The following is a 144,179-nucleotide window of genomic DNA, read 5'->3' on the forward strand; positions in this document are numbered from 1 at the left end:
AGAAACAGTGCTCAGTGCTTTCCATGCATATCAAATTATCCACAACAACCTGATAAGGCACATACTATTACATTTCCCACTTTACAGATGAAAAAACCTGTGGTGCAGAAAGGTTAACTAACTTGTCTAAACTCACTTAGATAGTATTTGGTTTAGTCAAGATTTGAACTCAGATAGTCCAGCTCCAGTGTCTGCTTCTTTTTTTTTTTAAGTACACTATGGTTTTTCCAACTAAAAAAACAAGGTGCAGAATAATATCATTTTCTATCACTTAAAATATTAAATGGAAAATGGTGGAAATGACACCATATACACACACACACTTCATATGTACATATTTTCGTATATATGAATAAACTCTTTCTAGAAGGATATATGAGAAACTGGCACAACTGATTGCCTTAGGAGGGAAACCATGTATCTAGGGGATAGGAATAGAAGGAAGACTTTTTACTGTATAACCTTTTATACCATCTGAATTTTGAAATATTTTGAGAAAATAATACACTTTAAAAAAACAGCTTGGTTTTTTTTGTTTGTTTTCTTATTTAACTCTGATATGGTAAAACTTACATCTCAGAGATATCACCTCTTTTAGACTATGTGTACCCTTAATCCACCTCAATAGACTGCTATGAGCTTGATCTTTACTTGACTCTTCAGCAGGAAACCTGTGCTACATACTAAGCAGGAAATGTCCACAATGGGAAGAGAGTGAGAGTACTATCTTCTTGTAATGTAGGAGAGTACTCAAAATTGGGGTAACAGTGCCATCTGAATGCATTTGTACCTGAAACAAAACACCAACCAGCTTCTCCTAACCCAGCAAGCCCCAGGGGGAATCTGAGATGGGTCGGTATCTAGGGAAGGCCCTGAGTTTAGAGCACTTATAACAGTGTGCTTTTCTATCCTAACATTCCTCTAAGCCATAATACATACACACACACCAGTTATAAATGGTCACTTCTCTCTATCTTGTTCCTAGAGTCTGCCATCAGTACATGACTACATGAAGCACCTGAGCTCATCCATTATTTCTAGGGACAACAAAGGTATTTCAGATTCACTAATAGAATCTGACCATTCAGAACTGAATATCTCATGACTTTTATCCAAGCATTGGCTGCTATTATTAAAACAATTCAATTAACCTCAGATTTCCAAATAGTAGTTTCCTTACTGGTCATCCATTAATTTGCCTCACACGGTAGAAATAATAACTAGATTTTTCAAAGTCAATCAGATCACGTGATTTGATGCTTTTTTAAAAATAACTGATTTGAATCATTTATTAGAAAAGGATCTGGTAAAGGCATAAAATTCAGTTACTTTCTTCCCCTTATTCAAGTATGTTTACTGATTGTACAACAGATGTCAGGTGCTGTTCTTATTCTGAACAACCAAAGTTTCCACTCTCCTGGAATTCACATATTAATAGAAAATATAATCAATAAACAAGCAGAGTCATAAATAAGTAATAAGTGTCAGGTGGGAATTAGTGCTATGGAGAATAATAAAGCAGCATGAGAAGAGAGACAATGAAGGGGAGTCAGGCTGGGGGAGACACTACTTAAGGTCAAGTGGTCAGGGAAAGGCTCTCTAAAAAGAAGACATTGGTGTAAACACCTGAATGAAGCGGAGGGAGGAATTCCAGGCAGCAGGAACAGAAAGTACAAAGGCCCTGAGGTGAGAATCAATTTGATAGGCTCAAGTGCCAGCAAAAAAAAAAAAAAAAATTGTAGGCGGTGTACAGAGACGAAGGCAGACATAAGGCAGGAGAGGAAAGCAGGGGGTCAGATTTCAAAGGACTTGGGATTCCAGATATTCCAAATATGATGAGAAGTCATTGCACGTTTTGAGTAGGGAATTGATTTATGTTTTGGAATATCACCCAGATAATAGACTATAAGCAGGCAAAGGTAGAAGCAGATCAATTATGAGGCTATTGCAGTAGTCAAGACAGAAATGATGATAGCCTAGCCTGGTGGGAGCAGAAATTGAAGTGAAAGCTTTCAGATCTGGGAAATATTTTGAAAGCAGACTCTCTTAGGAATGTGTTGAGGTGTGAGAGAAGAATGGAAATCAAAGATGACTGCTCAGTTTTTGACCTAAATAAATAGTTGTGCCCTTTATTGAAATTGGGGACTGAAGGGGAAGAGCAGGTTGGGAGGGTGGAGTTGTAATAAAGAATTCTGCATTGGATACGTTAAGTTTGAGCTGCTCAGAAAACATGTAGATAGAGTAATTAATAGGCAGTTAGGAAATGTGGAGCTTAGAGAGAGGTCATGGCTGGAGAAGTAAATTTTGGACTATATGTTGATCACATTGTCTCTATTGAAAAGAATAAAGTTACATCAAATAGGAATGTCCCTTGGAAAATCTAAGATGGTAGATTTGCCGCACAATCAGACCATGAGAACCTGGAGGGCAGGAAGTGGCAGTGTGCATACATTTTAGTTGCTGAGAATTTTATTAATGAATAATTAAGATCACCTAGGCCAAGAACACAGCCTGTGGACTAAGACTGGTCAGAATAAAATTTCAGCTCCACCACTTATGAGCTATGGGGCTTTGTTATTTAAAGTTCCTATGCTTCAATTTTATATGTATATATAATATCCAACAAATATATATGGCCTCTTATCTAGGGTAGTTCCTGTGCTAGACTCAGAGGCAAATGTGGTAAGCAAGATAAATATGGTCCATGTCTCAGGGAGCTTATAGTTTACTGGGCTGAGATAAAAACAATTGTACTTTCTCCCTTGATTTGGTAAGGATTAGATGAAATGATGCTCACTGTGCTAGCATTTAACACATCCCTTATAAATGTGAGTTTCTGTGGTTGTAGTTAGCTAATTCTACGAATAAAACACAAGTAATAGCTAGCCTTTGTGTTGAGAATTAGCAACAAAGGGAAGTCCTTTGAATTTAGTAAGACAATGAAAATGAAAAATGTAAAAATAATCAACTAAATTAATAATTAGAGAAATACATTTTTTAAAAAAATGAAATACCTTTTTTCTCTTATCAATGTCTCCTATTCAAAGCAACCTTTGTGGAGGGGAGGAGATAGTCACTTTCATCCACTGGTAGTTGACATAAGCATTGGTACAACTTTTGAGGAGGGTAGTGTGGATATTTATCTTTCAATATAAAACTCACATATATTTAATTTGAAATCTGCATTCTTTTTGATGAAGTAATTCCATTTCTAAAGCTATTTGCTTAAGAAATAGTTGAAATTTATCAAGTATAACTATGATCACATGCCCCATATATTGTAAGCTCTGTGTGGGACAAGACTGTTCTTTCCACAGTTTGATTATCTGTGCCTAGCATGGCAGCTGGTTCAGAGAAGGCACTGAATAACATTTATCAAATGAATAAACGCAAATGCAAAGTTCTATATACAAGGATGTTCACTTCAGTGTTTCTTTCTAATTGTGAACAGTGTAATTCCTCAGTGTTCATCTGCAGAAGATTGTTTAAGGCTGGCCTTTCCACTTAGATTAGAATCCGTGCTCATTCCCATCATCTATAAAACTTATATGATTTGCCCCCAAGCCTATGCTCAGACTTCATCACCCACCTTTGTCCTCTGGCTTACTTTGTTCCAAATGCACCGTTTTCCTTGTTATTTTTCAAACAAGCCATGCATGACATAATCTCAAAGCCTTTGAACTTGCCATTCCTTTTGCCTGGACACTCTTCCCCTCCATAATGTAGCTGTCTCTCTCCTTCACTGCATGTCTCAGCTCAACTACAAGTGGCTCAAAAGGCTTGGCCACTCCACTTAAAACAGCAACACCACTTCTTCACCCTCCTGGACTCTTTTTCTTTCTAGAGCAACACTTGGTGAGAATCATTGAAACTACTGGAAGATTGACATGTTTTTTTAAAAACAGGCTTTGCTACTCAAAATATACATATACCCCCATTGGCAGAGAAGAATCTCATCTTTATAATGAAGCTGGTAACTTATTTCTCAATGTAAACTCATCTGGGAGTAGAGACAGACCTTTCAGATTAAAGAAAAAAAAGGGCTAGGACTTACTGATGCATGGTAATTGGCTTGCAGAAGCACTCTATTTTGCATTTTTTTTCTACAGACATGGGAAGATAAGTAATAATCAGAATCTTTCCTTTTTTTATTTTGAAAGACAGCTCTGTAGATAAACACACAGAGCTCCACATAGAAATAAATTGTATATTTTCAAATAAAATGCACATTAAATGGAGTAGAAATAATTTAAAAATGAGTAAATTAATATTTCATGGGAAACAGGATATAAGCAAGCCACTTTTGAATTCATGTTTTCTCGATAAACACCAGCAAGACCTCAAGCCAACTGGGATTCATTTACACTATTTACCTTTCTCTGCAATTATGAAGAGACAAGTGATTTCAAGTATAAATTCCTAACAAATCTTTGCTTCATAAATATGAAAATTTCAGCAATGCTGGAATAATTAAGGCTGAACTGAAATAGAAATAGTTTCGAGTTACAGTACTTGGCTAAACCTTGATGTTTCCTTAGCAGGTCAGATGCCCAGTCGTCAAAGAGCATTCTCTCAGGAATTGAAGTTCAGTTACTACAAAGATGTTCCCAGTATCAATGGAAAATCATGTTTCTGCAAGAGCTTCAGTGGTCAATTTCTTAAAGAAAAGTAAACATGTTCCTAAAAGCCTTGAATACACCCAAAGTCATATAACTCATGCTAACTATAGATGCCCAATCTTCAAGGGGAACTACCACATAAACTTTTCTCTTTTTTCTCTGATTGCTTTGACATTGGAATTAAATGAATATGCTGCTTGGGAGCTCTAGTCAAAGTTCCCACCTTAAAATTATTTCAAAAGAACATGGAAGAGACCATAGGTCAAAGCCTCATTCCCCAACGTCCGTGCTTGGCAAATGCCAAGTGGGGTTAGAGGAGGTTAACGGCAGGTTTCCCAGTGTCTTGAGCCCTCAGAGGAAGGGCCCCAAGTAAAAAGGCATGGCAAACACAAACACAACACACACACACACATATACACATTTCTTGAGAGCTACCAGCATGAACTGTCACCTTCTCTTTTTAAGAACAGACTATTTTAAGTTTTGCAGAGAGGACCACATCCTTCTCATAGTATGAGAAAGTACTGGAACGCTGGGAAGCTCAGAGAAAGAGACTTCCACACTGGCTAAGGAACAGGAGAAAGCTGGGGATTAATCGTAACGGAGGCGGTTCTTTCACTAATACATATTGCTTTCATTATGATAATAAAACATTTCTAGGAAGTAAGTTGCCAGGGAGAGAAAGGCAGAAGAAACTCTCTCTCCCCCTCTCGCTCTTCTGAAGGAAGCAGCAGTGTCTCCTTGCAGAACGACAACCCTGAGGATACAGCAGTTGTCTTCAAATCTGTGACCATAAAAAATCATTATCTCTGTGAAATACAGCAATTTGGGAGATAATCAAACGGTGACCAGGGGGCAGAGCTGCCAATCTGAAGGATTATGCTCCCGCGCGCCTGCCTGCTCCTGACCTTCCTGGGAGCCAGCTGTCGGCGCGGCGAAGGCGCCCCATCCACTCCGGGCACATTCATTAGGCTGCCTTCGGTGCAAGAGCCATTTGCATAACACCCCGGCTTTCTTAATTAGTACTTCATTTCTCCCTTGACTTATTTTGTGGCTAAGTTCACTGTCCGCCCCCCCCCCCCACCCCCGCCTTCCTTTCTTTGCTCTTCCCTTGCTGATATATATGAAGGGTTAGAGGAGGTGGGCGGGGAAGCTAAGAAGGGAAAAGGAATAGGACTTGCAAATGAAAGCACTGGTAATTAGTCTATTAATATTTCCAGATTTGTGTGAGGTTTCTTCGTGAGACTGTTTTGGGAGAGATTTACCCTCCCAACTTCTAATTCCGCTGCATGCCAATGAAAGTACATTTGCCTACTTGTTTTCTTAGAATACATCCTCAGTGATCAATGAGTCTTTCATTTTAGATTTTCAAAATTAATATTAACTCCATGAGACGGAGGGATCAAGTCTATCCACGAATGAATTGAGCAGGTCTCAATTTCTAGTGGAGGAGTTAGTGAATCTTTTCCTGGTAGGTCCATACAGTTTTGATTTTTTTTTTTTTTTAATTTCAACCTGTGTCTTGCTTGATTACTCCAAACAAGTGAAATGAAAATAAGAAAAACTATATTCAATATGTGATTATTATAGTTCTCTAGGATGGAAATTTCAGCTTCAGACAAAACCAAACTGCTCTTTTCTTAAAGGTAGTGTTTATTACCTGATCTAAGAAGTAGAAATGCCTCAATTTCCCATTTAATAGGCATATCTTGTGAGAATAGTGAATCTCAACTTCTGCTCATGAAGAGAAGACAGATTCTGTTATGTGGGCCCAAGAGACACGTGATGACCTCTTTGAAGAAAATAGAAAGTGACCATCATTAAAAGCCACAATCTGTAATGCTTTAGTCCTGAGATGTGTGAATCACATCCATACAAATCAATAATTATTTCTAAAAAGTCTCAATTATTTTAGCATCTACTGCATTTCTTTAAATATTTTAACTCTATACAGTAGATCATTCAAGTTGCACTATGATACAGAATTGTACTACGAAAAGAAGTTCTTTTCATCCAAGTATCTAATAAACCTGTTCTTATGAAAAGTATAATGCTGGACAGAATAGACACAGAAAGTAACAGGAAAGTATAAATCCTCATGAAGCTTGCAACCTAGTTGAGGAGAAAAGACATATGCTTAAGCAGCATGATGACAATTCCATGGTAATAAATAGATTAACACATGAGTGAAGGTGATTGGTCAGAGGTGTTGCAGCCTCACTGGAGATGGGAACTTCTCTGTTGGTTGCTCTTCAAACCTGAACCCCTATGTCATTTAGTAAAATGTATTTATGGCCACATCCTATCTCTCCATTTGTATGTAGTAAAGTATTTCCTTTCTGTCTCTCAGTTTCTTCAATTTCAATATACAGATACACACAATCTGTATCAGTAATTGTCAGGGGCTTTACCTGATGCTTCTTGATTCTAATAAAAAGATTGATGAATGTTATGTGATATAAATTATCCAAAATTTTATTGCTTATTTCTATAGTTGAGAAAGCCCCAGGTGAGCGGCCAAACTCTCAACACAAGCACCTTTAAATATGGCTGCCTAAGGGAAAGAAGTCTTTCAGTGCAGAATTTTAAATTGTTTCATCCATATATATATATATATATATATATATATATATATATGTAGCAATAACCAACTACATTTTTACTGCACATGTACAATATTACTTTAAGTCACGATCACTTTGAAAATACTTAAGCAATTTTCATTAAATTTGGTTTGATTTTCCTCTTTCAGTGGACTCTGTAACTTAGCCAAATATAAAGTGTATAGGTTTGGTGCAAGTAGTATCTTGACCATTTGGCTGGGACTGGGGCAGACAGGGGCTGTGTTTTGTTTTGTTTTGTTTAGCTTCTTGAAATTGCAAATCAGCTTAATCCATTTTGCCATAATTAATAAGTACACACACACACGCACATACATACAAACAAGATAAATAAAAAGAGACTGCATAGTTGTTTGAGAAAAGAAACATTTTGACCCTAAATTATTATTTTAAGAAGTCTGTTTGAAGGCACTTACACACCTTTTAAGAAACATACTAATACACATTCAGAATTTTTTTCTCAGAGTATTTTTTAAATGTAAAATTTATGAATTACAATAATGTGAACAATATGTATTTTTCTTTATATATCCAGGTACACTTGTACTTAGAATAAACATGTACGGTACAATATGAAATTTGTTATTTTATGACTAACAATTTTTCTTGAATATGTAATCATGCACTCACACACATAATTTATAAGCAATATATACTGATGCACATTTCCAAATGCATTTCTTTTTTATTATTTTATTTATTCTTTATTTTCCACTAAAATCTAATCATTTTTTTCACCAGGGAATTTTTTCTCCCTCTAAAAAAAGCAAATGCAGTTAATTCAATCTCTACAATTAAAACGCTTTAAGAATTCCATCTGAGAAGTTTAAAAATACACAGGGCAAAGGATAGGCCAAGAAGTTATGTTGGCAGTGATATATATTACTCAGGAGCAATAACAAGGGGTAAAAGCGTATGTGAAGTGATCATTTGAAATGCTAAACTTTGAAATATTTGCCCATAATGTTATTTTAGCATAGCTGGTTGCACTGAATGGATGTGGGTCTCTGTCCCAAGTGATACCTCTGTGAACATAAAGTGTCTGCAGGTGTTTGCCTCCAGGTAGGTCACTGAAAGACAATGCAAATGAAGACAATTTCCCCAGTAGCAGCAACCATAGAAATTAACAAGCAGAAACCTAGTAGACATTGGCATCATTCTCTATAGCAAGATAAGTTTCAGGGCATTTTAGAATTTGCCCTCCATTTACTCCTGGATTACCCTGTCCCTCAGATGTATGCCACCAGGTCATAAGCATGGGAACCGAGTATAAGAAATTCTTAATTATTCACTTACAGAATGTGCACTTTCTATCTTATTCAAGGCTCACTTGATATCACACACTGGCTACTATCATCCACCTGCTTGCTTCTGCAACACTGTTCCTCCACGTCAACTGGATAGCACTTTGACAAATAATTCTAATCCAAGCGTAAAGTAGGCAAACCTCTCCCACCTAGAAATGCCATGCAGTACATATCTAGTTAAAAAATAATCTTCTGTGGCAAATCTTGTTTTAGATCACAGTCAACCATCCATATCCATGGGTTCCACATTCATAGATTCAGTCAACCTTGGATCAAAAATATTTCGGAAAAAAATAATAATAATGACACAACAATTGTAAAAATACATATAATAACTATTTACATAGTCTTTATATTGTTTTAGGTATTTATGTTGTATTCAGTATTGGGTATTACAGGTAATTTAGAGATAAAGCATACAGGAGAATGTATGTAGGTTATATGAAAATACTATGCCATTTTATATAAAAGACTTGTGCATCCATGAATTTTCATATCTGCAGGGGTCCTGGAACAAATGTCCTGTGGATACCAAAGGAAGACTGTATTATTACATATCAAATTTATTCTGACCATTTTGTCAGTTAAGCTAATTGAGAAGAGGTGAAAAAGGGAGAATTTTACACAAGGAGTCAGGCTTTTTTTATTTGTGTAACTCATTTAATTCTTTTCAAGATTCCATGTGATATGCATCAATGTCTCCATTTCACAGATGAGGAAACTAAAGCATACATAGATTAAGTAATTTTCTGAATATCACATAGAAAATAATTGAGCCAGCATTTGACGCCAGGTGTCTCCGATTCTAATGCATTTGATTTTTCCACAGTAAAACATTGTCTTGGCCTTGTATGCACATGCAAAGTTTTCAAATGGTTTGGGTAATTGCAAAATAAAAGGCATCTACAAAAATGAAGCATTCCTAGTAAGTGAAACTATTTTAGTAAAACAGTCCACAGATGTATATAATGCAATGTATGTAATAAAATCACTGAAACTTAACAACTACATAGAATGATATGCCATATTCACCCATATGATGTCTGCTAGTGAAGTCTAGACAAGCAGATAGAATACAGGCGATCCCCTTCTGAACATGCCTTTCCATACATTTTCTCATAACATATGCCATCGCTAGTAATAAAATTGGACCTTGAATTCTACAACACTGAGGCAATAAAACGTCCTGCTACAGGACTGCATAGCAACCAGATGTCCACAGTGGAAGGTCTGGGAAAGACAATTAAATACAGTACTTTCCCTCCAGGGCAGTATTGATCAAAGGAGTAACACATATACATGTTTCATCATTCAAATGCTAATGAATCTATAAACCTCATTATTTCTTATCTATCTTTGAATTTCCACAGCAGTTTTTGGTGACATACCATATTTATGCCAGTAATGTTTGCACTTTTTATATGCATTTTCTGAGCCCAATCATGGACAGAAAACCATTAATAAAGAAAAACACATTATATGAATATAATCCCAGAACATGCATTATTTGCAGATTGAGAATGGATACAAACTTTTCCATTCTCTTCTTGAATTATACCTTCTATAAACAAGAATTATTACTAAATAGAACAACAAAAAGCATTTGCTAAGTGAGATACCAGAACACTTACTATGAGAATTTTGAAATTCTCAGAAAATAGATATGATGCAAATATTATGCATATTTTGTTTTCACAGATAATGCACAGATCTAAATTCAACAATCAGAAGGCGCAGCAAGAACAACTAACTGATATACCTATGCAGGAATAAAACACTTCTCTTTTCTATTAAACATTCTTCTCTCTCTTTATCACAATTTTTTAATGCAGTTTGTTGTTATTATTGTCTTTGTTCATTTGATTTTGAGGAAGCAGTGTCATATGATAGAAAGGCCCAGGACATTTAAAGTCAAAAAGATCTAGTTTCAATCTGTTCTGCTACTTGTTTGCAGGATAACCTTGAGAAAGTTAATTAGCTTCTCTGAACCCCAGTGATTTTCACCTGTAAATTGAGGATAGTAATTATTATTACTAGCTATATGACCCAATATAATTTACTCAACATTTCTGAGATGTGGGATTCTTCCAAGTAAAATGAAATTAATATCTACTTTATAGAGTTATATCGAAGAGTAAATGTGATAAATAGCTACAGAACCTAGAAGAGTACCTAGCACACAGTAGGTGCTGAGTAAATCAGTTGTCAGTAATTCATACTAGAAATACATACTCATGTCAAAATACATGAAAAATAATTCTAACAGAGGCAATATTTGTATATTTTTGTATACCATCTTTCAATCTTTTTCTGTGTATATACTTTTATATGACGCTGAGATTCTCTTATCCATTGTTTTGTAATTGCTAAAATAACTTATTACATAATAAATATTTCCCTGTATCATTACAAATTCTTTGTAATTATTATGATGGTTAATTTTATGTGCCAATTTGACCGGGCTAACGAATTCCCAGATAGCTGGTAAAACATCATGTCTGCATATACCAGAAGAGATTGACATGTAAATCTGTAAACTAAAGAAAGAAGATTTACTCTCACTAATGTGAGCAGGCATCATCTAATCTTCGGAAGGGCCTGCATAGAACAAAAAGGTAGAGGAAGGGCAAATTATCTCTTTCTCTTTTTGACCTAGGACATCCCTTTTCTCTTATGCTCAGATGTCAGAGCTCCTATTTCTTAGGCCTACAGACTCTGGGACTGACACCATTAGTGACCCCATCTCCCCACAGCCCACCTGTCTTACACCCCTCTTCTATCCTGTTCTCGGGTCTTTGGTTCATGGGCCTCCAGCTTGCAGACAACAGATCATGGGACTTTGTAGCCTCCGTATTCACATAAGCCAATTCTCATCATTAATCTCCTATATATCTACATCTATATAGATATCCTATTGGTTCTGTTTTTCTGGGGAACCCTGACTAATATAATCATGATTTCAATAGCAGCATAATATCAAATGTTGGGGAATAATACAATGTGTTTCATTAAAGTTTCATTTTGCTATTATAAATAGGATACCAAGCACATTTCTGAACATTTTTGTTTAGCTCTGTTTTCTGAAGTGTGTATCTGTAGCCCTGTGCCGAGAGATACATTGAGTTGGGAGAGATTTGGGAACAAAATACAAAGAAGGATTAATTTTCCCAGAAGCAATGAAAAAAAAGTCAAAGGAAAACTCAATATTGTTACAGTGCATAATAAAAAGGGAGAGGGAAACTAGAAAAATGCAACATGGAGACCTCCTCTACAAAGGCCCTACAGTTTAAAAACCCCACAGTGTATTTTTCCTTCTGATACTGATATAAATTAGCTAGATTTTCATATAAAAATATATAGTTAAAATGTAAAACAAAAAAAACATTGGAATTACACGTAGATAGAGATTGTGAATGAGAATTTCAAATCACCATGTCTCTGTTCCCTTTGATAAAAGGGGCCTCTTGTTTCTAAATATAAACTCAACCAGCAAAACTACATAATGGGAATGACATCAAGTAGTTTGGATCATAAGTTTTGAACTTTTAGTTGTACCTCTAAATGACAAAGCATTTCTAATGATTCAAATGTGATGAACACGGTAGGTGTATAGAACATATTCTGGAGTAGATAATACACTACATTTATTTTCTTGGATGATGTGAGAGGAAAGAACTTGACAAATTTGCACATATCTACCTACCACATTTCCCTCTGTTTTTTGTTTTTCTTTTTGAGACAGAGTTTTACTCTCGTTGCCCAGGCTGGAGTGCAATGGTGGGATTTCGGCTCACTGCAACCTCCACCTCCTGGGTTCAAGGAATTCTCATGCCTCAGCCTCCTGAGTAGCTGGGATTACAGGCATGTGCTACCATGCCCTGTTAAGTTTTGTATTTTTAGTAGAGACAGGGTTTTACCATGTTAGTCAGGCTGATCTTGAACTCCTGACCTCAGGTGATTCACCTGTCTTGGCCTCCCAAAGTGCCTGTAGGCGTGAGCCACTGCACCCAGCCTCCCTTTCATTTTTTAAGCTCATGTGTATTTCCAGAGAAATTTAATCTATCTCTTTCTCATTCCTTCCCACTTGGTCCACAAAAGATACATAGGAGAGCTTTTCCATGTTTGTTTGTTTTGCCAGTATAAAAAAACAAGGTAAATTTTCTTTCTCCAGCAATTTCTTCTCAAATATTTCTCCTTCCTGGCCCTGGGGTTTTATCAAAACAGAATTACCATGCAGCCTGGGGTAGGACTCAGTTTTTTATTCTATTGATCTTTATATCTGGTAGTTGTAGTTGTAGCAGTAAATTTCTATTTATTGTAAGTCTCCTGGGCTTGTGGCTTGATACAAGACACCTGGGGAGAAAAGTAGAGCTGTACCTTGCACTCAGACCAAGTGCTTCCTGAGCTCCTGTTTTGATACAGACAATGGTACACGCAACAGGATGCCCAAAGGAAAGAACAAAACAATCAAAATGTTTAATTTATATACTTATCTGCAGAGATATCTATACCTTTGAAGATATGGTTATAAAATGGGTAGCATATGTGTTATATCAAGAGTGACAGAGTATGACTCAAGTCAAATAAATCCATGTCAAAAATTATGTTATAAAACAATTTTCTTGTCTATTTATAGGTAGTTTTCCTCTAGCTATCCAAAACCCTAAACTTACAGGATGTACAATCTGATCAAATGACACACAATCAAAAAGTGATTACAAGTGCTAGCTCAGGTAGGCAATTACCTCACAATGTCTGGACTTGGGCCATGTTCTTAAAGACCTTAAATTCCCCAATTCTGAATATCTCATCAATATGCCTTCGCAATCAATACAGAAACTCAAACCCCTGTTCTATGGTCAATTTGAAAGATTCATTAATGTAGAAAAATTACCTTACATCCGAGCATGTATCTGATATTAGTCTAAAACTAAGTTTACTTGTTTCATGCATCCAGTTCCCGTAGCATGAAATATGTACTGCAACTTGACAGAGCATCCTTCCTCTTTCTACATACCCCCTGCCATGGTCTCATTTCAGTCCCTTTCCCTCAGTCACCCCCACTTAGTATACTCTTTCTGTCCTTGTTTACTAATGTGACTATCCTGAACTGTTTTTGTTATAAATTATCTTTTAAAGCTAATCTGGAGTAAACAATCTCACTTTTAGCAAAAGACCTCAGGTTAGGCAAGGATTATGGCCCCAGAAGTGAAATAACAACATTTTATTTACTACAGTGTTTAGTCTATTTATTGGGTTTTACTGGCATTGAGATAACATTTGGACAAAATCATATGGCAGATCTTTGTTTTTTAATATGGTTGTTTAAAGGCTCACAATTAAATAGCTACTATTAATGCCAACAATGCAAATGAATACTGAACACATTAATATGACTGATTTCAATAAATAATAAGAAAATTGGGGTAAAAATATTTTTGTAACGGAAAAAAGTAGTAAACTCTCAGAATGTGTAGAATTCTAGTACAACAGCCAGATAATTATTTAGATATAGGTCCTGTTCAACTTTCTAGATGTGAATACATGGAGGGAGGACAGAGGAAAGAAAGAGGGGGTCGGGAGTGGAAGGAGAAACTGAACACATGAAAAAAGTTTTTGTTTTTTTCAAATATTGGGGACTTTTTATTATGTGACATTTCTTAGTGGTATATATCAAATTTAGTCAGCAATTTTAATACTAATGTACTTCAAGAGTATCTATAATTTAATAAATTTACTTAAGTTGGTTTTGTACTATTTTCTGACTCTGTCCCTTTCATTTGCTGGGTATTGAAAATTCTGCTTCACTTTGGCCTGTGGAAAGATACTAAGATGACTCGCTGGCACAATGACCTTCATCTCAACAAGTCACTGATTCACTTGGTTCCTCCATATATCCATATCCTGCTACAGATTTACCTTGAGCACATTCTAAAATAATTAGATTAAATCATTTTTGAACTTACTGACTTTTATAAAATAAGGTTATTTCTGCCCAAGAATTTGAAACTATTATTCATCTAAAAAGTAATGCTGATTATCAAACCAAACCAGAACAGAAGTTACAAAGCAAAGATTAAATCACCATGGACATTCACCAATGATTTCCTGAATACAAATGATCATGTAAGATATACTTCATTGTACTAAGCCACTTCTATCCAAATTTATCAAGTGTTCATTTTAATAACTTTCATTACCTTACTTCCATCATTTACATTTAAATGCAAATCTTATTTTGTGATTCTACTAAAGATCTTATATAGAACCAAGGAAAATTACTATACAAATGCCATTACCTAGAAGTTTGAAATCCTGAGACTACAAACGGGTTAATTAATTACATTATCTGTAGCATTACCCTGGCTACATTCTGCCTGGAAGGCATATGGATCCACTCAGCTGCTGAATTTGAAAGAGCTGTGTCCTTTTCATGCGGAAGAAAAATCATCGACATAACCCTCTTCCACCCCTACTGAAAGCACTGGAGGACTTTGTGTTTCTTTTTCACCTGATTATTGTGTTTCTGGTGAAATAATCAACAAAGCAAAATTAAATAAACACCAAAATATTTAATACCATCATGAAAATCTGAGGACTGCATAATATGTTTCAATCAGTATCTACTTACTAAGAATCTATGTTCTAGGCAAATCCTAGACATTGGGATGGGAGAATCAAAACTAAGCGAGACATGGTGCCTGCCTGTCAGGATCTCATATCAGAGTCAGTTTATAAATGGTTAAACAAAAAAGAACATTAAGAAGGTGTTCCAAGATTTAATTTGCTAAAGAAGTACTGGTGATGCATAAGCCATTTGCTTTGCTATTTATGCAGTCTAAATTAATTGTATCATCGTTCAACTCATTTTAGCTTTTCTTTTCGCCTCTTTACACCTGCCTCCTTTTTAAATTTTCTTCCTCTAGTCCCTTTAGTTCTTTTATCTTTTTTTCTCTATTTTGGTGTGTTTAAAAAACAAACTCAAGGCAGCAAAATCTGCATACAGTGTCACAGGGAAAAAAAAAAACACCAAAATGCCAAGGAAATATTAAAAGTAGACTAGTAAATTTAAATAGGACAAAATTAGTACACCACAGTGTCCTGCAGAATCTCCTGGATATAATTGTTAAGCATGGATGGCAAATGGACTCTGAGTTCTCTAGTGACCAAAGATAAGGGAGATATAATTCACTGCAACATTTCAGCAGCTGCTAAGAAGCAGCACAACTTCTCCCAATGTGAAGCTGGAGAGAACTTTCTTCTTGTGTTCACTCATCAAGAAGACGTTGTGTACAGTAGTAGATAGCATCCTTTACAGCATCCCATTACCTGGCAGATTGCAGTATTTGACTATGAACTTTCAGAGATTTATTGGTGTAATACAACTATAGAGGGTTTTAAAAGCTCTGAAATCTGAATCATGTACATCATGAGATCTCTCCATATATATATTCTCCATATATTTATTCTCCATATATATACTGTCTCTGTATATAATATATATCTTATGTATTCTCTCTATATATTATTATACATTAATATATAGTAATAGTATATATAATATATAGTAATAATATATAATATATAGTAATAATATATAATATATAATAATATATAGTAATATATACTTATATAGAGAATATATATATGTATATATACACATATAGGGCAGCGGCTTACAGCTATAATCCCACCACGTTGGAAGGCGGACACAGGTAGATTGCTTGATCCCAGGAGCTTGAGACCAGCCTGGGCGACATGGCAAAACCTCAAAACCTCATCTCTCCAAAAAATACAAAAATTAGCAGAGCATAGTGGTGCACACCTGTAATCCCAGCTACTTAGGAGGCTGAGGCAGGAGGATCGCTTGAGTCCAGGAAGTTGAGACTGCAGTGATCCAAAAATTGCACCACTGCACTATAGCTTGGGTGATAGAGTGAAACTTTGTCTAAAAGAAACAAACTATATATATATATTATATAACGTATTTATTACTAATTTATTTTATTACTAATGTAGTTTATTACTAATGTAGTTATAACCAGTGTAGATTGAGAAAAACTGCTTCTACAGCTGAAAAAATTTTCTCAAAAATACACATACAACTTGAAAATACCAGAAATAACATTTTGGTTTTTAGAACTGCAATATTTAATTAACATGATCAAATATAATTTTATTTTCCATGTCCAGGATTTTTTCAAATTTCTGTTTATTTTTATATGAAATACATTTTTTAATTTCAGCAACTAATATTTTTATGAGAATGATGATAGATTTAACATTTAAGTTTTCATAAATTTTTAATTTTGCTTAAAAATGTTTCCACATTTTCAAAATTTGGATTTGCATTAATAATTTCATATCACTGATTATTTTATAAATACTGAGTATTTTAAAAAGAGAAAACTGTAATTATTACCAATATTTCTATATTACACACGAAAAACACTTAAATGCTGTTCTTGTTCTTTTGTTCCAGTCACCACCTAGCCTGAGAGGCTCTCAGTTGCTGCCACTGTCAATCCTAATTCTGTATCAACAATGCAGGGCAATATCATTAACCATCTTTTCAGAGGTTACTACCTATCTAAATGTACATAAACAAAAATAAATCCAAAATTTACCTTGCAGGTTTATTACAACCTGTTTTGCCGACTTGTCCTGCCAAGATCGAACGAATACCTATTAAATGGCACAAAGATTCAAAGTTCTATAAATATTTAGCACAAATAGAAGGATACGAATTTAATTATAAGTCAACACCTTTGCTGAAAATCATAAAAGTTATCTTGAAAAAAAAAACTCACTGTATTCTTTGCTCACTTGCAAATTTATGTTTGACCTTAAGTCAGTCACCAACATTTTTTGTCTTATTTTTTTTTTCATTTTGTATATGGATCCATTGGAATGACATATTCTGGTATTCTGGTTTACAGGGATGCTTTGTAGAATAACAGATATTTATGATTATTAAGTAACCACGAAATATGAATGACAAGCATATCTTGTGTCCAGATAGTTTTTAAAACTGTTTGTTTCTAGTAGCTCAAGAAAAGGATTAATATCTTGTTTTGATTACTTAGGTTAAAGTAATGTAACTTAAGCAGCTGGTTGAATAGTTTTAAAACACTTAGATTGGTCAAAATTGGTCATTTACCAGATATTAATCTACATGAGACCCAATATCTGGTTGCATTTTAAATTTTATTGCAAAGATAACATCATTTTTTTGTCATGTAACTTCAGTCTACATTTTCATAACATGGACTCAGATGTTCCTAACATGGCTATGTGCCCAAAGTACCAAAATCCTGCACAAATAGTCATTTCAAGACAATTTGCCAGAGGAATGAATTTCTCCTTCAGATTTCAGGAATCTCTTTGGGCTCCATACAGAAAATGAGAGAGAAAGGAGGCTTGGCAAGACGTGTGCTTTGGGTCTAACCGAATAAATCAGGGAGAACACATTTCTGTGAGCATGTGTCATTTTCTGTACTCTCGAGTCGAGTGTGACCTAGAGACGAATCACTTTATCACCTCAGGAAAATTCCCCAAGTCTGATATTTCCTAATTTATAAAATGGGGACACTTTTGGAAGGAATTATGGTCTGTCATCAGGAAAGCATTTTGAGCTCCTCATAGTCACCAGGCGGCATTTATTGAGCGCCCACTGTGTGCTTAGCACTGTGCAAATACAAGGTGTCAGGTTAACAAATCACAACGCTTCTGGCTGCAAAATAATTTTTAAAAAATCCTCAGCTACATTAATATTCCATGCCATATGGTGGGAAAGGTCTAAATTCTATTGCTTTTGCTTTTACAGATAATTTATGAAAAAAATGAAATATTAACTAGGAATGGGGTAGAATGGCTTTCTGTTTCGCTAGGAGATGACAAATGAAGCAGCATAGGCACACATTTGAATAAGGAATTATCAATCAACCTCAAACTTGACCCACAGCTGTCATCCCTATAAATTAATGTTTACCATTTTTAAGTATGTGCAGGACATCTGGAAACACACAGGCTGTGGCTGGCAAGAAATTTTCAGGAAATAGTATATCAAAAGCTAATTATAGCAACAGTGAGCCCAAGTGTCATTTTTTTTTATGGTGAATTATAGACAGAGAGCTCTGTCACTGCAAACTGTTATTCATAACTAAATCATAATGCTTTTAAGTTTTAATTAATCTGCTTAGCTTTAGTTGCAAGAGAGAAGCTTGCTTAAGTGTTAAGCCACCAAGGCTCTCTCGGGCTACCCTGGAACTGCATCTGAGCACCTGAGGGAGCAAGACCACATTATCAGGCTGACATTGCCTCTATTAAAGAGAATTTCTTTAATATGCCAGAGCCTGAATATTTCTTTCTATTTCATTATCAAAAAACCAATTAATTTTCCATAAGAGCACCAAATTAATTACAAAATACTATGGAAATCAGAGTTGTCTCTCCTTCCCCACCATTATGGAAATGCCAATACCCTTGGCAGCAAAGTCCTTCGAAGGTACCAGTTTTTCTCCTTAGTTAACATTTTATTTGTGACGTTGGGAAGACTCTAAAGAGTTGGCACTATTATTTGTCTTTCATATGACTTATTTCCCTCAACTGCTTACCTAGTCCACACTCTTTCTATTTAACCACCCTTACCTCAGGAAGGTTAACTAGAGAAACAAAATCTTTGCATGAAGAAAACTTCTCTTATTCATTGTGACTTTTTGGGTTTTCATCTTTTTTCCCCACCTAGATTATAAACTCCTCATGAATGAGGTCATGTTTTAAGCTTATTTCATACTCTAATATTTTTTATTAGTTCTTGGTATGAACTTCTATTCTGAATTCATATTAGAAATTTAGCAAATTTTTGTCAGTTAAAAAATATAATTTTAATTAGAAATGAGAAATTTAAATTTTTTGGACTTGAAGTCCAAGATAAATCCGCAAAGAAAGACACGATGATCTTACATAAAATGGGATCAGAGAAAAATGAAAACAAGTTAATGTACATAAGATAATATTTTATAATAAATTTTCTCTTATCTGAAATAAAGTCATTAGCTGATAATCAAACTTTCTTTTAAAGCTGTGAAATCTTTGTTCAATTGAAATAGTAGAAAGACCACCTCCCACCCCATATGAGGGTCCTGGTCATGTAGTCTCCTTGGACTTCCCTTTACCCATGGATGACTCTTTCACTTTCTACAAAGTGTCTTTGGTCTCTACCAAACACCATTTAAAACTAACTGGTAAAGTCTTCCTAGGGAAAGCATACATCATACTTCCTCTGTTTCTCTGAAGCATCCAGCACTATGCCTTGAGCAGTAGGTATTTAATATGTATTTTATTGATTTAGCACCAGGTTAACTGTCTTTCATGACTTTCTATCTTGAATTAATGAATTGTTTTTTATTTTCCTATATCTAGATTAACTGAAATCTAAAGTACAATAAATATTTTCCTCAGGGTTTTTGTCACCACTTACCTAACTTAGTTTATGGATGAGTTTATGGTTAAAATGCTATAACTTAGGCAGAAGTAATTTCAGTATGACTCATTTTAAAACATGTTTTAAAATGACTATTGGATCTAAAAGTTGTGAAAGATGCAGGCTAGGCCAACTTGGTTTTTTTCCTTAGAACCAGGAATCAATTTTCATCTTACTTAAATGGAAGACCCCATAGGTGAACTCTGTCTTCTAAGGCCTCTTCCAAACTTCAGAGACTATAACTGTCTAGCAAAAAAAAAAAAAAAAAAAGGTCAAGATAAATTCTCCTGTTCCACATATCAAATGATACAGCCACTTCTCTTATATTTTCTTCCCCAAGAGAAATATGGAATTTAAGATAGAAGGAGATGTGTCCATGTTCCCATGTTTAATCCTTAGTTCAAACAAAGAATGGCAAAAGATTTAATTGGCCTCTGTTAAGTAAGTAATTCTGTCTGCTACCTTAAAACATTGTTATATATTAATGCAGTACATTGAACTGCCAAGCATATTTTGAAACCTCAAAGCATATTCATTTAAGTCAAATTAAATGGATTCTACAAGGTGCAACAGGATTTTGTATGCCCTATTTTAATAAGCAAACTGAGTCATACAGTGTCTTGAGTGGCTTAGCAAGGGTCACTGTTCCAGGCAGGTGTTCAACATCTTTAGCTTAATGAGGCCTGCTTTCTTCCAAAATAGGTTTTGTTTTTGAAGTCTATGTTTCTGGGCATAGATACATAATATTATATATAACACATTATGTGTTATAATATAATATGCATATTTTAATATATATATATATGTATTTGTTCTGGGACTCTGCTGACAGAGATGTTTGTGACCTTCTGAGTTATTTTAGGCTTTTATTTTCCCTCATTAAACATTAATTTTTTCATCCTTATTATAAAACAAAGATAAATTAAAAGCAAGAAGCAAAGTCTTGATTTAATTTCTAATACAGAAGAAGAGTTAATGCTGGTATACTAATTGCTAAAATGCTGCTTAAACTACATCTGACTCATGGCTAACATCAGAGGACAAGTTGAAACAGCAGTGGATAAATAATTAAAACATTTGGAGACTTAGGTTCATATTTTCTCTTAATAAAATTACATTTTGAGCCTCTGATGATAAGCCTTGAAGTGTACCTTAGCTAAGGGTTTTTGGAGTCAGCCACTCCCTTTGAAAATACGTTCTCTTAATTTAAAAACAAGTGCTGATGAGAGCAACTTCACTCAGTTCTTGCTTTTGTGCTAGCTGAAGCTCAGAGAGAGGAAATGTTTCCGTTTTCATGAGTCTAACAGATTCTCTCACATGTGGCAACACAAGGACATGTGACACATAGCTGAGTCAGGCCTGCTGTAAGCAGCAGCCCCCACTCATGTCCAAGAGCGATCATAAAAGATCCAACCTAAAGGACTTCTCCAAGCTCATTAACTAACTATGGGAAGTAGTCTTTTCTGGGTAAACGGGAAGTAGGCTTGGCCAAAACTCAAATTTCAAATGGCCTCCTCATTCTACATTATTCAGATTTTAGCAAACAAGGCCACAGAATTCAAACAGGTACCTTGTCTGAATGGTAGTATGGTAGAATAGAAAAAGCCTAAAGTTAGACACACCTACAAATTACATGACCTTGGGCGACTTATTTAGTCACTATAATTATTCACTTTTATTGAGTGCTTCCTATCAGCCAGACACTGTCCTAACCACTTTCCCCAATTTAACTCATTTTGTTCTCAGAACAACTCCTTGTATGCTGATTGTGAGACCTATGAAACAAATGAGGAAACCACAAGGAAGTCAAATAACTCACTAAAGACACACAGCTGGAAAGGAAGGGGCTGAGATATACTATACTCTCTCAGTACGTGGAGAAATAATCAAAATTGGACTAATAGGTCAAGTTTATCTTTCCAACTAAATGAGCTATGAAGATTAGATAACTGGTGAGAAGGTCTAGCACAGTTTCTGTTACCTGGAAGGAAAACAAACATTTATTAACATCCACTTTTGCTGCCTTTTCTTCCTCGTTTCCTACTCTTCCTCTTACTCTTTGCAGCTATTTCTCCAATCCACTTAGCAGGCTTTTTCTGGACTTCCCCTAACTTCAGTACGCTGCTCTGGAGGTTGTGACACCTGAACCATACAAAGAGTATCAGATGCAGAAATCTCAGACGGTTAGGCAAATGAAAGATAATTTTTCCTGGTTTAACTGCCTCTTGGTTTCAAATCTTTGGATTGACCCTCTTTGCCATATAAAGACATGTACAGTAAAGCTTGGATTTTTTTCTCTGAATTTTAACTAACAGCACAGAATCATCAATGTATGTCTTCTAAAGCCTTAATGCTCTCCCTTCCTGCCATGTCTCACTTGCTTGCTCAACGCATACATTTTTTAGCTGTTTGGTCTGAACCCCACCATTAGCCATGTGGGTAGTGAGAGAAGCTCCCAAACACAGAGACTGCCCTGAGCAATTCACTGTAGGGCTCTTAGAAAGGATTTCTTCAGTGGGTCATACATCGTTGTTGTTTTTATCACCGAATTTATATTTCTCCTCCACACTATTTAAATATTTGGAAGTGCAAACAATCAGATTGGTTTCTTCTCTCTTACGAAGATTCTTTTTAATTGGTTTCAGATTCATTTACCATTACCTTCTGAATCAGCTCTTTAATGCAAGAGTCAAAAGAATGAATCTTTTGCTTGTGAACTGCTATTTTAGGAAATAGTCCTTTGTTCTTTGTGAAAACCTCACCTCCAACTTTTGTAATGTTAATTCCATCTAAGTTTGGGAAATCAAAGACAATCATTATTATTTTTGGTCTAATTGTACTGCTTTCCCAGAATTTTTAAATGCTGTTTTTCTTGGATTCTTCAGTCTATTATACATACCTCTTGCTAATTATTTATTAAAGTGGCATTAAATTCTCTTTATGCCTTATGGCCTTTCTTTTTTCTATGATTAATCTTATATTTAAAAAATAACTTTTTTTCTTTTTGTTTAAAGGCAGTGTCAATACACTATCAAAACATAAGAAAGTACAAACATTAAAACAAAAATATTTAACCCAGATTCTTCCCCACCAGAGCCCATTTAATATTCACATACAAAAACATGCACTCTTTATGGGAGGAAATATTGTAAACCATACATCTGATTAGGTTAATATCTATAATATAGAAGGAATTCATACAATTCAATAGGAAAAACAAATACAATTTGAATATCCCTTCTTCAAAATGCTTGGAAAGAGTCGTGTTTCGAATTTGTGATTTTTTTTCAGATTTTGGAATATTTGCATTGTTCTTATCTGTTGAGCATCTCAAATCTAAAAATTTGAAAGCCAGTGCTCCAGTGAGCATTTCCTTTGAGCATCTTGTTGGTGCTCAAAAAGTTTAGAATTTTGGAACATTTCAGATTTTAGATTTTCAAATTTGGGTTGCTTAACCAGTAATTCACTTTAAAAATGGGCCAAGAGCCTGAACAGACCTTCTTTTCAAAATTTTAACAGGTACATGAAAAGGTGCTCAATGTCATTAATCATTAGGAATATGCAAATCAAAACCACAGTGTCATCTCACATCTGTTAGGATGGCTATTAACAAATAGACAGGAAGTAACAAATGCTGGTAAGGATGTGGAGAAAAAAGAACCATTGTACACTATTGATGGGAATGTAATTTGATACAGCCAATATAGTAAACAGTATGAAAGTTTCTAAAAATAAAAATAAAAATAGAACTAGCATGTGATCTAGTAATCCCACTATTTGGTGTATATATGAAGGGAAAGAAATCAACGTCTTGAGGAAATGAATGCCTTGAGGAAATAAATTCCTATTCATTGTGGGGTTATTCACAATAGCCAAAAATATGAAAACAATCTGTTCATGGATGGGTGAATGAATTTTTAAAAATTGTATATATAAATGTGTATATATGTATGTATGTATGTGTGTGTATATATATGTATGTATGTATGTGTATATACATATACCTATTGTGATAACATGGATGAACCTGGAGGACACTGTTTTTGTTATTTTCAAGACAGGATCTCACTCTGCCACCCAGGTTGGAGTGCAATGGCATAATCATAGCCTCGAACTTCTGGTCTCAAAAGATTCTCCCACCTTAGCTTCCCAAGTAGCTGGGTCTACTGGCATGTACCACCACTCCTAGCTAATTTTTTAAATTATTTTTTGTAGAGATGGGGTCTCATCATGTTTTTCAGGTTGGTCTCAAACTCCTAGGCTCAAGCAATCCTTCCACCTTGGCCTCCCAAAGTGCTGGGATTACCAGCATGAGACACTGAGCCAGGGCTAAACCTGGTGAATATTAAGCTAAGTGAAACAATCCATACGGAGAAAGACAAATAGAGCCATGCAGTGTTTGATAACAGGGATACGTTCTGAGAAACGTATTGTTTGGGATTTTGTCATTGTGTGAACATCATAGAGTGTACAGTAAGTCCTCACTCAACTTTGTTTATAGGCTCTTGGAAACTGTGACTTTAAGCCCTGCATGATCTGCACTGTGAATATTAACTCCCACATATCAGATTTCTATATATGCTCCCTGATAATGTTATGGGACCACTGTTACATATGCAGTCCATCGTTGACTAAAATATCATTGTGTGGCCCATGAATATACTATAATACTTTTATGTGGAATATTAAAAAATAAATAAATAAATAAAGTGGAACCTATAGAAACAGAGAGAACAGCGGTTGCCAAGGGCTAGGAGGTTCGGGGAGAAGTAGAGATTTTGGTCAAAAGGTACAAACTTGCTATTATAAGATGAATAAATTCTGAGGATCTAATGTATAGTATATATAATATAATAATACTGTATTGTGTATTTGAAATTTGCTAAGAGAGTAGATCGTAAGTGTTCTCAGCAACAACAAAAAAGAGGTAACTGAGGTAATGGGTGTCTTAATTAACTCGATTATGGTAATCATTTCACAACATATACTTATATCAAATCATCACATTATATACTTTAAATATATACAATTTTATTTATACCTCACTAGAACTAAAAAATACAAACTTTCTTTTTTCATTAACAAAATTTTGTGGACATGGTATATTTTCATTTCAGTAAATGTATCCCACATAATTTTAATAACATAATATTCTATTATGCAGATATGCCATAATATATTTAGCCAATCTCTAGTTGTTAAATATGTAGGTTATTCACTACATATGTTATGAAAACAAGATAGTAATAAGAATTTTTATGGTTAAATATTTTTTCCAAGCCCTAATTATCCCTTTAAGAAAATTTCAGACAACTGGGTTACTAGGCTGTGTGTTTTTAGGGCTTCTCTTACCTACTTTCTAGCTTTTTAGAAAGGCGTATCAATTTGCACTCCCATATCCACTATGTAAGTGTATATTTCTCCATATGATAGAAAAAGTCAGGTATTATTTTCATTTTTGCAAATTTTTATGTCATTTTAAATTGCGTTTTCTTAATTAGAGAGAATTAATAAATTTTTTCTTTTTTAACTTTCTTACTGCTTCCTATTGATTCATAACAAATTTTTGCTGCTACCTCACTCTTCTCCATCCTGGAGAGTTATTAGTTGTGAATCCCTGTTTACCATGATCATACTGCCATTAACAAATGTTTGAACTGCTAAATATACCAAGGTTTGTTTGTTTGTTTTTTCTGACAACTATTTAATCTGCAAGTGTTATTACTATAGTTGCCTTTTTAGTATAGAAACATTTCTGCATTCTGACTTGACTTCTTTTAGTGACTTCACATACCTATCTGATGCTCTTGTGATAAAGTGAATTTTCTGCCCAGTCTATTTTTCTGAATAATGGCCAAAGCATTCCATCCGACTAACGTTGCAGAAACAGTGCCATCTTGAAGTTCAGACCCTTCTACCCTCTTAGACTTCCTCCTTACTGTAAGACCGATTGCTTTTCTTACCCTCTTATTCCTTTTAGTACTAGCTTTGGTGTTCAGGAGAAGCTTGGCTTCAGGATATTTGTGGTCCAGATCAGGAATTCTCAATCTCTATTATTAATAACATTTGGAGTCAGATAATTACTTGTTGTTAGGGATTATCCTGTGAATTGTAATATAATGAGCAGCATTCCAGGTCTTTATGCCATTAGTACCTGCCAGGTGTGACAACCAAAAATGTCTCTAGACATTGTCCACTCAGGGCAAAATTGCCCAGTTACAACCACTAGTTTAGGGTGTATAGAGTTTCTAACAAGTTAACATAATCTTGGGTTGCATTTAAAAAAAAAATGGTGTCCTGATCAAGAAAGGCAAAGATCTTAGTTCTTGTTGCAGCATATCCGTAGAGTTAATTCTAACTCCAAGTCACACATTTTCAGACACCCTTACAAAACAGAGAGTTTCAAAGTAGAGTAACTCAACAGATGAAAGATCTGAAGGCTGCCCATATGCCATCTAGTTAACAGAAGTGAGTTCAATTTGGTATATGGAAACATCTGAATAAAACTATTTAATGTATGCTGCTTTATACAGAAGAACAAGGTAAAAAAAATCTTATGGAAAGACACATTTCAACTTGATATAAACAATGGCTGCCTGAAAAGTTGGTTAGCTGCTCGTCAGTACACACTCAAGCCGAAATAAGGGCAGAGTGTTGTTGAAAGGATTTTCACACTGTAGCACCTTATAAATAGCAACTTGTCTCTTTCTTCTAATATCTATGACACTTTCCTTTACAGTTTTTTGTTTTACTACTAGTTGTGCCTATATTTATTTGTGGGTGGAGTTTGCCACATCCTTTAAGCAATATTCCCAACCAACTGAATGCTAGATGGGACATGATTGAATCACAGTCTGAAAAGTAATGCATATTGACCACCTGTTAACTATTCTGCCTCCAATAGTCCTTGTATCATAGTGTGTCAGTTGCAATTCTGGGCCCCAGTATGTGCTAGAAAAGTACCGACTAATATATACTGACTCCCCTTCACTCTGGAATTTTTCTGATCTCAACAATATAATTAATTCATTTATCTTAAGAGATCAAATGTTGCTTTAAAATGTTAGATGAAATAATCAGTTGGTTGATCTTTTTTTCAAGTACCAGGTAGGCACATCCTGAAATAAAGAAAACTCCATTAACTTTTGTGTCCATTTGTTCCATGTCTTGGTTTCCTAGTAGACTGTAAGATTCCTAAATTCAAAAACTGTTTCTTGGTTTAATCGCACACAGTATCTAGTGGAGTATGAGGTACACATAGGCCCTTGGTGAGTGCCACCCTTCATGTCCCAAGTATGGCAATTCCATGAAGGAGAATTGCTTTCCCTGACCAGCCACCTGGTAGGACTGGCCCTTCAAGTGTCATTTCCAGAGATACACAATTATTAGATGTCCCCTGTGAGGGAAATCTAGAGCAAGATGCTAGGACACTAGGCCCTTCTTTCAACTTTAATTCTTTGGACAATAAAGAAGTATTCCTAAACCCTTGTTCATGTGATCCATGGACATTCATCTGACCCACTCTTTCACTGGGTGTTATGCCTGCTTCACCTACCTCTCATGAGAAGCATGGAGGCTAAGATCACCCATTCTTGTGCCAGATGGTGTCTGGGCTCAAATCCCAGCTCAGCTGCTTACTAGCTTTGTGACTTAGGCAAGTTACTCAATTTCTCATTACAACAGAATCTTCATTTTTAAAAAATTACATATGAGGTAATTATATGTTAATTAGCTTAATTTAGTCATTCTACAACTCACACATATATCAAAACAAAATTATGTAAACCATAAATATATACAATTTTGTCAATTAAAAAAATAAAAATAATTACAATAACAATTTTTTCACAAAGTCGTTATGAGAATTGAATGAGTTAATATGTGTCAATCACTTAGAACAGTACCTGTCATGTAAGCTCTTAATAGTGTTAACTGTAGCTATCTTTGATAACGTACATGAAAGAATTAAAAGTGCTCTGCAATGTCAGATGTTCTGATTGGTTCCTCTCTTATGCCATAGTTCTAACACAGAAAATCTGTCTGCAGAAATAACTTCTCTTGTCCTCAGGGTGATTGTCATCATGATTAGGATTTTTTGTTAGGTGGCATTAAGGACTGGCTGCCTCAGTTTTTTCCCTTCACTGCAAAGAAATTGAGATTATTCACCTTTTCAAGCAGAAAGAGAACTAATAATCTGAGAATCAAGTAAATAAATACAGCACTACTCAGCAATAAGCTACATTCCCAGCAAAATTCATGAAGAAATGTTACCACACAGTACCTAGTTGTGCTTGATCTTGAATCCTGTGTTTAGACCACTAGACAATGACTTTCTCAGAATTGCTGACCCACCCAATCCCCTCTTTTAAGGGAACGGCAAGGTAATGACAATGGTCTCTGCTGCCTGCCACTTCTTTCTGTCTGACCTCTTTTATTTTGGGGAAAGGGAGTTCATAGGCTGGTTGTTATTTTTCTGTGAGGTTGAGTTCTTCCCTTCATCCTTTTCTGGTAGAGGGCAGAGTTCCTTCCGGAGCCAACTGGGGACCTCAGATCTGCCGGGAGGGGGAGGAGAAGGAATAAGAACTGCAAAATGCTACCTTTAAAATCAAATACAATTTCAATTGAATGACCTGAACTAGCAGTTTTAAGGAGCAAATGATGTGGTTCTGTATGGAGGTTGAGAAATGCAATCATCACTGAAGGATTAAAATAAATAGTGCAATGAACCTTTGTCCTCCTTCTCCCGTGCCTCAGCAGCCCCTCCCCTTGGTAAATACACAAATCTACATGGGTGCACACCATTTCAGAGGGTAATTATCCAAACTGTTTAGAACAAACAAAACAAGTGCAAATGTTATGTCCATGTTTAATGAAGACTTTGGAGTAGCTCAGTGAAGTGAAACCCATTCTGCTCCGGTCATGCTTTCCCATCCCCTGACCCCTCACACATGCAGCCAATAAGGGACCTCATTTGAAATTCAGAGTCTCTGAGGCTGGGATTTAATAACAAAACTGGCACCTGTCACTTTTTCTGTATATCAGCTGCACTCTACTGCTTTAACCATTAAAAACAATCCATCTGTGAGGAAATATAAAGTGATTGCCTAGGAATATTTATTCTTCAAGCCTACGATGACCCCACAAGAAGTTGTGAGGTGTGTGGTGCTAATTGTAGGGGAAAAACAACTTCCAAGAAGTTATTCACGTGATTCGATTTCCATCGTCTCTCTCTATTTTTATTTGCATGCCTTAAACTCAACAGCAACTTGACTTTCATGCCTTTGCACACCCAAGCAACTATGTTTCTATGATGAAACTAAAACTATCAAGTGAATGCAAGTGAGTATGCATGTGCATGGGTCTGTGTGTTCCTCTAATTCCTGGTTTAGAGCAAATATAAAGAACAGTTTAGTCTAAAATTATTTTTTGAAATGCTTATATCTAATATCATGTGAAGGAGATGTATAGCACTTAAGAAGAGACAAGACTCATTGATGAAAACAGGCAAAATATGGATAAAAGCTAAAAATCCATTCTGGAGTCTGACCTATCTAGATGTAGTTATATATTCCTGAAATCGATTAGATACAAAATAGTCTTAGGGAAAAAAAAAAAACAAATTATTTTATTTTTATAATCATAAAATATTTTGGTTGTTTACAAATTGCAAAAACAAAGAGCACCTTCTACCATAAAACCCTTCTTTTAGAATACAATACGAGAAAGAAGAGTGGCCCTACTAGTTTTATCTTTAAGATAGGTTATCTGTTCTCAAGATGTCTCACTTTGTGCTGATGTTAGGTTCTTCTCATAACCAATCTCCTAGAAAAACAAATTCAAAAGAAATAAGGGTGAGCTAGTCCCACTGAACTCAGTTTAACATCAGTACATCAGCTCCTGAGGTACCTACCACTTATAAAAATGCATATTTTTTCTTATTCTGTTTTAGCTTTCAAACTCTGACTCTCTTAGAGGATGAAACTAATTTGCCAACAGTAGGCACTAATGAGCTATCAGATTTTAAAAAACACCAAAGAGCCGGGAGCAGCAGTAAATATTGAAGAAATTCTTCCATAGAAAATCTAGATTGGGATTATTGCCTTCCAGACATCTCTAAGTTATTCAGCGAGGAAAACATCTTGGTAGTCTTTTTCATAGCAGGATCTAATAATAGTAAAAATCACTCTAGAAAGAGATCATTTCACTATGGTTCTAGTCAGAATCAGAATCATTGCTTATGCCCCATCTCCCTTCTTGATATGGACATTTAGACTAGATTGAAAATGATCACTTAATTGTCCAACTGGTCTAAAAATGTTTGTGCTTGATATTTTATATAAGCATTAGGCTTATGAAAATGAAATAACTAAGGTAGAATAAAATCTATACTGATTTTTCTTGATATAAATCTTTTAAAACATTCTTGACCTTTCTTTCACAAGAGTATTAGGAATTATGTTGAGATTCTTACATTATAGGAATAGAGAAGGGACCAGAAAAGCCCAGCATGCACCTTGGTCTGTTCTGCCTTTCATATTTTACAGTCAAGGTATATGACTATTCACAATAGCAAAGACTTGGAACCAACACAAATGTCCATCAATAACAGACGGGATAAAGAAAATGTGGCACATATACAAGATGGAATACCATGCAGCCATAAAAAAGGATGAGTGCATGTCCTTTCCAGGGACATGGATGAAGCTGGAAACCATCATACTCAGCAAACTATCACAAGAACAGAAAACCAAACAGCACATGTTCTCACTCATAAGTGGGAGTTGAACAATGAGAACACATGGACACAGGGAGGAGAACATCACACACCAGGACCTGTTGGGGGTGGGGGTCGGGCTTAGGGATAGCATTAGGAGAAATACCTAATGTAGATGATGGGTTGATGGGTGCAGCAAACCACCTTGGCACGTGTATACCTATGTAACAAAACTGCACGTTCTGCACATGTACCCCAGAACTTAAAGTATAATAATAATAAAAGATATATGACTTCTCCAGTGAATACTTGCCTCCTTCTTAGATCATTCTCAGCTTGTTGTTGAAGTAAAAATAAAACTTAAAAAAAAAAAAAGCTTTAGGCAAACCTCCATACAGATAGAGGACAGCCTCCCATCAGAGTAAGGATAAGAGTTATGTCCTTATATTTTCATAATAGAACGTAAACTCCTGCTTGCACATCTGATATCTCTAGTATATGAATCTTTCTTTAATCAATGACCCAGAATATAGACACTTCAGGCATTTTGCAGGAAATTCAAACTTTAATTGCCTTTGGTCCTATACTTGCTACAACCTTGTTTGAAGATATCTGGTAAGTAACATATTAGCATTCTTTTCCTTTAAGGGTCTCTGTGTTAATCCATTTTCATGCTGCTGTTAAGGACATACCCAAGACTGGGTAATTTATACGGGAAAAAGGGTTTAATGGCTTTACAGTTCCACGTGGCTGGGGAGGTCTCACAATCATGGCGGAAGGCAAGGAGGACCAAGTCATGTCTTACATGGATGGCAGCAGGCAAAGAGAGAGAGTTTGGCAAGGAAACTCCAGTTTTTCAAACCGTCAGATCTCGTGAGACCCACCCCACCATCACGGGAACAGCATGGGAAAGGCCCCTTCCCCCCACCATGATTCAATTACCTGTCACCAGATTCCTTCCAGGACACATGGGAATTGTGGGAGTTACAATTCAAGGTGAGATTTGTGTGGGAACACAGCCAAACCACATCAGTCTCCCAGATCCATAGCTACATCATAGCAATCATCAGAAACAATGTTATTAAGCTTTATTATCTTAGGTATTTGCAGAAAGAATTTCATTAACTTAATCTGTGATGCTTTCCATTGTTACAAAACCATTGAATAAAAGTCCATGAAAGACTATTGCTGGAGAATAAAACCGGGTAACAGACATGAACTCAGGTGCCCACCTCCTTGACTACTCCAAACCCCAGGATGTTGCCAAAAAGACTTAGAACTATAAATAGTAAATAGGGATTTATTTATGAAAATTCTTATAGGTATAGTTGTTATAGATATGGGGATAGAAATAAAGATAATAACAGAAGGACTTAGAGAAATCTATATACTTACAACAATGAAGGAAATAAGAAAGCATGACATTTATAAATATGAAATTCTAAAAAAAAAAAATCATCAAATATTGAACGAAAATGAGATTGAACTGTTAGAAGAAAACAGCACCAAAATATTCACCAAAGCATACCTACAAAAATGGAAGTGGTTCTGGGAAGGCTTCACTCTTGAGCCAACAGAGGCACGGTGCAGAAAAGAAGACCCTTTGGCAACCATCAGAGCCATTATTTAGTGATTTCAGAAATCCATTTAGGGTACTAGGCAACCTGGCTTCCATCTCTCCACAGCCTGTCAAAGTAGCCTGGAGCCCAGTATTTAACCCCTAGCTAAAGCACTGAGTCTGAACACTCAAGACAGGGAAGAACAGAAGCACCACAGGGAGTTAGTGACCTCTACAAGGAAGAAGAAAACACTTTACCCAGAAGATAAACTACTGGCATACTTGTCCCAGTGATATATTCTGCCCCTCCCCTACAATCATCCAAAGGTAAGTTCTTGAATAAGAATTAACACCCATGAATAGACAAAGAGGGACTCACAAACACAACACAAACATAAAGATGAGAGCAAACAATGAAGAATCACCAGATATTTAGGTTCAACCAACACTGTAAAAGAGAAACGCCAAACTAAATCACCCAAAGAACTAACACTTGAGAAAAGAGAGTTAAGAGCAAAAACTGAAAAACAACAAATCTTATTGAGTCTCATAAGGATTTTTAAAATGCATACTATCTATTAAAAATCATAACTAGTTAGTTTTGGTATTAAATAAGTGATTCTCAAAATTTTAAACATATGTACTAAAATACACTGGAGTAAACAACAGAATGGACAAAACAGGAGGAGGGCTAGAGAATAACAAGCAGAGAATCAAAGAATTCTCCCAGAATAATCACTAAAAGACAAAGAGATGAAAGTCATTAAATAAAAAATAAAGACACATTAAAACTATGCCTCAAAGGCCAACACCTTCTTCAGAGAGTCCTACAGAGACCAGGAAAAATGAGGAGAATGATAGGGGATAAGCTAATAAGTAATGGAAGAAATCTATCCAGGACAAAAGATAAGGTTCCGTGTTGAGTCTCATTCCCGAAGGGAATGAGAAACTTGCTATCCTAAGCACTCTTTGGTAGAATTTCAAAAAGAAAATGAGAAAAATCACAAAATCGTTTCAAGAGAAAAGTATTGCCTGCACAGCCAAAATAATCAGATTGGCATCAAACTTCTTGTTGACAACATTGGGTGCTAGAAGACAATAAAACAATATCCTCAAAGTTCAAACATAACAGTATTTTGACACAGGAATCTTATGCCCAGTCAAACTTGCATTTAAGTGCAAGAGCAAAAGAAATGTACTGCTTTACAGAAATGTTCTTTTAAAAAATGTTACAGAAAGTTACATTCTAATAAAGCAAAAATATATGTAAGTAGAATATTTGAGATACAGGCAGCTTACACTTAAGTCTGAATAATTATTTCTGAAAAATGTAAAGAAATAATCTGGAAGGAAAATCTCAAGTTATTTCAACACAGGAGAGGAGGAGGAGATGAGAAATTAAAGCATACAAAGCTTGTTGTCATCTTCAGAGGAACTAAACATACTGATTAACTCTAAACAGCAAAAAATAAAGTTTACATGTGATTTTTTTAAAATTTAGTGAGAATTCTAGAAATATTAAAAAAATGAAAGAAAAATAATTTAATGAATCCCATAGGACAAGAAAGAGGCAAAGGAGGACGGAAGGGAAACAAGAGACAAAAAGGAAAAAACACATGGCAAATCAATTCTTATACAACCAAGATGGCAGGGCAAAATCCAAGTACTGTAAAAATTATGCAGTGTTTGAGTTATTAAATTCTCTATTAAAAGAGAAACTCAGAATGGGTAGAAAAAAACACTATATATAGCTTACAGAAGACATACATAAAACAAACTGATATGAAAGCTTGAAAATGTAAAAGAATAAAAACTAACTCAAAATTAGAACACAAGCAAATAAGGTAAAATATCTGTAGCCTTATAAAGAAAATGCTTTAGTATTCCTAGATCATGCTAATCAGAAAAGAAAATGAGAAACTACTCAATAGAAAATGGATGAAGCATGTGAACAATTTAAGAATGCCTGAAATTAAGTATAAGTGAAGACAATCAACCTCACTTGTAATCAAGATTATGTAACATTTGAAGTGGACTATTATTTACATCCACCAAACTGTTGAAGTGTAAAAGTTTGACAAAAAAAATGTAGACAACCTAAATGTTCTTCAAGTAGGAAGCTATTAAATAAATTATGGTATATATATACTATAAAATGTTCTGTAATCATAAAAAGAACGTCATACATCTCTAAATATTAACATGGTAAAAATCTCCAAAAATACCTGTAAACCCAAAAAATCAATTTTAGAAGACAGTGTGATCCCATTTATGTTAAAAAGACAAAAGCTCTGTGAGAGTGTGTTTGTGTGTGTCTAAATAGAAAAAAGAAAATAAAGAAATTGGTAACAATTGCTAACTGATATTGCAATTAGCTTCCTCATAAGTTACAATTGTTATCAGTTAGCAACATTAGTTACTGTAACTGATACTGCAATAGCTAATGTTGCTAACTGATAACAATAGTTACTTATGAAAAAAGAAGTAGGATAGTGGGGGTGCGATGGAGCTAGAAAAATAGAAGACTTTTACTTTTTATTTTGTAATCCTGTATGATTTAAATCTTTTCTGACAGAAACATATTTATGTATAAACTTTTGTAATTATGCAAGGATATTATATTTATCTTACGTAAAATTATGATTGAATACAGCCACATTTTTTCTTATTCATTTAGCAAACATTTGCTGAGCACCTATTATATTCAGACTCTAAAACGGCTGATGCATAAGGAGTGCAAGAAATGAGTCAGTTCCTGTCCTCCAAAAGAAGGGAAAGTTAGATACCAATTGCATTAAAAACAAGTTTATTAGGATGGGGGTTGATGAAAACAGATGCTGAAGCCAGTCGTAGAGAGATGGGAATACAAAAATGGGATTATGAGATTATAGGTAAATTGGTGTGGCATTATCCCAGTGCAAATTTTGAGTAAAAATAGCTTTTCTTCTTCTAACAGACTCACTTTCATACACATGCACATGCACACACAAACACACAGTGCTGAAACCCTCTATTTTGACGTTTCTTTGTTCTTTTACTGAAATGTCACAAGTCAAAAGATCTGGAAAATAGGATAATGCCTTCCAACTTCTGATTATAATAAAACAATGTCCACCATAACAAAATCTTATTATTTCCTTTACTGAATTTTTTTTCTTTTTAGTATTCTTGTAACTTAGTTTTCCCATTTAAAAATCTACCTATCTGCTCACTGTCTGTGGTCCTTGTTGCCATTTGAAGAAAAGTAATATATGAGTTTAAGTGTCATCCAACATGTCATTCCTGGTTCTCAAATATCCAATTATTAGGTCTGGAGAAGAGATAGCATTACATTGGTAAGACTACAGAGTACTTAATTTATGACAATAGGGGCAGGTAAAGCAATGGGGAATACAAGTGAAAATCAGAAAATAATATGGTAGAATGCATACCTTTGTTTAGTTCCTAAGGGTCTAATGCTGTGTTCAAGTTACATGATCTTGCATTTATACACTTTTTGGGTTTAAAATTGGTATATTATAATGAATAATTTAATAAAGCTATAGCCTAAATGCAAAGGAGAAAAAAAAACATAATTACAACCTTGTGAAATGCCTTCCACAACAGCAAGAAGTCTTAAGGGCAAGTCGGTTTAATAGATTCAATGACTAGCATATCATAATAATTCAAATTTGATTTTCTTTCCTCTGCCTTTGCAACCTCAAAATATTGCTTATTGTTTCATTAAGTATCACAAATGTTGAATTTTGATGGTAGAATAATACTATAAATTTTAGGTTAGTGTTTATTTTTACTCTTAGCCTTTATATACCAACTCATAGTTTTGCTCCAAATTAAGATCTTCCATTATCTGGAAATGTCTAGGTAAAGGAAGCCACTAAAAAGTAGAATTTATAAATTTAATAAAACTATATCATAAGTGGGTGGCATGGTCCAGAAACTGAGTGTTTTAAGTAGTGAATTTTGTTAAATGAAGAATTAAGTCCTGTTTCTTTCAACCTAGTTTGAAAATCTTAAAAGTACACCCATCCATCCTCCTTTCTTAATATGTGAAATTAAATTTCTTGCCAATTGAGAGTAATAATCCTTAAATGCGCCATCGTTGGAAAAACCACAAATTGGCAAGACCAGGTGCTCATTAAAATAATGGGGGTTAGGATTAAAACATTAAAATTAACATAGAATGCCTGTGTATGTATTTTAAAAAGAATATAAATTCTTGAAATTTATATTCTTTTTTATAGACCAAATAAAAGAGAACTGTCAGATAACTCTCTTCCCATAAAGTATTTCCTTATGTAATTCAAGAAACATTCCTGAAAAGTAGATTCTCTCCTAAAAACTATATATTTAAAATTTTTTTTCAACCAACACCTACTAAGCTTCAGACCTGTGTATTCCAACTTCCTACTACATACTTGTATTCCCCATAGGCATTGAAAACATACACCTACAACTGAACTAATCATTGTATCTGGAGTTTAGAGAATGAGAATGACATGGGAAGGCCTAAGCTGGGGAGGAGCTGTAGATAAGAGAGCTCATGCGGGGCCTCACATGTCATACCTGGTCCACTCCTCAGGTGCTTCCATACCATACCTGGGCTGCTAGAAATAGGGAAAAATAGAAGATCATTTAGAAATTACCTTAATTTCTTTGTTCTTAACATGTAAGAAATGTGCTTTCTCTGGTTCCTGAAGGCTAACAGCTATTCTCTTCTATCTTCCTCATTCATTCATTTATTTAGTGAGTCACTCAAGATTTTTGCACTTTGCAGTTTTCCTTGTTTCTGTTTCTCAAGTTCCAGCAACAAGTTTTGTAAGCACTTGACCTTTCTACAGAGTATCAGATCACCCAAAGATACACAATTGGATGCACTTTTTATTAAACTTATGTCTCTAATATTTACTTCTATTTTAAGCCTACACTGAAGGGAAATCATCTGCAATGAATTAAAGATTCCACTCTCTCTTTGTCCTATAGTCATATAAAAGTTCTAAAGCATTCAAAGGGGCATCTGGTTTCTAATAGAGCCTCCATCAAATTGGGCATATTCTGACACAGTCACACTCCATTCACTGTGAGGCTATTGGTCTACGCAGGTCCCCTTACATCCTGCTTGCTCCAGAGCCTGCAGCCTCTTCAGCCTCTTCAGGTGCTACTCTGGGGAAGTTAGAAAAGCTTAACCTTGGAATGTGGGAATCTGTTTCTCGATGCTTTCAGCCACCTAGAAATATCCTGTTGCTCCAGTGCTTGGCATACCACAGGGAAATCTGTGGAGTTTTCTCAGGGTCTTCTGCTTATAAAGACAACCATATGTGTATTACTTCTGCTCTCACACAGTGTTGGGAATAGGGAAAGTATGGTATTTTGCCATCTTTGTAGATTCTACTCTGGGATTAGATGCCATTTTTCTCAGGTCCTCTTTCCTCCCCCTGCACTCAGTCTTGCCCTAAATGGTGTAGGTGAGGTCCCTCTTAGGAACTTAATGGCATCTCAGCTCTCTTCAGTTCCCTTCCTCAAGGATCTTCTGTACTCTTGATCATGGGTAACCCTGCCCGCTGTCATCAGATATACTTTCAAATCTTTTGTCTTATCTGCATTAAGCGGGGAAGACACCCTCCTTTGTTCCTACCTCGTAGGGAATTCTTCACATAGCTTTCTGACTTTTATTTCCAAAAGCCACAGCCTACTGATAAAAAATAGGTTTCAAGGAGAAAGAAATTTCCCTGAAATAAAAATATATTCTTGAGGATTCTGAAAAAAAGATACAGAAATATGCTAAAAGTCCCCTGAGTGATGAAGATCTGGATTGCTCAACGTCTTACAGGTAAGGAGGTACACTACAGAGGTAAACATCTCAAATCTAGGACTCCCATGCACCAAAGTCTCTAGTCGCCCAGGTATGGTGGAAGCTCCTGAGGAGTGGGCCAGTTATGACATGTGACGCACTGCACGATCTATCCCTTATTTACATCTCCTCCCCAGTGTGGGCCTTTCCATGTCATTCTCATTCTCTAAACTCCAGCTACAATGATTAGTTCAGTTGTAGATGTATGTTTTCAATGCCTATGGGAAATACAAGTGCATAGCAGCAAGTTGGAATACACAGGTCTGTGAAGCCCAGTAGAGTAACCTGGGCTGGAGACGATTTTGTATTTGTCAACCTGATGTTAAATCATGCAGGTGGATGAGCTTCTCCAGGAAATGAAAAGAGAGCAGAAGCAACAAGAAAACAGAGGTACACTCATGTTTAACAGGCATGAGGGAAGAGGAAATCCAGAAAGAAGGAGAGTGATAAAGAGGGGAGGAAGTGGAGGCCAGAAGAATGCCAAGGTTGGGAGGTTTTTAAGGAGAAATTATTGCCCTCGCTGAATGCAGGGAATTTTTCAATAGAGTGGTGATAGAATAAACCAAACCAAATGTAGGGAATGGTGGTACATTTGTGTCATCTCAAGTGTATGTCTAAGCATACATTTTGAAGCTAAAGTAGATCTAGATAAGAGGGAAAAATAGGAGGTCATTTAGAAATTACCTTAATTTCTTTTTTCTTTTTTTTTTCGTACAAGAAATGTGCTTTCTCCGGTCCCTGAAAGCTAACAGCTATCCTCTTCCATCTTCCTCATTCATTCATTCATTCAGTCAGTCACTCAATAGGTCTAACATTCATTGATCTTTCATGTTTCTTTTAGGTGGGTATGTATTCTGTGCATTGTGCTTAGCACTTGAATTTAAAAAACTGCATGGTACTTCTCTTGAATAATACTATGGGAAGCAATAAATATGAAAATAAAGAATTGTATTACAACATTGTAAGCACTATATCAACATATACACAACGCTAAGGGAGTGCCACAAAAAAAGAAAGACTCCATTTGGGGGTGTTACTAACATCTGAATAACTCGTCAGCTAGAATCATCTCCCTTCCTCACTAATCCTTTCATTCATCTGTTCAACCAATGTGTAATAAGTGCTACCATGCTTAAGGCAAGTTATTGGCACTGGGGACAGAGCAGTGAATAAGATAGAGCTCTGACTTCTTGCTTGCCCTAGGACAAATAGGTATTACTTTAGTTTAAAAGTTTGTTTCATTTAAAATATATGTATATTAAACAAGAATGAATGGAATGATCATGTCAGAGCCTTGTTTAGTAGTAATATACATGGCCCTTAAAAAAGAGATTTGCTGCTTATTTTGACTGCTCAAAGACTTCTGTTACTTAGGTCCATACTTTTGACTATTTTCTGGATAGGGAGGATATGTTTGGACAGTCATATGAGAATCTCTGTTCAATATTCCTGTCTGATTTCTCCAGGAAAGGCAGGAATGGTGACTTCTTCCATCTATCTCATTGAATCAGAGCAACTACAAATCTGAGGGAGAGATTCTGATCTCATGAAATTTATCAGAGACAAGAGGGAAAATGGAAACTGTGTAATAGAAATAGACACTAGATTGCTAGTTATATTTTCTCCACATTGTAAAGATATTATCTACCTGTCTTCTGGCTTCCACTTACTTCTATTAATAAATTAGCTCTTAAATCAGTTGTCAATTTACCCAGGAAGGATAGCCTTACTGCTTTGAAATTCTCTTTTTTTGGTCTTCAGATTGTTTAGGTGTAGACTTCAGCCTCTGATTCACTAGACCTCTTGAATTTGAGGATTGTCCTTTGTCCATGCTATTCTTTAAAAAATTAATTAAAACATTTTAAATTGATACATAGTAATTGTACGTATGTATGGGGTACATGGTGATGTTACGATACATACAATGTAGAGTGATCAAATCAGAGTAAGTAGCATATCTATCATCTGAAATAGTTATCATTTCCTTGCTTGGGAAACATTCAATATCCTCTTTCTAGCTAAATGCAACTATGTATCATTGTTAACTATAGTCATCCTTGGGTACTATAGAACACTACAACTTATTCTTCCTATCTAGCTCTAATTTTCTATCTTTTAACAACTCTCTCCCCACTTCCCAGCTCTAGTATCTTGCGTTCTATTTTTTACTTTTTTTTTTTTTTTTTTTTTTTTGAGACGGAGTCTAGCTCTGTCGCCCAGGCTGGAGTTCAGTGGTGCAATCTCGATCTCGGCTCACTGCAAGCTCCGCCTCCCGGATTCACGCCATTCTCCTGCCTCAGCCTCCCGAGAGCACAGGCGCCCACCACCATGCCCGGCTAATTTTTTGTATTTTCGGTAGAGACAGGGTTTCTCCGTGTTAGCCAGGATGGTCTCCATCTCCTGGCCTCATGATTCGCCCGCCTCGGCCTCGCAAAGTGCTGGGATTACAGGCGTGAGCCACCACGCCCAGCCCTATTTTTTACTTTTATGAGGTCACCTAATTTTTAGCTTATACATGAGAACATGCAGTGTTTAACTTTGTGTTCCTGGCTTATTTCACTTGACATAATGTCTTCCAGTTTCATCCATGTTGCTGTGAATAACAATATTTCATCCTTTTCGCGGGTGAAGAGTATTCCATTGTATATACTTATCCATTCATCTGTTGTTGGATACCTAGGCTGATGCCATGTATTTTGTCTACTGTGAATAGTGCTGGGGTTGCAGATATCTCTTTGATATACTGATTTTCTTTCATTTGGATAAATGCCCAGTAGTGAGATTGCTGGATCATATGGTAGTTCTATTTGTAGTTTTCTTAGGAAACTTCATACTGTCTTCCCTAGTGGCTGTACTAATATACATTTCCATGAACAGTGGATAAGAGCCCCCTTTTCTCTGCATCCTTGCTAGCATGTTTTTTGTCTTTTTGATAATAATTATCCTAACTGACCTTCATCTATCACCCCATACAAAAATCAGTTCAAAATGGATCAAAGACCAACATGTAAAATCTTAAACTATAAAATTACCAGAAGAAAACATAGGAGAAATGCTTTAGAATATTGGTCTGGGAAAATAGTTTGTGAATAAGACCTGAAAAGGAAAAATAAACCAATAGGACTATATCAAACTTAAAAGCTTCTGCACAGCAGAGGAAAAAATCAACAGAGTAAAAAGACAACCAATAGAATGGGAAAAAATATTTGCAAACTATTAATCCAAAAGGGGTCTAATATACAGAATATACAAGGAATTGAAACATCTCAACAGAAATAAAAAAGAGTCTTATTAAAAAACAGGCGAATAATCTAACAGACATTTCTCAAAGGAAGGCATACAAATGGCCAACAAATATATAAAAGAAAATGCTCAGTATCACTAATCATCAATGAAATGCAAATCAAAACATTTATTAGTTCTTGAAAAAAATCAGCAATTATCTCTTGAAATATTGGCCTCTCCACTATTCTCTTATATCTTGTAGATGCAAATTTGACTTTGTGCCTTTTCTCCATTCTCTAATTCCAAATTAGTATTTTGTATCATTTTTGTCTTCCTGTGCTGCATTCTACATAATTTCTTCATATCTACCTCTGGATAATAACTGATTATCTTTTGGCATTGTCTAATCCATAGATCAATAAATAATAACCTATAGAACAAACCTGGCCCACAGCCTATATTCATATAGCCTAAAAGCTGAGAATACTTATCATTTTAAAAAGCAGAAAACAAACAAAAAATAAAAATGGCAGTTTGACACTTCACAGAAAATGTTAGCTGATCCATCATCTAATCTGCTATTGAATCAGTCCACAAACTATGTATTCCACACAATAATTATTTCCACTTATATTTCTGCTATTTAGTTCTTCTTAAAAATGACTTTGTCATTTTCTTTTTTCTTTTTATAGATTTAGAGGCTACAAGTGCAGATTTCTTACATGCATATATTGCATAGTGGTGGAGTCTGGGCTTTCACTGTGTCCGTCACCCAATAGTAAACATTGCACCCAAGAGTTAAATTTTTAACTCTGACCCTGCTCTGAACCTCCTATCTTCTATAGTCTCCAGTGTCTATAATTACACATTATATGTTCACGTGTAGCCTTTGTTTAGTTCTACTTATAAATGAGAACATGCAGTATTTGACTTTCTGTTTCTGAATTGTTTTCATTTAGAATAATGGCCTCCAGTTCCATCCATGTTGCTGCAAAATATATCATTTTATTCTTTTTTATGGCTGCATAGTATTCCATGGTGACATACAAAGTTATTTTTATCACATTTTCTTGGCCCAATCATGCACTGATGGTTGATTCCATATCTTTGCTATTATGAATAGTGCTGTGATAAACATTTGAGTGCAGGTATCTTTTGGTATAATGATTTATTTTCCTTTGGATACTCAGTAGTGGGATTGCTGGATAAAATGATAGTTCTATTTTTAGTTATTTGAGAAACTGCCATACTGTTTTCCATATAGGTTGTCCTAATTTACATTCCCACCAACAATATATAAGCACTCCTTTTCCTCTGCATTCTCACCAACATCTGTTGTTTTCAATATTTTTACTAGTAGCCATTCTGACTAGTAGCCATTCTGTATAAGATGGTATCGCCCTGTAGTTTTAATTTGCATTTATCTGATGATAAGTGATGTTGAGCATTCTTTCATATATTTGTGGGCCACTTGTATGTGTGTTTTTAAAAATGTCTATATCCTTAGTTCACTTTTTAATAGGGTTGTTTGTTTTTTTCTTGTTGAGGTGTTTTAGTTCTTTCAGATTCTGGAGGTGTTTTAGTTCTTTCAGATTCTGGATATTAGCCTTTGTCAGATGCATAGTTTGCAAATACTTTTCCCATTCTGAAGATTGTCTGGTTATTCTGTTGATTGTTTCTTTTGCTGTGCAGAAGCTTTTAAGCTCCATTTGTCTATTTTTGGTTTTATTGCATTTGCTTTTGAGGGCTCAGTCATAAATTCTTTGCATAAGCCGATGTCCAGAAGAGTCTTTCCTGGGTTTCTGTCCAGAATTTTTATAGTTTCAGGTTTTACTTTTAAGTCTTTAATTCATCTTTAATTTTAAGTCTTTAATTCGTTAATTTTTGTATGTGGTGAGAGATATTCGTCTAGTTTCGTTCTTCTGCATATGGCTATCCAGTTTTCCCAACACTGTTTTTTGAGTAGTGTAGCCTTTCCCCAGTGTATATTTTCATTGACTTTGTCAAAGATCAATTGGTCTTAGGTATGTGGCATTATTTCTGGATTCTTTATTCTGTTTTGTTCATCTATGTGTCTATTTTTATACCATTATTATGCTGTTTGGGTTACTATAGCATTGTGGTATAATTTGAAGTCAGGTAATCTGATGCCTCTGCTTTATTTCTTTTGCTTAGAATTGCTTTGGCTATTTGAACTCTTTTTTCATTCCATATGAATTTTAGAATTGTGTTTTCTAATTCTGTGAAAACCGATGTTGACAATTTGGTAAGGATTAAGTCGACTCTGTAGATTGCTTTGGGCAGTATGGTCATTTTAACAATATTGATTCCTCTTTAATCTTTCCTTCTGACTCATAGTTTTGGTTCACTTTTACATGACTTTAATAAACATTTTTAAGAAACAGTCTGTATCCTTAAATTCTAGTATTCAAAGGCCTTTAGGTTTGATTCTACTGCTTATTGCTTCTGCTGATTCTCACTAATGGTGTTTTATTTGCTCATGGCTTTGTTACTTTCCTGTTGTGAGCTCATAGTCATTGGTACTCTCTCGGGCAAGACTTTTAGAACTAGATTGAGGCTGTTTTCCTTCAGAGACGATACTGTTTGTTTCTGTAGACACTTAGAGCCACTACTAACCTAGGTACACATTAAATAAGAATTCTTACTTTACAGCTTTTTGTTTCAAGTAAATGTTACAAACTCAGGCTCAAAGTACTCATAAGTACTGGCTTTTGTACACAAACTCTCCAGAAAAGATTTTTTCTTCTCTACCTAAAGTTAAAACTGAAATAATCAATTTGCTTACATTGTGCAGCTGCAGGGTATGTTTGTTTCCTAGTTTTCTACTCCCCTGAGGGTGCAGAGTTTGCTGGATCACAAAATACTTCAGGCAGAGCAAGAAATGGTAGCCTTTCATTCTACTTTCTCACCTCTTGGATATCTCAGACCTTTATCTTTGCCACCCCACAACTCACCCCACCAGTCAGTCATGGAAACATAAGCCCCAGGCTGCCTGCTCTCAGGGGATGACTCTCATTAGTAGATGCTACAGGCCTCCAGTGACTTCTGTGCTCACTTACTTTGCTGAACTCCTGTTCTTGCTTCTGCAGGCATCTATTTAGAAGATGGCTTAAAACTATTTTATTTGGCATTGTTAGGCATTTTATAGTGGAAGAGTTTCAAGATTCTAGCTTGTCATCATATCTGCAAGTAAAAGTCTCACAAATACATTTATAATAAATTAGTAAATAAATTATTTAATTTATCAAAGATTCTATGGCTTTAGGGCTTTATATAACTACATATTTATGGGGCTGGGGTTTTTTTGCCACAATCTACTCAACTGTGCTGATTTTGAAGCTATGGTCTCTCAGCACTAATCAACCCTTCTAGATTTGGTATTTATAACACTAAAGCTGCCATTCTGCTAAAAATATTTTTTTTCTTTACGGGGGACTTCCTGCATGTTCCACCAATAGGAGGCACTACAGGGGAGTCTAGAAGGTTAAAGGATGAACACAAAATTTGCTTTCCATTCTTAACAGCCTTGCCCCAGAACAGGCACTTAGCTTGATAGCAGAGCAGATTTTTCTAGCTTCTTTTGGCACTCTCAGACACAGCCTATCACTCTCCCTCAGAAATATTATATCATTTGGACAGTGTCCTCTCTCAGAGTTCTCAGTACCAATTCCACTGGGCCTCTTCTCAGAGCTCCTGAGGTACCAGCATCTAGAAAGAATACACTTTTCAAAAATCTAAACCTCATTTGTTTTATCTCTTCTGAGTTTATTGCTGCTAGTAATCCCGTATCTTTATTCCCCCAGCTCTAGGAATGCCAGTTGCATCCTGCAGTTCTCATGTCTGTGTTACCTCAGTGTTATTATTTGGCTTTTTCAGTCTTCCAACACTTGTTTAACAATTTCCTATATTAAATTATCTCTATTGACATATCTAGCATTGTTTCTGTTTCCTTTCTCTTTTTAATTAACAAACAATAATTGTAAATATAATGGGTTATAGTGTGATCTTTTGATACGTAAATACAATGTATAATAATCAAATTTTTCATATGCCTGTTGGCCATTTGTATTTCCTTTTTTGAGAAGTATCTATTCAGATCTTTTTCCTATTTTTAAATTAGATTATTTATCTTTTTGCTATTGAGTTGTTTGGGTACTGTACATACTCTGGATATTAATCCGTTGTCAGATGAATAGTTTGCAAATATTTTTTCCCATTCTGTAGATTGTCTCTTAACTCTGTTGATTGTTTTCTTTGCTGTGTAGAAGCTTTTTAGTATGATGTAATTATATTTATTTACTTTTGCTTTTGTTGCCTGTGCTTTTGAGGTCTTATTCAAAAAAAGCCTCGTTCAGATCAATATCATAAAATGTTTCCCTTATGTTCTCTTCTAGTAGTTTCATAGTTTTGGGTCTTACATTTAATTTAAGACTTTAATCCATTTTGAGTTGATTTTTATAAGTAATGTGAGATTGGGATCTAGTTTCATTATTCTGCATGTAGGTATCCAGTTTTTCCAGCATCATTTATTGAAGAGACTGCCCTTTCCTCGATGCGTGTTCAGGGATGAAAAAGGAGACACTACAACTGATACCACAGAGATACAAAAGATCATTAGAGGCTGTTATGAACAACTATATACCAACAAATTTAGAAACTTAGAAGAAATGGGCAAATTCCTGAACACAAGCAACCTACCAAGATTAAATTATGAAGAAATAGAAAATCTTAACAGACCAATAATGAGTAGTGAGGTTCAATCAGTAATAAAACAGCCTCCTATCAAAGAAAAGCCCAGGGCCAATGACTTCACTACTAAATTCTACCAAACATTTATGTAGGAAGTAATACACATTCTTCCCAAACTCTTTTTAAAAAATTAAAGTGGAGGAAACTTCTCCAAAGTCATTCGACAAGGCCAGCATTATCCTGATCCAAAACCAGATGAGGACATAACAAAATAAGAAAACTACAGGCCCAAATCCCTGATGAACACAGATACAAAAATCATCAACAGAATGCTACCAAATTAAATCCAATGGCACATCAAAAAGATTATTAACGTTGACAAAGTGGGATTCATCCCAGGGGTACAGGGATGGTTCAACATTTACAAATTAATAAGCATGATACATCACATTAACAGAATGAAGGACAAAAACCCTATGATCATCTCAATATATGCAGAAACATCTCTTCATTATTAAAACTCTCAACAAATTTGGTGTAGAAGGAATGTACCTCAACACAATAAAGGCTATATATGACAAACCCACAGCTAACATACGGAATGGAAAAAAAATGAAAGCCTTTCCTCTAAAATCTGGAACAAGGCAAGGATGCCTGCTTTCACCACTTTCATTCAACATAGTAATAAGAATACTAGCCAGAGCAATTAGGCAAGATAAAGAAATAAAAAGCATCCAAATTGGAAAGGAGAAAGTTAAATGATTTTTATTTAGAGATGACATAATTTTATATATAGAAAACTCTAGAGACTCCACCAAAAAAAAATGGTAGGAGTAATAAATAAATTCAGAAAAGTTACAGAATATAAAATCAGTAGCATTTCTATATGCCAATAGCAAACTATCTGAAAAGGAAGTCAAGAAAAGCAATTCCATTTATGATAGCTAATAAAACAAAATAAAATACCTAAGAATAAATTTAACCAAGGAGGTGAAATATCTGTACAATGAAAACTATAAAACATTGAAGAAAAAATTGAAGAAAACATAAATAAGTGGAAAGATAGCCCATGTTTATGGATTGAAAGAAATAATATTGTTAAAATATCCATACTACCCAAATCAATCTATAGATTCAATCAAATTCCTATCAAAATACCAATGACATTCTTTACAGAAATAGAAAAAAAAATTAAAATTGGTAAGAAACCACAAAAGCCCCCAATAGCAAAAGCAATCTTGTGCTAAAAGAACAAAGCTGGAGGGATCAAGTTATCTTACTTCAAAATATACTACAAAGCAATAATAACCAAAACAGCATGGTGTTGGCATAAAAACAGACATATTGACCAATGGAACAGAATTGAGACCTTAGAAACAAACCCATGCATTTACAGCCACTGATCTTCAACAAAGGCAGCAAAAACATACGTTAGAGAGAGAACAGTCTCTTCAATAAATGTTTCTGTTTTCTTAACCACAACATCTTCATGAACAGGTATCAGTAATACTTGTCTTCAATAATTTCCAAATGATTTAGAAAACATAGAAGGGATAATATTTCGCTGGCACTTGCCAGTATAGGTCTACCAGTTGACTTCCTCCAACATCCATTTTGATTAGTCCAGTGTCAAAGCTATAATGGTTATTAAATATTTTGAATATCTGTCATATCTGTCATATCATATACTAAGATAGTGTCTCTGATATTTAGTATTGGTGATGTCTGAGGTTTAATTTGTATGTACTTCATTCATGTGTAAATGTTAATAGCAGACAAAAGTCTGTTATGTTAGGGTTAAAGAGTAATCAAAAAAAATAACTTTGGCTGGAATTTCTTTAATTTGATATTATATAGTACATGCCAAAGGAAAATCTTACTCAACCAGTCATTGCATTGTTTGCTTATTGCCAGTATTATTTGAGCATAAGCGTCTGTATATAAACCAGATACTTATCTTGTGTTTCTAACTCATCAAATAAATGATTATTTTCATACCCCAGATAAATAGTTCACCTTTCATAGTGTTAAAGGAGCTAAGGGAGTGGTGGAAAAAAGTCATATCAGAAATGTGGAAATTTGACCTATGGTAGTTGAGACCAAAATCTATCTTTGCAGCCATAGAGATCATGTTGTAGTGAATGCATCCAGTTATTTAAGATGGTACTTTGTGGGTTCATGAAGGTTAGATGAAGGTTAGGTCTTCCCTAAACTATTCTTTGCCAGACAAGAGCCCTGTTGGAAATATTAAAAACTGACTAAACTTGTGGAATCTTATATTTGTTGATAGAAAATCATTCATAAGAAAAAATTTACATAGCCTTCTGTAGACTTGATATCTTTGCTTTTGTACTAAATCAGTTCCCAACAGTGTTTCTCAAACTGATATCTCAGAGTGACTGGCAGAACAACCATTTAAAGTGCTTGTAAAAAATTTTGTGGACTCAGGTTTTGTGGGAATGGGTTCTAGGAATGTGAAATAATATTAGGGAACCAGTTGATTGTTACAAATTAATAATATCCTTGTGGTGTGATACCTAATAATGGCAACATATATTGAGCATGTATCACATGCCTATTCTAAGTGCTTTACATGCACTTTAACGTACTTAAACATCAGGGTAATATTATTATTATTATCAACATCTTTGAAATAAGAAAACAGAGACATAGAAGGTTACATAATTTGCACAAATCGCATAGCTAGTAACTGGCAAATGCAGGACTTCTATTGATGCAGTTTGACCCCAGCATTCAAGTACTCAACCACTATACTGTTTTGCCTATGTGATAACCACCAAGGCTCACATGTGGCAGTTAATTACACCCTCCTCTGAAATGTCAAAGTTCCAAAGAATCACCAAGATTTTTAGCACTAAAATTACACATGGGAAAATAAAATTCCTATGCCAAAAAATATTTACTCATATCTACAAAGAAATGTGCCTATACTTACAACGTTAGTAAACAGCCCTTTATTCATGTAGCTTCAGTGAAATGTTTTTGATAGTATCATTTAATCAATAACATGGATTGATTTTACTTGGAAATACATCTAAGTTTATCCATTTCTTGTTTGTTTTGAGGAAAACACATCTGGTATTTCACTGTCAAGAAAATTTAGAAAACATTTTGAATTGCTCTGAATGATCAAAACAATTTCACACATCATCCTACCTTACAAGTTTTTGACTTGAAAGAAGCAGAGATAACACCAAACTATTGTGACAACAAAAGAATGCTTTAAAACGCAAAGTACTTAGTATAGAGAGAAAGTTAAAGGACTAAGTGAAAAGTGAAAGAAAAAGAGATATTTTATGTGATCTGTTTCAGATATTTGAATATGTTTTATTAGCAGGAGACAAATATTGTGGTATAACTCATCTGTCAATCATTTATTTTAATAGTCAGCAAATTATTATAAGGTCCCTTATTGAATTTGCCTTTGAAATTAAGTAGTTTGTTTTTATTATACTTAGGTGATTATTTCTATGATTATGAAGGCTATCAAATGTATTAATTGAGTTTGGCAAAATGATTTTTTTTGTTGTTTAGAAAGCACTAATTTAGCTTCAAGGAGATACACTTTGTTAAAAATATACTGATTTATCTTCTGGTCATCAGTGAAGGGAGGGATTATTTAACAGTCTTTTAACAGGAAGAATTTATAATGAGAATTAAATAAACAACTAAGGTGGAGTAGAGATTAAAAGTGCCATCAGAGGCCATGGGACATGGTGGCTATGATTAATTATATGACATGGAGTCAGCCAGAAATAGATTTGAATGCTGAATTCACTGCTACGTGATTCTTTAACAGTCTACAAGTACCTTATGGCAGGACTGTGTCTATTAATATGTGCAAGTACTCAATATAAGAACTCAAGAGTTGAGTTGTATGACTTCATTCTAGGCTACAAATTTGCTTAACTGATTTTTATTTCTGAAACATTGTCTCAACTTACCTAATGTACATCTTTCTTCTTAGGTCTTCTCAGAATATACTCCACTCCCTCCTTGTCTATTCTCAGTCTCACCTCTTTCTTGTCTATCCTCTGAAGGATGCCTGGTTTGTACCTTTGTTAAAACATCTATAAAAATGCATAGTTTTTCTTACTTATATGTTAATTTTCCCTCACTAACCCATGAGATCCTCAAGGACCTAAACAGATCATCTTGGTATCACTAGCTCTTAGCACAGGGACAAGTGTACTATAATCATTCAGTATTGCTAAATAAAATTTTTTAATGAAAGAGAAGGTGAATAAATAAATATTTGAATTAGGGGTTTAGTTGTTCTTTCATTACCTCGAGGTTCAAACTGAAATGTAGGATTTGCAGTAAATTGCACAAGAGGTTTGACTGAAAATACTTGAGGTGAAAGAGAAAAATAAAAACAAAATATAGGCAACAAAATCTGATGCTGAGCCAATTAACTACCCACTTAACTATGACAGTTAATATGGGAAAGAGGAGGAAAACTCTCTCATCCATTCAGAAGACTGACTCTGGAGGACTATGGTTAGAAAGACTAACATGAAAATTTATCTCTTTGCCTTCAGGAAAGGGCCATGCCAAAACTGTTTTAGAGAGATGACTATGTATCCTGTTCTTAATGATCTCCCAAAAGGAGGTGCCATAAACATCAGTAAATCACTTTTTGTGTTCTTCTAGATCTTCCTTATGATTTTATTTTCATAAGTGATTTATCTGAATGATTAGTGTGGCCTTAGAGGAAGATTAAGAATGAAATCAAATATTCATTATTACCAGTATGTATTTCCAATGTCAGTATTTATCGAGCTCTTGTGACTCTGAGCATACTTCTTTTCTTTCATAACCAGCTAAAATTGTGCTTAATATTTTTAGGTTGTAGTGAAAAGTTGCATTTCTGCACATAATTGAGATCCAATTACTAAATTTACTGGTTTCCATTAGTTTTTATTAAATTTTTAAAAACTGGGACAAGGAATTATTGGGAATTTTTAAATTAATTAATTTTATTTATTTAAATTTAGTGAATTCTAATTAAATATAAAGCTATCAATGTTTTAATCCTTACATTTCACACACATGCACAAAATAATTGACATCTTGAATCAGAAGTCACCCAAGTGTTCTTTGGAGGTTAGTTATGGAGCTAAAGCAAACAGAAAAGAGTAATAAATTTTGTGGGGGTGATCAGGTACTTCACAGTCACAGGCCTAAGGAAATTTTCCTAACTTATATTTTAGCTTTGTTTATATATATGGAATTCACACATCATAGAATTCACCATTTTAAAATGTACAATTCAGTAGATTTTAGTATGTTCACAGGGTTGTGCGACTATCACCACAATTCAATTACAGACTACTTTTATCATTCCAAAAAGAAATCCCATAGCCATTAGCACTGACTTTCCATTCAGTATTCCCTTAAACCCTGACAACCACTAATCTATTTTCTGTCTCTATGAATTCAAGACATTTTATATAAATAGAATGATATAATTTGTAGGCTTTTGTGTCTGACTTCTTTCACTTACTATAATGTTTTTAAGGTTCATCTATATTGTAGCATGTATCAGTACTTCATTCCATTTTGTGGCCGAATACTATTCCATTGCATGACTATACCACATTTTAAAATTTATTCATAGCATTTTGAGAGTGGTGCCCAAGATGACCGATAGGAACAGCTCCAGCCTCCAGCTCCTAGTGTGAGCGACACAGAAGACTGGTGATTTCTGCATTTTCAACTGAGGTACCAGGTTCATCTCACTGGGGCATGTCGGACAGTTGATGCTCGTCTGCAGGTGCAGCCCGACCAGCGAGAGCTGAAGCAGGGCAAGGCATCACCTCACCTGGGAAGCACAAGGGGGAAGGGAATTCCTTTTCCTAGCCAAGGGAAATTGAGATGCACAACACCTGGAAAATCGGGTAACTCCCACCCTAATACTGTGCTTTACGCAGACCAAGGGTCTTAGCAAATGGCACACCAGGAGATTATATCCCACACCTGGCCCAGAGGGTCCCATGCCCATGGAGCCTCCCTCATTGCTAGGACAGCAGTCTGAGATCTAACTGCAAGATGGCAGCGAGGTTGGGGGAGGGGCACCCACCATTGCTGAAGCTTAAGTAGATAAAACAAAGCCTCTGGGAAGCTCGAATTGGGTGGAGCCCACCACAGCTCAAGGAGGCCTGCCTGCCTCTGTAGACTCCACCTCTGGGGACAGGGCATAGCTAAACAAAAAGCAGCAGAAACTTCTGCAGATGTAAAAGTCCCTGTCTGACAGCTTTGAAGAGAGCAGTGGTTCTCTCAGCATGGAGGTTGAGATCTGAGAATGGACAGACTGACTGCTCAAGTGGGTCCCTGACACCTGAGTACCCTAACTGGGAGATATCCCCCACTAGCTGCAGAATGACACATCACACCTCACATGGCTGGGTACACCCTGAGACAAAGCTTCCAGAGCAAGAATCAGACAGCAACACTTGCTGTGCAGTAATATTCTATCTTCTGCAGCCTCCGCTGCTGATACCCAGGCAAACAGGGTCTGGATTGAACCTCAAGCAAACTCCAACAGACCTGCAGCTGAGGGACCTGACTGTTAGAAGGAAAACTAACAAACAGAAAGGACACCCACACAAAAAACTACATCAGTTCATCACCATCATCAAAGACCAAAGGCAGATAAAACCACAAAGATGGGGAAAAGGCAGTGCAGAAAAGCAGGAAATTCAAAAATCAGAGCGGATCTCCCCCTCCAAAGGAATGCAGCTCACCGCCAGCAATGGAACAAAGCTGGACAGAGAATGACTTTGACAAGTTGAGAGAAGAAGGCTTCAGTCGATCAAACTTCTCAGAACTAAAGGAGGAACTACGTAACCAGCACAAAGAAACTAAAAACCTTGAAAAAAGAATGGATAAATGGATAACTAGAATAATCAATGCAGAGAAGACCTTAAAAGAACTGATAGAGATGAAAATCATGACACGAGAACTACGTGAAAAATGCATAAGTTTCAGTAACCAACTCGATCAACTGGAAGAAAGAGTATCAGTGATTGAAGATCAAATGAATGAAATGAAGCAAGAAGAGAAATGTAGAGAAAAAAGAGTAAAAAGAAATGAACAAAGCCTCCAAGAAAAATGGGATTATGTGAAAAGACCAAATATACATCTGATTGGTGTGCCTGAAAGTGACAGGGAAAATGGAACCAAGTTGGAAAACACTCTGCAGGATGCCATCTAGGAGAACTTCCCCAACCTAGTAAGGCAGGCCAACATTCAAATTCAGGAAATACAGAGAATGCCACAAAGATACTCCTCGAGAAGAGCAACTCTAAGACACATAATTGTCAGATTCACCAAAGTTGAAATGAAGGAAAAAATGTTAAGGGCAGACGGAGAAAAACGTCGGGTTACACACAAAGGTAAGCCCATCAAACTAAGAGCAGATCTCTTGGTAGAAACTCTCCAAGCCAGAAGAGAGTGGGGGCCAATATTCAACATTATTAAAGAAAAGAATTTTAAACCCAGAATTTCATATCCAGCCAAACTAAGTTTCATAAGTGAAGGAGAAATAAAATCCTTTACAGACAAGCAAATGCTTAGAGATTTTGTCACCACCAAGCCCTGCCCTACAAGAGACCCTGAAGGAAGCACTAAACATGGAAAGGAACAACCGGTACCAGCCATTTAAAAACCATGCCAAAATGTAAAGTCCATCGAAGCTAGGAAGAAACTGCATCAACTAACGAGCAAAATAACCAGCTAATATCATAATGACAGGATCAAGTTCACACATAACAATATTAACCTTAAATGTAAATGGACTAAATGGTCCAATTAAAACACACAGACTGGCAAATTGGATAAAGAGTCAAGACCCATCAGTCTGCTGCATTCAGGAGACCCATCTCACATGCAGAGACATACATAGGCTCAAAATAAAGGGATGGAGGAAGATCTACCAAGCAAATGGAAAACAAAAAAAAAGCAGGTTTTGCAATCCTAGTCTCTGATAAAACAGACTTTAAACCAACAAAGATCAAAAGAGACAAAGAAGGCCATTACATAATAGTAAAGGGATCGATTCAACAGGAAGAGATAACTATCCTAAATATATATGCACCCAATACAGGAGCACCCAGATTCATAAAGCAAGTCCTTAGAGACTTACAAAGAGACTTAGACTCCCAAACAATAATAACGGGAGACTTTGACACACCACTGTCAACATTAGACAGATCAACGAGACAGAAAGTTAACAAGGATATCCAGGAATTGAACTCATCTCTGCAGCAAGCAGACCTAATAGACATCTACAGAACTCTCCACCCCAAATCAACAGAATATACATTCTTCTCAGCACCACATCACACTTATTCCAAAATTGACCACATAGTTGGAAGTAAAGTACTCCTCAGCAAATGTAAAAGAACAGAAATTATAACAAACTGTCTCTCAGACCACAGTGCAATCAAACTAGAACTCAGGACTAAGAAACTCAATCAAAACCGCTCAACTACATGGAAACTGAACGACCTGCTCCTGAATGACTACTGGGTACATAACGAAATGAAGGCAGAAATAAAGATGTTCTTTGAAACCAATGAGAACAAAGATACAACTTACCAGAATCTCTGGGACATATTTAAAGCAGTGTGTAGAGGGAAATTTATAGCACTAAATGCCCATAAGAGAAAGCAGGAAATATCTAAAATTGACACCCTAACATCACAGTTAAAAGAACTAGAGAAGCAAAAGCAAACACATTCAAAAGCTAGCAGAAGGCAAGAAATAACTAAGATCAGAGCAGAACTGAAGGAGATAGAGACACAAAAATCCCTCCAAAAAATCAATGAATCCAGGTGTTGGTTTTTTGAAAAGGTCAACAAAATTGACAGACTGCTAGCAAGAGTAATAAAGAAGAAAAGAGAGAAGAATCAAATAGACACAATAAAAAATGATAAAGAGGATATCACCACCAACCCCACAGAAATACAAACTACCATCAGAGAATACTATAAACACCTCTACATAAATAAACTAGAAAACCTAGAAGAAATGGATAATTTCCTGGACACTTACACTCTCCCAAGACTAAACCAGGAAGAAGTTGAATCCCTGAATAGACCAATAGCAGGCTCTGAAATTGAGGCAATAATTAATAGCCTACCAACCAAAAAAAGTCCAGGACCAGACGGATTCACAGCTGAATTCTACCAGAGGTACAAGGAGGAGCTGGTACCATTCCTTCTGAAACTATTCCAATCAATAGAAAAAGAGGGAATCCTCCCTAACTCATTTTATGAGGCCAACATCATCCCAATACCAAAACTTGGCAGAGACACAACAAAAAAAAGAGAATTTTAGACCAATATCCCTGATGAACATCGATGCAAAAATCCTCAATAAAATACTGGCAAACCGAATCCAGCAACACATCAAAAAGCTTATCCACCATGATCAAGTTGGCTTCATCCCTGGGATGCAAGGCTGGTTCAACATACACAAATCAATAAACATAATCCAGCATATAAACAGAACCAAAGACAAAAAACACATCATCATCTCAATAGATGCAGAAAAGGCCTTTGACAAAATTCAACAGTCCTTCATGCTAAAAACTCTCAATAAATTTGGTATTGATGGAATGTATCTCAAAATAATAAGAGCTATTTATGACAAACCCACAGCCAATATCATACCGAATGGGCAAAAACTGGAATCATTCCCTTTGAAAACTGGCACAAGACAGGGATGCCCTCTCTCACCACTCCTATTCAACATAGTGTTGGAAGTTCTGGCTAGGGCAATCAGGCAAGAGAAAGAAATAAAGGGTATTTGGTTAGGAAAAGAAGAAGTCAAATTGTCCCTGTTTGCAGATGACATGATTGTATATTTAGAAAACCCCATTGTCTCAGCCCAAAATCTCCTTAAGCTGATAAGCACCTTCAGCAAAGTCTCAGGATACAAAATCAATGTGCAAAAATCACAAGCATTCTTATACACCAGTAACAGACAGAGTCAAATCATGAATGAACTCCCATTCATAATAGCTTCAAAGAGAATCAAATACCTAGGAATCCAACTTACAAGGGATGTAAAGGACCTCTTCAAGGAGAACTACAAACCACTGCTCAGTGAAATAAAAGAGGACACAAACAAATGGAAGAACGTACCATGCTCATGTACAGGAAGAATCAATATCGTGAAAATGGCCATACTGCCTAAGGTAATTTATAGATTCAATGCCATCCCCATTAAGCTACCAATGCCTTTCTTCACAGAATTGTAAAAACTGCTTTAAAGTTCATATGGAACCAAAAAAGACCCCGTATTGCCAAGACAATCCTAAGCCAAAAGAACAAAGCTGGAGGCATCACGCTACCTGACTTCAAACTATACTACAAGGCTACGGTAACCAAAACAGCATGGTACTGGTACCAAAAGAGAGATATAGACCAATGGAACAGAACAGGGTCCTCAGAAATAATACCACACATCTACAACCATCTGATCTGATCTTTGACAAACCTGACAAAAACAAGAAATGGGGAAAGGATTCCTTATTTAATAAATGGTGCTGGGAAAATTGGCTAGCCATAAGTAGAAAGCTGAAACTGGATCCTTTCCTTACTCCTTATACGAAAATTAATTCAAGATGGATTAGAGACTTAAATGTTAGACCTAAAACCATAAAAACCCTAGAAGAAAACCTAGGTAATACCATTCAGGACATAGGCATGGGCAAGGACTTCATGTCTACAACACCAAAAGCAATGGCAACAAAAGCCAAAATTGACAAATGAGATCTAATTAAACTAAAGAGCTTCTGCACAGCAAAAGAAACTACCATCAGAGTGAACAGGCAAACCTACAGAATGGGAGAAAATTTTTGCAATCTACTCATCTGACAAAGGGCTAATATCCAGAACCTCTAAAGAACTCAAACAAATTTACAAGAAGAAAGCAAACAACCCCATCAAAAAGTGGGCAAAGGATATGAACAGATACTTCTCAAAAGAAGACATTCATACAGCCATGAAAAAATGCTCATCATCACTGGCCATCAGAGAAATGCAAATCAAAACTACAATGAGATACCATCTCACATCAGGTAGAATGGCAATCATTAACAAAATCAGGAAACAACAGGTGCTGGAGAGGATGTGGAGAAATAGGAACACTTTTACACTGTTGGTGGGACTGTAAACTAGTTCAACCATTGTGGAAAACAGTGTGGAAATTCCTCAAGGATCTAGAACTAGAAATACTATTTGACCCAGCCATCTCATTACTGGGTATATATCCAAAGGATTATAAATCATGCTGCTCTAAAGACACATGCACACGTATGTTTATGGCAGCACTATTCACAATAGCAAAGAGTTGGAATCAACCCAAATGTCCATCAGTGACAGACTAGATTAAGAAAATGTGGCACATATACACCATAGAATACTATGCAGCCATAATAAAGGATGATTCTGTGTCCTTTGTAGGGACATGGATGCAGCTGGAAACCATCATTCTCAGCAAACTATCGCAAGAACAGAAAACCAAACACCGCATGTTCTCACTCATAGGTGGGAATTGAACAATGAGATCACTTGGACACAGGAAGGGGAACATCACACAGTGGGGCCTATTGTGGGGAGGGAACAGTGGGAGGGATAGCATTAGGAGATATACCTAATGTAAATGACGAGTTAATGGGTACAGCACACCAACATGGCACATGTGTACATATGTAACTAACCTGCACGTTGTGCACATGTACCCTAGAACTTAAAGTATTATAATAATAATAATAATAAAATTATTAATCAGTTGAGAGCATTTAAGTTGCTTCTACCTTGGGGATATTATAAATAATGCTGCTATGAACATTCTTATACAAATTTTTGTATTAGTCATACATTTTTGTTTCTCTTTAGTATATACTTGGCACTAGAAATACCGGATCATATGGTAGCTCTCTGGTTAACATTTTAAGAAACAGCATAACTGCTTTCCAAAGTGTCTGCACCATTTTACATTTGTACCAGCAATGCATGATTTTGTAATTTCTCCACATATTTGCCAAAACTTGTTATTTTATTTTCTTTAAATTGTAGCTAACCTGGTGGATGTGAAGTGGAAATTTTTTTTTTCTTTTTTTTTTTTATTTTACTTTAAGTTCTAGGGTACATGTGCACAATGTGCAGGTTTGATACATATATATACTTGTGCCATGTTGGTGTGCTGCACCCATCAACTTGTCAGCACCGATCAACTCATCATTTACATCAGGTATAACTCCCAGTGCAGTCTTTCCCCCCTGCCCCCTCCCCAGAATAGGCTCCGGTGTGTGATGTTCCCCTTCCCGAGTCCAAGTGATCTCATTGTTCAGTTCCCACCTATGAGTGAGAACATGGAAATATTTTTTAAATGTATTTTTTTCTACTTTTATGTCATGGAATCAGAAGGAAACAATGGACTTCATTATTAAATAGATGTATAACATACATCATTCTCCAATACACATGGAATATTCAATCCAAGAAATAGACTGTATACTTCAACATAGGAAATATCTCAGAAAACAAAAGTATAATTTAGGCCACATTTACTGATTATGATGCTAAAAGGGAAAAACTATAAACAATTTAACAAACTAACAAGCTCTTACATAACCTAGAGCCCAGGTCTTAGATGTCTGAAAGTGAAAAAAAAAAAAAAAAAAAAGCAGACATCCAAATAATCCATTGGTCATGAAATTGAAAATTAATTTTTAAAAATTCTAAAATTGAATCATTTGGAAATGCAATATACACGTGTATCAAAATGTATGTGATGCAGCTGAAGTAGTCCTCAGAAGCAACTACAGCTTCAAATGCACTTATTGGGAAACTAGAATGCTCGAAAAAGCAAAGTACTAAGATTTAAATTATGAAGTTCAAAAAGTACAAAATAAACCCAAATAAACAGAAGAAACTGAAAATATGGGACTTCTCTAATCTGAAAAGCAATATCAATTAAAATTATATAGTTAATATTATATCTAATAGTAAAACATTAGAAGTGTCCCCATTAAAGTCAATAACAATGTAAGGATGACTACTATCACTGGACTAGAACTAGAAGTTTTAATGGTTTTAATGAATATAATAAAGCAAATACACTGCATTATATATTTAAATATAAATCTGTGTATTTATGTGAATATAATATTGAACTAGTTCATTCCACTCTACTGTTGTATAGTATTTTATTATATAAATATGTCACATTTTAATTATATATGTGTATATATAACATATATACATATACATAACTTATGTGTGTATATAGGTGTGTGTGTTTGTATGTGTGTATATGGCCTGTATAGGAAATTATTAAGCTTGGTTGCTTGTTGTTAATTATGTGCTATATAATGTATATGTTTTGTATTATTTGTTATTCAAATAACAAAAAAAATGTAACTGAAAACTATTAGCACTAATAGGAGAATTTAGCAAGGTTTTGGAAATTAAGATAAACAAAAGAATCTCCAAATCTTCCCTTATATCTAAAATAAAAGTTGGAAAAAAAGACAAATGCAATGTAAACTCTTAGTTTCTATAATTGGTAGAAAACTAATTTACACTCCCACCAACAGTGTAAAAGCATTCCTATTTTTCCATACCTCTCCAGCATCTGCTGTTTCCTGACTTTTTAACTATAGCCATTCTAACTGGTGTGAGATGGTATCTCATTGTGGTCTTGATTTGCATTTCTCTAATGACCAGTGATGACGAGCATTTTTTCATATGTCTGTTGGCTGCATAAATGTCTTCTTTTGAGAAGTGTCGGTTCATATCCTTTGCCTATTTTTTGATGGGGTTGTTTGCTTTTTTCTTGTAAATTTGTTTAAGTTCTTTGTAGATTCTGGATATTAGCCCTTTGTCAGATGGATAGATGGCAAAAAATTTTTCCCATGCTGTGGGTTGCCTGCCCACTCTGATGATAGTTTCTTTTGCTGTGCAGAAGTGCTTTCGTTTAATTAGATTCCATTTGTCAATTTTGGCTTTTGTTGCCATTGTGGAAGACAGTGTGGTGATTCTTCAAGGATCTAGAACTAGGAATACCATTTGACCCAGCAATCCCATTACTGGGCATATACCCAAAGGATTATAAACCATTCTAAGATAAAGACACATGCACACATATGTTTATTGTGGCACTATTCACAATAGCAAAGACTTGGAACCAACCCAAATGTCCATCAATGATAGACTGGATTAAGAAAATGTGGCACATATACACCATGAAATACTACGCAGCCATACAAACAGATGAGTTCGCGTCCTTTGCAGCGACATGGATGAAGCTGGAAACCATAATTCTCAGCAAACTACCATAAGATCAGAAAACTAAACACCGCATGTTCTCACTCATATGTGGGAGCTGAACAATGAAAACACACGGACACAGGGAGGGGAACATCACACAGCCGGGCCTGCGGGGGTTGGGGACTAAGGGAGGTATAACATTAAGAGAAATACCTAATGTAGGTGACTGGTTGATGGGTGCAGCAAACCACCATGGCACGTGTATACCTATGTAACAAAACTGCACGTTCTGCACATGTAACCCAGTACATAAAATATAATAATAATAATAAAGAAAACAGCAGACGTTAATTTTTCCTTAAGCATCTCGGGATGCTTGACCTCTTTGAATCTATCTGTATTATTAGAGGACACCATATCATGGCCCCCAAGTAGAGCAAGAGATAGGCTGGGGAAATACTGAAGCTGATGGCTAGGTTCTCCTGTGACTGTTACTTTTTTTTTTCTTCAAACTTCAGAACGGCGGCCCTAGAATTAATTACCCTTCCAGACAGAGAGGGGTAAATGTGATGCCTGTGGACACAGTAAAGAGTCTTAGTCTTAGGAAACGGACATAGCAGTATATTTTGCTGGCCTCCTTCCTTTAGTCAGTTGCAGATGGATTCAAAAACTTCCTTATAAGAGCAAACTTATAAGAAGCTGTGTCCAGACTCATGGGGAAGGTTTAATTACTTTTCAAATTAACATATAATAGAAATACGGAAAAGTATATTATCATATTCATATGCCTCAAAGAATTTTTACCACGTAATTACACCCATGTAACCAGCTCCTTGATCATGATTTAGAGCATTACCAGAAAGCCCGCCATCATCAACTTTTCAAATATTTAACTACTGGCCTGAATTCTGAGAGCATAGGTTTGACTGTTTTTGTTCGTTTACTTTAAATAAATGAAATAATGCTATATTTTCTATTTTGTGACTGGCTTTTTCCACTCAATATTACATTTGTATGATTTATCTATATATTTGTTGTGGATTGATTATTGTTATTGCTGTATAGTATTCCATTATATGTATATGCTGTAATGTATTACTAATTCTATTACTGATGGACATTTGAATAGTTTTCTATTTTGGGAGTACTATGAATAGTGCTGTCATAGATGTGCTCATATATGTCTTTTCTGTGCATTCATATATTCATTCATTTCTGATAGGCACATATCAAAGAACTGGAATTGCTAAGCCATAGGTTGTACATATGTTCCTATGTTTTTAATAAACAGTGCCAAATAATTTCCCAAAGAGTTTCTATCAATTTAAATGCCAAATGAAATGTATGAAAGTTCCTATTGCTCTACATTTTTTATAATATTTGGCATTTTCTTTTTATTTCAGCCTTTTTAATGGGTGACCATATGGGTCTAATGCTGCACGCTAGCAATAGTTGCGGAGTCTCAGACCAGATCTTGAAAATGCTGGTTGCAAATAATATATTTGACTGTCACATCCCATTCTGGTATGTGATTTTGGTAACTGAAGATAAATTAATTTTTAATATAAAAAGTGATTTCAAAAACATGTGGAACAAAAGAGGCCAGATATAGAAAATCACATGCTGTATATATTTATATGATGTCCAAGAACAAACAAATCTCTAGTGATAGAAATCTAAATAATGGTAATCCCTAAGGATAGATTAATTAAATTAAATTTTAAAAAAATTGAAATGGTATCAAAAAGTTGGCTACCCATATTAAAAAATTAGATCCTTACTTATACCATACACAGATTAAGAATTAAATATGAGACATAATTTAAAATTGTTGAAAGATGGAAAAATATTTATAACTTTACAAAATTATAGTTTCTTTATGTGCTTTCTTAAGCTCAAAAGGCAAGATTCATATATAAAATAACAACAAAATTTAAACAAATTAACATTAAAAACTTTCATATAGCATAAAATTCCTGGAACAAATGTTAAAGAAAGTTAGAGAAGGCTATAATTGTTTTAACTTATATAACAATATAATAGTGCCCACAATGCGTAAAACCTCTCTGCAAATAAATAGAGAAAAAGACAAATACTCTAGTATAAACATGGATTAATATGGGCTAAATTTATGAACAGGTGATTTATAGAAGGAACTACAAACAGCTGATAAATCCATGAAAAAGTCCCAAGCTTTGTAGTACCAATTAAAATAATAAGATACTGTTTTCATCTAGGAACATGGCAAAATTAAACTTTTTGCAGTATTAAGTGTCAGAGATGTAAAATAATTGGTATTTCAGTATTCTGCTGATAATAGTGCAACTTTGTATAGTTATGTTGTGAGTCAAATTTTCAGGATATTATGCAATAATAAACACTATACAATAATATACAATATACAATAATAAAATTGAATTAAAATTGATCTAAAAATTGATATTAAAATTGATATTATACATTTCCAATCACCCAGCAATTAAATTTCTTGGTATCCAACCTTGAAAATTATTGACACATATAGATAAGTATACAGATGTCGGAATTTTCATTGCATCATTGTTTATAAAACAACAAATCAAAGCAATCTAAATGTCCAACAATAAAGAAATAGATGAATAAAATATTTATATGATAAAATACTACACAAGAGTGAAAAACAATGAACTGGATCAATATTATATCAGCTTAGATACACAAAAACATGGTGGAGAAGCAAAAGCAAGCTAAGAACTATGTATACAGCACAAAACCATTTATATTTTTAAAATACACACGTGCAAACCAATGCTATATATTTGCAATGATTTCAAATATATGTAAGTAAAAAACCTAAAAAGAATGAAAAACATCCATCCAACACATCACTGCCTTTAGAAATGGTGATAGAGAACCATAATATTGTAAAGAGAAGTTCAAGGAAGACTTTAGTTTTATTTTATATGTCATAATTTCTTGAAAAATAAAATGCTTTCATGTAGTGCATGTGTTTTGAAAATATTAGGGATGCTTTTCTGTGGGTAGGGAAATGAAGGTGAATATCAGTTTCTCAATAACATATATTAATACCGTAATTTTCTTTTCCAAAATAAAAAAAAAAAAGAAAATACTAAGAGAAGTGAGAGGAGAGAGGCAAGAAGAAAAGAATGCAGTCTAAGTGGCTATGTCACTAAAAGGACTTGGGAGGAAAAGTGTTTCCCATTTATTCCATATATCATTTTACTGCCAATAGTGTGTCTTTTATTTCCAAAGTCACCTGGATCTGACACTAATGAGCTGAGTGGGACAAACATCTTCTTTGGGCCTCAACTTGCTCATCTGTTAAAAGAGGCAGGACTTAGTTTACTTTTTAAGACTCCTTCCAGGCGGGCTATTTTATAGTTCTCTAAGTATAAGACTTTTTTACAACTCGGGAAAGAAAGTGCTTTTTTACTCTTTCAGAGCCCACATAGCCAAAGCAAGACTAAGCAAAAAGAACAAATCGGGAGGCATCACACTACCTGATTTCAAATCATGCTATAAGGCCATAGTCACCAAAGCAGCATGGTATTGGTATAAACATAGGCACATAGACCATGGAACGGAATAGAGAACCCAGAAATAAACCCAAATACTTACAGCCAACTGATCTTTCACAAAGCAAACAAAAATATAAAGTAGGGAAAGGACACCCTTTTCAATGGATGGTGCTGGGATAATTGGCTAGCCACATGTAGGAAAATGAAACTGGACCCTCTTTCACCTTATACAAAAATCTACTCAAGATGGATTAAGGACTTAAATCTAAGACCTGAGACTATAAAATACCAGAAGATAACATTGGAAAAACCCTTCTAGACATTGACTTAGACATGGATTTCATGACCAAGAACCCAAAAGCAAATGCATTAAAAGCAAAAGTAAATAGTTGGGACTTAGTTAAACTAAAGACTTTTGCACCATAAAAGGAACAGTCAGCAGAGTAAACAGACAACCCACAGAGTGGGAGAAAATCTTCACAACCTGTACATCTGACAAAGGATTAACATCCAGAATCCACAATGAACTCAAAAAAAATCAGTAAGAAAAAAAACAAATGATCCCATCAAAAAGTGGGCTAAGGACACGAATGGACAATTCTCAAAAGAAGATGTACAAATGGCCAACAAATATATAAAAAAATGCTCAACATCACCAATGATCAGGGAAATGCAAATCAAAACCACAATGCAATAGCACCTTACTGCTGAAAGAATGACCATAATAATAATAATATTAAAAAAAAAACAGTAGATGTTGGTATGGATGCAGTGAACAGGGAACACTTCTACACTGCTGGTAGGAATGTAAACCAGTACAACCACTATGGAAAACAGTGTGGAGATTCCTTAAAGAACTAAAAGTAGAACTACCATTTGATCCAGCAATCCCACTACTGGTTATCTACCCAGAGGAAAAGAAGTCATTATACACAAAAGACACTTGCACATGCATGTTTATAGCAGCACAATTCACAACTGCAGAATGGTGGACATTTAGGTTTGGTTGTGGAACCAACCCAAATGCCCATCAATCAATGAGTGGATAAAGAAATTGTGGTATATTTATATGATGGAATACTACTCAGTCACAAAAAGGAATGGATTAATGGCATGGATGAGATTGGAGACTATTATTCTAAGTGAAGTAACTCGGGAATGGAAAACCAAACATTGTATGTTCTCACTGATATGTGGGAGCTAAGCTATGAGGACACAAAGGCATAAGAATGATACAACGGACTCTAGGGACTTGGGGGAAGGCTAGGAAGGGGGTGAGGGATGAACGACTACAAAGAGGGTGTAGTGTATATTGCTTGGGTGATAGGTGCACCAAAATCTCACCAGTCACCACTAAAGAACTTACTCATGTAACCAAATACCACCTGTACCCCAATAAGATGTGGAAAAATTAAAAAGTTAAAAAATAAAAAAAAGTTCTTTTTTACTTTTCCAATTATAAACCTGTATTCCCATAGCAAGAGGGAATTTACGATTGATTTGTTACTTCTCTCTCTCTCTCTCTCTTTCTCTCTCTCTCTCTCTCCTACAACCAGTAATTATTGCTCTCAACAATCACTATCGATATGAGGAAAAAATAAGACTAATTATCCCATAGTATATTGTTCTCCTCCTTTCTTTGGTTGAAAAAAATGTCAATATATGATCGGCCATGATATGGTGAAGTTACTCTTTTGCAACTCTTTTCAGATAAACTTATGAGGTGAATGAAGCCGTTATTCCAAGCTTCCTCATCACCCACTTGGGTCCATTTCCTTCATTTCATTGTTGTCCTCCTTCTTTGAATGGCCAAGGTCCAAATTTAAAGCCTATTCTAAGAAAAATACCTGTGTGCCCTTGATAAGTTATAATGTGCCATTCTTGCTAGGCATAATCTAACTTTACTATTGAACGAAGCCAAAAATTAATGTCTTCAATGACGTGGGGAAGGCTGAAGCTTTTCAGAGTCCTGTGAAATCTCAACAATAGATAAATTTCTACTTAGTTACTTTAAAGCTGGTTCCTCTCATTCTCACTGAAGGGGAAACTTCAGATGCCAGTAAGTCAAGCCATTACCTTCATATCTCACAAAGAACTGGGATTAAAATCTGAATTAATGACTTCTGAACTCTCAGTCTTGCTTCAGTAAGATACTCCAGACAAATTTCTCTCTGATCTCTTCCATTTGCCTAGCATATCTCTGTAAAATCCCCTCTTCACTTTAACCCTCTTGTTATCATTAATCGATTCTAAATGTCTTGCTGTCCTTACCTCCACTGCCCTGACAGCTTTAACTGATGTGGTACTTCCTGGTCAGCTTTGTCATCACCCACGCCAAACTTACACAAAGCCTCAGCGAGGGTTTATTAGTTTGTTTCTCCACATTTCTCTTTCTGAGGAATTGCAATTTAGCAAGTTGCAATTATGATTGTCCCCCAAACCGTTTTGGCCCTCTATCACCCTCTTGAGTTTTAATATTTTCTCTTGTACTAACTTGATTCCTTAATACGGTTCCTCAGAGTTTAAATTCTCTGGCACTTTTGCATTCAGTTTTTTCATTTTCACTCTACTATGTACACATTATCAAATGGGCAATAGTATTAAACCTGGCTCTTGTTTTCCTACTTTCAATAAAATCTTACCTGTTCAAAAGCAGGAGACCTAACACAATTTCTCCTTCAATTACATTAGCTATGGTTAGTAACAGAAAGTCACAGTTCTCCAATTCAGTAACTCCTTTGATCCTTCATGGGTCTTTAACCCAGCAGATGTCTGGGGAATCCAAGTCCCCCTGGAGTTCAATATTATGAGAGTTCAACTGACCTCAGCAGCTGGTTTTCCCTCACCTACCGTTCTGATGGCCTACAGCAGATGCCCCATAACACTGTCTTTGTTTTATGTTTTATTCTCTCTCTCTCTCAGTCTCTTAAACTCAGAGCACTCTATTCCTCTTCAACCTCTATAAGCCTAGGCTACTTTGTAGAGCATGTGAAAATTCAGAAAAAATATGTCAATCATAAGATGACTAGCAAAGGTTTTTTTTTTTTTTTTTTTTTTTTGGTGGTGGGGGGAGGGTGTGAAGACAGTAGAGGGTGGTGGTGATGATCAGAGAAAAAAAGACAATTATTATTTTGTTATCATTATTGATATTATGCTCCTTCTATTAGATTACCCAATGTCCAGTCAGGGCTGTTGCTCCCTGAGCCCAGGGTTAGCATTTTATCATCCTAAACCCTTCAGGGAGAAGAGAAAAGCTTTACTCTGCAAAGAGTTGCCAAGGTTCCACAATGCTGAATTGTTAGGCAGCATTCGCACTCCCTGATTTTTCTCAGGCAACAGAACAGAATACAACAGCGTATTTTATTTCCCGCCCATTTCTCAGGAAAGATTAATTTTTCCAGTGCTAATTTCCAACTAGAGAGCCAAAAAATATACTTGAGAGGCTAAATTTGGGAGATTTCAGTTCAGGGTGCTTCGGTAAGAGACAGTAGCAAATCTGTGCATGTTAGTCTCAAAGGAAATTTCTTTGTAAGTAGAATCCAAGCAACATACTATGTAAGGGGGTGATTAAGGGCTCAGATTCTAGCATTAGAAAGATTCAAATTTGAATCCCGTCACTGCTTTTTCCTATGCATATTAACATGTCATGTAGCTATTGTAGTCTTCAGTTTACTCATCTGTAAATTGGTGACAATAATAGCAATTTACCTCTTAGAATTATTACAGGGATTGAATAGTACAACCTGTTTAGAATGCTTAGCAAAGTTCCTAGGATATAGTAGGTACTTAATATTATCTATCATTATTACATGCTCCAAACATGTAAGCTTATTTTAATATTTAAAATGTCTTACTTATGTCACTCAATTGCAAGAAATTTTTGACTCATCTTCTTGAGATGATCTCCATTTACTATTCATAAGACAAATCAAGAACCAACTATATTTTGTAAAACAAAACAAAAAGTATGCAACATCACTTTCTCAGAATCAAATTCTGCCTTAGGACCTTCTGCTACCAACTGTATTTTCACAGACTGCAATAATTCCCAATTTTGTGTCACAAAGTCAAAGAATTTCAGAACTGGAAAGTATCAAACTCAAATTTATTATAGTTCTATGGTGTTCATAAAAGCTTTACTGTATGTTTTATGAATGATTCTTCCTATAGACTCCATGAGGGAGTCTAGCATTACTATCTGTATTCTAAAGGGCAGCATACTAAGAGTCAGAATATTTGAAATGACAGAAAGCCAAGTTAGTACTATCTCTAATGAGAGATATGCTGGCTTTTCTGAATGCTACCATTCCCAACCTGGAGACTACTACCTTACATTCCTGGAAAGAATCCACTCCATGTGTTACATGCCCAGAAAATTTATACATTCTATCACTTTAAAAGAAATTTAAGTTTTAAATTAAAGTGCCAATTTTCTATGTAATCTTACTCCTGGTGGACTTAGCTAAAAGCTTTACACTGTGTCTTTTGGATTGCAGAGGATCTTACATGGTCAAAGATCCTCAGTTTCCAAGGAAATGTGAGGGTGGTGGGTTGGAGGAAACTAAAGCTCTTCTATGCTATACATTTAGTGAGAGTACATACTTAACAATAAACACTAAGTGGTTATCATGGGACCTCGAATGATGAGTGGAAACTTCATGGGCAGGTCCATAGAACACAAACCTGAAAACAAAATGTTTCTCTAAGATGTTGTATTCTCTAGAGAAATAACTTACTCCATACAACCTATAATAGAAGGAAAACTAGTCCCGAAAACATTTAGGGATTTGTCTAGTGCCTTGTACAGTTATAAAATTTTTTGCAATTTTTTTGGAACCAGAGACAAAGACATTGTGCCAGTGTAGAAAAGATGCTTGTCACTCTAAGACCTTCCCCTCACAGTGCTATGATAATTCCTCAGTCTTTTCTGTGCTACCTTTTTTTCCTTCACCCCTTCAGTTTATATATCTGTAATTGAAAACCACAATCTTGTGGAAATGGAGAAAGAAGAATTATGGGATGAATAACTCATGTGTTGGACAGGCTAACACATCAGCAAATGTCTCTAGTTTTCTATTCTAACAGCAATGGAGAGTAGAGGTAATATACACAGAGTAATTGAAATAGAATAGACATAATATGAATAACAAGTCCACATATGGTTTCAAAGACATTTCTTTCCAATCTTAGTCCATCAAATGTTTTCTCAGAACTACCAACCAGTAGAAAACTGAAGGAGGCTGAATCATACCTCACACTTTTCTTTGCTCGCCCACCCATTATATTTGTTATGTACCAAATTAGATGGCAGAAAGTGAGAGATATAAACAATTCACAGTAGAAATAATCAGCCCTTATCTATTTACTCTGAAAAATCCAAGATAGGTAGATGCCAGATGTCACCTATCTCTTCATGCTTCCTCAACTTTGAGGTCAGTGAAGATTTAAAAACAGAAATGATTGGCAGAATTTCTCAACCTCAATACTATTGGCATTGGGGGCTGAATAATTCTTTTGTTGTAGGGGGCTAACTGTAGGATGCTTAGATTATTCCTGGCCTCTACCCAATAGATGCCAGTAGCACACACTCCCCATCCAGTTGTGACAACCAAAACATCTCCAGACATTGCAAAATGTCCCTGGAGATATCCCTCGATGAAAACTACTAGTGTAATGGTCTTTTTTTTTTTTTAACCTCATACCAATTGTAAGTGACTTTTCCATAATTCTTTCTGCTACAGGAAAAATTCCAACAAAGTTGACATAGGTTGCCTTGAGTGCTGCTCTCTTCATTTTGCTTTCTGTCTTTGTCTAGCTCTCTCGCCCTCTTCACACACATGCACATACACACATGCACACTTAAGTCTTTTATCTTCCAAGCCTGCATGTTAAAGATGAAAAGGAGCCCATGGGTTTGTGCTGCCACATTACCTCTTAAGCCTTTTCAAACTTATAATTCAGTAGATAAAGAGTGGTACAGTAACGTGGTTTGCCAATTCACCATTCAACCTGATAGTAATGCTATGTGGTAATTTCTGCAAAAATAAATTTTTTAAAGCAAAAAACCCAAATGACTCCCTCATACAGTTAGCACTTTACAGTTCAGTGTGGAACATTCTTTTCTTTATGAGCTGTGTGCTGTAAAGAAAGTGTATAGAAAGATGTTTAATGTGTCGTCGAGAGTAAAATTATTAGTGTATTATATATGATGCAGTCATATAGCAAAAGAGCTGAAGCTTGTGTTTGCCCTTAAAGGAGATGCAGTCATATAATAGAGAGCCTTAGAGCTAGGGTTTACTGTACTTTGGGAATTAATCACATAAACTATAAATTGGGTTCAACAGGCTGGCTGGGTAAATAGGCGCAGCTAATGAGGACACTATGAGATCTTATAAGAGAGCTGACTGCCCCAGGACAAATAGTCCATGGCGCACCTGATGGAAAACTAGAAGACATCAAAGCATAAAGGATTAGTGCTCTCACAGTGTTGAGAAATGGCCGGGGGGAGATTCACCAACTTATTACCCACATCCAAGCTAATCCTGTTATCTGCAAAATATAACTGTGTTCAGGAACTGCCACCACCTCAACTTGCAGGAGGATAATTTTGCGTTTACATGGACAAAAGTGCAGGAAATTTTCATCTGACTAAGAAAAATAGAAGATGATTAATATTTTGAAAGGTTTTTCTCCTCCCTTCATATTCGGCTACATGCATAAAAATATATAGATTATAAAAGCTTCTGTGTATAAGTAGTAGAGCAGAGATAGGGGTGGGGGATGGAGAGAGATATCTGAAAAGAAGCTACTGTGATTTTCCAAAACTCCTGCTTCTCTGTGAAATGAGTATCAAGGGAAGAGAGGGTACATGTTTTATGTAATTAAATCTGTACTAATTTCAAACAGTCTAGATATACCTTTTCAAAGCAGGTGGGCAAACACTGTATTTGAAAGGTGAAAGAACTAAGCAAAGAAAGAGAAATCAAGAGCTCCCCAGCCCATTTGCTGTCCTTTCCTGCCCCGGCAGCTCTCCCAGGATATTGATTGCTGGGGAGACACCCACCTGATCCCAACAGATGATCTCTGCAGGGGAAAGGGGCAAAGCCCCTGAGCTCCCTGCCAATCTGCCTTGAGGAAAATGGCTTCCTGGGCTAGAGTTCATATTCAGTTTGGGCTTGTCTATGCTATCGAGGTTCACACTGAAAATGAATTGCAATTTATCCCCAGCCCTTACTGATTATAGAAGCAGAGCTTGAAGCTGAAGCTGGTTCAGCCACTATCTGGTCTCCATGTCCCAAGGGCACCCTTTTTCCTCTGCTGCTCCCTTTGTCTAGCGGGGCTAATAATATGACTCGTGGGTGAGTAGAGAGGGGAGACTCCACCCACTTATCTGCAATGTCGATGCCTAGCACAGGGCCTGGCTCATCCAGGAACTTAGTTACTGAATGAGCGTGCAAGCACTATAAAGATCGAGGTGACAATTTCAGCAATTAACACCCTATGGAAACCCAGAAAAGTGTATTGTTTTCAGGCATAAATTTATATCACAGCAAGTTCTTAAATGTATTTCTTCTCTTGCAGAAAACTCAAAGATCACAGTTGTACCATTTTCCTGAAGAAATAACAAAACAAAAAAGATCTTTGGAATGATGAAAAAAAAAATCATGTGGATTTTTCTGTCTTCATTTGAATAGACTTATCTGTTGTAATTAGGATTTCTGAGGATTAACAGGTCCCTGACATCCCTTCTTCCTCCCTTCACCCCACTTTCCTGCGTCAATTTCCCCTCGGCTTCAAGATATTCTTCTTTCCTAATATTCTTTTGTCCTTCTTGACTACTCTGTCTCTGATGTAGACTTCTCTTGCTCTTTGCACCCACCTCCTAGGAGTGTTCTCTTTTATTTTCATTGCAGAGTTTCCTCTTCTTTGAGATTTCAATGATCTCTCTTTGCTAATAATTCCCAGAGCTTTCTCTTCGGCTCTGCCATTATGCCAAGATCGCTACACCTACTGCACCAGCATCCTTCTGGACATGGCCAATCAAGAAAATCAGTTTCACCTGAGACTCTACATAGCCAAGCTAAGTCACCTTCATCTCCAAACCAGCTTCTCTTCCTCCCTGGTATCAGTGAAATCAAGGATGTCCAAATTTTTCATATTCCAAACATTGCAGTCATCTTTTATTCATCCATTTCTAGTTTCATCCATAACCAATCCACCTTCCCTTTATCTTCTAGAATATTTTTTTCAAATATCTGCCTCCTCTCTTGTCCTACTATCTTTAAGTCTACATTACCTCAACACTCCTTCAGTTTCCTTAATGCTAAGCAATTCTCACTACGTTTTCATGAAATTTCCACAACACATGCTATTTTACATGCTGCTGCATTCAGAAATTTCATGCTTTGAGTCCATTTACTTACAGGATGACTGGAGAAAAATTACATAATCTTTCTGAACCTTGTTTTATCATCTATAGGATGGATGTATTAGGGTTCTCCAGAGAAAAAGAACATGATATGTACGTGTGTGTGTATGTGTGTATATGATATACATGTCATATAACCATACAACATTGGTTTATGGTATATATGTCTGTGTGTTATATGTACCATATATATAATAAATATTCCTTTATATATACTCAAATATAGAGGTAAATATAGAGGCTGAGAAGTCCCATAATCTGCTGACTGCAAGCTGGAGGACAAGAAGGCCAGCATTGTATTTCTAATCCAAGCTGGAAGGTGTGAGAACCAACAGAACCAATGGTGTATGTCCCAGGCTGAGTCTGAAGGCTTGAGAACCAGGCTCAGTGATGCCTGCAGACAGGAGAAGATGGATGTCTTGGCTCAAGAGAGTATAAACTTGTCCACCTTTTACTTCTATTTGGAGACTTAACAGATTGTATAATGCCCACTCACACTGGTGAGGGCAGTCTTCTTTACTCAGTCTACCAATTCCATTGCTAATCTCTACTTAAAACACCTTCACATACACACCCAGAAAGAATGTTTTACCCACTCTCTGGGCGTCCCTGAGCCCAGTCAAGTTGACACACAAAATTGACCATCACAATGGAGAAGCTAATCCTTACTTTCTGGATAGTTGTGAGGATTGTATATTTAAATCAGCTAGCCTAGGGCCTATAATATTGAAGACACTCCATTTATGTAATTATTTTCTCCCTGATTTTTACCTTTCTCAAGACCCTTTTGTTGTTGTTGTTGCTGCTGTTAATGTTATGCCACCTCTAACCCAAACACTTCAAATCTAAATAGAATGTGAAGTGATTTGGTCCCACCCTTTTCTTTCGATCTATGCTCTCAGCTGGCCCTTCACTTGCTGGTCAGCAAGTCCTTCCATCTTCATGCTGTTTTCCTGGAGTGCCTTTATTTCTCACTAGGCCAAGGCTACCCATTTTGCAGGAACAAACTAAAGTCCTTCCTCCTTTCCAGCACCTTGACAAACTAATCCCTCCAGGATCACTCCTTTTCTGAGGTCTTATTACCCTCAAAGTCTCCACCATTATATTAGAATCTGCAGTCCTCATGCTGCTGAACAAACATGATGACTAGGTCATCCAAACCCTCACTTTACAGAAAAGGCAGCTAAATATTAGAGAGGTCTAATGACTTGTATAAGTCACATGGCTAATTTCTGGCAGAAAGGAAGCAGAATGCTGGTTCTTAGCATGTAATTTTGTAATGTATTTTCACCGAGCTTTAATTTTTGCAATTGTACTACCCTTGTTGATCAAGAATATTGTAAGAAACTTAAGGGCAAGCTACCTATGACTCTCTTAAAATATCTAAAATACACACACACATATACACACACATATTTGCATAAGAACTCAATAAATGCTTGGTAATTAATTTGGATTTATCATCACAAAAAGATTAATCACTATGAAACCTACAAGCCCCTGTTCACAGGTATCTGAGTGATTTGGAAATTCCTCCTCTTAAGATCTTCAAACAAAGGGAGAAAATAGTCTAGTTTAAATGAACCAATGCCTGAAGGCAAAGGGATAGATTGGATGGCTTTAGGAGTTTTATTTCATCATTATAATCCTATGATTATCTCACTTTTATCCCTGGAAGGGACATAGGAGTTAGGTTGAAAAGGAGCCATAAATCATCTTCTGTGGGCACATGAATCCCAGCACTGCCACCCTCTTTCCCTCTTCACCCAAAACCTTTTCAATGGGCAGCACCTAAGTTTCCTGCCCACCCCTGGTATATACAGTGCTTCCACCTATACTCTGAACTCTAAGCCTCCTAAAACAAATGTTAGGCTCCAAACAAATCTAGAAACTACATAGTAGTTAAGAGCACACTTTTTGGAATTAGCCAGACCCAGGTTCTAGCTATGTAACATTTAGCAATTTGCTTAACCTCCTTGAACTTTAGTTTTCTGCTCTGTAGCATGGGGACAATAATCTCCTATGGTTTGGTGAAGATTTGAGTGAAGTAGTAAAACTGAAGGTATTACTGATAAGAAAAAGCTCTGGATGTTATCAGACATGAGTTTTTGTACATGTTCCAGAGCTGACTCCATTGAAACTGGTTATATCAGTCTCACTGTCTCTGAAAGAACTCTTGGAGTAAGTGTTGGATATTTCTGATAGAAAAGCCAAACCTCCTGATAGTCCATATTTCCCAGAACCACTTATCCACCAAATGCTTTGGACCATAGACAAATACAGAAGAATGTTTCAATTCCTCCCAGCAGTTTGGAAGAGCGAAGATCAGAAGTTAAATATTCTGAACCAGAAACCCTATTCTCGTCTGTTTTTTACAACTTAGAAGTTCTTCAAAGGATTTCATTTTAGGAGAACCTTTTCTTAGAAAATATTGGTGATAAAGTTACACTGATGGTCCCCCCATCCCTGCCTTTCCTTTTCTTCCAGAAGGGCTACAACAAAGGGGTCCATGTTAGAGAATATAACCAAATGTTCTGCCTGCTGGAGCCCTCCAGACATAATTTGAATAAGTTTAGGGTAGTGTGTAAAAAGAGTGGAGAGGGCAAAGAATTAGCTTGGGAGGTACAATCCTTCACTTTTTTTCATACTTAAAGTTCTAGGGTACATGTGCACAATGTGCAGGTTTGTTACATAGGTATACATGTGCCATGTTGGTTTGCTGCACTCATCAACTTGTCATTTACTTTAGGTATTTCTCTTAATGCTATCCCTCCCCCAGCCACCCACCCCGTGACTGACCCCAGTGTGTGATGTTCCCCACCCTGTGTCCGTGAGTTCTCATTGTTCAACTCCCACCTATGAGTGAGAACATGTGGTGTTTGGTTTTCTGTCCTTGTGATAGTTTGCTTAGAATGATAGTTTCCAGCTTCATCCATGTCCCTGCAAAGGACATGAACTCATCCTTTTTTATGGCTGCATAGTATTCCATGTTGTGCCACATTTTCTTAATCCAGTCTATCATTGATGGAAATTTGTGTTGGTTCCAAGTCTTTGTTATTGTGAATAGTGGGCAATAAACATATGTGTGCATGTGTCTTTATCATAGAATGATTTATAATCCTTTGGGTATATGCCCAGTAATAGGATTGCTGGATCAAATGGTATTTCTAGTTCTAGAACCTCGAGAAATAGCCACACTGTCTTCCACAATGGTCGAACTAATTTACACTCCCACCAACAGTGTAAAAGCATTCCTAATTCTCCACATCCTCTCCAGCATCTGTCGTTTCCTGACTTTTTGATGATCGCCATTCTAACTGGCATGAGATGATATCTCATTGTGGTTTTGATTTGCATTTCTCTGATGACCAGTGATGATGAGCACTTTTTCAAATGACTGTTGGATGCATAAATGCCTTCTTTTGAGAAGTGTCTGTTCATATCCTTTGCCCACTTTTTGATGGGGTTATTTTTTCTTATGAATTTGTTTAAGTTCCTTGTAGATTCTAGATATTAGCCCTTTGTCAGATGGGTAGATAGCAAAAATATTCTCGCATTCTGTAAGTTGCCTGTTCACTCTGATGATAGTTTCTTTTGCTGTGCAAAAGTTCTTTTGTTTAATCAGATCGCATTGGTCAATTTTGGCTTTTGTTGCCATTACTTTTGGTGTTTTAGTCATGAAGTCTTTGCCCATGCCTATATCCGTAATGGTATTGCCTAGGTTTTCTTCTAGGGTTTTTATGGTGTTAGGTCTTACATTTAAGGCTTTAATCCATCTTGAGTTGATTTTTGTATACAGTGTAAGGAAAGGATTCAGTTCCAGCTTTCTACATATGGATAGCCAGTTTTCCCAGCACCATTTATTAAATAGAGAATCCTTTCCCATTACTTGTCAGGTTTGTCAAAGATCAGATGGTTGTAGATGTGTGGTGTTATTTCTGAGGCCTCCGTTCTGTTCCATTGGTCTATATATCTGTTTTGGTACTGATAGCTGTTTTGGTTACTATAGCCTTGTAGTATAATTTGAAGTCAGGTAGCATGATGCCTCCAGTCTTCATTGTTTTAGAGAAGTTTTATCATAGGCACAGATTTTGCTTTGATTTAAATAAAAACCTCTTCATCAATACCTTCTATGATATACATTTTCTCTTTGGGTTTTTATTCGATTTTTGGATGATTTAAACCCCAAAGAACTCCAAAAGCTGAGTCCCCCTTTTTTAGGAGACATGCATTCTTTTGTGTGATATGGAGAAGTGGCTATGCCTCTTCCTTACTCCACTCTTTCCTCAGGCTTCATATTATAAGACCAGTGAGAAAATGGTTTTCCTTAAACCATGAATCTGCCTCGGGTTTGGGGCAGTTGATGGGCTCCTGCAGAAGCAGGATGTCTTGGATAGTGTCTGAGAGGATCTCGGGGTGCTCCATGCCAGTCTCTCATCTGCCCACATCTGGTCCAGCTGTGGTCCACAGAGGCTTTACCCAGGGAGAAGCTGCTCGGGGTGAGACTCACACCTCACACCTCTCCCAGACAGAGGTCAAGGTATCCCTGAGAAGTTCAAATGCCCAGTCCCCATCAACCATTCCAAAACCCAAAAAGCTCTGAAACTCAGAAGTTATTTTCCAAGTTTGTAGTAAACACATTTGAAGGTGAAAACTCACTGGAGATGCCGTGCGGCTAATTTTTTTTAGTATTTATTTATTCCATTCAATGTAATTAATAGTCACCGTGTTTTATTTCAGGGCACCACCACAGATCCCAGTGAGGGTGTTAAATAATATACAATATATGCAACATATTGCCTTTTTAATATACAAAAAGTTCCTAATTCCAAATTCCAAAATTGATTAGAAGAGTAAGAGACTGGTGACCTGAATTGCCCTTTTAGAGCAGCAAATGGGAGAGAGGAAGCAGAAGTGAAAATAGCAACCCCTTTATCTGAACTGCAATGACAGTTGTGAAACTTTCACAGTGATTTTTAACTTTAATATGCACACAAATCCCTTGAAGACCTTATTAAAATGCAGATTTCAATTCAATAGGTCTGATGTCAACCCTGAGATTCTTCATTTCCAACCAGCAACCAGTGATGCCATTGCTGCTGGGCTGTGGACCACAGTTTAAAGATCCAGAGACCCAGAAATCTTTTTTCTTAAAAAAACCCAGCGACACAATAAAAGGCCGTTTTTAATACCAATATATATTAATAGATGGAAAATAGAGGGTCCCAGAGGTAAGGAGTTTTGCCTAGTTTCACATAGCCGGAAAATATCAGAGTCCAGACTCAAACCTTGGTGTCCTGGCCATCTGCCCATTCTTCCAGTGTGCCACTTCACCAAGAAGGAGGCACTGGAGAGGAAACACCACAGAGAATCAGGAGCAGTAGGAGAGGAGGTGAAATAATATTACAAAAATATTTCCCAGTGAAATGCACACTGATTAGTCGTCCATGGTGTGAGAGAAGGGGTGTTAGACAAGGAGAGAGGAAGCCCAGATTTTGAGCTCTGGGTGTCTCACCAGAGAGGATGTAGGAGGATAAAAGGGAAAATGCAAGATGTCTGTGGGCGTAAGTGATTTCTAGCACACTTTGCACCTCCGGATTTCTATACTTCTACCGCAGTTTATCTATGAGAAGGTAACAAGACTCATTGAATTTTCACTTATCACTGCCTCTCAGAAACTCAGCACCATCGATACTTTCCGTTTGTCACAGAGATGGCATCATATGGTGGAGAGGAGTGCCTGGAGCCAAACTGCCTGGGTGTGAATCTCACCTCCAACACTTAATTTGTTGTGCAAACATAGTTGGTCTATAAAAGGGTGATAATCATAGTATCAATCTCATAAGGTTTTTTTGGAAGTCTAAATTTACATAAGTAAAATATTTGGAACAATACTAAGGTAGCCCATTTTAGCTGTGTCTCAGAAGACCTCCACTTATTTTTAGTAGCTACAGTAGGGCCAATTTTAAGATTTGGACTTTGTTGCTTTGAAATGGCTATGAAACATTTGATCATTGTTTGATTTTGTTACTCCCAATAAGGAATATTCTGGAGCAACTTTATTAATTATTTGGGGAATCAAGGAGACCAAGGCTGAATAATCATCATTTGTGTGCCATGTATATCCTTACAAAGAGGGTAGGGGATTTGTTTTTTGCTATTGATTTTCATGAGATTGATGATAAAATGGTTCTCAGGATGGCAGGAGGAAGAGTGACAGTTGCACAGAGATTACAGTGGATCAGGCTATGAATATTGTAGGAGCCCATCTCACCACTAATCCAGTGTGTTTGCATCTGGCTATTCCAGGTGTTGACAGGTTGTTATTAACATGCTCACATATCCCTCAGCTTCATCTGATCAGTTACCCTCCCTCTTTCAAATCACTTCTGTAGGAGGATGAAAGGGAAGGCAAAATGATTGAGGTGACAGGTCCTGTGGCTCATTGAAAAACTGTGTCAGATAACTCTGCCAAAAGCGATTTTCAACTGGAAAGGAAACACCCTTTTGCGTTTTGTAATTCATGGGTGGACCACAAGAAAGTGAAAATAGCTATGTCTATGGAACATTGCCACTCACACATAGCAACAGCCTTATTTACAGATACAAAAATTTTTGCTTCTTTCTGTTCCCTGAAGCATAACTTTAATGCTGGGGAAATTTCCTAGGATCACAAACATACAAGGCCAAATCTTTGAGGTGGCTTCACTCCAACCTCCGAAGTTGGAACAACAACCCTGTGCATGCGATTTCAACAGCTTCTTTCCACAGCCCCCTCTGTCCCTTCTGTTCTCATTGAGAATAGATTTGGGCAAGTACCAGAGAAATGGCTTGAAATTCAGTCATTGGCCTTGATTTGTATCCACAAATGCCATCTGGATTTTTTTAAGCCCATCTCTGTGTCCACTGTATTTTGCCCTGGTGAAAATATAGTGTCTTGTAAAAGACTGAGTCTAACTCTTTTAAATGTAGAAGAAAGAATTGTCTTTCCTATGTCCTCCAAAGGGGTTTCTGAAAGTTGAGAATGTCTATGCAGTACCTATTCATAATCCCGGTAGTAACTTTAATATATAATACTTAACTGAGTTCCTACTATATACCAGGCACTGTTGTAAGTCTTTCACATATATTAACTCCTTAATATTTACAACAGTCTTATAGAGTAAATGATAATCACCTTTATTGTGCACAGAGAGTTTAAGCAACTTTCCCTTGGTCACACACCAGGTCAGTTCTGAGCTGGGCTTCATAATCCATTTGGCTCTAGAGCTAACATTCTTAATGACCATGCTACTTTATTTCTCTTTGCAGGAGAGGGCACAGGCAGAGAGAGCAAAACACATAAAGTGCAAGCTTTTCTGCTCATCCTTTTGTCTTGCACTCTGTTACCACCCCTAAATACTATTTTAAATATGGAAATACTATAATAAATAGAGAAGAAATATTGCATAGTCACTATGCTTCCTATAAGTAAGAGTGTGATATTTCTGGAGAGCTAAACGGGATGTTGTTTTATAACTTGGGGAAAAAATAGAGGGTAGGGGTGTTTCCTGAAGATCTATATTCAAGTTGCATTGCCAATAAGCAGTACTTTGAACCATCTATATGGTGAACTATTAAAAGAATAAGTCTGGTATATGAGCAGCCTGGGTTTGAGTAGTCACCTTTACCTGGGATAAGTTCTGTTACTTCGGAGGAACTACTTAACTGAAATTTAATTTCCCCATTTGCAAGATGGATATTCGTTTGTTTCCCTCTTGGCTCTCTTTTGAGGATGCTTATCTCAATGATGTGCACAAAAGTGAAAAATAAACTAAGAATAAGAAGACAATATCAAGAAGAGTAGAAAGTCGAAACGAGGACCAAGAGGCACAGGAGAGGGCACAACTATGCAAGTAGCATGAACTCTCAAATGGCTTTTGGCATTCAGAGCTGATTCTAGACTTTTCATCAGGAAAAAAGAAAACATTGTCAGTTTTGTGGTAGAAGTGAAGGCTTTCCTAAAGATTCTCTCTGAAAGAATTTTCTCAAATGGATATTCTTTTAAAACACAGATGCAGCTAAAAATTTCACAAGTTTATTTCTCAAAATTCCTACAGAACTTTGGATGCAAAATTGAAAGCCAGTTCAGGTAGGCTTATTCTCAGTCAAGAAGTAGGTAAATGAATAAGAATAGGGAAGGAAGAGGCTTAAGATAATACAATTAAGTATATATCCTCTGATAGTATGGCTGGATCCAAGGAGAGAATCTGAGGCAGTGTTTATTTTTTCTTTAATACATGAATCCCTTTGAGAAGATTATGAAAGTTATAGACCTTTACCTTAGAAAAATCACACATATTCACATATGCAAATATTTTTGTATAATTTAGGAGAGTTGATGGATTTTGTTTTAACCCATAGCTGCATTTGAATGATAGATCTTTTAAATCCCATTCATCAGTTGTTGACTGCAGATTTGGGGATTCTAATCTTTTATCTGGAAGGATACATGGACTACAGGTTTTTCCTGCAATACTCCATAAATATCACTTCTATTATCAGAGTTTCTGACAAGCACCGAGAAACCAGCTGAGTATGTATAATTATAGGAAACACTTGAGCAGTTGATTTCTTACTATAGAAATCAATTGGCAAACGACTCTGTCTGACAGCTTTGAAGAGAGCAGTGGATCTCCCAACACGGAGGTTGAGATCTGAGAAAGGACAGACTGCCTGCTCAAGTGGGTCCTTGACCCCTGAGTAGCCTAACTGGGAGACATCCCCCACTAGGGGCAGTCTGACACCCCACACCTCACAGGGTGGAGTACACCCCTGAGAGGAAGCCTCCAAAGCAAGAATCAGACAGGTACACTCGCTGTTCAGAAATATTCTATCTTCTGCAGCCTCTGCTGCTGACACCCAGGCAAACGGGGTCTGGAGTGGACCTCAAGCAATCTCCAACAGACCTACAGCTGGGGGTCCTGACTGTTAGAAGGAAAACTATCAAACAGGAAGGACACCTACACCAAAACCCCATCAGTACGTCACCATCATCAAAGACCAGAGGCAGATAAAACCACAAAGATGGGGAAAAAGCAGGGCAGAAAAGCTGGAAATTCAAAAAATAAGAGCGCATCTCTCCCGGCAAAGGAGCGCAGCTCATCCCCAGCAACGGATCAAAACTTGACGGAGAATGACTTTGACGAGATGAGAGAAGAAGGCTTCAGTCCATCAAAATTCTCAGAGCTAAAGGAGGAATTACATACCCAGCGCAAAGAAACTAAAAATCTTGAAAAAAAAGTGGAAGAATTGATGGCTAGAGTAATTAATGCAGAGAAGGTCATAAACGAAATGAAAGAGATGAAAACCATGATACGAGAAATACGTGACAAATGCACAAGCTTCAGTAACCGACTCGATCAACTGGAAGAAAGAGTATCTGCGATTGAGGATCAAATGAATGAAATGAAGCGAGAAGAGAAACGAAAAGAAAAAAGAAGAAAAAGAAATGAACAAAGCCTGCAAGAAGTATGGGATTATGTAAAAAGACCAAATCTACGTCTGATTGGGATGCCTGAAAGTGAGGGGGAAAATGGAACCAAGTTGGAAAACACTCTTCAGGATATCATCCAGGAGAACTTCCCCAACCTAGTAGGGCAGGCCAACATTCAAATCCAGGAAATACAGAGAACGCCACAAAGATACTCCTCGAGAAGAGCAACTCCAAGACACATAATTGCCAGATTCACCAAAGTTGAAATGAAGGAAAAAATCTTAAGGGCAGCCAGGGAGAAAGGTCGGGTTACCCACAAAGGGAAGCCCATCAGACTAACAGCAGATCTCTCGGCAGAAACTCTACAAGCCAGAAGAGAGTGGGGGCCAATATTCAACATTCTTAAAGAAAAGAATTTTCAACCTAGAATTTCATATCCAGCCAAACTAAGTTTCATAAGTGAAGGAGAAACAAAATCCTTTACAGATAAGCAAATGCTTAGAGATTTTGTCACCACTAGGCCTGCCTTACAAGAGACCCTGAAGGAAGCACTCAACATGGAAAGGAACAACCGGTACCAGCCATTGCAAAAACATGCCAAAATGTAAAGACCATCGAGGCTAGGAAGAAACTGCATCAACTAACGAGCAAAATAACCAGTTAATATCATAATGGCAGGATCCAGTTCACACATAACAATATTAACCTTAAATGTAAATGGACTAAATGCTCCAATTAAAAGACATAGACTGGCAAACTGGATAAAGAGTCAAGACCCATCAGTCTGCTGTATTCAGGAGACCCATCTCACACGCAGAGACATACATAGGCTCAAAATAAAGGGATGGAGGAAGATTTACCAAGCAAATGGAGAACAAAAGAAAGCAGAGGTTGCAATACTAGTCTTTGATAAAATAGACTTTAAACCATCAAAGATCAAAAGAGACAAAGAAGGCCATTACATAATGATAAAGGGATCATTTCAACAGGAAGAACTAACTATCCTAAATATATATGCACCCAATACAGGAGCACCCAGATTCATAAAGCAAGTCCTTAGAGACTTACAAAGAGACTTAGACTCCCATACAATAATAATGGGAGACTTCAACACTCCACTGTCAACATTAGACAGATCAATGAGACAGAAAGTTAACAAGGATATCCAGGAATTGAACTCATCTCTGCAGCAAGCAGACCTAATAGACATCTATAGAACTCTCCACCCCAAATCAACAGAATATACATTCTTCTCAGCACCACATCGCACTTATTCCAAAATTGACCACATAATTGGAAGTAAAGCACTCCTCAGCAAATGTAAAAGAACAGAAATTATAACAAACTGTCTCTCAGACCACAGTGCAATCAAACTAGAACTCAGGACTAAGAAACTCAATCGAAACCGCTCAACTACATGGAAACTGAACAACCTGCTCCTGAATGACTACTGGGTACATAACGAAATGAAGGCAGAAATAAAGATGTTCTTTGAAACCAATGAGAACAAAGATACAACATACCAGAATCTCTGGGACACATTTAAAGCAGTGTGTAGAGGGAAATTTATAGCACTAAATGCCCACAAGAGAAAGCAGGAAAGATCTAAAACTGACACTCTAACATCACAATTAAAAGAACTAGAGAAGCAAGAGCAAACACATTCGAAAGCTAGCAGAAGGCAAGAAATAACTAAGATCAGAGCAGAACTGAAGGAAATAGAGACACAAAAATCCCTCCAAAAAAATCAATGAATCCAGGAGTTGGTTTTTTGAAAAGATCAACAAAATTGACAGACCGCTAGCAAGACTAATAAAGAAGAAAAGAGAGAAGAATCAAATAGATGCAATAAAAAATGATAAAGGGGATATCACCACCGACCCCACAGAAATACAAACTACCATCAGAGAATACGATAAACACCTCTATGCAAATAAACTAGAAAATCTAGAAGAAATGGATAATTTCCTGGACACTTACACTCTTCCAAGACTAAACCAGGAAGAAGTTGAATCCCTGAATAGACCAATAGCAGGCTCTGAAATTGAGGCAATAATTAATAGCCTACCAACCAAAAAAAGTCTAGGACCAGATGGATTCACAGCTGAATTCTACCAGAGGTACAAGGAGGAGCTGGTACCATTCCTTCTGAAACTATTCCAATCAATAGAAAAAGAGGGAATCCTCCCTAACTCATTTTATGAGGCCAACATCATCCTGATACCAAAGCCTGGCAGAGACTCAACAAAAAAAGAGAATTTTAGACCAATATCCCTGACGAACATCGATGCAAAAATCCTCAATAAAATTCTGGCAAACCGGATTCAGCAGCACATCAAAAAGCTTATCCACCATGATCAAGTTGGCTTCATCCCTGGGATGCAAGGCTGGTTCAACATACACAAATCAATAAACATAATCCAGCATATAAACAGAACCAAAGACAAAAAACACATGATTATCTCAATAGATGCAGAAAAGGCTTTTGACAAAATTCAAGAGCCCTTCATGCTAAAAACGCTCAATAAATTCGGTACTGATGGAACGTACCTCAAAATAATAAGAGCTATTTATGACAAACCCACAGCCAATATCATACTGAATGGGCAAAAACTGGAAAAATTCCCTTTGAAAACTGGCACAAGACAGGGATGCCCTCTCTCACCACTCCAACATAGTGTTGGAAGTTCTGGCTAGGGCAATCAGGCAAGAGAAAGAAATCAAGGGTATTCAGTTAGGAAAAGAAGAAGTCAAATTGTCCCTCTTTACAGATGACATGATTGTATATTTAGAAAATCCCATTGTCTCAGCCCAAAATCTCCTTAAGCTGATAAGCAACTTCAGCAAAGTCTCAGGATACAAAATTAATGTGCAAAAATCACAAGCATTCTTATACACCAGTAACAGACAAACAGAGAGCCAAATCATGAATGAACTTCCATTCACAATTGCTTCAAAGAGAATAAAATGCCTAGGAATCCAACTTACAAGGGATGTAAAGGACCTCTTCAAGGAGAACTACAAACCACTGCTCAGTGAAATAAAAGAGGACACAAACAAATGGAAGAACGTACCATGCTCATGGATAGGAAGAATCAATATCGTGAAAATGGCCATACTGCCCAAGGTAATTTATAGATTCAATGCCATCCCCATCAAGCTACCAATGAGTTTCTTCACAGAATTGGAAAAACTGCTTTAAAGTTCATATGGAACCAAAAAAGAGCCCACATCTCCAAGACAATCCTAAGTCAAAAGAACAAAGCTGGAGGCATCACACTACCTGACTTCAAACTATACTACAAGGCTACAGTAACCAAAACAGCATGGTACTGGTACCAAAACAGAGATATAGACCAATGGAACAGAACAGGGTCCTCAGAAATAATACCACACATCTACAGCCATCTGATCTTTGACAAACCTGAGAGAAACAAGAAATGGGGAAAGGATTCCCTATTTAATAAATGGTGCTGGGAAAATTGGCTAGCCATAAGTAGAAAGCTGAAACTGGATCCTTTCCTTACTCCTTATACAAAAATTAATTCAAGATGGATTAGAGACTTAAATGTTAGATCTAATACCATAAAAACCCTAGAGGAAAACTTAGGTAGTACCCATTCAGGACATAGGCATGGGCAAAGACTTCATGTCTAAAACACCAAAAGCAACGGCAGCAAAAGCCAAAATTGACAAATGGGATCTAATTAAACTAAACAGCTTCTGCACAGCAAAAGAAACTACCATCAAAGTGAACAGGCAACCTACAGAATGGGAGAAATTTTTGCAATCTACTCATCTGACAAAGGGCTAATATCCAGAACCTACAAAGAACTCAAACAAATTTACAAGAAAAAAACAAACAACCCCATCAAAAAGTGGGCAAAGGATATGAACAGACATTTCTCAAAAGAAGACATTCATACAGCCAACAGACACATGAAAAAATGCTCATCATCACTGGCCATCAGAGAAATGCAAATCAAAACCACAATGAGATAGCATCTCACACCAGTTAGAATGGCAATCATTAAAAAGTCAGGAAACAACAGGTGCTGGAGAGGATGTGGAGAAATAGGAACACTTTTACACTGTTGGTGGGATTGTAAACTAGTTCAACCATTATGGAAAACAGTATGGCGATTCCTCAAGGATCTAGAACTAGATGTACCATATGACCCAGCCATCCCATTACTGGGGATATACCCAAAGGATTATAAATCATGCTGCTCTAAAGACACATGCACACGTATGTTCATTGCCGCACTATTCACAATAGCAATGACTTGGAATCAACCCAAATGTCCATCAGTGACAGACTGGATTAAGAAAATGTGGCACATATACACCATGGAATACTATGCAGCCATCAAAAAGGATGAGTTTGTGTCCTTTGTAGGGACATGGATGCAGCTGGAAACCATCATTCTTAGCAAACTATCACAAGAACAGAAAACCAAACACCGCATGTTCTCACTCATAGGTGGGAACTGAACAATGATATCACTTGGACTCGGGAAGGGGGACATCACACACCGGGACCTATTATGGGGAGGGGGGAGGGGGGAGGGATTGCATTGGGAGTTATACCTGATGTAAATGACGAGTAGTTGGGTGCTGACGAGTTGATGGGTGCAGCACAGCAACTTGGCACAAGTGTACATATGTAACAGACCTGCATGTTATGTACATGTACCCTAGAACTTAAAGTATAATAATAAAAAAATAAATAAATAAATTAATTAATTAATTTTAAAAAATGATAAAAAAAAGATAAAAAAAAGAAATCAATTAAGAAGCTCAAACAAAACTTAACAAATACAATCTTCCTATTTTCACATAGTGGGTCATAGACGTATCACCTGGCAAAGTGAAATTATTTTCCAGAAACAGTTCTGAGTCTACTCCCACTATGAATAAGTAATGTATTAAATACCCACTATTCGTTACTCTTGAGTGTTTCCAAGTTACCTTTGACCCTGACAATATTCAAAGTAGATAGTTACTCCGAGAAATTTTGTTGACTAATGAACCTGCAAAGGTTAAGTAATTGCTAAATATCCAAAACTTTTAAAAAGACTTCTGTAGCTTTTCCTTGTTTAGGTTTCATATAGCTTCACAGTAAATATTAAATATTATCAATATTCCACTTTAAATATATTATTATGCTGCAAATTGTCTTAGTAAATGTTGTATTTTTTTCTTTAGTTGTATGAAGAATAAAGAATTTTTTTTGTTTTAAGATTATTATATTAACATATAACTGTAGAAGAGTGGCATTAAATTAGTTAACATAGTGTTAGCTTTGGAAGATATATGATTCAACAATTATCTGTTATAACTTAGCAGGGAATTTTTTTCTTTTTGTATTTTTAGGCTTATATATTTTCCTTTCTGGATTCAAACATTTTAGCAAGTCCTTGCAAAGTTCATGGTCCCTAGGCTCTTAGTCCAAAGAGGCCATTGTATAAAATAGTCTTGGTTCAGTGATCATATGAACCTGCCTGAACTATTTACAGACAAGCAAATGCTGAGGGATTTTGTCACCACCAGTCCTGCCTTACAAGAGCTCCTGAAGGAAGCACTAAATATGGAAAGCAACAACTGGTGTCAGCACTGCAAAAACACATCAAATTGTAAAGACCATTGACACTATGAAGAAACTGCATCGACTAATGGGCAAAATAAAAAGCTACCATCCTAATGACAGTATCGAATTCAAACATAACAATATTAACCTTAAATGTTAAAAGGCTAAATGCCCCAATTAAAAGACACAGACTGGCAAATTGGATGGAGTCAAGACCCATTGGTGTGCTATATTCAGGAGACCCATCTCATGTGCAAAGACACACACAGGCTCAAAATAAAGGGATGGGGGAATATTTACCAAGCAAATGGAAAGCAAAGAAAAGGAGGGGTTGCAATCTTCGTCTCTGATAAAACAGACTTTAAACCAACAAAGATCAAAAGAAACAAAGAAGGGCAATACATAATGGTAAAGAGCTCAATGCAACAAGAAGAGCTAACTATTCTAAATATATATGCACCCAATACAGGAGCACCCAGATTCATAAAGCTAGTTCTTAGAGACCTACAAAGAGACTTAGACTCTCGTACAATGATAGTGAGACACTTTAACACCCCACTGTCATATTAGACAGATCAATGAAACAGAAAATTAACAATGATATTCAGGACTTGAACTCAGCTCTGAATCAAGCAGACCTAATAGATATCTACAGAACCCTCCACCCAAAATCAACAAAATATACATTCTTCTCAGAGCCACATCTCACTTGTTCTAAAATGGAACACATAATTGGAAGTAAAATACTCCTCAGCAAATGCAAGAAAAAAAAAAAAAGGAAATCATAACAGTCTCTCAGATCACAGTGCAATCAAATTAGAACTTAGGATTAAGAAACTCACTAAAAACCACACAACTACATGGAAACTGAACAATCTGATCCTGAATGACTAATGAGTAAATAAGAAAATTAAGGCAGAAATAAATAAGTTCTTTGAAACCAATGAGAACAAAGACAAAACATACCAGAATCTCTGGGACACAACTAAAGCAGTGTTTAGAGGAAAATTTATAGCACTAAATGCCCACAGGAGAAAGCAGGAAAGATCTAAAATCAACACCCTAACATAACAATTAAAAGAATTAGAGAAGCAAGAGCAAACAAATTCAAAAGCTAGCAGAAGACAAGAAACAACTAAGATCAGAGCAGAACTGAAGGAGATAGAGACACAAAATTCTCTCAAAAAATCAATGAATCCAGAAGTTGTTTTTTTTTTTTTCTGAAAAGATTAACAAAACAGATAGACTGCTAGCCAGATTAATAAAGAAGAAAAGAGAAAATAATCAAATAGACACAACAAAAAATGATAAAGAGGAGATCACCACTGATTCCACAGAAATGCACACTACCATCAGAGAATACTGTAAACACCTATATGCAAATAAACTAGAAAATCTAGAAGAAACGGATAAATTCCAGGGAACATAAACCCTCCCAAGACTAGACCAAGGAAGAAGTTGGATCCTGAATAGACCAATAACAAGTTCTGAAATTGAGGCAGTAATTAATAGCCTACCAACCAAAAAAAAAAAAAAAAAAAAAAAAAAAGCCCAGGGCCAGACAGATTCACAGTCAAATTCTACCAGAGGTACAAAAAGGAGTTAGTACCATTCCTTCTGAAACTATTTCAAGCAATATAAACAGAGGGACCCCTCCCTAACTCATCTTATGAGGCCAGCATCATCCTGATACAAAAACTTGGCAGAGACACAACAACAAAAATTTCAGACCAATATCCCTGATGAACATCCATGCAAAAATCCCCAATAAAATACTGGCAAACCGAATCCAGCAGCACAATAAAAAGCTTACCTCCCACAATCAAGTCAGCTTCTTGGCTTCATCCCTGGGATGCAAGGCTGGTTCAACATACACAAATCAATAAACATAATCCATCACATAAACAGAACTAATGACAAAAACCACATGATTATCTCAATAGATGCAGAAAAGGCCTTTCGTAAAATTCAACACCATTCATGTTAAAAACTCTCAATAAACTAGGTACTGATGGAACATATCTGAAAATATTAAGAGCTTCTTTTGACAAATCTACAGCCAATATCATACTGAATGGTCAAAAGCTGGAAACATTCCCTTTGAAAACCAGCACAAGACAAGGATGCCCTCTCTCACCATTCCTATTCAACACAGTATTGGAAGTTCTGGCCAGGGCAATCAGGCATGAGAAAGAAATAAAGGTGTTCAAATAGGAAGAGAGGAAGTCAAATTTTCTCTGTTTGCAGATGATGTGATTGTATACTTAGAAAACCCTATTGTCTCAGCCCAAAATGTCCTTAAGGTGATAAGCAACTTCAGCAAAGTCTCTGGACACAAAATCAATGTGCAAAAATCACAAGCATTCCTATAGACCAATAATATACAAAGAGAGAGTCAAATCATGAGCTAACGCCCATTCACAATTGCTACAAAGAGAATAAAATACCTAGGAATACAACTTACAAGAGATGTGAAGGACCTCTTCAAGGAGAACTACAAACCACTGCTCAAAGAATAAGAGAGGACACAAAAAAATTTGAAAAACATTCCATGCTCACAGATAGGAAGAATTAATATCATGAAAATAGCCATATTGCCCAAAGTAATTTATAGATTCAATTCTATCCCCATCAAGCTACCACTGACTTTATTCACAGAATTAGAAAAAAACTACTTTAAATTTCATATGGACCAAAAATGAGCCTGTATAGCCAAAACAATCCTAAGCAAAAGGAACAAAGCTGGAAGCACCACACTACCTGACTTCAAACTACACTACAATTCTACAATAATGAAAACAGCATGGTACTGGTACCAAAATAGATACATAGACCAATGGAACAGAACAGAGGCCTCTGAAATAACACCACACATCTACAACCGTCTGATGTTTGACAAACCTGACAAAAACAAGCCATGGGGAAAGGATTCCCTATTTAATAAATGGTGTTGAGAAAACTGGCTAGCCATATGCAGAAAACTGAAACTGGACCCCTTCCTTAAACCTTATACAAAAATTAACTCAAGATGGGTTTAAGACTTAAATGTTAGGACCCAAAACTATAAAAACACTAGAAGAAAACCTAAGCAATACCATTCAGGGCATAGGCATGGGCAAGGACTTAATGACCAAAACACCAAAAGCAATGGCAACAAAAGCCAAAATTGACAAATGCTATCTAATTAAACTAAAGAGCTTCTGCACAGCAAAAGAAACTATCATCAAAGTAAACAGGCAACCTACAGAATGGGAGAAAACTTTTGCAATCTATCCATCTGACAAAGGGCTAATATCCAGAATCTACAAGGAACTTAAACAAATTTACAAGAAAAAAATCAAACAATCCCATCAAAAAGTGGGCAAAGAATATGAACAGACACTTTTCAAAAGAAGACATTTATGCAGCCAACACACATATGAAAAAAAAGCTCATCATCACTGGTCTTTAGAGAAATGCAAATCAAAACCACAATGAGGTACCATCTCATGCCAGTTAGAATGGTGATCATTAAGAAGTCAGGAAACAACAGATGCTAGAGAGGATGTGGAGAAATACGAACACTTTTACACTGTTGGTGGGAGTGTATATTAATTCAAGCATTGTGGAAGACAGTGTGGTGATCCCTCAAGGATCTAGAACCAGAAATACTATTTGATCCAGCAATCCCATTATGGGGTATATACCCTAAGGATTATAAATCATTTTATGATAAAGACGCATAGTCGTGTGTGTTTATTGTAGCACTATTCACAATAGCAAAGACTTGGAACCAACCCAAATGCCCATCAATGATAGACTGGATAAAGAAAATGTTGTACATATACACCACGGAATACTATGAAACCACAAAAAAGGATGAGTTCATGTCCTTTGCAGAGACATGGATGAAGCTGGAAACCATCATTTTCAGCAAACTAACACAGAAACAGAAAACCACACATTGCATGTTCTCACTCATAAATGGGAGTTGAACAATGAGAACACCTGGACACAGGGAGGGGAAGATCACACACCGGGGCATGTTGGGTATTGCAGGGCTAGGACAGGGATAGCATTAGGAGAAATACCTAATGTAGATGACAGGTTGATGGGTGCAGCAAACCACCATGGCACGTGCATATCTATGTAACAACTTGCATGTTCTGCATGTGTATCCAAGAACTTAAAGTATAATACACTTTGGGAGGCCGAGACGGACGGATCACAAGGTCAGGAGATCAAGACCATCCTGGCTAACATGGTGAAACCCCGTCTCTACTAAAAAAACCACAAAAAACTAGCCAGGCGAGGTGGCGGGTGCCTGTAGTCCCAGCTACTTGGGAGGCTGAGGCAGGAGAATGGCGTAAATCCAGGAGGCGGAGCTTGCAGTGAGCTGAGATCCGGTCACTGCACTCCAGCCTGGGTGACAGAGTGAGACTCCGTCTCAAAAAAATAAAAAGTATAATGAAAAAAATTATCTATGATAGGAAAGGTATTCTTAAATCTATTTGATCTCTTGATTGTTACATAAAGTTTTAGCCAGGGAAACCAAGACTTATTTTTAAAAGAGAAAATATAGTATAGTATAGTTTAGAAAGACTTCCCACCAACAGAATAAATGTATAATATGGTGAATAATAGAATTGCTTTTTTAAAAATAAATCTTTAACCGGGCATGATGGCACCTGCCTGTAGTTCTAGTTACTTAGAAGCCTGAGGCAGGAAGATCACTTGACCCTAGGAAATTGAGGCTGCAGTTAGCTATGATGGCACCACTGCACTCTAGCCTGAGTAACAGAGCAAGACTTCATCTTTAAAATAAATAAATAAATAAATAAATAAATAAATAAATAAATAAATTTGATTTTTTTCCAACAGTACTATTTAAAGCCCCCGGCCCCTTGGATAGATTTGCTGCACACACCAAAACCATAAAAACCTAAGCTTTTGCTTGTTTTGTATACTGGACTTCCATGTGAATTACCTTTGAAGAAAAAATTCCACTTTTTGAAAAAATCTTTTTTAATGTTTTGAACACCAAAGGGGTAGACTTTCTTACTGTCTACTCAAAAGGGATCATACCAGTGAAGTTAATTAGAGCTACCTGTTGGTAGAGATCAGAGCTCACAAGTCCACACGGGCTCTGAGCAGTTTGGGAGGCAAGGGGTCTTCATTTCATACCATCTTTACTTTAAGCTTTTTAACCAATAAACTATCTGCAGGAGTTTTACTAAGGCCCAGGCTGAGACAGGATTTAGGGACTTCAAATTTTAGGGCAGTTATCTTAAGAACATATTGCCGAGAAAAGAAAGTCACCCCTAATATAAATATAGAATCTTTCTAATCTAGTTTGCAGATAAAGCATCACCTAAAATGACTGGAAATAGGAGGATGGAAGCAAAGCAGAGATGTAATTTGCAACATTTTGTAAAACATTTTGCTGGAGAATGCAAAAGCTTAGGACTAAAGAGAGCACCAACCCAGGAAGGGTGTGGAGAGAGGACATATAACACCTGGTCTTATTTCTGAGTATGTTACTGTGACTAAGTTGTGTGGTTGGCTGGCTCCTTTCCTTGTAGGAGAGAATGAGTAGACAAACTGGAATGACCAAAAGTTCACAGGTTGTGTTGAAGCAAGAGGAAAAAGGAAGGAAGAACAAATATGCAAAGTCTTCCTCAGGGAGGAGCTTCTCTGAGGCAGCAGAAATACAGAAGCAAACACGTCTGTGAAAGTCAGGTAAGGAAAGGGAGAGAAGAATAAAATAATATTGTGAAAAGAATTAAAAATAAAAGAATTACTGAAAAATTAAGGTTCTAGTTTATTGTGTGAGACATAAATGCTTAAGTTGATTATTTGTTTGTCTGATAGTGGAAATACCAAAATAAATTTGTAAATGCGTCCAACCAGTGGTATGTTGGTAAATGTTTAGCAACTGGCTCTTGGGTTTAGTATGGGGTGAGGAGCCCTAATTTGTACTGTTGCTGACCTTCATGCTATATATATATACACACACACACACACACACACACACATATTACCACTATGACCACATGTGATGCCAATGAACCTGGAGTTGAAAAGAGATGTTCACAATTGGCTTTCATAAACCAGTTCACTCCCACTCCAGTGCACTATCGAATCTAGCTTCCATTTTGTTCCTGAGAGTTGCTAGGCACAAAGCTCTCTGCTTTTAGGTGAATGATTTAATTCTCACCTCTCTAATAGGCAAGTATTGTTATACAAATATAGGATTCAGAGAGGTCACTTATATGGTCAGAGACATACACGGTCTAACACTGCACTGTGTAATACAACAGCCAATGGCCACGGGTGGCTGTTTAAATTTAAATTTAATTAATAAAAATGAAATATCAAACTCCTCAGTCACACTGGTCACATTTAAAGTGCTCAATAGCCACATGTGAAGAAGAGGTACCACATTGGAGAATGCAAATATAGAGTATTTTCATCATTGTAGAAAGTCCTCTTGGATGATGCTAGTTGAATGTAATTCAACCTGAATTCTATGGCTTGAACTTTATGGTCAAAGGAGACCAGGTGTCTTGAAAAATATAGCACTATAAAATATATTGTTATGTCACATTGCTTCTGAGATGACTTTACCTCTTCTCCAGTGATGCAATTTTTCCCCACTGTTTGACTCAAAGATTTGCATTCTTGTAGTTGTAAAGAGGAACTTTGTGCATAAAAGGGCAAAAGGGAATTTTAGAAAGTTTTTCTTTGAAGAAATTTAAGAAAAAATAGTTTCACTACCCAGCTTTCCCTTTTGCCCTCTACAATAAGTCCTCACACAGCAACCAGAGTGATCTTGAAATATAAATCTGAAACCTTGCCTTATCTGCTTGAGGTTGTACAAGGGCTTCCTATTAAATTTCAAATTAAATACAAACCCTTCATTTGGGTCTGCCTACAAGGCAAACCTCATCTATTATCATTCCCTCTTCCTCATTATGCCCCTGTTACATGTAATCTCCTTCAATCCCATGAAATTTCCAAGGAATTAAAGACTTTGGAATTTTATGCATGCAAAAAGTGTGAGAGCTTTTTTTAAATTCACTAGTATGTCACTGGGAATATAGTAGGTGCTCAAGGAGCTGCAACATATGCTAGAAATAAAGAGATATATATATATATATTTAAGTCTTCTCAGAAAGGGGAAAGCATACATTGCATTTTTTTCTATTTTAGGAGGAAAAATAAAGTTGAGCAATCAAGGTTGTTAGTCATCATATTTCTACCCAAGTGTTCCACTCAGGACTTATAAGCACTAGATTGAATTATCTGAGAGCTAAGTGTGTGGTTGGAACTCAGTGAAACCACTCAATGGTGTGCTGGTAAATGTTTAATAATCAGTTTTTTTGTTTTGTTTTGTTTTGTTTTTGAGCCAGGGTCTCGCTCTCACCCACGTTGAAGTGCAGTGGCTCAATCTCGATCTCGGCTCACTGCAACCTCCGCCTCCCAGGTTCAAGCAATTCTCCTGTCTCAGTCTCCCAAGTAGCTGTGATTACAGGCACATACCACCATGCCTGACTAATTTTTGTATTTTTAGTAGTGACAGGGTTTCACCACGTTGGCCAGGCTGGCCTTGAACTCCTGACCTCAAATGATCCACCCACCTCAGTCTCCCAAAGTGCTTGGATTACAGGCATGAGCCACTGTGCCCAGACATAACCAGCTTTTTTTCTTTTTTTTTTGAGGAGCCCTAGTTTGTAGTACTTGCTCATTTCCATGGGGTGAAAACTCCTGCCATGGTCAATTTCAAGATAAACTGTCACAGAATGTAAAGATGGCAAAAGATATGCTCAGTAAGTTCTTGCAAGCCATTATGCGCTGGTCCAGCACACCACTGAATTCACTCCCAACCAACCAACACACACACACCCCCACATGCGTACACACACTCCCATCAGTCTCTTAAGTGTTGTAAAATTTGGTCTATAGTCTATTTTTAACAAGCACCACATAAGTACCAGATAAGTTTGATGCACACAAAAGTGTGAGAACCATTTCACTGAGGTAGCAATATTGACTGCAGTTGGTAGGCCAAGAGCCAAGGAAGAATTTTTCATCAGAACTGAAAATCATACGCTGACTGAGGATCCCGGAGATAGGCAAGAAGGGCTGGAAATCAGGAAACAACAATGTAACATGTAAGAACCACGGAACCACAGAAGTAACCTCATCCAAAGCCCTCATCCTATAAGGAGCTCCCCTCCCAGAGAGAAAAAGAGACCCCTCTTTGATGGATAACCATTCCAGCAGCGAATCTCTCCTCAAGTATCCTTCCTAACTACATGTTCCAAGCTGTCAATAACTCAATGTGTGCATGCAACCACTTAATCTCTCTGGACCTACATTTTCTTTTCTAAGGTAAAGGGAGAATGAGTCTTTGCCTTGCTTATATCACAGAATTGTTGTAATACAATATTGTATGTGAAAGATCTTTGAAAAGAATATATTGTTGTGGAAATTTCAGATGGCATCATTACCTGATAAAAAGTACTTAGATGGAAAATCCTATCAAAGTCCAACCTAGGGGCCTCTAGGCTCAGCACAAAAAGTACCACTCAGTCCTATTAGCCTTCGGGGCTCAGGATGACTCACCACAAGCTAGGAATCCTGGCTTTCTGCCTGTGTATATATTTATGCATCAAGAATTATATATACTTGGTACCTGGGTGCTCATCTCCAGAGGATGCCAGTTTACTTGAATGCCAAAATTGAAGTCTCAGGGTGGTCTTTAGTCTCCTGGGATAAACTGAGTGATTAGAAGATAAACTACAGACAAAGTTTTGATTCTTGACCAAATCCAGACATTTCAGCTTTGGAAATGCGCCCATCTACCCGGCATGTGTCAGAACAAAGGAACAGCAAATAGAAATGAGAAGGGCGTTTAAAACAGATTCCCACACCTGCAACCTTATGGCAACTAGAGAGATAGTTTATTTTACTAACTAATTAAAATCCACAAATTGAGTATGAATACAGATTTTTTTCTCTATTGTCATACCAGAAAGTCTGCAGGCACAGACCAAGGGCTGTGCTAAAGGCTCTGGCCTGCATTTTTATATTTATTCTCTGTAATATAAAAGTCCTGTAGGTGGTCCTCCAGGTTGGCAAATATAACAATACTATTTTACCTTTATTCATCATTTACTTAGTACTTTTTCATTTACTTGGAAGAATGAGGTAGGTGCTATATGTGTGATTATTTAAATCTCACAAATGCCCTATTAGATAGTTACACTCATGGGCCCCATTTAATTATCAGGCAACTGAAGCTCAGAGAGTATAAGTAACTTATCCTATTGTATAAGTAAGCAACGTATACAATTAGCAAGTGATGGAATTGGTGCTGAATCTGAAGTCTCAGTGACTCCAAAGCCAGCACTCCTAGCCTCTTCACCAGAAAAAATGTGAACATTTGGAGTGTCCTACATCAACATCATCTTTTCCTCTTGATTCAGGAATGGGAGCACAAATAAGCGAGTCAGAAAGTTGCTTTACCAACTCAGTTCCTGGGTAGAAGAAGCACAGACAGAACCAGACTCTACACAACATCAGGGAGTATGGTTGAATTATTTTCTCAGCTCCTAAATTGAAAGAGTCTCCTTTCCCTATGTGTCTGGCAATGGAACCAAAGGGAAGTAGGAGAAGTGGCCTGTGGAACCAACTGTTCCTCTGTGTCCACAGGCCATGCCCTTGCTCTTCCTGGAATGAGTCAACGACAGGGTCTGCTGAAAGTCTTGCCAAATAGATGCATACTGAAGTATAGACAAATACATAAGGAAGCCATTTATGGAAACATAACTGACACAGTGATTTAGGTTTTCAAATGAATTTCTGATGTTTATCTTTATGAGGCTGTTAGCACACTGTAAACATTACTTTTGATATAATCTCCCATATATTGCAACTGGGTGATGGCTGAATTCTAAGTTACAATGAAAGTATTGTGCAGAGTGGCATTTGATCCAGGAGATAATAGCAATGTTAACTGCTGCATTCAGGTGGAGTGTAATTAATAAATTAAGTAGGAAATAGAATCACAGCTTTTTTTCTCAAAAAAAGACACAAAAGAATATGACTCAAGCAAACCATGAACAAGTGAACTAAGTCAGTATATGTTAAAAAAAAATTCACTCAACATTAATATGCTTGAGTAACAGCTTGAACAAAATAAGCTGGTTTCCTTCCGCCATATTTGTCCTGAGCCATAAACACACTGGGTTGGTTGGTTTGTTTGCTTGGTTTTTGTTTGTTTAAACTGCTGATTTCACTGTTTAATAATACTTCTTCACCAGGATTATTAAACCTACCAACTAGAAGTTGACGTCAGTTTCAGATGCTACAGAGAATTGAAAGAAAATAAGTTCTTCTGTCTTAAAGATACCCTATGTATTTGCAAACACAGGATCCAAGGTCCCTCTTGGGTGTGGACACATGATAAGGCTACTCAGCCCTAAGAGGTCAAAGGGTTGAGCTCTGAGTGCTGAGATGCAAGGGTGGAACAGTATCTCATCAGGCTCCAGGGTATCTTGTCCTAGAGTCACTAAATACACATACTTCAACCTTTCAAAGGTGCAGAGGGGAACTAAGATGAGGAAAACATGGTTATGATTTTGCTTCCCCTACAACCTATCTGTGAGAAAGGAGGAATCTTAACAATTTCCTATGGTGAGTAGATCAACAATTCAGGGCTTTGGAAACTGCATTTGCTAAGTTTTGAATCCCACCTACGGTATGAAATAGCCATGTGATCCTAAGCAAACCACTTAACCACTATGTGTCTCATGTGATGCCTTTGTCAAGTGGGAATGCCAATGCCCCCACCAAATGCCCCCTTGTGGGATATGTAAAATGAAGTAAGAGGTGGGTAGAAGGAGGCTCTGGAACTGCAAGAGTGCTGAATGCAAGTTTCCATGATTTCTGCCCCTAATACCAATTCCACTTCATTTGTTCATCATCTCCAAAGTCAGCAACTGTGGGAATTGGGGAGAAATAATGCAGGGCTCTCCACCTACCATGTTCTTACCCAGCATCCCCAGACACTTCTGCAGCCAGACTAATTCCCTTTCTGTGTAAATTGCAGGAAAACTTCACAGACTTGCATTTATATTTTTATTTCATGATATTTTTATAACACCCTTGGGGCTCACTCCTTCCTGAATCTTGAATGATTAAAAGCAAACTAGGTTTGGAATGAGATTACCACTAATTAATTCCACCTCAATCTTAAACTTTATCATCCATAACCTCTCCAGCCACCACCTTCTAGTTCCCTGGATAAAAAAAAAAAAAAGAGCTAGCCAGCTTCAACTTGGGTATGGGAAAAAAGTTTCAATAAACTAACTTGCTGAAGTTTGAGTTGGAGAAGCTTTAAAGATTCCCTCCTCGTAAGTGGCCTCAACATTATAAAAACCCTCGACTGTTGCTAAAACCTCCTTGCCTTTACAATTAGATATCAGCTGCTCTACCGCATAGTGTTCTAAGAATGTCTTTGAGGGAAGACCTATCACCCAAATAAACTTGCTTTCTGGGATTCCAGGGAGTGCAAAGTGCTGGAATGTGCCGGTGGCTGGCTTAGAAATAAGAAGAAAACATTTGGAGATGAGAAGGAGGGTTGAGCTGAACTTTTTAAGCTGAGGGGGTGAGCAGAAAGGGCCCGGGGTCCATCCTGTCTGGTGAGCAGTCAATGCACTGCAGGCCTGCTTGCAGGCCAAGTGGGGTTGGAAAGCTCTAATTAGATTAGCGATGTTTTGCTAGAAGGCAGAAAGCTTAAAACATTAACTTTTTAAACAAGTACATCAGTTCTGAGTAAACATTATTCTTTTATTTAGTCGTATGGTCTGAGTCAGCCTATTTCCAGGACAGTGGTAATGCATGCATTTGATTCCTGAATGTAAATATGCTTTCAATTTTACTATGCAAATTCCCTGATTTTGGTATACTTCTCGGGGGCTTGCAACTGGCTATGTGCTGCTCTCTTCTCTCCTGCTTGATGGGCTCTGCTCCCATCAGGGACCGTCAGACAGCCAGTGGCAGCCCTTGGTAGCCCTGCTGGAGCTCCCAGCCTGCTTGGCCCTGTGGGTTGAGTGACATTTTACTGTTTGTGGGGTAAAGCCCACATTTTGCACCAAGTTCATAAAATTATTCAGATTTTTATTTTCATATGTAAGAGCGTCATGAATCTTTTTTGAAAGTAGCCATCAGAAGCAACAGGACCTAGAAAGGTTATTTAAATCCACACCGATCTGAGTCAAATTCTGAGACTGTCAGGTTTCCACATTGATCAAATGTGATGATTTCATAACTCCCTAGTTTGTTGGGAGAATTAACTAAGACCACATATAAACGGGCCAGTTCAGTGACTGACCTATCGCACACATAGCCCATGTTAGTTAGTTGCCCCCCGCCTCCCCTTACTTCCTGGTCCTCTGAGATTCAGGTGAGAAGCAGGAAATAGAGGCAAGCTAAGTTTATTAATCCACTATCTCTCCTTAATGGGAATGAGAAGCTGTGAGACTACGTGGGGCCTTAAATGTCCCCTTCCCAGCATCAACCCCCATTAACCCAAACTAACCCACATCCAATAGTCCAGCCACCCTCACCTATTCAGTTACTTTCATGCCTCCACACATCCTGTTCCGTCTGTCCTCAATTTCCTTCCCATCTTTTTTGTATAACACAAAGTTCTACAGAGCTTTAATCCCCAATTTCAGTGTCACCTTCTTGATGACATCTGCTCTGCTTGCTTACTCCTCTTCCCGGGCAGAGTCATTCACCACATACACACACCTGTCCATGCACATAGCAGAGTGTAGGAGTCATGCTTACCCTTTAGCCAAGTATAGGGTTCTTGAGTATTCACTTCTGTCTGGGTCTTACAAGACTATGGGTTCCTCAATGGCAGGAGTTTATATTTGAATCCCTAGAATCTAATGCAGTACAGCACACATTCCATACTAAACAAATATGTATTGAATGAATACATGAATAAATGTCATAATTCGCAGCTCTCTAAATGAAGGGTGGGAAAGGTCATGAAAGAAAATCAGTCCAGCAAAATGTTCCCTAACAATGGCACAGACTTTTCTCTAAAGGATTTCAAGATCTTACTGAGCACTCAGCCCCGAACTACCATGGAGGAGGGTAATAACCCAGGCTCAGGAGTCTTCTCAACAGCAGAGACAATGGCTGCAACCATGTGGGCTCCTGAGCTGCCCCTGCCACTCAGTTTTATGATCCATCCCCCCATAGTCTCCTGAAAATAAAGAGGAATGCTGCTTTGCCAGCAGCCGCAGAAGTCACTGGTTTCAGGTGAGTGATTCTAAGTAAGCTGCATCCAATAAAACAGAGAAAACAAAAAGGAGATGACGACTTTTTACTCCTGCAGCCTCAGAGGAATGCCTGGTTCATATCCTTCTGAGGACAACAGAAAGAATAGGGGAAAAATTCAATTGTCTTTGCTGGGTCGTCCTGTCCCACCTTGAGTATGGCTATCCCAGGTCTCAACTGTCACTGAGCCACACACAATGGTGACAGACTAAGGACACTGTGAAAGAGGAAATAAAATGCCTGGACTAGAGTTTCAAGCAAGGTTACCTGCAGACATCCAAAAGGTTAAGAAAATCTCTCTCTTTTCCCTCCTTGCATCTTTACTCCATCCTTTTTATCTTTTTCTTCTTCTTCTTCAGAACCCCATAGCTGGAGTGGAGAGTGGCTGGGATAGGAGATGGAATATGAAGGAAGAATATTTAGAGAAGCATTAAGAGGTGTCCTCCAGCCTCAGAAGACTTGTTGGGACCATATTCTGACCTCCTGAGGAACTAATGAATAAGCCTGGAAAGTAAAGGTGAATTTCATGACATCAACTGCAAAAAGTAAGCTCTATCTTTCCTGTCATCCCTGAAATTTTGCCTGTTTTAAGTATGCACTAGGGATTGTGCCTATAGTAATTTAGTCCTTCATAAACTTATTTATATATCCAATCTCTACTGTATTGTTGAAATTAATATGGTTCAATGTATTTAAAGACAGATTTATAAATGTTTAGAATTATATGACTGGATTTTTGTTCAGTGCTCTTAAATTTTGACAAATGTCATTTGTTTCACTTCGATTAAAGTCTGACACAGGGTTGCCAATGTATCACTTTGTCATAGTAAGGACATTTTAAAAATCATCTGTTGGCATCATCACTTCCTCAAAAAAAGCGTATTTTAGCACCAAGAATTAAGTTGGATATAACCTCAGAAAGAAGGAAAGAGACTCACTATCCTTACACTGTCAGATAGTATCTTATTTTTTATCAATTACTGCTTTTTCTCAGTTATCTAAGAAATTATTCATAGAGACCAAATCCATTGCATAGTAATTGAGGAAACTGAGTCTTAGAAAGTCTTGAGTAGCACATTCAGTCATTGTCAAATTCACTAAATTCCAACAATGTATAAGGTGCCATTCTGGATAGTGCAAGAAATGTAAAAACCTGTAAGGTAGAGGTCCCTGCCACACTGGTGCTTACAATGACCTTAGGGAGATGACATGCAAAAACAACTTTGATGACCCTTTATGATTTCAACTCCACCCTAGCTAACCAGCAGCAAGCATCTGTTACTGGTCATTCCCACACCTTCCCCCAAAATGCCTTTGAAAAACTCCTAACCTATGAGCTTTCAATGAGATGACTTGAGTACCAGCTTCATCTCCCATGTGGCATGGCTGGCCTTGTGTCTATTAAACTCTTACTCAAAGAAAGAAGACATTTCACTCATTTGAAACTCAGTTCTCTAGCAATCTCAGCTATCTGGAGCACAGTGAGGAAATAGTATATTGTCGGGGGGCGGGGGGTGGGGGCAGTGGCAGGGGAAGCCTTCATGAACTTAAACTCATGACTGTTGCTTATTCACATTATATATACACAGACCTTTCTTGGTGCCTCATTTTTGACAAATTTAGAAAGCTTTGTGGCCTGGCATCCTAGCTCACAGTAGATGAAAAAAATGTATCAGAAGAGATAGGACTGCTAGGAAGATTTACAGAGTCAGATACAATTGCAATACTGTTGACAGCAGATAAAATGTTGAGGGAACTGATAGTGGTCAACAAAGGGAATGTAAAAACTGACTGCAATGGACACAAGGTGTTGGATGAAAAAGCACCAAGTCTGGGGCCACTTAGCATAGAGGCAAAAATCTCTGTATAAGCAAATAGACCTTGAAGACACCACCACTGGGTGATAGCACAAGAGAGTAACTGCTGTAGCTGATCAGGAGTCTCAGAAATGATCAACCCTATGTCACGACCAAAGGATCAATTTAGTGTTTGGGCACCTTAAGAAAACAATAACAACAACAACAACACACCCATTTCCTGAAATACTCACTGACATGGAACAGTTCCTTTTAGTGCCACCCCTGATAAAAGAGGTGGTCGTGGCTTATGTGTTTCTATTGCAGGTACAATAAAAATTCAAAGGAGCTGTGAGATCTACCTTTGTAAGTTACTCAATATTCTTCTCATCCAAATGTGGAGAGTGGAAAGCTATTGTTCTCCTTGGTTTCCTTTTTGCCTGGATTGTGTGCGTGTGTGTGTGTGTGTGTGTGTGTGTGTGTGTGTGTGTGTTTGCCTTCTATTACTTTTTCTGTGTTTCCCCCCCTAAAATAACCCCTACCCTGGCATTTTCCCTTTTTTGGTGCTCTGGGAATAAAGGACCTGTTTTCCTTGCAGGTGAAAATATCTCTTAGTTTTTCTGCGCTATTTTTCATTTCTGCTCTATTTTCATTAATCATATAATCCAAAAAACAATGTTAATCTGCCTGCTGTAATTAGAAACAATTACAGGTATGTCCACACTTGTCTTCCATACCTGCATCACAGCAATAAACCTGCATTAGTCACTGAACATTGACAGTCTCATTATGTTTTGTTCATTTTGATGCCTGAGCTTGACGAAGTGGCTTTTGATTCCTCAGGGGTGGGGGAAGTGGGTGGGTATCGGCAGCCTTGTAGATGAAAGCCCTTTCAAGCAAAAGAATGCTGACTGGTGAGGAAGAAATAAAGCAGCCAGCTTGAGACTTTTTTGAACATATTTTGTAGAGGAGCCAGTGTGATGCAAATGGCATGCCAGAGCATAAACGTGTACACTTTTTCCAGAGAAGTTTACTTCAAATACTCCCCACAGATGTTCTCTAATAAAGAACAGTCGGCCAACCTCTGTTGGTAAATACGCTACTTCATTTTGGAGCAGAAGCGTTCTTTGTAAGGCAGGCCCCAAATCATAAACATCTGAGAGAACCTGCAGCCTGGAGAGCTGCTGCCACCACCACGCAGATGACCCTCCCTGTGCCCCAATGCCCTGGCCCTGGGAGTGCTGTCTTTGCAGTGCCAACCACAGCACATGCTCCCAAGACTCAGCCCAAATCATACACCAGGATGTCTTTCACCTGTGCTAATGGTCACCAAACTATTAACACAGACCTGCCCATACCAGGTGAGCTGTGTTTATGGAGGGCCAAGGTGAGGACAGACAACACATTTTCCTCCAAGGTCCAGGTTCTGGAGAATGATCCATAAGTAACTCCAGAATAAGACTGGCTCTTCTACATATTATTAGGAAGTATTGACAGAGGGGAAAATGCTCTAAGAAGGAAATAAGTTAGAAAATAAATGAAAATTAAGTGAGGTAGGTTTGGTTTGTTGAACCCTGGGGAAACAGGGTTAACTGAATTTCTATTCCAATGTGCTAAGGGACTTGATTCTTCTCCATCGTGGTAAATGAAGTTGTGTGCAAGACCAAGATTAGGAGGAGGTGGGAGAGGCAAGGTTGCACAAGTAGAGGTTTGGCCTGTCTTTATTTAAAATGTTGATATTTTGTTCATCATGGACTTTTTGGCATACATTTCAATTTCAACAAATAGTACATTCAAATATTATTTATCTTGATTACTCAGTTTTTGGATGACTCCTTCAATTTTGCACCAAGGTACATGCTTCTCTTGTCCCATCTCTTGATGGGACACTTCCCTGAAAAGAAATAACTCATTATTATAAAATCGTACCATGCACTAGTAAAAGGTCGCAAAAAAAAGCATTCGGCTTTGAGTGAGGGGCCCAGGTTTGTGACCCTAAGCAAGTCACCACTATCTGAGCCCTCTTCTTCCCATTTGTAAAATGGAAAAGAACATGGCAAAAACAAAACACAACCAAGTAAGATAATTCACTGGAAATCATTGTGAAAATGTAAAGCAATATGTAATTAAAGCAATATCATGATGCTGTAACTCCTATGATATTTTATTTATGCTATGTCAACACAGGAACACTCAATAAGAGCAGTGACACAAATCAGCCAATTTCATTTGTTCAGATAGTAAAGAGATTTGCACATCATTATATAGAGCTTTTCTCACCAATGTTTGCTATAAAGATATTAACAGTTGTCTGTGTCCTTCCCAAGCCCAGGCACCTTTTTCCCAAGAAATCAGATGTCAGGGAAAGAGGCAAGATTACCTGTCCTTTGCATAATAAAATTACATGAGGAGTGCAGTGACCAACTACTGATTTTGCCTGTCAATCCTAAAACCAGGAAGGTCCCAAGCAACTTGGAAGACAAGTTAGTGACTCCAAGAGCCATGATGTAGACAGTGGACAGAGCACTGGACTGAGAATCAGGTGTCCAACATTCTCCTCATAGCTGGGGTACCTGCTGATGTAGTGACCTTGAGAAAGTCACTTAACCTCTGTTCCTTAGATCCTTCATTTGCAAAATTGGGAGGTTGGACCTGATATCTAGCTAAATGGCACATGTATTAAGCATGTGCTGTATTTTCAGATCTATGTGAAATGTTCCATTGATATTTTCTCATTGAATCTTCACAACAACACTATGATGCAAATACTATTATTATTTCCTACTACCAGATGAAGACACAGAGGGCCAAGAGAGGCCAGGATTTAAGTCACACCATGTGAGACCCTGCATCCCACCTGTGAGGAGCATGGCCTCTTAGGCCAGAGCTCAATTCCCAGCCCCACCACATGCTAGCTGTGTTACCTTGGTCGAGTCCCTTAATCCATATGCCTCAGTGATATGGGGGCTTCTTTTATGGTTGTTTGAGAGTGCTTCAAACAATGCCTGGTACAAGATAAAGGCTATGCAAGAGTTTGTTAAATAAATCAAACACAGGTACCTATCCTCTAAAACACTATACACACACTGCTGCCTCTTTCAAAGGTCTCTTCCTGGTCCTAATAGACTATGATTTAGTGGATTTTATTTGCCCCTTCTGTACAACATAGGAAAACAGAGACTGCTAAATGCAGAGCATATTTGCAATATTGAAGGGCTAAATGACTTTCTTTGTTCCTAAGCCACATTCTCAAAGAAAACACCGCTGATTCTCATAGAGTGTCTGTGTGATTGAGAATCTGTGAATTCACTCCTGGGCATCTTTAAAAAGAAAAGAAATCAGCACAACATTTGTGTAGTGCCTTAACATTAAATCTGCAGGCCTTTGCCAGTTTGTAAGTCATTTGGAACCTTTAACACCACTTATGCTCAGAGTTTCTTTGTTGTAATTATCTAAAGAGAACAGAGAAGTTTTAAGCCCTTTAAGCAACAGGGAAAAGTTACCATGTTTCATCTTTCAATGAATTATTTGGAGGTATTATTTTTCGTTGTGTTTCTGACAATTGTTTAACTATCATGTCCAAGATAAAGGGTTTGATTTTTATTTCTGTTATTCTAGCAGAAATCCCCAGATATCTTGTGAAATTAGCTGCTGTGGTAGTATACCTGTATTTTCTAGTTCCTGTGTATTATATACCAATATGTCAGAATTCATTCAATACATTTTTACTGGTTATGTACCATGTGCTAGGCACATTTATTTAATATTAATAATTTTCTTTGGCACACTCATAGCAGTTTCCAGGACATGCATACTAAGTCTCCTAACCTGCCACTTAGGGAAAAAGCAGAAAGTCATATAAGCCCAATTTTATAGCAAGCAATTTACACAGAGCTCCAGAAAGCTAACACTAGTATTCATTTAAAAAAAAAAAAAAAATAGTCAGCCAGGTGCGGTGTCTCACACCTGTAATCCCAGCACTTTGGGAGGCCAAGGTGGGCAGATCACAAGGTCAGGAGATCGAGACCATCCTGGCTAACATGGTGAAATCTTGTCTCTACTAAAAATACAAAAAAAAAAAAAAAAAAAAAAGCGGGGGGGTGGGCAGAAGAATGGCGTGAACCTGGGAGGTGGAGCTTGCAGTGAGCCGAGATCGCATCACTGCACTCCAGCCTGGGCAACAGAGCAAGACTCCATCTCAAAAAAAAAAAAAAAAAAAATGTCAAATTGGCTAAATCCAGTCCATCAGTATGATCATCTTACAAGGCTTCTTGCCAACAGTAGAAGTGAGCACAAGGCTGGTTTTCTCATTCTGCTTTGGAAAAGTTTCTGCTTCAGTCTTTAATTGGCAAACCAACCTGAATTGTTGTGGTTTACCCAGTTCTGTGTGCACTTTTAAAGACTGTTGCTGTTAGAAGATTTTCTTCCTCTGGGTGGCTGGGCCATACCTTTCCCTTGCTAGTAGGAAGAACAGCCTCAAGTCCCCATCATTCCTCCAGCCCCTTTGCCCAGCCTAGTTTCAGCGATAGTAGCTGACAATGTAATACTCATTCAGCAGCTGATTATAATTAAAAATATCAGAATAATTAAAGTCCTCAGCTTGACAAGCAGAGCCATAACTTTGCCTTCAGACATTCCTCTCTAATTAGTTAATTAATCCTAATGCAAATTATAAGCAATAATTAGTCAGCCAAGCTTGACATAAAAGTCTGCTGACTTACAGCTAAAAGGCTTTCTGGTTGCTGGTTTGTAGTTTCTAAAGGTGTCTTTTGTCCACTCATGGTTTCTGTATCCATCCTACTTCGAACTTTCTGCCAACACATAGATACTCAAAGCAATTTGAGCTAGAGAAAACCACAGCTATAAAATCTTGTATCACCACAGGCATTTTTCAGTTTGACATAATAAATTACATGCTCAGTATCTGTATTGAATATCAATATGGGGTATATCCTATTCAGGGGAAAAAATAGAGTGAGAAGGTAGAGAGGAGGTGGGGATATTCTGACCCAAAGCAGGGTCTGCGATATGTTCCACAATCATTTGCGCTGGATCACTGGGGTGCTTTTTAGCATGTGCCAAGAAATTGAGTCATAATGAAGCATATCTGAAATTTGATATCTCTGTAATAGAAAAGCTAGTATTTGAACCAGATTTTCAGTGAATTTAAACAGATCCAGAATCTGTTAAGTGAGATAATTTGAATTATCTTCTGATAAATCTAAGCTTGAATACTGTGTTTTCTACATATCTCTGCCATTAATGAGAAAAATTCCCTCCCCCTAAAATTTAGAGAGATACAAAAAATACTGATCTTACAGAATATTGGGTCAATAGGTTATAGACACCTAAGACAACCAAATACCCTACCCTAATTGCTCTATATCTTGACTACTCAGTGGCCAAAAGAGTATGCCTGTGGAATAGAAATCAGCTCATGAAAAGCTGATATCAGAGTAACAGCAAAGTTAGGCTAAATCAACCTGAAAACATATCCCTCAAATGTTATCATTGGCAATAACATTCAGAAAGAATATTTTACTATATTTATTATAAAAGTGGAGGCCTGAATTGTCCCTTTCCTTTTATCCATGCCTCTTTCAATGTGACTTTGTAGCTCCTCCCATTCGGAGGCTGAATTTATTTCTCCACTGTTTACATTTAGTATTATCTTGAATTTGGGCTTGTCTCATGACTTATGTTGGCCAAAAGGATGAGGTGGAAGTGACAAGGTTCCCATTACAAGTTTAAGCCACAAAATGCTTTGTATATATCTGCTTGCTATCTTTAAACCCTGCCTGTACCATGAGATAGTCTAGCACTAGCCTACTGAAGGGTAAAAGAGACCGTGTGATGGAGACAAACCATTTATCCCTCCTGGGACCATCTTAGACCAATGGACACATTACCTGACTGCAGACAAATGAGAAAGCCCAGCAAAAATCAATCAAGCTGGCCAGGCATGGTGGCTTACACTCATAATCCCAGCACTTTGGGAGGCCAAAGAGGAAGGATGGCTTGAGATAGGAAGTTTGAGACCAGTGCAACATAGTGAGAGTCTTGTCTCTACCATTTTTTTTAAATTAACCAGGTGTGGTGGTGCAAAACATCTACTAAAGAGGCTGAGGTGAGAGGATCGCTTGAGTCTGGGAGGTTGGGGCTGCAGTGAGCCATGGTTATGCCATTGCATTCCAGCCTGGGAGACAAAGTGAAACCCAGTCTCAAAAAAAAAAAAAAAAAAAAAAAGCAAAAATCAACCAAAACTAGAAAATCTACGTGATTGACCTATCAACTCATGAGCTAGATATATGATTTTTGTTGTAAGCTGCTAAGATTGGGCACATGTTTTTACACATAATAAATAGCCAACTAACACAAATACTAATAGGAAAGCTTAGTCCAGTGCCTCCTACCCTAATAAAGCAGATGAAGGGACTTTCACCTTCTCATATGAGTAAAATATCCAGGTATTCCTTCACATGCTTATAAATGTTGTTCTCCTCTTGCTTAGCAGCAGAAAAGGAAATAATAGACTAGTTCCAGTCTTTTTTATTTTCCCATTCTCTTCTATAACTTCTCTAGTTTCTTTCCCTCGGTCTAAAAAAAACTTGCTAAAGGCTCTCTCAGTCTAAACAGAACTCTTTCCTTAATCCCCTCTGCATCCCACTCCACCCCCAACTCAACCATAACTTTCTTCTTTCCATAACAGATAATATTTTAAACAAGTGTTAATATCCAAGCTTTTACTTCCTCAACTTTCTTTTGATTTTCAAGACACTATAATCTGGTTTTTACCTCCACCACTCTATTAAAACTGCTTCAAATAGGGTTATAAATAACTTCCTGATTGTCAAATCTGATAATTCTCTTATTCCATTATTTCCTTGATGTAATTTTTGCTGAAATAGTATACATACAATGGAATTTCACCAAGTCAACATGCCTATATGTATTAGCTTTCTTTTGCTGCTGTAACAAATTACCACACAATTAGTGACTTAATACCAATTTATTAGCATGCAGTTCTGGAGACCAGAAATCCAAAATGGCTCTTATATCTTATATGAGTCCCAAAATGGACTAATATCAAGGTGTTGGCAGAGCTACATTCTTTCTGGACACTCTAGGATAAGTATGTTTCCTTGCCTTGTCTAGTTTCTAGAGGATGCCTGCTCATGGACTCTTCCTGAAACTTCAAAGTGCATCATTCCAAACTCTCCTTTTATTTACAAATGTCTCTCACTCTGAGCTACTTCCCTTCCCCTTATAAGGACCCTCATTATGACACCAAGCCCATCCAGATACGCCAGACTAATCTTCTCAAAATTCTTAATCATATCTGTGAAGTCCTTTTTGTCATGTAAGATTACATATTCACAGATGGCAGGAATTAGAACATGAATACCTTTAGGAGGCCATCATTCCATCCAGTATACCATGTAACTATTACCTGAATCTCAAACATTACCAGAACCTAAAAAGACCCTTCTTGTTTCCTTGATGTCTTACCTGCCCCCGTGGGTAACGACTATGCTAATTTCTAATACCAAAGATTAGATTTGAATGTTTGAAATTTTATATAGATGGAATCATGCAGTATGTATTTTTTGTGCCTGACTTCTTTTGGTCAACATTATTTGCAAGATTTATTCACAATGTTTATTTTTATTACAATATAACATTTCAATATATGAATATTCCACCACATATTTAGCCATTCTACTGTGGGTGTACATTTGAGCCATTTCTAGTTCTTGGCTATTACAAATATTGTTGCTATTAACATCCAAATACATCTTTCAGATCACATATAAATACTTTTATTTTTCACCTTTAGTAAATACAGTTCTCCAACACACGTGTATTAGTATTCTAGCTGCCCCCACAACTATTTGAACACTTGGTATTATCTGCCCTTTCATCATCCCATCATTTTGATCACTCTGTGGCATTTGACACTTTAGACTTTTAGAAAATACTTTCCTCCTTTGACTTCTAGGACATCACTCTCTCATAAGTCTTTTCAATACCTTCCTGAATACTCTTTCTCAGCTTTCACTGTGAGATAGTCCTCCCTGGTATATCACCACCCACCCTCCTTTTTCCCTTTCTTTCAGCCACTTCCCTTAAATTATTTTTCAATGTTGCTGTTCAGTTTCCCAGAGTAGAGTAATACAAAGCTCATCGTAATTTGCTTCTTATGTAAACCCATCTGTGGCAAACAATGGCTGCCCACCAACACTCTCTACTCTTCATCCTAAACATATACTAAACTATACTTTCAAACCTCCTTACAGTGAAGCATGTGGCTGAGTCATAAACAATGGAATGTGGATGGAAGTAATATCTGACATTTTCAAGCTCAGTATCTCCCTCCCAAATCCCCTATGCTCCATCCTCTGTTTTCTTAGAAGCTATATGTCGAAGATGGTAGCACCAAAATAGAGGAGGGTGGGTACCTGAATCAGTATTTGGAGGAGAGATACCTAACATACATTGGATATGATCTTAATGAGAAAGGTATTTTTATAGTGCTAAGTCACTGGGCTATTTGTTACAGTGGTGAGACACTATGAGAAATCTAGAAATTAGTAACTTAAAGTAGGATGATGAAATAACAGATAACTATCTCAAATATATATATATTATATATATAATATATAGAAATTGGTAACTTAAAGTAGGATGATGAAATAAGAAATAACTATCTCAAATATATATATAATATTATATATATTATATATATATATATTAAAAATGTGGCAAAGAAATGAATATAGCAGACTTTTGTTATATGTTATGCAATGGGAAAATATTTGATAAAACTGTAACCTGGGCCAGGTGTGGTGGCTCACACTTGTAATCCCACCACTTTGGGAGGCCAAGGTGGGTGGATCACCTGAGATTAGGAGTTTGAGACCAGCTTGGCCAACATGATGAAACCCCATCTCGACTAAAAATACAAAAAAATTAGCCGGGTGTGGTGGCAGGCCCCTGTAATCCCAGCTACTCAGGAGGCTGAGACAGGAGAGTCACTTGAACCCAGGGAGCCGAGATTGCACCACTGAACTCCAGTCTGGGCAACAAGAGTGAAACTTCATCTCAAAAAACAAACAAACAAAAAGAAACAAAACAAAAAATAAAACAAACAATAACAGCAAAAAAACACTGTAACCTGAAATAACTGAAATAACATGAGAAGAGGACTGTGTGCCTACTGAGCTGGCAACTGTAAGGGAGATGGCTGGCTCGATGTTAGTATGTGCTGGCCACTGTTGGCTGCATTTGGCAAGGTATTGCAAGGAAAATATGAGCTTATGAGAAACATCGTTGGTTATTAAGCAGCTACAAAATGGAACAACAAAATTCAAGATTTTTGAGATTTAGAAAAATGTTCTAGAAAAAGTTTTCTAGACCTCAAAAAGTAGAAAAGTAAGATTGACAAAGATTTTTACAAATGAAAGCCCCTTAATATCCAGTCTTGGGCAAAGGGTTGGCCTTCCCATTAGAGCCAGATATCTTGAAGTAGCCACTATTACACTGAAAGAAAGAGATGCACGAGAGTATAGAAACAAACCTAGAGAGCATATTTGGAATCAATGTCTAAAAAAAAGAAATCAGAGTATGATTTCTGCCACAAGGAATTGATTGGAATCAAATAGATAAGAAGTCTATTAAGCTTTTAAGGAAGGCTTCCTGTCAAGAAGTTCTTAACCTAAACTGTAAAAGTCTCTCACAGCTCAAGAGTTCCAACAACCCCTTTAGCATTCTGACTTTTCAAGTACAGAAATATATCTTCAAAACATGCATTGTCCCAAGGATAACAGACTCACCACTGCCCACTTCATATGTGCACATGGAGGATAATAAACAAAGCAGACTTCCCCAGTGGGTGGAACCATGGAGAAAAGTGGAGGAAATTTCCTCCCCGAGATCTCATCAGAGATCTTCTCCTTCTATAGGGAGAAGAAATTTCCAAAGCCAGTATGCAGAATTCCCAGTGCTGTTATGGACCAATTAATGTTATGCTGCTGCCTTTCTCGAATGGCAGTTTGTAATGGTTGTTATGATGCACCTCCCAGAGCCTGATACAGCATTGAGGAATTTAATTCCATAGTTGTTGGGCAAGCTGAATACAGCCCTCACACAGCACTTTTTGATAATTGTCTTAGCTAAAGAGAGTTGCCTCACACCTTTTGCAAGGTGATTCCCCTTTACAGAGGCATCCAAATTCAAAACCTGGTCAACCTAGAGGATAAAGATTCATCCTTCTTGCCCTGCTTTGAGGCAATTCTGAAAGACCACCCAGCATCACTGTGGGATTGGCTGAGGACTGTGTTGGGATTGCTTCCTTCCCTTCACTCCCACGGGTTTGTCTTTCAAGAGTATTCCCTCATGAAGCTCCTTCATGGTGATCTCTGTCTCAGGGTCTGCCTCCTAGGGAGCCAGCCTATGGCAGATTTTAGATTCCAATTAACCTGTCCCTATTCCTCCATTTTACATTAGGTTGTGGTAGGATGTAGATGTTTTTCCTTTATTGTTCTTAGATCACCATATCCTGACCAGATATCTCAGCATCACCTGGAGGAGGTCCTGGACATGAAGATGCATTCAGTGACTAATGGGACTTTGGGTTGGAGGAAGTAAATGGATGCCTAATAACCAGAGGGAAGGAGGTGGCAAAGAATGCCAGCATTCATCCATACCTGTGCTTCCACTGAGAGGGTAGTAAGTGTCCCCAGAAAAAAAAAAAAAAAAAAAAAAAATTCATCAATTCCAAATACTCTTGAGAAATGGCTTTGATGTTACTACAACATTTATTTTAAAAGCTAATTTTTCTTATGTGACACCATCTATCACTGCCTCCTCACTCTCTGCGTATCTTTGCTGCTGGTACAGAGGAAAATGAAAGGTCTGGCATTCATCAGGGAAAGAATAAGAATGAGGAAAGGGGAGTGCAGGACTTTCCATTTCAGAGAGTACATCTGACTGTGAAACTGACAGCCCCTCCTTCCCAAAATGAAAAATGTGCCCTTTATATCCATATGGCTGCAATGACCACCAAAGCCCAAATTTGGAGTGAGAGATGTCAGTCCATTAAGAACTGCCATCTTCAGGTCACATGATATTTCCACAAGTATAAACTCGGTTTGAAAAGAAAAAGAAAGAAAGAAAGATAATAAGCTTCCCTTAAAAGCTTTTTGCTTCCTACTTTTCCCTCCAGCATACATTTATTCTTATCATCCTCCTCATCCAATAGTATTTATTAAATGGCCACATTTGCATGGCACCTTACCTATGATTTTCCATTTCTCTCCAAGGAAGATTTCCTGGTTTAGAAGTTTTAATGGCTTCTCCTTTGAAAATGTCTTAAGAGGGTTTTGACTGTAATTCCTTTTCTCCTAGCTCTTATTTAATAGGTACCAATGCCTATCTTTTGCCTGGGGTGTTGGGCTAGGGAGAGGAAGATTCATTAACCATGGTGAGTTATGGATTTCAATGCCCTGGCTACTTCATTTCTCATATCCAAGTAGATCATTTCCTCCCTAGTCCCTCTGAGCCCAAGAAGACATATTTTGTAAGTAGCCTTAATCTGCTTCATTAGAACATTTTTTTTAACTTTACAAGAATGATACCGTCAATATTACCATATTACTTATGGTGATATGCATGGCAGTATAATCATACCTTCATACTATGTGGCAGTAAGAGTAGTGATTTTAGTTGTGGTATTAAGAGTAAGAAAACCATAGTTTTAGAGCTTGGATACATTAAAATTAATCTCATTTTCAGATATAGAAACCTAGATCCAGGGAAGAGAAGTGCTTTGCCTAAGGTTAATACTAGTGACTAATGCCTAACTCCAGTGAGTCTGACTCATAACCTAATATGCTCCCCTATTGCACCCTTTGAGCATTAAAGTTTCATGATACTGACAGAAGGAAAGGCTCTGCTTTTGGTGCCAGAAACAGACAGTGAGGCTGCTCAAGTTTATTATATAGCACACTACAAAAGAACAGATGTGTGGTTAATACACTCTGGATACATTTCAGTTGGACAAGTCTCCCTTCTTCTCCCTGTCTCTTTCTACTTGTCCTTATGCCTTGGAGTACTAGCAGAAGATTTCTCCCTAGGAGACTAGCTGTGTCTTTTCTCAGGGGAAAAGTGTCCCTACCTTCACAATATCCTCTAGCTTCCAGCACCAACTAGACTCTTCCTAAGAAGCAGGGTAGTACCTGTATCTGCTAAAAACGGTAACTGCTTTGGTTCGGGGACCGTGACTTCTCCTCAGATCTGGCTGTTTGGAAAACTGTAACACTGATGAAGTTTATTCTCTCATCCCTTCTCTAGAGCACTGGTTTCCAACCAGGGGGACTTTGCTCTTCCACCCTGACAACCCAAGGGAAGTCTGGCAATGTCTGGAAACATTTTCTGCTGTTCCAACCGAGGCAGTGCTTTTGGTATCTCATGGGTAAAGGTCAAGAATGCTGTGAAACATCCTACAGTGCACAGGACAGCCCCCCAAACAAAAATGCATTCAGTCAAAATGGCAACATGCTAAGATTGAAGAATTTGGTCACAGAGTATTCTCCCCATTTCAGAACCTTTGACATTATAAAGCTGCTTGCCTACCATTATTTGGGGACTTGGCTCTCAGCTACCACAATAAGAAGTTACATCATCTTCTGCACAGTCTCTCCTATTAGTAGAGGAAGTCTAAAGCCCATAGAAGAAACAGCTCTTGACTATACATAAAGTTTTCTTGCATCAAAAATTTCAAATTATATGAACATTTACAAAATGGGGATTTTTTTCTTCTTACTTCATTGGGTTGATATAAAAATAATAAGAGAGTAAAACAGGAGTTACCAAGGTCAGAGAGCACGGTGGGAATGGGGAGATGTAAGTCAAAGGGCATTAAATTGCAGTTATGTAGGATGAATAAGTCTAGAGATGTAATGGAGAGCATAAGAACTATAATCAATAATATTGCATTGTATAATGAAAATTTGCCAGGAGAGTAATTTTATCACTAAAAAAGAGCTATGTGATGGGCATATTAATTTGCTTGATAAAATTAATCATTTTACTACATATACATATATGTATATCAAAACATCACATTGTCTACCTTAAATACATATAATAAAAACAAAAATAATAAAATAAGATTATGTCTGTTAGAGTGCATCATAAACTGAAAAGTGACAAAAATGCATGGCACTGCCATGGTAAGTATTAATTACAACAAAAGGGATGGATTTCTAATGGATTTTTAGGCAGCATGACAGCAGATACTTTGGTTCAGAAACTTGTCTAGCATTTTAGTCAACAACAGAGGTGGCATATTCTTCACCAACATTCAATGCCAGTTCTGTTTTTACTTTATTTCGATTTTTTGGAATACAAGAAACAGTGTTCTCTGCGCTAATCACACAGTAGATACTAAACTATGGACACACAAGTTAAACTACATAGTTCCATTCATAGCTACAAGGACAGACTTTTCCACCTTTCCTAGTTCATGGAAAGCTCATATTTACTAATCCTTTCCATGGTTTCATTGAGCTTCTTTTTCCAGTCATCACAACAGAAATTGGCTCATGAGCCCAAAAGAGTTCATTTACTAAAATTAATTTGATTTAGTACTTACTATATACCAGACATTGTATTGGGACCAAAGATGCAAATAATAACAGAGGTTAACACATATTATCTTCCAGCCCTGTGTCACTTTATCTCTAACATTTCCAGAAATATATGCAGTAGACATTCATTCCACTGATAAATGAGGCAACAGAGGTACAGCGAGTTTATGTGACTTGTCTAAGACACTCAACTAATACATATGAGTACTGGAACTGAGAGTCAAATTTATATCTGTCTGGTGTCAGATACCATGTTCTTCTTCACCACCCCTCACAGTGTCTTTTAGTTCTGGGTGTTTTCTGTAAATAAACATCAACAGCATACCCAGTTACCATGATAAGAGTCAGAAAATGTCTGTAACAATGGGGGGACAATGGCCACAACACCTAACACCAATAGGAGTGTTGGTATCTCTTTAGCAGCTCCAGCCAGTGCACACTGTTAGTGTGAATAAATAAGAAAAATGCCTAAGTCCTTATTTTTTCAACTGCTTACAATTTGTTCATAAAATAGAAACGGTTTGAGCAGCTCATTGGTGGATATTTGTAGTGCGAACTGCCCCAGCAGTAAAGGGATGAGGACAAGATTAGTGACACTGAGGATTTGTGTTTCAATTCCAAATAAATGAAGCCTGACTCAAACAAGTTTTTGTTATTTCCTACCCATCGAATTCAATTCAATTACATTCAGTGAGTACTTGCTAAGCCATGACTCTGTGCCTAGTGCTGTGGGAAACAACAATGGACTGACATGACAACTGCCCTCAAGGAGTTTACTCTGAGGGAGACAAGATTTAATTAGAGTATAATAAAAGCCAGCTGATACCCACATACGAAACTTCACATGATCTAGTTTATTCAATGCACATGCTCCTTCCCTAACAGATTCATGTATTCAGTGAACTCAGAGGTGGTGTGGGATGCCATTCTCCATCCCCAAAACATCCCCATAGAAGGGGCATTAGTATACAATATAGACAAGTAATATAGTGGAAGAGACTGCTGCTGATGGGACTAGTGGCAATGGATGTGATCAGGAAGGCTTCAAGGAGGTGGTGAAGTTGACTTAGGATAGAATTTGAAGTATGGGAGAGATTTATATTGTCTTCTAGGAGTGTATTCTGGGGCAGATTCTGGTAAGTTTCTATTCAAAAATCAATAAAGGGTTACTATCCTGCTATGGGCCACAGATGTTTATAAAGATATCATTGTATGCCTTCTCTGAAATAAAAACCTAAAAATTGTAACCCAATGACATAGGTTTAACAAAAAATGGGGGGCAGTTATTAACATCACAAAAGTAAACTTACATTATCTTGATGCATGAACACATCTCCCCCTAGAAAAAGTAGAAGCTACTCTATCATATTGAGGTGAGATCATATCCATTAAGCATACAAAAACACATACCTCAAGAGAAATACTTAATCCTATTGATATTAGAAAGTCTTATATGTAAAAACGAGAGGAGGATATTTTCCTCATTCTATATGCATAGCAAAATACTTTTGAAATATAAGGAATAATATAAATACTTTTAATATATAAGGAATTTATACAACTCAATAGAAAAAAACCTCAATTTAAAAATGGGTGAAAGGTCTGAATAGACATTTATATAAAGAAGACACAAATGGCAAACAGGTATACAAAAAGGTGCTCAACATCACTAATCATTAGGAAAATGCAAATCAAAATCATGAGATATCACTTCACATCTGTTAGGAAGGTTATTAGTTAAAAAAAAAAAAAAAAACGTAAGTGTTATGAGGACGTGGACAAAAGAGAACCCTCGTACTCATTTACTAGTATTAAGATTGTAAACTGGTATAGCCATTATGGAAAACAGTATGAATATTCCTAAAAAATTAAAAATATAACTATCATATGAGCAAGCAATTTGCTTCTGGATATTTACTCAAAGATACTGAAATCAAGATCCAAAGAGCTATCTGTACTCCTATATTCACTGCAGCATTATTTACAATAGCTGAGATATGGAAACAACCTAAATATCCATCAATGAATGAGTGGATGAAAAAAATGTGTTGTATATACACAATGGAATACTATTCAGCTCTGAAAAAAGGATGGCTGCCATTTGTGATGACATGGATGGATATGGAATATATTATACTAAGTGAAACAAGCCAAACACAGAAAGACAAATACTGTATGATTTCACTCATCTGTTGATTCTAAAATAGTGAATTCACAGAAGCACAGAACAGAATTGTGATTGTCAGGGGATGGGGGAAGGAGAAATGGGGAGGTGATGGCCAAAGGGTACAAAGTTTCAGTAATGCAAGATAAATAAGTTTTGCAGATCTACTACACAGCATAGTACCTATAGCCAACACTGTATCATAAACTTTTGTATTAGAATAGATCTTAGGTTAAGTGCTTTTACCATAAAAATAGTAATAATAATAATAATAAAAGGGGCAGGAGGAAATTTTAGGAAGTGACAAATACTCATATCTCCTTGATGGTGGTGACAGTTTTATGGGTGTATATTTATCCCCAAAGTCAAGTAATTGCATACATTGAATATTTACAGCTTTTTACATGTCAATCGTACCTCAATAAATAAAATGGTTTGATATACCCGCGTGCACACACATACACACACACACAGGCCTCATGTTGTAGACCTGCTACTTGACTCATCTAAGTTACCATTAATGAGAGGCCTTAATATTTAGATTATTTTGACTTTAGCCACCAGAAACAAGAAAAAGACTCTTCATAGTGGAGCATACGACTTTGAAACTTGGAAATATTCTAGTCATATGATATTAAAAAGAAACATGCATGTAAATATAGTCTTTAAATGTATAATAAATACTTGGGTTTGTATTAGCAAATATATACAAACCTCCAATTCTCTATCTTTCATGGGCTTTTTCCTCTTATGGCTATTTACGGACAATTTAGATCTGCAAGTTTTAACCATTTAACTTCCTGAGAAAGGAAATTGAAACAACAAAAGCAAATGTGTCCCCAACTCACGTATGGAAGTAGTTATTTCAGGTTAATTATTATCAAGAACTGTGCAAGACTAAGAATGCGATTAAACATTAGCCTGTGAGATATTTAACAGTGGGGTTCTACAATAAAAACAGAATATCGTTCATTCTAGGTTTTTTTCTAAATGGTCCCAAACTACATATGCGAATGAAACTAATGTCTAAACAATTAAATGATAATGTCATTATTATTCAATGTAGTAATACACTTGAGAATCAAATTGAATCAGTTCTTTTCCCCTTGTGGCACAATAACAATTCATGTTCAACCTTACTTAATACACTCCCTGCTTAAAAGAAAAATCAGTCTGTATACTCATTGGTTTCTACAAAAGAGAACTAGGCCTATGTAACTGAAAAACAGAGCAGTTAAAAAAAAAAAAAAAAAAAAAAAGCAATAGCCCTGAGCTAAACGTAAATTGAGCTAAGAGCAGCACCCCTGCACCCTTGTCCTAACTCCTTTCTCATTTCCATCCCTTAGGCATTTAGTGCCCTCCATCCTTGTTGCCCCTCGCTCCCTAAAACGTACCTGCTCGTGGGAACATCATCAATATGTTACCTCTCTTGTAGTACTTGTATTTTCACTCAGCCTCCACTGTGCTTTGAAAACATTCATACAGCACTCATCAACTGTCAGGCTTAGTTCTAAAGACATTCCATATGCCACACGCACTTTGTTTTTGTTTTTTGCTTGTTTGTTTTTGAGACAATATCTGGCTCTATCACTCAGGCTGGAGTTCAGTGAGTGGCTTGATCTTGGCTCACTGCAACCCGCAGCCTCTGCCTCCCAGGCTCAAGCCATCCTCCCACCTCAGCCTCCCAAGTAGCTGGGACTACAGGGGTGTGTCACCACACCCAACTAATTTTTGTATTTTTTGGTAGAAACGGTGTTTAGTCATGTTGCCTAGCTCAGGATGATTTTGATGCACCCATCTCAGCCTCCCAAAGTGCTGGGATTACAGGCGTGAGCCACCCTGCCTAGCCCACATTCCATTTATTAACTCATTTAATCTTCAAACAGCTCTGCAATAGATACTCTTAATATTCCTATTTTTAAAATGAGGAAACTGAGTCATAGAGTAGATGGGAAAACCCAGGCATTCCATCTTGAGAGCCAGTGTTCGCTCCACTAGAGCCACACAAGAGAGAGATGCTCATACCGCCCCCGTCGTTACTTCTAAATCCTTTCCAGTATGATTTGATTGAATAATTTCTAAATGTCATCTTTCAGCACTAAAACCCACAGGAAGATATAATAAAAATTTAAGAAAATTCATGAACATTAACTTGAAACACACTGCCCTGACAAAGGAAAAGGCAATGGGTTTAGAAATATGTCTGTACACACCCTCTGTCCCAGGACCCTTGACTCTCTAATCTGTTATATCATGGCTACCACTAGAGAGATTATTTAGACAGGCTCTCCAATACTTTTCTGTTAATTTTGTTTTATTCGCTTTGATAAAAAATTTCCATCTATGATTGTGAGTTAAGACAAATCATAAAAGAACCTGCTGCAATCCCTCTCTTTGATGCTTTTCCTATGCTGGTATGAAAACTGCTTATGGTAGAAAACCAACACAGGTATACAGGTTTACAACAGGATTTTAAAATAAGAAAGTCCATAAAAAATCTGCTAAAAATTTGAAGTTATTTTTAATTAATTGAAAAATAAATGTAAGCATGTTAACTAAATAAGATGTACATAAATCAGACAAAACTCAGTTAAACTAACATATTAATTTTAGAGTAAGACAGTTCAAATATAAGTATATAATATCAATCAGAAAAAAGCAGTTTCTATAATATAATGAACTAAGTTATTGAGAACATTCACTGGCCCTTCCTCCAAAGAAACAACTAAATATGAAGGTTTTATATATATATATATATAACCTTTCATATATATGAGATATATAATCTTATATAATCTTATATAACAAACTGGAAGGTAGATCAGAAGAAATTATCAAGAATGCAAGAAGGAGAGGAAAAAATGAAAAAGAAGTTAAGAGACATGGATAATGTTTGGAGTGAAAAGGTCTGACATAAGATTATTATATAATCTTATATATACATATGTGTGTGTGTGTGTGTGTGTGTGTGTGTGGCCTCAAAGCATGAGCAAGTTAATATAGAATTAGCAGGCCAAATGATTCCTCAAAGACCTAGCAGCAGAAATACCATTTGACCCAGCAATCCCATTACTGGATATATGCCCCCCAAAATATAAATAATTCTATTACAAAGATACTTGGATGCATATGTTCATTGCAGCCATTATTTTCAATAGCAATGTCATGTAATCAACCTAAATGCCCATCAATGATAGACTGAATAAAGAAAATATGGTACATATATACCATGGAATACTATGCAGCCATAAAAAGGAGTGAAATCATGTTCTTTGCAGGGACATGGATGGAATTGGAAGCCAATATTCTCAGTAAACTAATGCAGAAACAGAAAACCAAACACTGCATGTTCTCACTTATAAGTGTAAGCTGAACAATAAGAACACATGGACACATAGAGGGGAACAACACATACTGAACACCTGTGGGGAGGGAGGAGAGAGAGCATTAGGAAGAACAGCAAATTGATGCTGGGCTTAATACGTGGGTTTTAAGCCCACTAATCTGTGCAATAAACCACCACAGCCTATGTAACAAACCTGCATATCCTGCCCATGTACCATGGAACTTAAAAGTTGAAAAGAGCAAACAAACAACAACAACAAAGACAATTTAGCAGGCCAAAATCTATGCAAAACCTCTAACCCAGAGAGTTAAATAAAGCCACTTTTGCCTTGAGTCATTTGCTGAATTTAACAAGTTGGTTTTCTAGTCCGTCTGGGTCCACAGGATGGTCAAAAGCCAGGATCTACCCAAGGAGACTCTTTCTTCCTTAGTGCTGGTACTTCACAGGGCTATATCATTAGTGTGAAAATACACCAGACGTAAAGATCTCAACTTTCCATCTCTCAGTGACTATTTGGGGGAGGGCAGCCTGTGAGTAACTGTATGTATTCAGTAAGTGTTGTAACACAAAATCTTACCCACTCTCCACAAAAAAGGAAAACCTCAAGCCTGAAATAAAATTAGTTTGAAGTGGCCCTAAACAGATATGCTATTAGGCACCTGACAGAAGATAATGGAAACCCTCTCTGATAAAATATAACTCTTCATTTTAATGCTGAAAAATATAATAAATAATATAAGAAAATGAACCATGCAGAGTAAAAATAAGTAAGCATAGCAATGAGGCAACATGAGTAAGAAACAGCAGTGACAGAAAACAGAAACCAGCTCACCAAAGTATTAGTGACATTAGAATAGTCAAAATGTGACACTGGAATTATTAGACAAGGATTTAAACAACTGTGTAAAACTATGTCTACTGTGTTCTAAGAAATAATAGATAAACCTACATTTTCTCCTAGGAAACCATTGCTGTTTTTAAATAATACTGTAGATGTGTCAAATAATGAATTTGAAAAATGAAAAATAACTAAAATGTAAAACTCAAAAATGAATTTTCCCAAAGATTAGACATAACTGAAGAGAGAATTAGCAAACTGGAAGGTAGATCAGAAGTAATTATCAAAAATGCAAGAAGGAGAGGAAAAAATGAAAAAGAAGTTAAGAGACATGGATAATGTTTGGAGTGAAAAGGTCTGACATACAATTCACTGGAACCCCAGAAGGGGCTGAGAGAAAACATGTGGCAGAGGCAATATTTGAAGAGAAAATGCCGAAGAACTTCCCAGAAATAATCCACAGATTCAGGCACACAGGGTATCCAAAACAAGATAAAGAAAATAAATTTACATCTAGACACATTATAAAACTTCAAAACCAAAAAAAGTGAAGAATAAGTATTAAAAGCAATCTAAAACAACAACAAAAAACACAGATTGTCTTTAAAGGGGGTGACAAACTGACCATTGCATTTTAATAACAAAATGGTTGCCAGAAGTCTGTGGAATTATATCCTTAATGTGCTTAAAGAGACAATTGACAACACAGAATATGCCTACCAGAAATATCTTTTAGGAATGAGAGAGACTTGAAGACATTTTCAGATATTCCCTTTCCTCCAAAATGACAAAGTGTTTAGCACCAGCAACCCACACTTGCGAATATTCTAATAAACATATTTCAGGCAGAAGTGATCTTAGGTAGAAGGAATGGGTTGGGGATAACAAACAGACAGCAAAGATTGAAGAACATGTAGGAGGAATCCTAAATAAATACTAAATGAAACCATAAGAAAATTTTGGAGTTTAAATATGCCAACATAGAAGTAAAATACATAACAATAATAAATCAGGAGAGGCGTACATGAGATTAAATCTTCTGAAGGAACTTATATTGGCAGGATGGAAGGTGAAGGCAATGACTAACTTTTAACCTTGAGAAGTTAAAAATGTGTGTTGTAATTTCTAGAATGAGCACGGAAAAAACCATAACCTATAAACCAGTAAAAGAAAAATATTTTTTTTCCAAATAAAGGTAAGGACAGAAAGTAAAGGAGGTAAGGACGGAAAGAAAAATATAGAATAGGCAAGACAGATAACACAGATAAATTACATATATAAGCCCAAATAGATTAGTAATAAATAACATTAAATATAATAGGCTAAATGCTCCAGTTAAATCCAAAAATCACAAGGTTCAAACAAAATGAACAAATGTGAATTATGAACATACATAATGCTGCAGCCAAAACTGCAGAAAACATTTTCTACAAAAAAACAAATACCACATGTTCTCAATTATATGCAAGACTTAAACATTGACTACACATGGACACAAAGAAAGGAATAATAGACACCGTGGCCTACTTGAGAGTGGAGGGTGAAAGGAGGGTGAGAATCAAAAACTACCTATTGGATACTATTCTTATTACCTGGGTGATAAAAATATCTGTACACCAAACCCCCACAACATGAAATTTACCTAGATAACAAACCTGCACCTATACCCTTGAACCTAAAATGTTTTTTGAATCAATAAATCAGCCATATTCTAGTATATATGAAACATTTACAATAGTGAATTTATCCTGGCTCATTAAGCAAAACACAAAAATTTCCAAAAGATTGGAGTCATACAGTGTGTGATCTTCAGCTGCAGTCCAATTGAATCACAAAAACATTTAAAAATTAAGAATCCCTGAATGTTTGAAAATTAATAAACACATTCCTAAATAACCCATAGATCTAAGAAAAATATGATGTAAATTAGAATTTTTTTTTTTCCCTGGAAACAGAGTCTTGCTCTGTCGCCCAGGCTGGAGTGCAGTGGCACGATCTCAGCTCACTGCAAACTCCGCCTCCCGGGTTCACGCTGTTCTCCTGCCTCAGCCTCCTGAGTAGCTGGGACTACAGGCGCCCGCCACCACGCCCAGCTAATTTTTTGCATTTTCAGTAAAGACGGGGTTTCACCGTGTTAGCCAGGATGGTCTCTGTCTCCTGACCTCGTGATCCACCCGCCTCTGCCTCCCAAAGTACTGGGATTATAGGAGTAAGCCACCGTGCCCAGCCTAGAATATATTTTTAAATGAATAATTATGAATAACAACATATCCAACTTGGGAAATGCAGATTAATTACGTGAAATAAATCTTTGTTGTTTATAAGCTAACCAATTTATGGTATTTTGTTAGAGCAGCCAAAATAGATGAAGGCAAGCATATACTATTCCCAGATGCACGGGATATTCAGAAGGGTGGCACTCTCTGCAATGCAAATTTGGACATTGAAGTAAAATTGAATCAGCAAAAATCAAGTATGCAATGGCAAAATTGATGAAGGAGCAAAGAGTTAGGAGATAGAAAACTCAGGTACTAGTTGCTCCATATTTTCTTATAGATTTTTTAAATAGATTAATCAATAAATGTTATTGAGTATGCATTTAGAGCCTGAAACTGTGCCATGTAGACCTTAGCATTATGCTCAGGAAGTCATCTTTTCTTATCCTTCGGGAGCTTATATATGGTAGGAGTCAATATTTCGGTCAGACCTAGTTTGGTATCTTAGCCCCTGCATAATTCTCTTATCTACAGCTGGTTCCATATGGTTCCCTATTCGTATGCTCCTCCTTGTCCTGCTCTCTGCACTACTTTTCCTTAAGGAAGAAAGTTCTTAAGCATCCCTAGCTCTACTTTCTATGGTTCAATATCTTACATAACTAGCTAGTAGACCTAGGCCTCACCATATCTCATTCTGACACAGATTTCTGTCTTAGTTTCTATTTTTAACTTACTAAATAAATTTAAGCTGCAGAATACCTCAAAATCCTCCAACAAAAGATAATCTTTCCTTTTCTAGTTCTTCTGGAGAATTGAGACCTGAATCTACTTCTGTGATTGGGAAAAAACTACTTGTTGTTTGATTTCTATTTCTTTGGCCAGCCATCCTCACCTTAGAGCTCTGTTTCTGACTATTGGCTATTGAGACTTGTGCTTTCTATCAGCCTTGTGTACAATACTGTCATTTCTAGAATAGGCAGAGCCTTATTCACAAAACATCTTCCTTCCCAGCACCTTCTAGGTAATTATTCTAATTCATTGCTAAAACAATTTCTGTTTGAAATAATTTGTCTAGATCCGGTCTGGTTTCAAGTTGTGACATACTCCGATAATTATAGGATAATATGTAATTGAACATTAGATGGTGTATTGCAGTCCTATTTGAGTATAAAAGGTTTTTAGAAGATAATTTGAATCACAATTTTTTATGCACTCATTCATTATTTACCAAATAATACTTTGGAATTAGAGATGATACAAACTAGCAGAGTATAGTAGACAGAAATTAGATTTTAAGGTTAAATGTACTGGGGCTAAATCCTAGCATTGCCACTTAATTAGCTATTTGCTCAACTTCTTTGTGTATTTTTGTGCCTCAGTTTTCTGGAGATATTATGATAATAGAGCACCTATCTCTCAAAGTTGTTCTGAGAATTAAATGAATTAATGCATGTAAGGCATTTAGTATTGTGCCTGGCACAAGCAAGTGTGTAGCTAATTATAGTTCAAGGTATTAGTGTAAATCAGGAGTTGGCAAACCATGAGGCAAATTCTGCTATCTACTTCTTTTGTTAATAAAACGTTTTATCGGAGTATGGCCACACTCATTTGTTTAAAATTATAGTCATACTAAAATAATAGAGTTGAATAGTTGTAACAGAGACTGTATGATTTGTAGAGTTTAAAATATTTACAGTCTGCTCCCTTCTTGAAAAAACAATGATACATTTTAGTGAGAATATTTGCAGTTATTGTTCAACTAGTACCCACTTTCCTAGACACAGAAGCAAACAGCCCATCATGAGTTAAAATAGTTCATGAGCCACTGAAATAATGATTCTGGAGATATCCTTGAGATCAGAAAAAGATCAACTACCTGCCTGAGATTTTAAATGTGGAAGTGGTATATTACAACCTGCAGATTAAATAACTAAAACAACTGACAGAACTGGAGAAAATCATATGCTTTCACCTGCAGTCAGGGTTATGCCTTAGAAATCATTCTTTCTCTAAAACCAAAAAAGCTCAAAATGGCAAAATAGGGTCTTTATACCAGCCCTCCGGGTACTGCTCTGATAGGGGAACATGGAGCTTAAGGTATAATTTTTGGTTGTTCAAGGACTCAGACATGTGGCCAGTGCCAAGATGAGGCTGAAAATACGTGTATAAATATATCCAAGTAGGGTCTAGCTAAAGTGGGTGTAAAGAGTAGAAAGAGAGATTGTGTTCGCTATTAAGAGTCTTCACATAACGCCAGCTTGATTGGCTAGTCTTCATTTAAGAAAACATATAATCTAATGGAAACTGAAAAAAATACAATGAAAAATCCAACAGTACCTGACGACTTGGAGTTATGCTCTGGTTCTCCCATCTTCATATTCTGAAGGATCTCAGGACTCAAATAACACATCACACATGTACACATATTGAGCTTATTAACATACCATTGTGGAAGATCATTAAGAATAACAATGTCATTGTTATACATTGGATAGATTATTGCCAATGTTGAGGTCTAGCTAGGAATGAGATGACAATGGGCACAATGAATGACATGTGAATAAAGAGATCATTGAACAGGAATATACCAGACACAGACTCTTGGAAGATGAGTTGCAAAAGGGTTCTAAGAAAGACTGAAGGATTAAAAGGGGAAGAAAATAAAATTTTTAAAAAAGGAAGAATAATAAGAGCAGAGTGAAGTTAAAAATATTTACATTGACATTTAGCTTAACAATAATAACTAGCATTACTATCATTGCTTATTCTGCCCAGTCACTGCTTTGTACATTTCAGAGGGAACTCTTATTTTATCATCTAGGACTAGCTCTTTAGGAACATACAATATGGAACTGTGTGCCAGATATACTTCTAAGATCCTATTTATTTATTGTATAATTTAATGAAGTTAATACTATTATTATAATTTCCAGTTTATACAGATGAGATTAAGGAACATACTATGTATTTATCCCCAGATTGGCTGGCTCTTAACCCATCTTCTTGAGGCACCAGAGGTGAGGGTTGAAAGCAAGTAAAGAAGAGCTGAAGAGCCTTTCACGGATGGCACAAAGGCGCTCAGATTGCAACCCAATCATCAGAATGCAGATACATTGAGAAATTAGGCTGCTTGCAAGAGCATCTTGAGCTGTTTCTAGCAATTGACAGAACAACATGGGTAATACCACTCACCACCTGATTTAATAGAACAGATATTTTCAAGTAAAACACAAAATAAACCTAAAGAGATGATAGTCATAAAATTTCTAATGCAGGTCTTTTGGGCCATTTTCAAAAAGAGTAGAAGTTCCATTAACCTGATTTAGTGCTCACCAGTGGGCTAGAAAGTGGGATGGAGAAGCTCAGTGATTACATATGTCCATCGATAAAAATATAGAAAAAGAAGGCTAAACGTCTTGAACCTATCCTTCACAAGCAACTTAGAATCCCAGTGCACTCTTGGGGAGTCACAAGGCCCCTGTCTGGGTCTTTCATTTTTAGTTCTCAGTAAAACGGGGAGCTTTGCAACTTTAATCCTAACTAAAGTTTTTCCTTGGTAAATACAACTAGGTATTCTAACTCTTACAAAATAATCTATACAAGCAGTTTCATATCCTCTCCGAATTTGTCATCTGCCTAGGGCAGTGTTGCTAAATCTCCTCAAAACCCAATGAAATGAAAACAGCTGAGCATTTCAATGCATTTAACTTATACTATTACTTGTATTTTTGTTTCACAGAATTAAATTTCCATCAGCTTTGTTCTAAAAAGCAGCGGAGGGGGGATGGCAACACAAATTCATCTGCATAAAATGGTCCAAATTATCTAGGATTTAAGCTGCCATTCTGCGGGAAATAACTTACCAAATACCATGGTGCCCTGCGAGAGAGAGTTCACTGACTACTTGCAAGAGCCATGTCTATTTAATTTGTATTCAACATGGGGGCCTCCTCATAAGTCGAGAAATAAAAGTACCTATTCTACGAGTACAAAAGCAGCATACTCACCAGAGGGTGGCTTGTCCTCACTTTAGAAGGAAAAAAATCTCCCTTTTACTTCCTCATGCCAGAGGTCCTCTTACCCCAACTTTCCTCACTACACACGTGACAGTATAGTTTGCAGACAAGTGGGCCTATGAGCACTCTGTGCTTCCTGCCACAGGTTAACGGTGACCCACAGTCCAATATGAAACAGATAGTTAGGACTCTCCTTTTATAAAATATGTGAATCTTGGGGAAACAAACAGACCCATCCCATGTGCAAAGACACACATAGACTTAAAGGGATGGAGGAATATTTACCAAACAAATGGAAAGAAAAACATAAAAGCAGGGGTTGCAATCCTAGTCTCTGATAAAACAGCCTTTAAACCAACAAAGATCAAAAAGACAAATAAGGGCATTATATAATGGTAAAGGGATCAATGCAATAAGAACAGCTAGCTTTCCTAAATATATATGCACCCAATACAGGAGCACCCAGATTCATAAAGCAAGTTCTTAGAGACCTACAAAGAGACTTAGACTCCCACACAATAATAGTGGGAGACTTTAACACCCCATCATCCATATTAGACAGATAGATAAGACAGAAAATTAATGAGGATATTTAGGGCTTGAACTCAACTCTGGATCAGGTGAACCTAATAGACATCTACAGAACTCTCCACCCCAAATCAACAGAATATACATTCTTCTCAGCACCACATTTCACTTATTCAAAATTGACCACATAATTGGAAGTAAAACACTTCTCAGCAAATGCAAAAGAACAGAAATCTAACAAACAGTCTCTCAGACCACACTGCAATCAAATTAGAACTCAAAATTAAGAAACTTACTCAGAACTGCACAACTACATGGAAACTGAACAACCTGATCCTGAATGACTACTGGGTAAATAATGAAATTAAGACAGAAATAAATAAGTTCTTTGAAACCAATGAGAACAAAGACACAATGTACCAGAATCTCTGGGACACAGCCAAAGCAGTGTTTAGAGGGAAATTTATAGCACTAAATGCCCACAGGAGAAAGCAGGAAAGATCTAAAATTGACATCCTAATATCACAATAAAAAGACTGGGAGAAGCAAGAGCAAACAAATTGAAAACCTAGCAGAAGACAAGAAATAACTAAGATCAGAGCAGAACTGAAGGAGATACAGACGCGAAAAACCCTTCAAAAAATTAATGAATCCAGAAACTGTTTTTTTTTTTAAAGATTAACAAAATAGACCACTAGCAAGAGTAATAAAGAAAAGAGAGAATAGACACAATAAAAAATGATAAACGGGAGATCACCACTGATCCCACAGAAATACAAACTACCACCAGTGAATACTATAAACACCTCTATGCAAATAAACTAGAAAATCTAGAAGAAATGGCTGAATTCCTGGACACATACACCCTCCAAAGACTAAACCAGGAAGAATTTGAATCCCTGAATAGACCAATAACAAGTTCTGAAATTGAGGCAGTAATTAATAGACTACCAACCAAAAGAAGCCCAGGGCCAGATAGATTCAAAGCCAAATTCTACTAGAGGTACAAAGAGGAGCTGGTACGATTCCTTCTGAAACTATTCTAAACAATAGAAAAAAAGGGACTCTTCCTTAACTCATTTTATGAGGCCAGCATCCTTTTGATGCCAAAATCTAGCAGAGAAACAACAAAAAAAGAAAATTTCAGGCCAATATCCCTGATGAACATTGATGCAAAAATCCTCAGTAAAATACTGGCAAATGGAATCCAGCAGCACAGCAAAAAGCTTGTCCACCATGATCAAGTCGGCTTTATCCCTGGGATGCAAAGCTAGTTTAACATACACAAGTCAAGAGCATAGACTCTGAATCCCGGAGGGGCTTCATATCCTTGCAGATAAGCAACCAATAGTTTCATTTGGAAATAGGGCAAGTTAGTTTATATTGCAACTAAGTGATGAGTCCAAAGCTCAGACAATTCCTAAAAGTGGCATTAGAGATGTCACCACTGTTAATAAAACCCCAGAGCATGGGCTCTGTTATTTATGAATTCAAAACTCAAAGGATTTGAATTTGGTTTGGAAACCACACATAAAATAAAATTTCATTATAATAAAAGTGTCAAGAGGCAAGTATGGGATTCACATTATTAAAAACTCTAAAATAAAAGCAGTGTATTACAGAAACAGATACCTTGTTTTTAAAACAAAAGTCAGAATGCATATTTTGTCAAGAAGGCACAAATGAAGTTTGGATACTGAAACTGGAATTCCTAGGACACTTAAATAATTTATGAAAACAAGAGAACGTTTGAAATGAAAATTATCTCAGAACATTTAAAATACATTTCAAAGCAAGACACTATATCTGTATTTTATATATACTGGACTCAAATATGGGGTTAGTGAGTTTTTTCTTAACAGGCCAGGTAAATATTTTAAGCTTTGTAGAACTCTGTCATTTTACAGCTAAAAGCAGCCACACACAATCTGCAAGTGAATAGTTGTGGCTTTGTTTCAGTAAAACTATTTACAAAAATAGGAAATTGGCCAGGTTTGGCCCATAGACTATAATTTGTTAGTCTGTGCCCTAATATAAAATGTGCTTTTGATACAGTTAGTCAGTATTACTCCTGCGATTGTTGGAATACTGAAATGAGTGACTGCTCAAGACCACTTGGTTGTACCGACTGACATGTGCTGAATGCATCACAGGGATGAGAACTTAGAAAAGAATTTTCTAATTTTACCATGTTAGTGCTACTTAGACCCTTACACTATTTAATGTCACACTTTACATGTTTCATTAGCATATAAAAAACCATCACGTGGAAAAAAATCCATTAAATGATTCAATGTGGAAAAATCAACCATTGTAGTTTATCTCCAGAAGGACAATACTAAACCTCTCTATTTACATTTAGCCAGGGACATATAGTTTTATTGCTTATAGAACAAAGGCAAAGAGTCCAACTGACAATGAGGCTGTTTAACTTTTCCTTTGGGTGGGTTTATAGTCAGACTACATGAAGTTCACAGCAATAGAAGGACATAACAACCCAGAGGAGAGGAGAAGAGATACAGAAAAAACCGACAGCAACTTTCTCCATAAATTAAGCATCCAATTGTGATAAAAGAAGATGGGCAATCATAGGTAATAGTGTAAGTAACAAGGAAAATGTCATATAAATACAATGCATGTGCATACTCTTATGAATCTGACATGAACACTATAATAGTATGGCCCTATAGCTAAATATGTGTCTTGGTATAGATAGACATTTTGGGTGAGATAACTAATATCTAAATCTAACTAAACTACTTCTTTGAATCATTTCCAAATAACATTAGTTTCCTGCTCTGTGGGTATACAAATAATAAAATACATCATATTTGCTAATAGTATTATGAAATGGACTTTGATGTGTTTCGGTTCCTAAACTTGCTATAACCCGTCTACCAGTTAATTACATACTTGACTATGCATGCGTGCATCTGTAAGTGTAGATTTCTTGCGATAGTTTTTGGACTTGAGCAGATATGTTACCAGGTTTTTATTATTCTATTTGTTTCTATGAAAATGTGAATTATCAGCTTTCCTGGCTGGAGTTTTGATTTTATCTCTATCCCAATACAGATTGGGCTGCTATACTCAAAATGTTACCAAAGTGTGAACTTTTAATACTTTGTTAACAACTGTATCAATCCATATTTGGTGATTTTAGGGATCAAATCAAATCATGGCTCACTATATCCTAAACCTCCCAGGCTCAAGTGATTCTCTCACCTCAGCCTCTTGAGTAGCTGTGACTACAAGCATGCACCATCACATCCAGCTAATTTATTTATTTTTTGTAGAGATGGCATCTCACTGTGTTGCCCACACTGGTCTCAAAATCCTGGCCTCAAGTCATCCTCCCACCTCAGCCTCTCAAAGTGCTGGAATTACAGGCATGAGCCGCAGTGCCCAACTGGTATGTTTTTAAAACCAGGTAAATTTATATAAGTTATTATATAAAATTTATAAGTTATTCACCCAGCTACTGCAATTGAAATAGAAATCTTCTAGTCTTGTACTGGGCTTTCCAACCACTTGAGCCTTCTAATTTCTTCCTATCAGTCCCTGTCTATCTCCACTTCTACCCTAATAAGCTGAGTACTTAAACTATCATTTTAACTATTCTGTTCCAATTATTCTCTACTCTCATGCCTCTTTTCCATCTCCCTGCTAAAACCCCTACCCTAAATTAAGCCTGTATTAGTTTCCTGCTACTGCCATAAGAAATTACCACAAACTTAGTTGCTTAAAACAATGCAAACATGCCCTTATTTTCTGGAGGTCGGAAGTCTAAAATCAGTTACACCAGGCTAAAATCAAGGTGTTAGCAGGGCTAGTTTCTTCTGGAAATTATGAGTGGAGAATCAATTCCTTGCCTTTTCACCTTCTAGTGGCTGCCAATGTTCCCCGGTTCATGACCCCTTCCTCCATTTTCAAAGGATTTCACTCCAACCTCTGTTTCCAGTCATCACATCTCCTTATCCTTTTCTGCCAAATATCCCTCTGCCTCCCTCTTACAAGGACATTTGTGATTACTTTTAGGGCCCACCAGAATAATCATCATAATCTCCTCATCTCAAGATTCTTAATCTCACCTGTAAAGTCCCTTTTCCATATGAAGAAACAGTCACAGGTTTTGGGAATTAGAACCTGGATGTATTAAGGAGGCATTATTCTTCCTACCGTAGTATGACATGTGGACCCCAAAGATTCATGTTCCTCCCACTTGCAAAATATATTCACCCCCATCTCAACATCCACAAAAATGTTAGCCCATTACAAAGTCAAACGCCCACTTCTCTTCATTTATACAGGGGCTGCTGGGGGTATCACATTTGTACAGAATGGGGCCCCTAGAGAGTCAGAGTTTTCAAGTGGATCTCGGGCTGTCTAAGAAATCTCATGCATTACACTGGTCAGTTCAATTTCTAGTTTTCCCAACTGTTTCATACCTTCTCTGTTTTCTTCAATTGTTCCCCTGCCTCACTTCCCTCATCCTCCATCCCCAAAGCCATTACCCTGGTTAAGGCAGACTTCATCATGAGCCTAAACTGCTGCAAAAGGTTTTGATTGATTTCCTTGCTTCCAATAGTGTAATAACCATATCAGTCAGGAGACTGTTGAAGTGGTCCAGCGTTCAACAATGATGAAAGCCTGAACTGAGGGAATAAGACTGAACAGATAATAAGACAAAAACAAGTATATAGATTTATACTTACTAAGCAAGTAGATGTTAAGCATTCTCATCACATACACATAAAAGGTCAGGTCATGCATATATTTATTAGCTTAACTGTAGTAGTCATTTCAAAATGTATAGGTATATCAAAATACCATGTTGCATATACCTTGAATATATATAATTTTGTCAATTATACCTCAATAAAGCTAAAAATATTAAAAATCCAGAAGAAATACTTAGAGGGAATTGATAACAAACTGCATATGGCAAGGAGGGTGAGAGTTGGAAGAATATGAGAAGATTCTTCCATTTCTGGCTTGGGAATATAGCTGAATGGCTATGTTCTTAAGGAGGATCAGCAGTAAGATTCAGGATGAGTATTAACGTGGTGGATAGGAGGCAGGACTAGCTTGCAGCTCCTGTTTGGACAGACACAACAGCATGTGGAGTCTCACATTGTGAACTTTTGCTCCAAGAACCACCACAGGAACATACCAGGAAAGCCGAGAGAATCCACAGACCCTTTGAAGGAACTGTATAACTGCTGCAGGCTCCCTGAAATGTGGAAAAACTGTGAAATCTACTTGCTTTCTCAGCAGGGAAGCTGGCGGTCTAGAGCAAGTTCTCAGCCCTGGTCATTAGCAGCCTGGAAATAGTCAGTGCTGTTGCAGGGGCATAGTGAGAGTGAGATTGGCCTTTAGGACTGCTGTTTGCATGGGAGTGAGGTGAGGCCTGTGACTGCTGGCTTTCCCTCAATTCCCTGGCAACCTGTATGACTCAGCAGAGGCAGCCATAATCCCCCTGGGAATATAAATCCACTGGACTGGAAACCACACACCTATTCCCCACAGCAGCCACAGCAAGCCCTGCCCAAGCAGAGGCTGAGCCTGTCCCTGTCCCCACCAGGTGGTCTTTCTCTACATGCCCTGGTAGCCAAAGGTCAGAATTTCTTAGAAGCTCTACAGCCCTGCCCACCGCCTGAGAAAGCTGAATGCTTAACCAGGTGTCCCTAGGGTAAGTTTACATCCCCTCGATAGGACCACAGCTAACGTACTCTTGAAAGCACCATCTCCACGTCAGAGGCCAACCAACACAAAACCAGCACACTAAACAAAAACACCACCAAGAACCTCATAAAGTCCATTTCACTCCCCTGCTACCTCCATGGGGGCAGGTGCTGGTATTTATGGCTGTGAGACCTGAAGACAGATGACATCATAGTACTCTTTGCAGACACTCCCCACTACCAGCCTGGAGCATAGTAGCTCCTCTGGGCGGCTAGATTCAGAAGAACAAAAACAATCACTACAGTTCAGCTCTCAGGAATTCCCATTCCTAGGGGAAGGGGAAGAATACCACATCAAGGGAGCACCCTGTGGGGCAAAAGAATCTGAACAGCAGCCCTTGAATCCCAGATCTTCCCTCTGACATAGTCTGCCCAAATGAGAGGGAACCAGAAAACCATTCTGGTAATATGACAAAACAAAGTTCTTTAATACCCCCAGAAGATCATATCAGCTCACCAGCAATGGATCCAAACCAAAATAAAACCTCTGAACTGCCAGGAAAAGAATTCAGAAGGTCGCTTATTAAACTAATCATGAAGGCACCAGACAAAGGTGAAATCCAGCTTAAAGAAATCAAAAACATGATACAGGATATGAAAGGAAAATTCATCAGTGAAATAAATAGCACAAATAAAAAACAATCACAAATTCTGGAGATCAAGGACGCACTTAGAGAAATGCAAAATGCCCTGGAAAGTCTCAGCAATAGAATCAAAAAGAAGAAGAAAGAACTTCAGAACTCAAAGACAAGGCTTTCAAATTCACCCAATCAGTCAAAGACAAAGAAAAAAGAATTTAAAAAAATGAACAAAGACTCCAAGAAATTTGGGACTATGTTAAATTTCCAAACCTAAGAATAATAGATGTTCCTGAGGAAGAAGAGAAATCTAAAAGTTCGGAAAACATATTTGAGGGAATAATCAAGGAATCCTCCCCAGCCTTGCTAGAGACCTAGACATCCAAATACAAGAAGCTCAAAGAAGACCCAGGAAATTCATCACAAAAAGATCATCACTTAAGCACATACTCATTAGGTTATCTAAAGTCAAGATGAAGGAAAGAATCACAAGATCTGTGAGGCAAAAGTATCAGGTAACCTACAAAGGGAAACCTCTCAGATTAACAACAGATTTCTCAGCAGAAACCCTACATGCTAGAAGGGATTGCGGTCCTATTTTTAGCTTCATTAAACAAAATAATTATGGGCCAAGAATTTTGTAGCCTGTGAAACTAAGCTTGATAAATGAAGGAATGATACAGTTTTTTCAGAGAGACAAATGCTAAGAGAATTTGCTACGAACAAGTCACACTACAAGATTTGCTAAAAGGAGCTCTAAATCCTGAAACAAATCCTTGAAATACACCAAAATAGAACCTCCTTAAAGCATAAATCTCACAGGATCTATATAACAATAACACAATTAAAAAAAAAACACAAAAAACAGGTATTTAGGCAACAAATAGCATGATGCATAGAATAGTACCTCACATCTCAATACTAACATTGACTATAAATGGCGTAAATGCTACACTCAAAAGATACAGAATGGCAGAATGGATAAGAATTCACCAACCAAGTTTCTGCTGTCTTCAGGAGACTCAGCTAACATCTAAGGACTCACATACAATTAAGGCATTCAGTGAGAAAAGATAATCCACACAAATGGACATCAAAAGTGAGCAGGAGTAGCTATTCTTATATCAGACAAAACAAATGTTAAAGCAACAGCAGTTAAAAAAGACAAAGAGGGACATTATATAATGATAAAAGGACTAGTCCAACAGGAAAATATCACAATTCTAAATATATATGCACTTAACACTGGAGCTCCCAAATTTATAAAACAATTACTATTAGACCTAAAAAATGAGACAGATGGCAACACAATAATAGTGGAGGATTTTAATATTCCACTAACAGGATTAGACAGGCCATCAAGACAGAAAGTGAACAACGAACAATGGACTTAAACTATACCCTATAACAAATGGACTTAGCAGATATTTACAGAACATTCTATCCAACAACTGCAGAATATACATTCTATTAATCAACACATGGAACATTCTCCAAGATAGACCATATAATAGACCTCAAAACAAGTGTCAGTACGTTTAAGAAAATCAAAATTATATCAAGTACTCTCTCAGATCATAGTGGAATAAAATTGGAAATCAATTCTAAAAGGAGCCTTCAAAATCATGCAAATACATGGAAGTGAAACAACCTGCTCCTGAATTATCATTGGGTCAACAATAAAATCAAGCTAGAAATTTTAAAATGCTCTGAACTGAATGACAACCTATCAAAACCTCTGGGATACAGCAAAAGCAGTGCTAAGAGGAAAGTGCATAGTATTAAATGCCTACATCAAAAAGTCTGAAAGAGCACAAATAAACAATCTAAGGTCACACCTCACAGAACTGGAGAAACAAGAAAATTCCAAACTTAAACCCAGCAGAAGAAAAGAAATAACAAAGATCAGAGCAGAATTAAATGAAATTGAAACAAACAAAAAATATAAAAGATAAATGAAGCAAAAATCTGGTTCTTTGAAAAGATAAATAAAATTGATAGACCATTAGCAAGATTAACCAAGAAAAGAAGAGAGAAGATCCAAATAAGCTCAATTAGAAATGAAATGGGAGATATTACAACTGATTCCACAGAAATACAAAATATTATTTGACCACCTTTATGCATATAAACTAGAAAATCTAGAAGAGATGAATATATTCCTAGAAATATACACCCTCCTTGATTAAACCAGAAAGGTACAGAATCTCTGAACAGACCAATAACAAGCAATGAGATTGAAATGGTAATTTAAAAAACTGCCAACAACAACAACAAAAATTCCAGGACCAGACAGCTTCACAGCTCAATTCTATCAGACATTCAAAGAAGAATTGGTACCAATGCTATTGACATTATTCCAAAAGATAGAGAAAGAGGGAATCCTCCCTAAATCATTCTATAAAGCCAGTATCACCCTAATACGAAAACCAGGAAAGGATATAACAAAAAAAAAAAAAGAAGAAAACTATAGACCAATATCCTGATGAACATAGATGCAAAAATCCTCAACAAAACACCAGCAAACTGAATCCAACAGCATATCAAAAAGATAATCCACCATGGTCAAGTGGGTTTCATACAAGGGATGCAGGGATGGTTTAACATCCACAAGTCAATAAATGTGATACTCCACATAAAGATCATTAAAAACAAAAGTCACATGATCATCTCAGTAGATGCAGAAAAATAATTTGACAAAATCTAGCATCCTTTTATGATTAAAACTCTCAGCAAAATTGGCCTAAGAGGGACATACCTTAAGGTAACACAAGCCGTCTATGACAAACCCACAGCTAACATTATACTGAAAAGGAAAAGTTGAAAGCATTTCCCCTGAGAACTGGAACAAGACAAGAATGCCCACTTTCATCACTTCTATTCAACATACTATTAGAAGTCCTAGTCAGACAAGAGAAAGAGAAAAGGAGCATCCAAATCTTTAAAGAGGAAATCAAACTGTTACTGCTTGCTGATGATAAAATTGCGTACCTAGAAAACCCTAAAGACTCATTCAAAGTTCCTAGAAGTGGTAAACGAATTCAGCAAAGTTGCAGATACAAAATTAATGCACACAAATCAGTAGTTCTGCTATACACCAACAGTGACAAATCTGAGAATCAAGTCAATAACTCAACCCCTTTCACAATCTGCGAATAAAATAAAATAAGAATGTACCCAACCAAGGACATGAAAAACCTCTACAAGGAAAACTACAAAACACTGCTGAAAGAAATAATAAATAACACAAATGGAAACACATCCCATGCTCATGGATGGGTAGAATCAATATTGTGAAAATGACCATACTGCCAAAAGCAATCTACAAAAGTCAATGAAATTCCCATCAAAAGACCACTGTCATTCTTCACAGAACAAGAAAAAACTATCCTAACATTCATATGGAACCAAACAAGAGCCCACATAGAGAAAGCAAGACTAAGCAAAAAGAACAAATCTGGAGGCATCATCACATAAACCTACTTCAAACTATATTACAAGGCCATAGTCATCAAAACAGCATGGTACTGGTATAAAAATAGGCACATAGACCAATGGAACAGAATAGAGCACCCAGAAATAAAGCCAAATACTTACAACCAACTGATCTCTAACAAAGCAAAAAAAAAAAAACAAAAACATAAAGTTAGGAAAGGATATCCTATTCAACAAATGGTGCTGGGATAATTGGCAAGCCAAGTGTAGAAGAAAGAAACTGGATCTTCATCTCTCACCTTATACAAAAATTAACTGAAGATGGATCAAAGACTTAAATCTAAGATCTGAAAGCATAAAGATTCTAGAAGATAACATCAGAAAAACCCTTCTAGACATTGCTTAGGCAAAGACTTTATGACCAAGAACCCAAAAGCAAATGCAACAAAAATAAAGATAAAAAGATGAGACTTAATTAAACTAAAAAGCTTCCACACACCAAAAGAAATAATCAGCAGAGTTAACAGACGACACACAGAGTGGGAGAAATACCTTCACAATCCTTACATCTGACGAAGGACTAATATCCAGAGTCTACAAAGAACTCAAACAAATCAGCAAGGAAAAAAAAAAAAAAAAAAAAAAATGCCCAACATCACTAATTATCAGGAAAGTGCAAATCCAAACCACATGTGATACCACTTCACTCCTGCAAGAATGGCCATAATCAATAAATTTAAAAATAACTGGTGTTGGCATGGATGCAGTGAAAAGAGAACACTTCTACACTGCTGGTGGGAATATAAACTAGTACAACCTCTATGGAAAACAGTGTGGAGATTTCTTAAAGAACTAAAAGTATATCTGCCATTTGATCCAGCAATCCCACTACTGGGTATCTACCCAGAGGAAAAGAAGTCATTATATGAAAAAGATACTTGCACACACATGTTTATAGCAGCTTAATTTGCAATTGCAAAAATATGGAACCAGCCCAAATGCCCATCAATCAACAGGTGGATAAAGAAAATATTATACACATATATGAGTGTGTATATACATATATATGTATATGTGTATATATGTGTGTGTATATATGTATATCTATATATGTGTGTGTATATATATGGAATACGACTCAGCCATAAAAAGGAATGAAATAATGGCATTCGCAGCAACCTGATGGAATTGGAGACTACATTCCAAGTGAAGTAAATCAGGAATGGAAAACCAAACATTGTATATTCTCACTCATATGTGGGAGCTAAGTTTGAGGACGCAAAGGTATAAGAGTGATACATTGGACTTTGCAGACTCAGGAGAAAGGGTAAGGGATGGAAAAGGGTAAAAGACTACACACTGGGTACAGTGAACACTGCTTGGGTGATGGGTGCACCACAAATCATCACTAAAGAACTTATTCCTGTAACCAAACACCACCTGTTCCCAAAAAACTTATTGAAATACATTTTTTTTCTTTTTTTTTGAGACGGAGTCTCGCTCTGCTGCCCAGGCTGGAGTGCAGTGGCTGGATCTCAGCTCACTACAAGCTCCGCCTCCTGGGTTTACGCCAATCTCCTGCCTCAGCCTCCCGTGTAGCTGGGACTACAGGTGCCCACCACCTCGCCCAGCTAGTTTTTTGTATTTTTTAGTAGAGACGGGGTTTCACGTGTTAGCCAGGATGGTCTCGATCTCCTGACCTCGTGATCCGCCCATCACTGGGACTACAGGCACCCACCACCACGCCTGGCTAATTTTTTTTTTCTTTTTCTTTTCTTTTTTCTTTCTTTCTTTTTTTTTTCTTTTCTTTTTTTTTTTTTTTTTTTTTTTTTTTTTTGTATTTTTAGTAGAGACGAGGTTTCACCATGTTAGCCAGGATGGTCTCGATCTTCTGACCTCATGATCCGCCCGCATCGGCCTCCCAAAGTGCTGGGATTACAGACATGAACCACCATGCCCGGCGGGAATACATTTTTTTAAAGAAAAGGTTAAAGAAAAGATCTATGATGAGGTGTGTAAGGGGAGGTGATGAATGAATGCAAGATGAATCTGGGGATCCCACGGTACAGCCAAGTGATAACATCAACAAACAGTTTGTTATGTTGGAGAAATCAGAATAGAGATCTGAGATAGAGATACAGAATTGCACATCATCAGAGTGTAGGGAAGGTCACAGGCCTGGATAAGGTCACCTAAGGACAGAGTGTAAAGCGGGAAAAGACGACTGAGGAAAGAACCTATCCCATATTTAAAGATTAAGTGGAGGAAGAAATGTCTATGATGTTGACTGGAAATACTGCAAGAATCAAAAGGAAAGACAGAAGAAAAATGTCAAAGAAGACAAGACAAGAGTATTCAATTACACAGACATGCTCAATGAAACCAGGATTGAATTGTCAATGGGGCTGCATGGTTCAGAAGTCATAAACTTCATGCAGCGGAGGAGATAGAAGGTCAGTTACAAGGGAGTGGAAAGTTTTCAGGCAGTGGGGAAGTAAACCAAAGGCTGGGAAAAAATATCAATAGACCTGCAAGAAAAATAAGGATAAAACAATAGATAGAGGAAATGTAAGATCAAAAGAAGTCTGATCATTTTTAAGAATTATTATTTTGATTTTGTAAGACAAGAGAAACTAGAGCCTGTATATAAGTAAAAGGAAGGAATCAGTAGAAAATACAAAAGTTGCAGAAGAGAGAAAGAAGAAATGATAGCTAGAGCAAGGTAGAGCTATTAAGAAGATCCAGAACACAAAGGTGAAATGATTATCTCTGAACAAAAGAACAGACATATCTTTTTCTAAAAAGAGAGAAATGAGAAAGTGAACAGTCATGGTTTTTATATCCATTGGAATCCCAAGGAGGATATGGAATTCTTATTTGAGAGCTTTGTCTCTGTGAATTCAGATTGCGGTCATCACCTGAGAGTTGGTTAAATCCTGAAGAACGTGATAAAGGTGTAGAATAGCTACTGTTAGACATGAAAGACATGGAACATAGGAAAGAATTACTGAGCAGAACTGAAGGCCCATTTGACTCTAGAAACATAAAGTTGTAGCCTTGCCTCCTCAAAGCCACACTAATGATATTTTCCTCAGGGATTCTTGCTTGTTCTACAAATACAGGATTATATATTTTTCTAGGAAAGTGAAGAAAAGGGGAAAATGGGTAGGGAATTGAATGTACAGAATTCTCCCCAAACTAATCACCTTAAGTGACAAAATTAAATAAATCTGGAGACTTGCCTCAATACACCATATCTGAATGGATTTCCCCATTTCTCCCTACCTTTTTGATAAGGTCCAAGATTTTCCTTGCCAGGCATTTCAATGCAGTGCTAGAAATTAAGTTTAAAATAAAGTACCTAATCTAGAGAACACATTTTCTAAAGAGTAATTACTGAAACAATCACCAAGCACAAATTACAGATAAAGATTCTCTCCCTGATTGGAATGTTCACAGATATGGTGTCACACAGATTGTAGGTTTAATGGCCAACCATGACACTTGAGTACTATAGGACACAATAAACTTGCCTTAACCTCTCTCAGCATAACTTACTTCAGCTGTAACATGGGGGTTAAAAAATGTGCCTTATTCAGTGTGCATATAATCAGTATACAGACAAGATTAGATAGATACTCAATAAACAGTATCCATTAGCTATTACTATTTCTTGTTTTGACAGAGGGAACAACGTAAACAGAAAAGAGACACAACAACCAAAATGTGAGGTTATTACCAAGAAAGAGAAGTGATATGAGTTGAAGACAGACTCTACTTGAGCCACAAATTTATCCTAGAGCCAAACCTGTTTGCTGGCTGCTGTTCAAGATGAAAGAAAAATGCTCAATGCAGCAGTATGGAAGTGTATTGCAACCGTGAGCATGACAATGGAGAAGGACCCTTTTTGCTGAGCTTCTGACATACTGCAACATTAGTTTACCTAATTTATACCTATTTCTCATATTAATAGCACAGCCAACTTCATTAAAAACATGCCATATTCTTAGACATTCTCTTCACTGAATCAGTGACATTAAAAACACAATTTAAAAAAAACAAAACAAACAACAACAACAAAAAAAAAACAGCACTCTCAGGCCAGGTGCAGTGGCTCAGGCTTGTAATCCCAGGACTTTGGGAGGCCGAGGCAGGTGGACCATCTGAGGTCAAGAGTTCGAGACCAGCCTGGCTAACACAGTGAAGCCTCATTTCTACTAAAAATTAGCCGGGTGTGGTGGTGTGAGCCTGTAATCCCAGCCACCCGGGAGGCTGAAGCAGAAGAATTGCTTGAACCCAGGAGGCAGAGGTTGCAGTGAGCTCAGATTGCGCCATTGCACCCCAGCTTGGGCAGCAAGAGCGAAACTCCATCTCTTTAAAAAAAAAAAAAAAAAAGTGCTCTCATGCATTTTGCTGTTTTCCCTGTTGGACAGTCCATTTTAATTACCACTGCTTTTGAGAAAACAGGAATGCTTCCTAAATTCACAAAATATTTCCTTCCATAAGTGTCCTTGAAAAGCCCTGAAATCCACATCTCAATAAGAATTTTTCATGGAGTAGAAAGAAGTTGCTGGGCTGTTTTTGTTTCTTTTTTCCAGGAGAACCAAAGCATAACCATGAGACCACCCTCCCAAGTAAGAGATAGAAAATGTCAAGGACTGTTGAGCACCCGGCAAATTTCCACAGTGGATGAGTAAGAACTTACTTAGCACAGGTGTTTAATTATGATGCATTAGGGAAATGGGTAGTGTTCAATGGCCCTCAAGCACGAACCTCCACCTGTGCAGAGGTCTAACATTGATTTGTGGAGTGATAATACTGAGGGGAGTGATTATGTGCCAGTCCTGCTCAAGGGTCTTTCTTTTCTTGGTTGGCGCAACGAGGTTCACTGCTAGGAAGCCACAGGTTTCCCCACATGAGCGGGTCCATCACACAAGTTTATAATCTGCATCTGGGTTATCACTCCAGGAATTAGCCATTCCTGAAGGCAAGTAAAAAATCAGAATAATTCAAGATGCCCTGCAAAGAAAGTCTTTCCAGGTAGAGAGACTTCCCCAAAATCTGACTTTATAATAAGCAAAGGAAACCAATGTACTGGCCAAATGGCCAGGCAAGGTCATT

Source organism: Macaca mulatta, chromosome 4, assembly GCF_049350105.2.
Source record: "Macaca mulatta isolate MMU2019108-1 chromosome 4, T2T-MMU8v2.0, whole genome shotgun sequence".
Lineage (NCBI taxonomy): Eukaryota > Metazoa > Chordata > Mammalia > Primates > Cercopithecidae > Macaca > Macaca mulatta.